The sequence below is a fragment of the Melozone crissalis genome, unplaced genomic scaffold (assembly GCF_028551555.1).
Source record: "Melozone crissalis strain CALT ecotype California unplaced genomic scaffold, PUWL_Pcris_2 ptg000012l_1, whole genome shotgun sequence".
Taxonomy (NCBI): domain Eukaryota; kingdom Metazoa; phylum Chordata; class Aves; order Passeriformes; family Passerellidae; genus Melozone; species Melozone crissalis.
The window spans coordinates 2,387,451-2,509,346 of NW_026535790.1; the positions used below are offsets into that span (position 1 = coordinate 2,387,451).

At 46.9% G+C, this 121,896-nt stretch overlaps 2 protein-coding genes across 3 annotated transcripts in view; both read left to right on the plus strand.

Annotated features, from left to right (window-relative positions):
* SRL (sarcalumenin) overlaps positions 1 to 18,764 on the plus strand; it is a 21,678-nt gene extending 2,914 nt beyond the window's left edge. The window contains exons 2-6 of the mRNA XM_054270656.1: positions 6,987 to 7,085; positions 7,976 to 8,071; positions 15,879 to 15,995; positions 16,696 to 16,929; positions 17,507 to 18,764. Of these exons, the coding sequence (XP_054126631.1) occupies positions 6,987 to 7,085; positions 7,976 to 8,071; positions 15,879 to 15,995; positions 16,696 to 16,929; positions 17,507 to 18,318 (1,358 nt within the window). The 3' untranslated portion in view covers positions 18,319 to 18,764. The remainder of the gene's footprint in view (positions 1 to 6,986; positions 7,086 to 7,975; positions 8,072 to 15,878; positions 15,996 to 16,695; positions 16,930 to 17,506) is intronic.
* Positions 18,765 to 35,843: 17,079 nt separating this feature from the next.
* ADCY9 (adenylate cyclase 9) lies at positions 35,844 to 119,839 on the plus strand. 2 transcript variants are annotated; one of them, XM_054270648.1, is made up of 10 exons: positions 35,844 to 37,708; positions 81,355 to 81,527; positions 86,661 to 86,765; positions 91,260 to 91,477; positions 95,895 to 95,997; positions 99,470 to 99,678; positions 106,007 to 106,166; positions 109,090 to 109,238; positions 112,085 to 112,126; positions 117,722 to 119,839. In XM_054270648.1, exons 1-10 carry the CDS (start codon positions 36,010 to 36,012, stop codon positions 118,908 to 118,910), a joined length of 4,047 nt encoding a protein of 1,348 aa, XP_054126623.1. In that variant the 5' UTR covers positions 35,844 to 36,009; the 3' UTR covers positions 118,911 to 119,839. The 2 variants fall into 2 exon arrangements, with proteins under 2 accessions (XP_054126623.1, XP_054126624.1); XM_054270649.1 differs by lacking the exon at positions 86,661 to 86,765.
* The last annotated feature ends 2,057 nt before the right edge of the window (positions 119,840 to 121,896 follow it).

Here is a 121,896-nt window from a genome sequence, read left to right on the forward strand (position 1 = left end):
TACTCCCAAGGTGTTGGCTGAGCAGAGCAAGGCAGATGCCAGGCAGGTTGGCTCTGCTGTGGCACCCTCTCCATCTGCCATCCTTGTCCCAGTGTGTAGGTGACGTCCAGCAGGGCAGGAAGGCCAGGAGACCTGGGGTGGCACCAGGCTGGGAGGGCCGTGCCATGCCCAAGGACAGCACTCCTGCCATGTTCCCCTGTGTCCCACTCGCCAAGCTGGTGAAACCCCAGCCTGGCCACTGGATCAGGGTGACCAGATGGCTTCTGGAATTGCTGTTCTCCGAGCTCTGCAGGAATAGCAGCAGCCCGGGGCTGTGCAGGGCTCCACGGAGCTATTTCCAGCTCATGGGGACATTTCCCTTGTCAGTGCCTGCTGGAGGGAGCCCTGAGCTCTGTGCTGGTGGGGGCTGCAGGGGGGGCTTGGACAGGCACCCCGAGCCAGGATGGGGTGCTGGCAGTGCCAGCATGGCCTTGGTGCCAGTTGGGCACCCTTGGGGTCACACAGCTCTGGGTACACTGCAGAAAAGGGCTCGGAGCTGTGTGGCCCTGTCCATGTGCTGGTGTCACCACGTGCTGGTGTCCCCAGTGCTGTCACTGCCAGGGCTGGCACCCCCACTCAGCATGGCCAGGCAGGGTCTGCCCCCTCATTCCCCTCGGTTTGGGGATCTTGTGGGACATCAGGCATTAGAATCCAGGCTGGCAAGTCCAAGGAATGCTTGGGATGACCCAAGGAGGGATGGGGAGCCAGGAGGTCTGGCCTTGAGTGGACAGATGTCCCTCAGGGGACAGCCCTAGGGTGGATTGGTGAAGCCTCCCATGGCTGGAGGCCAGGAGCAGTGAAAGCTCTTGGACACCCCTCCTTTGGAAGAAGGAGCCCTTCCAGCCCCAGCCATGCCCAGCAGGTCCCTTGGGTCCCCCAGCACTGCCCCAAGCTGCAAGGGACACCACAGGTGGATGTTCCTCGATGTACAGAGTGACATCTGCCTGTGCCAAAATACCTGATGTGTCCTGGCCCTCTGCTCACTGATGGACCCAGATCTCCTCAGGCAGGAAGCAGCAGGTGCTTCATCTCCCACCTTCCTCATCTTCGTGTCTTCTGCAAGGCAGGGTTCAGGGTCCCTTACAGACCTTGAGGGTGGGCAGACAGTGCAAGAAACACCCTGCAGCAGTGATTCCCTATTTTAATCTCTATTCAGAAAGCTCCAAGTCTGGTTTTAATCCATTTGGTAGCTCCTGGTGATGTTTCTTTACCATATATTAATAAAAATATAATATTGTTCTATTCAACCATTTACAGACATCAAATCACTTCATAACTTTTTTAAACTAAACTTAAATTTTTTATGTACAGATGAGGTCAAGTTAGTTTGACAAAAGTGTTTCCTGCACTTCCTTCTGCATTGAAAACCCGGAATATATTCGCTTTATGCTGGATTTTTGGGATCATGAAGCTTCTGGGATGTGATGATGTGTCTGGGCATCCTGGGTTTTGGGGTGCACAAAGGTCTGGGGAGCCAACCCCATCCTCAGCCCCATCCTTGTGCTTGTGTCCTCTGGGCTGCTTGAACCCTCACGGGACACTTCCCTTTGGAGGTGTTGGCTCCAAGTGGAGCTGGGGCTGGGCTCCCCCTGCTCTGAGGGCTGGGCTGGAGGAGCCCTGGGGAGATGGCCCTGAGCAAGAGGGAAGAGCCTGGAGAGAAGGGACATCACCCTCAAAAGGGGTCTCACAGGAAAGGAGGGGTCTGCACCAGGTCCAGCTGGAAAATCCAGGAACTCCCTGACAGCTTCTTTGTGTCCAGTCAGTGTCCACGAGGTTTTAATGGGCTTTGCCAAAACAAAGGCAGGGTTGGGTATTTGGGATACAAAGTCCCACCAAGACCCCCCCGGGAGGACACGGGGAGCACAGGACTTGCAGGAGCCAGTGGATAAACCCCCAGGGAAGCAGGGATGGGGAGCCGGGCAGGGCAGGGGGCGTGTGAAAAGCCATCCCCGCAGCCCTGCCATCGCCGGCCCCACGCTCACGGCTCCGGTTTCTGCTGGAGGGGGAGAGAGTCCCTCCAGGGCCACCTGTGCCCATCTGTCCCTTCTCCCCGTCCTCCTGGAGGACCCGTTTTGCCGTCAGGTCGCTGCTGTTCCGTTCGATGCCGCGCAGGGATGGAGGGGACGCCGCGATGTTCAGCCATCCCCTCCTTCCCCACAGGCTGGTCCGGGTGCAAACCCGCCTCGGCACCCTGTGCCACCCAGAACCGTGCCCTGGGCTCTCCATCCCCGCTGTCACCCCCTAAAAAAGTGTCCCCTGGCAGCTCATAACACTCCCAGCACGAGAAAGGGGCGGCAGGGGCAATTCAAGCCTCACAGAGAGGTCAAGTCCCCGAGGGGAAGAGGGCGAGGTCTCCTCTCCGATGCCACCCATCTGCTTGGCACAATGCAAGGTGCGAACACGGGGAGCCCCGGTGTCATTTGACACCCACGGGGGCCCCCAGGTGGGGACGTCACCCGGGGCTGGCCGCGGGGGCTGCTCCTCCCGGTGCCCCGGGGCCCCGTACAGTTGCCTTGCTGTATTTTTAGCCTGCCGAGGGTGTTAAGCCCGTAACCTTCGGCCCATTTTGCACTCATCGGGCCACCATGTGCAGGTCAGCACAATTCACCCTGGATCGGGCGGCCATGTAGGGGAAACAGGGAGAAGGAGGTGGAGAGGGGACAGGGACTTTCTGTCAGAGCTTGAAGGTCACAGGAAATGAAGCCCGTGAGCAGCACGGGGCAGGGACATCCCCATCTGAGCCCTGGGGGATATTTCCCTTTTTCCTCGAGGGATGGCTCGTGGTGGGCACTGGCGCTGCTGTTGTGCCAGGCCATGGTGGGTGATGGGTCAGAGGGGGCACACAGAGCCCAGACAAAGCCCTGAGGACTCTCAGGGTCTCCTCTGCCTGGTCCTGCCCTCCTCCTCTGCTTTGACCATCACTCCTCTCCCAGCTCTCCAGGTCACCAGCTATTTTGGGGCCAAACTGAGAATATCCCATCAGCTGAGGGGACCCTCTAATGACTCAGGCTGGTTCCCAGGCCACCAGGGCCAGGCAGGGCCATGTTGGACCCAGCCACTCAGGGCTTGCAGGTCAAAGATAGATATCTCCATTCAAGAGGCTCCTGCAGGGTCCCAGGGGTCCTCAGGAAGGTGACCTGAAGGAGCAGGGTGGAAGGGAGGGGTGTGGGGGTTGCCCACAGCCATCTCCCTCCATCTGGGAGCTGAGCTGGGCACCAGCAGAGGACAGGGAGGTCAGCGAGGCCAGAGCAAGGGTGACCTGTGCATCCAGTTTGGGCAGGGTGAGGAGCTGTGGGAGCTGTGGCAGCGGCTGCAGCTCTGCTGTGCCAGGGAACCAAGAGCCGCAGGCAATGAGGGCAGGCTGGGGGCAGCCTGTCCTTGCCAGTGCCCGCTGCTGGCATGGCACGAGCCTCCCAATGTGACCTGACCCCAGCTCACAGCCATGGAGGTAAAACCATCCCCTGGCATCCCCAGGGCAAACTGGGCTGAGGGGTCCCACACTGACCCCAGCCCAGCTCCTCCTGTGCTCAGCCCTGTGGCCAAGCCCAGTGAGCTCCAATTTTGGCAAAATCCTGCTGGACACAGTCCTGTGGTTCCTGCATGGACATGGAGCAGGAGCCAGAGCACAGGACTGGCCATGCCCCTCGCCTCCTGCAGCCTGGATAGAGGTGGCCTTTTTCCCTGCTTGGCTCCTGCTTGCCAGCTGGAGTACAAAGGAATTATTTTCCTCTGAAACGCTCCCCTGGCATGAGACGTTTGGGGGGATTATTTAGACTAGCAGCAACTGTTTGTAACAGAGACAGTATAGCCGTGATCTTTTATTTTTGGCACCCGCTGACTGATGTTAAATTGCAGTTGGAGCCTATGGAAAATACGGATGGATTCTCCAGGGCCACAGAGCACACTCATTGTGTCCCCAGCAGCAGCACGGCGTGGCACATGCTTTCCTAGTGAAGGGACACTTACAATAAATAGCTCCTCAGCCCCGTGGCCAGGGTTAGGCAGATTCCCATGCTGGGCAGCCCCTCATGCCAGGAAGCCCCTTCCTCCTCCTCCTCCCCCTCACTTCACCGCCCACCTTGGCTGGTGTGATGTTCTCTGGAGTCAGGACTGGGGAAGGACCCTTTTAACCTGCCAAGCCCCTCAAAATTTGCCATTTTTACTCCTTTCCCCATCTTTAGGGCAGCTTTGCCACCTTCCTGCAGCGCTTTGGGGTGGGCAGCCCCGGTGCCAGGCAGCCAGGGCTGGTGGAGCCATAGAGCCCCTGCCAGCTCCGCTTTGTCCCCACAAACATCTTTGCACCCAACTTCTTGTGACAGGGACAGAAAATTGAGCTGGAGCAGGCTTAGGGAAGAGTTGAAACCTCTTGGTAGCAGCCACAGCTCAGGGCCCTGGCAGGTGGGGGACTGACTGAGCTGTTCTCATCGTTTAGAGCCGCGCGCCCCCGGCACGGGCCATGGGGATGGTGCTGCCCAGAGCCCCCCGCCCGGCACGGAGCCCCCGCTGCAGGACAAGGCACACGATGGCAGCCCCGAGGAGGAGCAAGACAGTGGCACTGCCAGTGCCTCCGTGCCTGGTGTCACCGAGGAGGGACACGGAGAGGGGGAGGAAGAGCCGGCGGGCGGCCTGAGGAGGGGCCTGGGGCCAGGGGACAGCCAGACAGAGGAGAGCAGCAAGGAGCAGGGCCAGGAAGAACAGAGCTCAGGGGAGGAATCTGTGGCAGCTCATCGTGGAGGGAACCATGGACCTGGCACACAAGAGGACATCCATGCCCAGGAGGATGAGGAGCCCGGCACAGAGAAAGGAGGCTCTGAGGAGGAAGGGCAGCCAGGGGAAGAGCAAACAGAGGAGCCAAGAGAAGCATCTGCTCCTGAGGGAGAGGAGGAAAGGGATGAGCAGAGCTCAGAGGACGATGATGAGCAAGGAGAGTCTGAGGAAGGTGAACACGAGGAGTCTGAGGTAGATGGAGACAAGGAAGAGTCTGAAGAGGGAGAGTCTGAGGAGAAAGAATCTGACGAAGATGGCGACAGGCCAGAGAATGAATCTGGAGAGAATGACAAGGAAGAAGCTGACACTTCCAACAAAAAGAACCACAGCAAACCAGCAGCTGCTGGCACAGGAGAAGCCAGGGATGGCCCTGCCAGCTGCCATCACCCACCCTGTGGGGATGCAGCAGAAGACCCACCAGCAGCAGAAGACCCACCAGCAGCAGTGGAAAACACACCAATGGTGGAAGATCCACCAGCAAAAGAAGACCCACCAGTAACAGAAGACCCACCAACAGCAGAGGAAGACCCTCCAGCAGCAGCAGACCCCCCTGCAGTGGCAGAAAACCCCCCAGCAGCAGCAGCAGCAGACCCCCCTGCAGACCAGACCCCACTGGCAGGAACAGAGGGCCCCAGCACCACCGAGACCCAGCACAGCCAGATAGGTTGGAGTCTTTTCTTGTGGGTGTGCTGTGGCAGCAGGAGTGACCTCCCATCAACCCGGCGGAGCTGAGCTTGGCACGTTAAACCTGCCCTAGTGCATGGCCCTCTCCTAACGCTTCTGCTTCCCCGCCTGCCCTAACAGCGCCCGGCGTGGGCAGCGAGGATGCCCAACACGCGGGCACTCATCGCAGCGGTGCCAGCACTGACTGATGCTCCCCTCTCGCCACTCCAAGTCCATGATTTCTCCTCAGGGATGTGGACATGGATTAAGTGTTTAACCTCCAGGCCCCTTTCAGCATTCGCAGATCTCTTAAAGACTCTTTATCCATCACCCAGGCCCTTGGCTTGTGCAGGGGCAGGATGCTTCTGGGATTGTGGAGCTCCCAGGATTGTGGGGCTCATCTCCACCAGTTCTTGGCTCGTAGGGAAGGTGTGAAGAACTAATCCAGGCCAATGAGCTGCTGAGGCACCAGCCCTGCTCAATCAGTGAAAGGCTAACTAGGGGAAAGGGACACCCTCCACCACAATTTCCTAGAATTATTTGTAGACTTTGGCCCACAGGTTGGGCAGCGACCTTTGGACCCAGATTAGTATTTTTGTTGTTTTCATCTGTAATGTCCCAGCTCAAAAAGCCTCCCATTTTACCCAAAAGACAAATCCAGTTTGGTCTCTGTGTCTTCACTTGGCAGGTCAAAAGGTTTTCCTCAGCCCAACACTCAGTAGATGCTCAACACAGTCTCAGGGCTTAGTGGCGCCCTGCTTGATCCTGCTGTCCCCAAACCCCTGCTACAGTCCAACCCCAAAAAGCTCCTGGAAGTTCCTGGTGTGCCAGCACCTCCATGGCAAGGCCACCATTGTTTCCCTGTTTTGGGGGCAGGGGGGTGCCTTCCCCAGTGGAGGCAGCTGCCTCATGCTGCTCATGCCTGGCACGGAGCCATGAGGGACAGGGCGCTGTGCAGAGGGCAGGGGAACACGGGGACAGAGGTGGGAGAGCTGGGAGGGAACAGCCCCACTGGCAAGGGTGGGCCAGGCTGGCCTGTCCCCCAAGAGCCACGGGCAGCCCCAGCCTGGGACCCCACGTCTCCAGCCGACCCTGCAGGTTTCTGGGGGAGTGGGCAGCACCCAGCCTGCAGCCGGGGCCGAGCCCATGGAGCCGCAGCTGCCGGGGGAAGCACCAGGGCCCCGCTGGGCAGCAGCTGCTGCATGCTCGTGCTACATCCCAGCCCCGGGAGCCCCTTCCAGGCACATCCTTCGCATTCCCCACGAGCAGCCAGCCCCTCCTCGGAGCCAAGCAGTTGCCCATGACGCTTCCCCCAGCAGGCAGAGCCCTGGCAGCCTCCAGGAGCCTGTGCTAAAGGGAGAGCGCGGGGCATCCCGACAGTGGCTGCCGTGGGCATGGCGTGCCCGCAGGCTCGGGGTGTGTGTGCTCCCCGTGCCCTCTCCCTGGCAGTCGCTTGTGTGAGCTCCTGGGTGGGTTCCCACTCCAGCAGTAACAGGTCTCCTTGTTTTCTCCTCCAGAAGAGGTTGAAGATGCCAGCGAGCCGACCAAGCGCGACCGGTCCCACTTGGAGAACACCCTGAAGCTCAATGAGGAGAAACCTGCCGATGATGTCTCAGGTGAGGAGGCCGCGCATGCCCTGCACTAAGGCCATGGACAGGATTTTCCTTCTCTTGCGTTTTGATTTTAACCTTGCTTCTTGTAGGTCTAGTAATGCCAGATCTTCATTAACAGCCCTTTGGCTGCTCTTGGGTTAACATATTTTAGGTATTTTAAGGACATCACTGAGGGCATACAAGAATTAGGAGGGTATGGAAGCTGGAAGATGCAGACAGTGAATCAGGCACATCCCTGCTCAAAGAAACCTGGAGCAACTTGTGACAAAGGGTTGGGATTTTTATTCCAATTATATACTGGGTTTTGCTGCTCTAAGGGTTGCTTCTGCTGGCCCCACTGGCAGTTTGGGCTGGAAAGGCAGTGATAAGAGATACTGCGGAGAAAGCTCCTCCTCTTTTCTAACAAGCAGCTCTGGGGCCATGCCAGGGGGCCCTGGCACCATGGTGGAGGGCTTTTTGGGACTGTGGGTGTTGAGTGCTAAACAGCACTGAGGAAAGGTGCTCCTCCCATCAGCTGCTGGGAGCAGATGGGGACAGTGCCCAGTGGGAAACATTAGCAGGGGAGAAGCATCAAAATCCTAGAACAGTTTGGGTTGGGAGAGATGGTGAAGACCATCTCATCCCACCCTTCTGCCATGAGTAGGACATTTTCCACAGACCAGGCTGCTCCCAGCCCCGTCCAACCTGGCCTTGGACACTTCCAGGGATTCAGGGGCAGCCACAACTCCTCTGGGCAAAATGTGTGGCTGGGATCAGTTTGGCCAATATTTCAGCTGTAAGCCAAGTCCCTTGATCCATGACTGGGCCACTCTTGGGACCTGCATGGCCCCAGGAGGGTCTCACCCAGCCTGGTGGGGCTTGCCTCTCACCTGCCCCCATGCTTTGCCCCCCAGGAGTATTGCAGCGGCTGAGGAAGATCTACCACTCCTCCATCAAGCCCCTGGAGCACTCCTACAGATACAACGAGCTGAGGCAGCACGAGATCACAGGTAATGCCACGGGCACTGGGGTCTCCAGCACCAGCAGGTCCTTGGGATGCAGATAACAGCACAGAGAGCAGACCATGGGCAGATAACAGCACAGAGAGCAGATCATGGCAGCCTTGGACTGTGTGTCGTCCTTTGCAGCTTCCCAGGGAGTCCATGAACACGCTGGGCTTAGAGGCCATGCCCTAGTGAACCCAGCAGCAGGAATTCCTGCCTCTGCCTCAGCCCATCTGCTGTCAGGGCCATCTGTGTGGGCTGAGCACTGAGCCCTGCCTGCCTCGGGTCTCCCACCTGCTCAGCATCAATGCCCTGTACCCCTGCCAAGCAGAGATCATGGCCCAATGAAACAGGCTTGGCAAGGAAGCTCAGGACCTCTCAAGGCTGGGGATGAGCTTCCTGGGGGTGGCAGGAGCTGGCATCCTTCCTGCTGGGTACAGGACACAGCCATGTGGGCAGGGTGTTCCTCAAGCTCTACAGCCTTCACTCATGCTGAGAGTTGGAGTTTCCAGCCCTTGGCAATCTCAGACACAATGGATGGGGTGAGCAGGTCCCTGTGGCCCCTGGCATGGTGTGGGCTGAGCCAGGTCACACATGTGTCCCTCCACAAGAGGAAAGTGCAACCCTGTCCCAAGATGCTCACAAGATACAGGATGTTCTTGTGACCCAAGAAACACCAGAAGCCTCATTTTCCAAGCACAGATGGCTCAAACCCAAGTCTGATTTCCTTGTTCACTGCAATAATTCTCCTCTGAGTATCTATTCAAGCACAGGAGCCAGGGCCAGCTCTCTCCTGAGTATCCAGGGGCTGCTGGAGTCCCTGCTGCCAGCGTCTCAGGACTTTGTGCCCATGTCACCCTCCTGCCAAGGCCCTGAAGTTGTCCTCCTTGTCCTGCAGCTCTGCCTGCCTCCCCAGGTGTCCAGGCCCATCCTCCTGGAGCCATGCCCTCCCTTCTGTTGAGGCAGGACTGGGATGCACTCTGGGATGCACCCTCTCCACAGATCTTTCTTTTACAGCTGGCCTTGCTCCACCAGCACACAGGTGCTGTGAGGTCACACCAGGTGCCCTCACTCAGCTGGGGCACATCCCTGTGGAGCAGAACTCTGGCTTTCCAGGCATCCTTCCTGCTTTCCAGGCATCCCTCCTGCAACTCCTGAGTCTGGGTCAGACATTGTCTAAGCAGGCTTGGACATCTCCCTACCCAGCCAGGCCATCTCCAGCATACAGGCAGTGAGGAACACAGGGAAGTTACCCTGTGGGAGGGTAATTGAGGTTCACAACATGTCCTGATTGTCACCCCACGTCTGCTGGCCTGTCCCCTGGCAACACCCCAACTTCTTCTCCAAGCTGCTCTGGTCTGTGGTGTTTTCTGTCAGTTCAGCCTGGGACACAGTTCAGGAGGATGTTTGGGGTTACAGGGGCAGCTGGTGGGCTCTAACCCCCCTTTGCTGTTCACAGGCAGAGGATGCAGCCCCCAGCCACAATTTCCAGCCCTCAGGATGCCCTACCCTACCCTTAATCCATCCCATGCCCAAGCAGCCATTTCCCTGCTCCCCTTTTGTGAGGAAACAGGTGTTTAAGTGTTCCCCAGGCTGCTGCTGGCGTTCTCAGCTGCTGAGGTTCACCATTGACCCTGGTGTTTTCCCAGCCTCTCTCAAATCCAGCTCCTGAGCAGGACTCACCTTGGACAGCAGGTCCTGGTGTTCCTCCTGGCCTCCCCTCAACACTCCATGATCTGTCCCACCTCACTGTGAGGAGCAGCCACCCCTCAGGATGACAGTCCCCAGGTCAGGTCCCAGCACACCCTGCTGTGTCCTACAGGGCACCCTCACAGTGCTGTGACCCTGCAGCTGGTGACCCACAGGGAAGGGCACAGGGATGCTGCACTGCCTCCAGTCCTTGTCTCAGCTGTGAGACACCCTGGCCATGCTCCCCTCCAAAAAATTTGTACGGACACCAAACTTCTTGAATGATCTGTGACAGCCCAGCCATATCCTGGCACGCACAGCCCTCTCTAGAAACCTCCAGCTCAGCAGTTTGCCTTTCATACCCACAGATCCAGCCTTCCCCAGCCCTCATTAGCAGTGTAATCAGAGAAACCTGCACATTAGTTACAGGGTTGGCCCAGGGAACTCTCTTGACCTTGGAGGGCAGGTGAGGACACGGTGGAGCTCAGGGAGCCTTCTCAACACTTTCTCTGCACAGTGCCCGTGTCCTGAGCGGGTTCATCCCATCAGTGCTGTCCCTGCAGGCTGGGAGGCGCTCCCAGCTCCCCCTGTGCCCCCTCTCCGTGGTGGGGGGAGGCTGGAGGGCACAGAGCTGCCGGCTCAGCTGGCTGGCAGGAGCAGGACAGCTGGGGGAGCTTTGGGGCAGGCCTGTCATGGAATATGTGTGACCTTTGGAGGTGTAAACCAATATAGAGGGGTGCCATGGCAAGCACCCTGGCCCCTCCATTACGTGGCAGCCTTCCATTTTGTCTCCCTTCCCATCAGCTCCTCTCACTGCAGTGTAATCCAAAGAGCTCCTCTGCTCCCCACAACGTGTGAGAACTCCCATGGAGTCCTGTGGGAGCTGTGGCTGTCACCATCAATTCTGACTTGTCAGGGTGCATCTCAGAAAGCTCCCACACACCCTCTGCTTCAGCCTGGCAGATGCCATTTCCTTCTCCCTGCCTGCCACCCTCCCGCCTCCCTGCTCTGCCATCCCACGTGGATGCAGACGTGCTCTGCCTGGGTCCAACTCCGTGCTTGGAGGGACTATACCTAGCTGAGGGTGAGGCATTCTCCCAGTCCAGCCATGGAAAGCTTGCTGTGAGGTCACACCGGGTGTTGGTGCATGCTGGTGACCTTAATTACTGATGTATGCTAATTAGCAAGTGTCCCTGTGTAGAGAACGACCTCCCAGATGCCATCACCAGCCACAGGGGCTGGGCCCGGGTGACCCTGTCACTGGGGTTGTCAGGACATTGCTGGGTCGGTGGCTGTCTAACCCTGGCTTGCTGGGCTCCGTGTGCTCGGTGGGTGATGCCAGGGAAGGCACCAACCCCGCAGAGCAGGAGCTGGGGATGCAAAACCACATCCCCGCCCCGCAGGGCAGACAGGGGTTCAGTGCTTGTCCTGGGAGCTGCAGGCTGCTCCCAGGCTGTAACTCCTCGTCTCCTGCTGGGAATGTGGCCATCGGTTCCCTCCTTGTCCTGGAGCACTCCCGGGCTGTCGCATCCCTCCTCGGACTCACGGTTCCTTTTCTCTCTCCCCGTGTCCCTCGCTAACAGCTTACCCCGGACGCACCCTGGGCTCCTCGGCCACAGGTTGGTATCGCCGCCTGCTCCCTGCATGCTGCCGGCACTGCCTCCGCCTTGCATCCGCTCTCCGGCTTCCCCGGGCTCCTGGGGAATGCCCGGGCACCGATCGGGGCACTGCTCTGCTCTGCGCTGCCCCCCGGCTTCCCCGGGCTCCTGGGGAATGAATGCCCAGGCATAGAGCAGGGTCATACCCGCCATCCCCACCAGGACAGTGTCCCCAGCCCCTCCAGAGCCCCCACTTGTCCCAGCCTGACTGTGCATCCCGACAGCGCCCTTCCCTCCAATCTGCACCTCGCCCAGGCTCTGAAACCTTTCCCTCTTGGTTTAAGATTAAGAGGCAGAATATTCCTCAGGCCAGCATTCAAAGGTGTTTCTGGTAGCCCTGTGAGAGGGAGACGAGACTCCCTTTCTCAGTCTGGAGAAAGGGAGGCTCAGGAGGGACCTTCTCATTCTCAGCGCTCTGACAGGAAGGTGGAGCCAGGTAGGGACCGTCCCAGGGAACAAGGGACATGACAAGAAGAAATAGCCTCAAATTTCACCTGAGGAAGCTTGGAAATATTGGGAAAATTTCTTCAGAGAAAGGGCTGTCAGACCCTGGCACAGCTGCTCAGGGCAGTGGTGGGGGTCCCTAATCCTGGGGGGATTTAAAAGCCCTCTGGATATGGCACTTGGGGACGTGAGTTAGCGGTGACCTTGGCAGTGCTGCAGGAACATTTAGAATTGGTCATCTTAGAAGGTTTTTCCAACCCAAAGTATTTCATGATTGTATGTGTTGGACCTTTAGGTTGATCCCTCACCCACAGCAAGAACTGGAGGAGCCCAGATGATAGCTCGTCCTATAGAGGGGATCTCTTCCCACCCTTCACCCTCCTACGTGAGAAACTTTCCTGAATGTCCACCCCTGATCCCACAGCAGCTGTCCCAGTAACACGGGCTGGCCCCTGCCCAGCTGAAGCCCAGGCTGGCTCCTCTCCCTGCCTATCCTGCTCAGGGTGTGCTGCCAGGTCCCCCAGGAGGATCAGGAGATGGGACACAGTCCAAGAAATGCCAGCCAACACCCAGCCCTTCCCCTGGGCCTGGTGCTCAGCCACGGGAACAATGTTCCCGCAGGGAAATCCCATCTCGTGTCCCTGCTGTCCTGCCCACGGCCACGCTGCCCCAGCCAGCCAAGCCAGGCTCCTTTGGGCACGGCCACACGGAGCCCTGCCAGTGCCTGGAGAGCCCCTGGCTCCCTGCAGTGCCAGTGTGGCAGCAGTGCAGAGGGCTGGGGCTATTTATAGCATATTCCGATAGCTGCCTTATCTCATCTCGGGCTCAGGCGCTCGCACGCGTGCTGCCAGGGTGGGCACAGCCTGGGGGCACACGGGGAGGCACAGGCTGCCTCAGCCACGTGGGATGGGCCCTCTGGCTGTGGGCACACGTGTTGTCAGGGTGCTTGTGGATTTGGAAGCTTTGGGAGCAAGGAGTGCCCTCCAAGGGCTGCTGGATCCGTGCCATGGGCACATGGCCGGTGGTGTTTGTGGCACAGGGTGGGACAGAAGTGTGGGTGATGCTGGGAGTGTCCCCCCTTTGAGGACAAAGAAGAGCTTGGTGCCTGTGGCTCAGTAGGAACCAGGAGAGGAAGGAGGTTTTGCTGGGTCCTCTGCTTTGCTCAGCATCCTCAGGACAGACTTGCACTTGAGGGAGAGGCCACACCAGGCACATCTACTGGGCTTGAGGACAAGGGGAGACAAAGCCTTGCCCAGGATTAATCATAGAATTATGGAATGATTTGGGTTGGAAAGGACCTTAAAGCCCACCCAGTTCCACCCCCTGCCATGGACAGGGACACATTCCACTTTTCCAGGCTGCTCTAAGACCCATCCAGCCTGGCCTTGGACACTTCCAGGGATCCAGGGGCAGCCACAGCTGCTCTGGGCACCCTAAGCCAGGGCCTCCCCACCCTCACAGGGAAGAATTTCTTCCTAAATCCCATTGAACCCTGCCCTTTCTCAGTGTGAGGCCATTTCCCTGTGCCTTGTCACCCTAGACCCTCATCCAAAGTCTCTCCAGCTCTCTTGGATCTCCTTTAGCCACTGGAAGGGGCTCTAAGTTCTCCCTAGAACTGTCTCTTCTCCATCCCAGAGCAGCAGTGCTTCCAACCAAGGGCAGCCTGGCACTGCCACACGGGAAAACCTCACAGAAAGCCACTGCTCTAGGAAAGAAAACTACTTGGACAGCCGAACTGCTCCTATGCCCAGAGCTGAGCAGCCCAAGCAGACCCAGGCTCTGCGGAGGGATGAGCTTGAGGCTCGTCTGAGCTTGAGCTGAGAGCGAGCAGCCACAGGGTGGCTGGAGAGAGCCGCTGTGACGGAGCTGCGCCATCCCCGCCCGGCCGGCAGCGAGCCCGGCTCCTTTCTGCTGTCCGGGCCGTCAGGCTGACCCGAACTGCTGCTGACAGACACGGGGACGCAGCAGGGACAGATGCCAGGCCAGCACCCTCCCGGCTGGGAGATGCTCCTTCTCTCCCAGGGAATCCATGCCCGGCCTCACATCCTCGCAGCTCCTGCACTGCCTGCAGAGTTGCAGTGCCTGGCACTGCCCACACAGCCCATGGGGGGCACAGAGCTGCCCGAGGGGCTGTGGGTGACCAGCCAGGGGGGCTGTGCCCACCTTGGCTCCCTGCAGCAAAGCCGGAGCTCACAGGTGCCCACATTCACACAGTCACACCTGGCCAGGGCTGTGTTATGAAAGAGCACACAGGGACCCACCCCAAACCTCTGGCACAACATCACAGGGATAATGGTAATAATAACAACCATCCTAACCTAATTAAAGCTGGCAAGAGAGCAGAGCAGCGGCGACAGAGCGGCAGAGGAATGATTAATAATGAGAGGCCAAGGTTTCAACACTTGTTTTGGTCCCATGTGAGAAGACAAGGCTGGATTCCTGCAGCTGCCAGGGAGGGAGTAGGGTGCAGGAAGAGCCATGCATCCCCTGCTTCAGAGGTGCTGCTTTGTGAAGGAGGGCTGAGCTGTATGGATGCAGCAGTGCCTCATGGAGAGATGTCCCAGCCCATTCCCTTCCCCAGAGGTGACACAGTGAGCCTGTGATGGGCAGGTACGGCAGGAGCAGGTTGGAATGTTGTCCCCAGATCCTGCTCCCATGAGCCAGATGGGTTCAGTGTGAAGCTGCCATGCAGTGCCCTCCAGCACCCTCAGGGCAGGAGCTCAGCACCACGGGGGCTTTGTGGTTTCCCCCACCTTGGAGATGGATCCCTGGCCTGCTGGAACGCTGCTGGCTCCTTCATGGTGGCAGCCATGGGGCACCAGGGGCTCTCATCTGCCTCATGGAAGATAATTCTGCCTTAGGCATGGAGATGAAGAGAAGGTGCTGAGGGCAGCACAGTTTGATCAGGGCATCTCCTTGCCTTGGGCCATGGGGAAAGGCCCTGCTCCAGCTGAGATAGCAGCTCCCAGCTCGTCTGGTGTCATCCATCCCCTGGCTGAACTCCTGCTAGCAACAACAGGATGCACCCTCTCCCCCCCTGAGCATAGGATGGGGTTGGTTTTCACCAACGGGAACTCACCCAGCTTTACTTCCATTCTCGTCCTGTTTATTCTTGTCCTGCTTCAAAGTCACAGGCTCCCGTGTGTCCTGGGCACAGCTTGAGGGCTGGCACAGGCCCTGGGCTCCTCTGGCTCCACCGGCTGCCTACCTGGGCTCCTGGGGGCTGGGGGGTTGAGCAGTGTGGTCACAAGCTGATTGCATGAGTTCTGTTTGAGCAGGGATTGCTCCTGGGGGCGCTGGCTGCGTGTGTCCAGGGACCTCTGTGCTCCTGGACTGATGGCATGGCACGGGGACAGGTCACCATCCTCATGGAGAAAACTGTGTGACTTGAAAAACACAGGATGGAGACTACAGCTCACTCTCCTTTTGCCTTTCCCCAAGCCCAAAGCGGGGCTGTTTGACCTCCCCACATCCAGCTGGAGCATCACACCCAGGCAGTGACCTCCTGCTCGGCCGGAGGGTCCGAAAGCACGGCCCGGGGGTAGATCCCAGCGAGGGCATGGTGGAAAGGCTTGCAGGCAGGTGGCTCGAGGCTCGCACCGCGCTTCCCAAGCCCTGCGCCGCTGCTCCGGAGCCCACGGCAGCTCCCTGCGCACGGGGCCCGGCACGGCCCCCTCCTCCTCGGCACGGCCCGTGCTTTGCGGCGGCCGCCTTCAAACAACACCCCCAGCCCGCAGCCAGCCCCGCGCTCACCCGGCTAAACCTGAAACAAACCGAGACAAGGCTTTAAACACCCTCCGTAGTCGAAGAAGGGCTAAAGCTCGAGGGGGGCTCTGCCGCAGAGCACGGGCCCGTCCCGCTGCCTTGGCTGGCGAATGGCTGCTGGCGGCCCCAGGGCGGCTGATCCCCCGGCAGCGGCACCGCGCCGCTCACATGGGATGCTCGTTACGGCCGCGAGTTCATCGCACGGCGGCGACGGCTATTGTTCCTTCACTTCCTCTTGTTATTTCCCCTCTCCGCAGATGGGGAGATCACTTCCAAGCCTATGGTGCTATTCCTGGGACCGTGGAGCGTCGGCAAATCTTCCATGATAAACTACCTCCTGGGGCTGGACAACACTCCCTACCAGCTCTACACAGGTACCACACTCACTGCTTTGCCAAGGGGGTGCTGACACCTGCATTTCTACATTCCTGCAGTCAGCAATTCCCAGCCGTGTGTCTTCAATCCCTCCTTACAGCCGGGAGGTTGGGATCTGCTCCATGACACCTGGCTGTGGTGCCATGGAGGGAGAGGTTCCCCATCACAGCCTGTCCACCCTTGCAAGGGTGGAGGAGCATCTCTCCCACAACATCCTCATCCTGCAGCACAGGGCTCACAGCTCCCAACACCAAACCCGTGAGCAGCAGTGATGTCAAAAGGGCAGCTCAAAAGGGCTTTCTCTTCTCCCCATCCCTCCTCACGTGCAGCCAGCTAATTCACCCTCCCAGGAGAAATGTCATTCCCTTCCTCCCTCCCTGCTCCCACGGATGTCATCTCACAGCTAAGAGCAAATGTCCATGGCCAGATCAGTGCTGTGGTAATGAGAGCTCCCAGGAGATGGTTCTCCATGACACCTTGTGCAGTCAGGCCACTTCCAGAGAAACCAGTCCCCACAGAAAACAACCCCATGACATCTTCCCAAGAAGTCAGGGCAGGAATTTCATGCTGTTTGCCTTGCCCCTGAATCTCTTGAGAAGCATGCAATGCTCTCCATGCTCCCAGTCTCAGGCCAGCCCTGTTGTGTCCATAGCCTGGCATGGATTTCATGCCACTGCTGCTCCTCTCGTTGCTGTGCAGGGGCAGAACCCACCACCTCCGAGTTCACTGTCATCATGCACGGCCCCAAGCTGAAGACCATCGAGGGCATTGTGATGGCTGCTGACAGCGCCCGCTCCTTCTCGCCCCTGGAGAAGTTTGGGCAGAACTTCTTGGAGAAGCTGATAGGCATTGAGGTCCCCCACAAACTGCTGGAGCGAGTCACCTTCGTGGACACGCCGGGCATCATTGAAAACCGCAAGCAGCAAGAAAGAGGTAGGGGTTCACTGGGTTCATCTAAGGGACCCCAGAAAAGATGCTATGATGATCTGAGGTGACAAAGGTGGCTAAAGCACAATGGAGTCCTGACACAGCACAGTCTGCCCAGGACAGTGGTGGAGTCACCATCCCTTGGGGGGATTTAAAAGATGTATGGATGTGGCACTTGGGGACATGGTTTACTGGTGGCCATGGCAGTGCTGGAGGAATGGCTGGACTCAATGATCTTAGAGGACCTTCCCAACCATAAGGATTCTCTGATCCTGTGATTCAGTATCTGCTCACAGGAACATCAGGAACCCGTGGTCAGGAGCAGGGAGGAGGAGGGTCTGGAGATAAGAGTGAGAGAGACAGGCAGTCACAGGCCCAGACACTCATGGATGGCTTTTTGTGCCAAGAAGCTCCAAAATGTTTTTAGCATGTGAGAAAGAGGCTCTAGGCTACAGGGGAAGTCTGCTGGGCCTCACAACCCATGCAGCCAAATGGCGACTGAGGCACAGCAGACTCACAGTTTATCAATCCCTTGATGAAGGGACTCATCCTGCATTGGATTTCTCTGTTTCCTCTCCTCAAGGTTACCCATTCAACGACGTGTGCCAGTGGTTCATCGACAGAGCCGATCTCATCTTTGTTGTCTTTGACCCCACGAAGCTGGATGTGGGCTTGGAGCTGGAGATGCTGTTTCGTCAGCTGAAGGGCCGCGAGTCTCAGATCCGAATCATCCTGAACAAAGCTGACAGCCTGGCTACCCAGGAGCTGATGAGAGTCTATGGTGCCTTGTTCTGGAGCTTGGCTCCTCTCATCAACGTCACAGAGCCGCCCAGGGTGTACGTTAGCTCCTTCTGGCCCCATGACTACCATCCAGAAACCCACAGAGACCTGTTCCTCAAAGAAGAGATATCGCTCCTGGAAGATCTCAACCAGGTGATTGAGAACAGGATGGAGAACAAGATTGCCTTCATCCGCCAGCATGCCATCCGGGTGCGCATCCACGCCCTGCTGGTCGATCGCTATCTCCAGACCTACAAGGACAAAATGACCTTCTTTAGCGATGGAGAACTGGTGTTCAGGGACATTGTGGAAGATCCTGACAGGTTCTATATCTTTAAATCCATTCTGGCAAAGACCAATGTCAGCAAATTTGACCTCCCCAACCGCGAGGCTTACAAGGACTTCTTTGGCATCAATCCCATCACCAGTTTTAAGCTGCTATCTCAGCAGTGTTCCTACATGGGAGGGTGTTTCCTAGAGAAGATCGAGAAGGCCATCACCCGTGAGCTTCCCGATCTCTTGGGAAGCATCGGCTTGGGGAAGAAGCCCAATGTCCTCTCCTGCGACGTCACTGGCTGTGGCGAAACCCCAAAGAATCGCTACAGGAAGCCCTAAGGTGATCCACAACCCAACTGTCCACGTGTTCCTACTGGTGAATGAGCTTATGTCTTATCTGTCCAAGAAGCCGTGGTTTGTTAACCCTTTGAGTGCCGCGCTGGCAAAGGCTACTGTATGATGAGGACTTTGAGTCATTGACGTCGATGGCAGGGGAAGATGGGTGGGCATAAGGAAGAGAATAAAAACTGTGAATTCCTGACATTTTATCTTTGTTCTTTTGAGTAGAAGGCAATGTTTAAGCTGTAAGTATGAGCAATGCATGGGCAGGACTGCAGCTGCTTTTCCACTGGTGCCAAGAGTGCATGAAGAGGAATTTCAACCTCTGCATCCCCGAAGCCATGAGGGAATGAGAACAAGGGCACAGCTTGAGAACACAGGGGAGAGCAGTGACACACTAACCCAGGCATCACCGGGAGCACTGGTCAAGGAAAGAGAAGCCATGTCCCAGCTGTTGTTTTCAGGCACAAACCTGCTACAAATCTCAGCAAATATTGATCTTGTTTTTATTTCTGAGACCTCTAGGTCACCTGGTGAGTTCTGTTTTCACTTGACAGCTCAGTTGATTTTCTGCAGCCTTCATGTGGGTGTTTGACTTAAGAAGGAGCATTTGAAGGGACACTTGTAGCTCCGGACAGGCAGCTGTGATGGGATTTGCAAGTCCATGGCAAAGGAAGAAATGGAGTGGAAAGGAGCAGCCATCACTGGCTGAGCTGTGCCAGACGAGGAGGGCCAGCACCCCAAACCAGACGGTCCCACAAGGAGATGTGAGCAGGGTTTCCTTCCCTGGACCAGCACAGAAGAAGGCACTTCATGCCTATGTGTGTCATTAACCTCAAAATCCATGCTAGCAAGTCTTGTCTTTAGACCAGCAGGGCTCCAAGGGTGAGAGTTTGGCAGGTTTGCCTTTGTTCAAGTCCATGTTGCTCTTTTCTCAGTCAGCCCTCCGTGGTTTTGTGCTCTGTGGAGGGAGGCAGGAAGGGGGGTCATTAGCTGTGAAGTTAAAAAGGTCACATCCCTTTTGCCTACCTGCTGACCTGTCCTCCCCAGGACAGTCCAGGCAGGTTTCTGGGGCTTGCTTTCCAAACTCCTCCCTTTTTAGCCATTTGTTGGCTCGTTTCTGAGCATCGGTGCTCAGTCCTGAAGGAGTATTGCTTTGGAAGCACCCAAGCAGGGTGAAGTTCCCCATGGACAGCTGACCTTGAAACTTGGCCCTCACGGACAGCATTGCTGTCTGCCAAGCTGAGTCCAAACCAACCAGGCGATAGATGTCATCCTGGATGGAAAACCAGCACCTTCAAACCCACCAAGAACCTGCTGAAAGTCCTTCCTCCTGCCAAACACCCACAGCAAGCACTACTCTCCAGGAAACCTCTGGAGAAAAGGGACAGAAGCAAGAGGACATGGAGATGCTGGATAAAGCAAGAAAAAGGCAAAAGGAATGAAAGAGGGAAAGAGAAAGCTGGGAATGGAAGGCTGCGTTGTGATGGGGAGGGTGTGAAGGGCATCTCCACATGTGCAACAGGAAGAGAGCTAAGGCAGGAGGCCTGGGAGAGCTCCATGTCCCCCAGACACTGCAATGAAGTGGTGCCCTTGCGTCCAGGTGAGTTTGAGGGGATGCTGCTGCAGGGACTTGAATGTTCCTGGCCTCTGCTTCAAGGTAGGACTTGACATTTGAACTAATGAAGCTGAGACCGAAATCTACGTCCAAGCACAGGGCAGGGCGTGGTTCAGGAAGAGGGATTTTGCCTGCAGTGCAGAGGGAGCAGAGGTGCAAGGGAAGGCAAGCAGTGCCAGGGAGAGCAGCACCCAGAGCAGTGTGGAGAGAAGGGATGTGCTTGTGAGTCTCAAACCTGCCCCAGTGCTGCTGCCCCTCTGCTGCAATTCCTTCTTTCTTGTCCATGATCCCATTGCTCATCAGTTTTCCTCTCCATCTGTCGTTCACTCTCCTCTGTCGGACTGGTCTGCATGGTTTTTTAAGAGCTAATGGAATAGAATCACCAAGAGAAACTGGCTGATGTTGTCACTGTTCCTGCTATCACACTGTGTGTCATTGTCACAGAAAGCAAATGCCTTTAAACATTTCTGTTTGCAAGCACTGTATTGCACCATCTCTTTCCTAGTTCCTCTGTCACCCTAAAGCCCATGGGGTACCCAGGGAAAGGCCCCCTGCCCCACAAGAAGTATTGACCTTGAAGGCACTGAAGTGCTCTCAGGCCACTCCCATCGTTCTCTCCACCCTTTCTCTGGTTTCCTTTTGCTTTATTTTCCAGCCTTCATTGCCTCCTCTCCTCCCTTCCTCTTCCCTGCAGCACCTGCACAGCCTGTGCAAAGCCTTGGTGCCTGTGTTCTGGATGGGCTCCCCCACAACAGCCAAAGCCTTTTCCCCCAATATGGCTCTTTTGGGTTCTCCTTCCAAAGCCCTGGCATTGGGGATCTGCTCCCTGTGACACACACTGACCCAGCTCTGTGCTGCCTCAGGGAGATGCCACCACTGAGATGCCTCCTCTCCCACGGATCCAGGTGGCTGTCAGTCCCAAGAGGATTGCAGTTCCCTGCCCAGTTCTCACTGAGCTTTCTCAGGAGACCTCTGGGAATCTGGGAGTGGAAAAATGGGGAGCAGGGAGACATTTTCATTCTGCTGAGAAACTCAAACCTCCCCAGAATTTGGGGGAGTGGAACATCTTGCCTAAGAGCTTCATGGGAGGGAGGGAGCTGGGACACAGGCCCTGTAGATGCCCGTGATCATGTGCATTGGGATAAAACTGTCAGCTTGAACATCAGCCTGTCTAATAAAACCTGATATTTTCCAAACACACTCCCTAGAGATGCTTGTTTTGTTTCTCCTCCTGGTGTGGGAGAGAGCACTGGGACTGGGGTGGATGAGGGGGTGCAGCTGCAGGGAGCAAGGTAGGAACTCCCATCTCCTTCCCTGCACCCCAGCTTTGGCCTCTGTCCCTTGCACAGGACCTGCCAGCCATGCCTGAGTCATTTGGCTGCTTTTCCAACCTGTCTCCTTGTGCCATACAGGCAAAGCAAACCCCAACCCCTTTGCTTTGTGCCTCAGGGCAGTGTGATCCTCCCTGGTGAGACAGATCCCACCTGCCTCAGCACATGCTGTCAGGGCACCATGACAGAAGGACCACGGAGGAGAACCCAGGATTGGGGATGACAGCAGAGGGCAGGGTTGGGGATCATGGAGGGAGGCAGGGATTTGAGGAGCTTGGACGAGGACAGAGGGGTTGGGATCCCAGCAGAGGGCAGGGGGTCAGGTACCATGGAGGAAAGAGGGAGGTTTGTCCTTCTCCATGGATGTCTCCCTGCTCCCCTTTTTTCCTCGATGGGGGAGGACAAAGGGGTTGGGGACCATGGAGGAGGGCAGGAGTACAGTACCATAGATGAGGACAGGGGCTGGGGACCATGGAGGAAGGCAGGGATTTGGGGACCACGGAGGTGGGCAGGGATTTGGGGACCATGGAGGAGGGCAGGAGTGCAGTACCATAGAGGTGGACAGGGGCTGGGGACCACGGAGGACAAAGGGGTGGGGGACTAGAGTGTACATAAGGGGCTCTGAGCAGCCACCCAGCAAGGGGTGGATGGAGAAAACTTCCCACCGGCCACTGGGGCTCATGCAAACTGCTCATTATAACCCTATTCCCAGCCTGTCTGTCTGTCTTTCTTTCCAACTATCTGTCTCACTTACTAATCAAAGAAGATTGTTCCAAGAAAGCTGGAAGAAGAGAAGGAATGTCTCATTTGGCTGTGGCTTCCTTTGGAAAGTCTGGAAAAACTGTGGCATCTCGACGTGCATGAAGGTCTGCCTGGCGAGAAGCACATTTTCCTTCCAAAGCTGCTGTAAAGATGTGAATCATGAGCCGGTAACGCTCCTGGCAGAGCAAACCCCAATTCCACTGAGACGCGGTGCTGGCAGTGGCTCTGCTGTATCTCTTGGACGGAAAAGACAAACATTTATCATAGTGACATTGCTGGGGAAGAGCTGCCGGTGCTGCCGAGAGCCTGGCGGCGGCCGGATCCTGCCAGCTCCCAGGGTGCTCCCACCAAGGTTTCCAGAGTTCTCCTGAAGCTCCTCACACACCAGCCAAGGGGTTTACAGTCCCTTTTGGTTGTCCTCCACCACCTCAGCCCCTCGGTGGCATCTCTTGCAGCCATGAAAATATCCCACATCCAATCATTAGGAAAAGAATAAAAGCTTTTGGAAAGGTCTGCTGGGAGCTGGGGAGAGCCCTGGTGCTCTGCCTGCTGCACACTGGAGGTCCCCACCCAGTCTGTTTTCTGCTGTTCCCATGCATCCAATGCTGGGGCCAAACTCCTTCCAAACCTTGCCCCCCAAAACTCCCAGTGCTGCAATTTTAAGACCCCAATGGCTGTGAGATTTTTATGAAGCCACTCACTCTCTGTCCAGGTGGTGTCAAAGTTCTGCCCACCTGGCTGTCCATCACCGAGCTGGGGTTGTCACTCTCCCTGCTGGCAGCAGATGCCTGACTGGTTCAAGCTGCCATTTACAGCTTCTGGAGCAAACAAACCCCCCTTTCATGTAAGTCCCTCCTTTTTGGGTCTGTGGAACTTCATGCGGCCCCAAAAGCACCCTGGCTTGCACAGACCCCATAGCCCTTTGGCATCCCTTCCCAGGACAGGGTCTAGGCTCAGGCTTGGAGTTGGAAGAGTTGCAACATTAAGTTCAGGACATGTCAGACAGATATCTCCTGCCTCAAACCAGAGCACTGAGATCAGTTTGTGTCTGTGGAGAAACCCAAAATCAACACATTTTACCCAAAATGTGGAGGACACTGAACCAGGAAGGCAAGTAAAGCCATGTCCTGAAGAGTGTGCAGGGGCTTTGGGAGCACTTCCCTTGGCTGACACAAATGGAATCATGTGTTGGAGAAGCCATCTAAGTTCATCAAACCCAGCTGTTAATCCCAAACTGCCAAGGCCACCATCAAACCATGTTCCCCAGTGCCACATCCACACGTCTCCACGGGAGAAGGATTTGCAGACTGCAAAGGGGTTCAGACCCAGAACTGGGGTTTGCACATGAGGTTGGTGTTTCCTGGAGGAGACAGGGTGAAGGAAGGGGAGCAAGCCCACCTCTGGAGCTTCTGCCTTGGAAAAAGGAATGCCCAAAAGGACTGTCTGCTTGAGGGAGATGGGAAAAGCCTGGATATTGGCTCCAAGGGCTCACCACTTGCTTTAGTACACCTACATCATATTCAGGGCAAGCATCAGAGAAGCCAGGGCATCCTGGATTTCACTCCATGAGGTGTCCAGCAAATGTTACCCGTGAAAAACAGGGGGTGGTGGGCCAGGGCTTGGGGGTACCTCTAAGCAGAGCAGAGGCAGAGGGATGACAGGGTGCTCACACACTGCTGTCCCTGGCCAGGAGCTGCTGCAGCCCAGGCACCAACTTGGTGAATTCCCAGCAGTTATTCTATGGATGCCCAGCATGGACTGGAGCATTCAGCTCCTCCTTCTCCAACATGTTCATTAGTGGTCATTTAATTACAGGATGCAAAGATGAGCTGTTCCAAAATACTCATGTACCTGTGCAAAACTTGCACTTAGCAATTAGTGTTGCTAATGAGAGAGCGAGTCACCATATCAACAACAGGATAAATCCATCAGCCTCCTGGCAAACCTGCAATCCACCCTAACCCACATGGACTGCCCTGATCTGGAATTATCCCAGTTGCCTTTCGGGGCAGAAGGAAGGAAAATGGAATGTGAGTGAGATGGTGGCAAGTGGCAAATTCCTACCCATGGGAGAGACAAGAGGTCCAAAACCACCTGTGTTCTGTTGGTGGGAATGGGAAGAGGATGCTGGTGCCACCACCACTTCAGCTCCAGATCAAAATCCAGCAGCACAGGGAAGGCCCTTGCTTCCTTGTGACTTTCCAGTGCCATTGGCCTGGGGATGGAGGTTGGTGGGGCTGAGCATGCAGACCAAGCACTCCCAGGCAGGGAATGTGGCCGGCTGCTTCCTGGTGATTAATTGTTGTTAATATTAAATTCAGCACTTCTATGCAGGACACAGAAGTGCTCAGGCAGAAGCCCAGCTCCCATCCTACCTGTCATTAAAAAACATTGCAATTAAGCTCTTCTGGAAGGAAATACAAGTAAATGCATCCTATGCAAGTGGCTTCAGCTTTCCACAGACATCTGTGTCCCCTGTTTCCTCTTCGGCTGGCTGAGCTGCTGCTGTTTTCCCTCTTCCCATGACCCATACATTGCTTTTTCTCCTTAATCCTGCCCACAGCTCCCAAAGGCAAGGGCTGGAGAGGGAAGGAAAGGAGCCCCAGCTGCCTCTGACCCATTGCCACCAGTGGAAAGTTCATGTCAGCTGCAGCTGCAGCCCCAGCCCCAGCCAAAATCAAGGCTGTGCTCTGGGTATCTGCTCACCTAGTTGGATCCTGATGCTCTCTTTGGTCCTCTCCATGGGCAGAAATCCAAATGCTTCAGCAAGAGGAAGGTGTGCTACTGCCCCAGTATAAAGCATTTAACAAATTATTTCCACTTTGCAGCAGATCTAAATGGGATTTTCAGCAGCTGAGAGCTGCTCCTGTTTAGGTAAATGGTGACAGACTCAGCCAAATGCTCCAGGAGAGCCAGCCTGGCCTCCAACCCTGCAGGGCTTGGCACAGCCCAAGTTCTGTGGCAGAGCTGTGCCCACAAGCACAATCATGGCAAAGTTGAACAGGCTGGGGGGTTATTGCATCCCAGGACAGGGTTTTCCCATGGCATTGTCCCCATTTTTCTCCAGCTGTGATTCTTCACCTGGAAAAGGATGAGGCAAGATGTCAGAGGCTGGACATGGGGCAGGTGGTGATGGGTCAGCCTGAGCCAGAGGACACCTAGAGCAACTGGGGTGGCAGGGCCTGAAGGGACAACCTCTTCTGCCTCTGACCAACAGGACTGTGATGCAGCCAGAAATTGTGGTTAAAGCTTAGGGAATGCCAGGAGAGGCAGGTGGGAGTGACAGCCACTTACAGCCAAGTCTGCCAGGTCATTGTGTGGCCAGAGTCCCCATCAGGTCCCTAAAGCCTGGGAAAAGGCAAAAAACAAGATAAGACTTAGGGCAACAGAGCTGGAGATAAAAAGGGCCAGTGAGATAAAAATAAACCTGGTGTCAAGGACAATACCAGTGCCAGGAATAATACATTGAAAATATTGGACCTGGGGGGATAAAGATCATGTGAAAGGTGTCCTGAGTGCTAAAGCTGGCTCTCCAGAGCCACAAAGGATGCTGGCAGAATCACAGAGGGTCAGGATGGATGGGCAGGGCAAAGGGGCACCAGGTGTGCCTTAATTTGGGCAGATCTGGGGCTCTGGCAGCCACAGGGCCTGGCCAGATGCAGGTCTGGGATGTGAGGAATGTGGTGCTGAGTGGCAAAGAGTGGTGACAACAGTGCCCAGAGCAGCCTGAGGCTCTGGCCACATCCCTGGGCTCTGCTGATGCAGCTGAGCAGGGAAGGTTTTGCTGGGATCATGGTGCTGATGAACACAGGGGTTTTCCCCTGTTGCTTGCAAACATCGTCATCACGTACATAAACTCAAAATGCCAAAATGTGAGTCAGCCCAATGGCAGTTTGGCTCCTGCACCAACAGCCTGATAAATGGTGGAACCAGAGCTTGCAGAGGGGATTTATTCCTGTTTTGGGGGTTCAAAAAAGTTCTTTCATGGCAGGTAAAATATACTGCTGAGATAGAAAAGAAAAAAAAATCAAAATTAAAAAAAAATTATAAACCAGGTTTTTTTTCCCTAATTAGTTGCTCTCTATTGATGAGAAGAAACCTTTCAGTCTCAGGTAGTGGTCAAACATACTTTTTTTAGAGAGGAAAGAAATGCAGACAGTATTTGCATGTGAGCCATAGATTCAAATTTTATGAAGGTAGGGCTTTTTTCAATATTTGCTGAATAAGTTTTGTGGCCCAGTGCTGTGATCCAGCATAACAAAAGGTCCTATTCACACAAGGGAGCAGATCTGAGACCACCTCATGAATCTTAATTCCTGAATTTCTCAGGTTTTTTTTTTCAAACATGAAGGATCCCAATGAGCCGATTATGCAGACCTTGATATAATGCCTTTTTTTTAAATTAAAAATGCTATAGTTTAAACTCTGCTCTGTAAACAGTCTGGCCTTCACTTCTATCTCCAGGTGTCAATAATCCCATGAGGGTCAGCAGAACCAACCACAGATATAAAGTTGAGTGTGTGTGAAAAGTGTCTGCAGGATTGAGGCCAGCGATTGCAAAACAGTTTAAACTATAATCCTCCATTTTCATTAGTTTCTTGAAAAACTTCTGCTGTGGGCTTGAAATCCTTCCTGTTTTGCTGAGCCAAAGGTGATTTTTCTCCCCAGCAGTCTGAGCACAAACCTTCCCGCTGGTTTTATGCTGTCAGGCTTCAAAACTCACATTTCCCACTAAGGACATTCTGCCCTTTTCATGGAGAGAGCTTGACATTGACATCTATCATGTAAACAAAGCTAATTAAAGACAGTTATTACTTGCTAGACATAAAAGTCTTCCAACCCCACAGTCCCGTAGATTTGGCTGCTTTTGGTAAGTGAAGCTCTCCCTATTCTGCAGAAACACTGAATACATTTCCAGCCTAAGAGGTTTCTTCCGCCTTGTAACTCTTTATTTTCTGTAAGATTTGGGGCCTATAAAAGGGACTTCTTTCAGTCCATGGTGTTTGCCACGTCCTTGCCTTGAGATGCAGGAGGATGGAGCAGCCCAGACCATCCCTGCCGTCAGCTCCAACAGGCACTGGGAGCATCCTTCATTCCTGTGTGTTCATTTTTCAGCCTAATATATAATTTAAATAAGACCTCAGCCCAAAAATTCTACATCTGCATTTCTCCTAGGACACTGAGCAGGGCAGAGGTGGTGGGCTCCAGGCAGTGGCCACCTGAAGCTCTGTTCTGTTGGAGAAAGAAACATCCTCCCACTAATCTATCACTGCCTTTTTGGAGGAAAATGAAAGCAGCAACTCTGTGTTGCTGAAGTTTCCATGGTTAGAGAAGCACAACTGCTCACAGGGACAGAGGTGGGCTGTGGGCTGCTTTGCACTCAGACTGAGGTTAGGAAGATGATAATCTCTCCAAGAGCCCTGCCCACATTTCTGGCTTGGAAGAAGGAGTTTGAGGCTGTAGCAAAGTGATGGACTTGGTGCCTCCTGGTCTGAGCAGCGCAGCTGGAGGGGTGAGACAGGGCAGGAGGGAAAATCAGATAAAAACCCAAACATCTCCACTCAAAGCGTGTCTAAAGCAGTCCATGGGACTTGGCTGTGAACTGAACTCAATGAAAAAAAGGAAGCAAGAGATCCAGATGAAGGGCAAATTCTTTATTAAGAGCTTAAATGGTCCAAATAAAAAATCAAACATGGCAATAGTTATTTGAGTTGTAATAGAATGACCTAATGAATATGTGTTACAACTGAAAGAGGAATAGAATATTTTCTCTGCTCTTCAACAGAGATAAAGCTGAGGAAGGAATGGATGATGAAAGAGGATAAATGAACAGACAGGAAAAAGCCACTTTGAACAATCAGTCTGCTTCTGAGCCCCCAGTTCCCTGGTGCATGGCTGGAGCCTTTTCTCTTTCTGTGGCCACATGGCTCTGCCTCCCAAAATCACTGCAGAATTGTGGAAAATCCTTCAGCTGAAGATGGTGGGATACCTTACTTTAATATTTTCAGCCAGGCTTCAGCTTTGCAGCTTATTCAAGAACAGGTTCTCCAGGCACCCAGGAATTTAACATTAATAACAGATGCTTTGACTGACTATGTAAGACATACAATGAGTTGGTTTGGTTTTTTGTTTGGACTGAAGAAATACTGAGAGGCAATTTCAACTCCTGTTTTTGTTTTCCAAGTGTTCTAGAAATTAATTTCCCAAATAAATAGACAAGATGTGAGGCAGTTTTAGGCATGAGATCACACATAGTAGTACCATCATTACCAAGATCCCTTTGGTGAATAACTCATCTCACTAAATCTACCAAGCAATCTGAGCAGTTCTCACAGGTAAAATAATGCAGAGCTTCTGGAAGCTGCAGTCTGGAGGAAACCTTTGGTGGGAATTGCTGGAGAGGGATTTTCCCTGACTGTTCCACTGAGTTTAACGTGTGCCACAAAGCACAGGGCTGTGATTTTGCCTATTGATGGTGGCTGTTGGTTGTCCCATTCACACAACTCAAGGAGATTCCTGGTTTATAAAAGGATTAGGGCCCATTCCTAAATCCTGGTGCCATTAGGCAATAAATGCTGGATTGTAGCATTTCTCCCTCTGTGACCTCTCATGGGGCTCTATGTGCCACCTTGTCCTGCTCCCCAGCTCCCCCTTTTAATGGACATTTGCTGTGTTTTCAGTTCTCAGAACCACTATTCCCCTTCCCTGTGCAAGCAAGCATTCCCTCTTACCTCTGACAAAATGTATTTATGTACTTGTCTCATCTACAACCAGCAGGACCCAGTCCTGAGTGACTTCACACTGTATTTCCACAACACATCACAACTGTCAGGGCAGAACCACAGGTAAAAATTCCTGGAGGATGTGACAACCACCTCTGCCAAAGTGTTATGTTTTAGTGTTCTCAGCAACATTTTCTTCTTTTGTTTCCTCTGGAAACAGAACAAGGCACATGGCACAAACATGCATTCATGCTCAGTTTTAAACATGAGTTTTTGGAAGGTGTTTGCTTTCACATTCAACCTGGTCTAGTGGAAGGGGGTTGGAAAGAGATGATCTTTAAACTCCCTTCCAAGCCAAACCATTCCATGATTGTCTGATTCTATAAATTGCCCTGTGTGAATCTTTCTTGTTTCATCCAAGTCTCAATCCTACCACAACAAAAAATTGAAGTAACAACTGGTTGCTGTGTTTGTAGACCAAAGTGAACTTTCTCCAAGCTTGAGAACACAAAAGTGTGTAGAAATTGTCTTAAATACAAACTAAAAATCGATTTCATAGTTTCTCAGTGCCTTCCACTTCATACTTGTCACAACATGGCTAAGTTGCTGAGATATATCTGCTTTACTGAAGGAGTAAAGGTCATGTATCTTTCTGGATGTCACCAGAGCTGCAGGCACACAGGTGAAGTTCTAGGTATAGGTAAGAAGAACGTTCACTTCAACCCTTTGGGGAAAAAAAAGTGCACCAGAAATCCAATATTATTTAGTTTGGTTATTTTTTAACAAAATGTTGGCACCCACAGGGCAGAATAAGAGATTTGTGGCTAAAATAGAGCCAGGGAAAGAGCAAGTGAATCTATTCAGGGATACAGTTGGGAACATTGTGCTTGGATCAGACAGCAATGGCTCTCACCAGATCCATTCCCAGCTCAGCCGTGCCTGGGGTCACCTTTCCATCAGGGATCAACCAAGACCAGGGATCAGGTCACAGAAATGCCCCAGCAATTCTCTTCTTCCCAGAAATCTAAATTTAAAAAGGGTCTAGTGCACACATAGCAAATGTTTCACAAAGTTTGATGGTGTGTAATTGCTTGTGGCACATGCAATTCCTCAGCTGGGGTTTTCTGTGGATTTGCAGTAGGTCTTCCTCCCAAAGCTGCAGTGTGTGCACAATCCTGTAATTACACCTATAAATCCTCACCCCACCTCTTTCAACTAAATATAAAACATGTTTCAATTTGCAAAAATGGTAAAATTGTGTGTTGCAACCTTCACACCTGTTGCAGAAACGACAAATTTTTCAAGTATCTACAGTTTCCTCCATGGTACTGCAGGAAAATCCTGTGCCAAGGATCACATCTTGTCTGCCCATGGTTTGAAAGCAGTTACTGATTTTTGCCTGCCCATTGGAATGGCTTTTCCTTGTGGAAAATAGAGCCAGTTCAGACACACTTAATGGAAGCACCAGTTTGCTTGGATTGAGAAGAACATGGCACCATCCTGCAGCATGCAGGAAAGGAAAACCAGGAGCACCCATGGGAAGGGGGCACCCCAGTGCTGCTGGACAAGGGGGTGCTTTTGTAGGATGCCAAATACCACAGATCCTCATTTGCAAGAGAAAAAACTGCAGAGTTTGAGAAAGGCAGATCGAGTGAATTCACATTTTCCTCATTCTTCTACTTCTTGTCCTGACTTGGAGCCACAGAAAATCTTCCCTCATTTGTATCACGGAGGACTATTTTTATGTGCCTTTTCACTGCCTTCCACCTACTCATGAAGTCCTGCTGATGACTTTAGTGTCATTTCCCACTATTTGACTGCAGCTCTTGGTCATTTCCCCAGGTTTTTTGCTGTTTTATGCTGTGTTATAAAATGGAGTTACCTCATGGCAGCAGGACTGACTCAGCTCTACCTTGGGAATGCTGGTAGCTGATCTCCAGTCAGTGTTTTAGAGATTCTACCATGTTTTCTTGCCATTATTTCCTAATGGCTTAAGATTTTGCTTCAGTTTGGTTATAGCCTGTTTTTTGTCTGCCTAATTCCTGAGCATGTCCTGAGAAACTGCAAGCAGGTGGAGTGGGAGCTTGATGCTGGGCTGGGCTAGGTGACATCAATGACTGCCACTTGTACAGTCCTTCTCTTGCTCTTTAATCCTTGGGACTCCCACATCCCCACAGTTCCACTCACAGCAACAATAACACTCCTATTTTGAATAAGAAAGTGCCTTTTTACTTCCCCCTTTTTTTTTTTTTTAAGCAGCAGAGTGCCATGGAAGTCCCTGCCCTGAGCGTTTGTAGCTATAAAAGCATGTCAGATGTGGCTGTATTTGCAGACAACAGTGGCACTTCCTCTCTTAGGAAATGGAGCAAGTTTCTATTTTGGGCTGTGCTGACTCAAGGCTGAGGTACCCAAGCTGATTCAGCAGCTGGGCAAGTGAGGAGAACTTCTGGTTATGAATGAAATGAGCAATAAATTTAAGTTTGTCTTCATCTTAAAGAAATGTGTATTTGAGTGAAGCCACCTCCTGGTGGCAGACATTTTGTCAGATCAGTGGAATTTTCTGCACTGCTTTTGGCAAAAAGACCACTCCAATGAGCCAACCATAAAGCCTGCAAGTAAAATCCTGGTCCCAGAGGAGTCAGAGATTTCCACTCATCCAGACTGGGATTCATCCTCTCTCTTGAGTCACATAAAAAGATCTTCTACTGCTTACTTGCTTATTTAATCTGTGCATCTCATCTGGGATATGAAATCCTCTCAGTGATATGAATAAATTGAACAGCAATTTCAGAAGGATGAAAATAGAGAACACAAAACCAACCAGGGCACTGCAAGGAGGTGAGAATGCCCCACCCATTTACTCAGCTTCTGTGGGTTCATATGGAACAGATGTCAAAGTAACCCTTGTCCTCTTCTGCTATGGAATAATGAAATAAACATTGTGATACTTTATAATTTTTAAAACCATGAAGGAGTAACAGTGTTTCACAATATTTGTCAAGGTTTACCTGTTAGTCTGTGAAAAGAAGCCAGAAGATTTGTTGAGTTTTGGTTTTCCTAAATGAGATCTTTCACCTGGAGGCTTCCAGGATTCAAAACAAAACTTACAATGATTGCTGTGCATGTCAGTAAGGATGAAGACACAGAAGTTTGTCAGAAAGTGAGATCTTTCTGTTTATTAAGAGAAGATAGCATGACATGGGGCATCTGAGCTGTCTCCCTTGAGCCCCCTTCTGTCTGTGGATGGTCCAAACAGGTTTTAACATACTTGCCTCCATCTTTGTGCTGTTTCCAGGCAGGATCAATAATCCCCACAGTCCTCACCCATGGCATCCATGATGCCTGTTCCTTCAGGCTGCAAGTTCTTCCTTTGACTGCACACAACAAAAACTGCAAACTTTCAAAGGCCATTCCTCCTCCCCAGCCCCAGCAGCCCCTCTGGCATTAAGGCAGGCTGTTGTTGCAGCCAGCCATGTTCTCCTGCCTCCTGAAGGCGGTTTGTGAAGTCTAAAAAAGCATCATGTGGGCTGTCACATTTCAGAAGCCCCTAAATAGCTTTGCATGCCTCCATCAGATAAGCAGTCAAGTACAATATTATGAATGTCAAACAACAGCTCATCATTACAGCTGACAAAGCTTGTTCCTCTGAGAGGGGAAGTAAATACAGTTCCATAGACTAAATGAGTATTTAGTGGCTTGAAGTTAAAAGAACTCTGCAAGGAGGATTTGCATTTGCCCAGCTATTGCTCTGTGAATTATTTCCTCTAACTAATTTTCCTCTGAGAAAGGAAAGCAGTCCCAGAGTATTTTGGAAGGGTGGTCAGTGTTCTCCACAGGGAAGCAGCACAACCAAGTCCAGAATGAAGCCAGGACTCGGGATCCAGCCTGCATGGAGGATCCCAGCTCTACAGGATGGCTCATTTTGGTGGCTAAGAAAGTGATCCAGAGGAAACATCCCCCTTAAAGGATGGCACAGACATGACCCACCCAGGTGCTGCCTTAGGGACACGCTGGCTGTTACATCCCTCTGGATAAAAACAAATCACAAGGTGGTGGTGGTGAGGAAATAACAAATACAACCTCAAACCACTTCTTGTTCTCTAAAACAAATCTCAGTCACACTTAAAATGAATCCAAGCATCACTGGTGTTTGTGGTTTTCTGCTTCATGCATTTAATCTGCTACTTGAATTCAACAGAGAAAAATGTACACAATAAAAGCAAAGTGAAATCAAAAATTCAGTGTTTCAGGAGACAGCACGAGATCTGTCCCAGCCAGAGCTAATGAAATTGAAGAGAGCTGTTCCTTGACTGCACATGCAGGATGTTTCCATGGACAGGGGAAGTTGGGGAGTGTTGGTGGCTGTTCCACCCAAAAGATCAAGTGGAGGAGCAGGATGGGAGCCTGCAGGTTAAAAGTTTAATGGGAGCTCCTTGGGGGAGCAAGGATTCTGCACAACCCTGAAACCCCCATGTGAAGGAGGGTCTGACAAGTCAGATGTCTCCTTCCATCCCATCTCCCTCCTTCAAACCCATAAACAAAAGCTGGGAAAGAGGAACTATTTTATCAGTGGAGATCAAAAGCTGTCTCTGACCAGTAGCCAGACAAAATTTGGCATCATGTGGGTGACTCAGTGAAAACTTGTGATGTAGCCAGTATCTTTGATGTGATTCTGTTTATTCTAAGAACATACAAAGTACCACTTTATGGAGCCCAGGGGAACAAGACAAAAAAACTATGCTGGAATTTCTGTACCTCTTAAATCTCTAAGTTCAAATCACCCAACATAAATCTTACAGGTTTGCATAAGAAAAAAATAAAAACACTGGTAGTTTTACCCTAAATTCTCTACCAATGAGGTAAAAAACTTTTTTTCTTTTCCCACCATGCCTTTGAATCCTTGGAAACTGTTGCACTTCTTTATTCCGGCAGATTAAATAAATTCATCATCCTGTATGAAGTAAGAATGTAACTTAAAGTATATTTAGATGAATCAATAAAAAGGCTGGAAAGAAGTTTTAGTAAATTTATCAATTAATAGTCAAGCCCAGGAGGCCATCCTGCCTTTCTGCTCTGTCAGCTCAGGGATTTCTCTCTTCCCAACAGTGTTTATGTAAGAGCTGCATGGTAAGCAGCACTCCCTATAAAATATTGATCAGCTGAGCCATTAGCTGGAATTCAAGAGACAACTATGTCACAGCAAAACCAGAACAATTATTGCTATTAACTGGAATTTTTGGAGATTAGTTTGATATTTGAGCATGTCAGGAAATACAAATTTCTTCTAAACAATAACACTAGGAACATATGTTACAGCATGGTTACAGGACATCTTTACAAAGGAAATGGAAAATAGGGCAGGTTTCAATTTCAGTAATGGTGTGGCCACAGATTTTCTATTACTATTTTTGAAAAAGAGTACAGAGAGTCATAGATCATTATGGCTGGAAAAGACCTCCAAGGCCATTGAGTCCAACCTTTGACCCAATACTACTGTGCCCACCAAACCATATTGTGAAGTACCACATCCACTTGTTTTCTGAACACTTCCAGGGATGGTGACTCCACCACTGCCATGGGCACCTTGTGCCAGTGACTGCCTTTCCAGTGAAGAATTGTTCCCAATATCTGATCTGAACCGGTCTTGGCACAACTTGAGGCTGTTTCATCCTGTCCCTGTTCCCTGGGAGCAGAACCCAACTCTTACCCAGCTGTCCCCTCCTGTCAGGAGCTGTGCAGAGCCACAAGGTCCCCCCTGAGCCTCCTTTTCTCCAGGCTGAGCCCCTTCCCAGCTCCCTCAGCCCCTCCTGGTGCTCCTGACGCATCCCAGAACACTCTCCAGCCCCTCAATGTCTGTCTTGTCTTGAGAGGCCAAAAACTCACCCCGGGATTGGAGGTGCCCCAGCACAGGGGATGGTCACTGCCCTGCTCCCGTGGCCACAATGTCACTATTATTACATTAGCGCCATTGGCTTTCTTTTACGGGATGCTGGGCTCTTCAGAGGAGAAGGGACTGCAGGAGGAAGGGCGGCTGGAGTGAAGCGCTTCTCTGGGGAAGGCTCACTTGAAATAAAGTAAATGGGATTCAGGGAAGGAGAAGCCACAGCAGGAAGAACTGGGGCTGGAGCTGAGGGGGATGAGGTGGGACCAACATGGGAACATCACCTGCGAGCAAGAGTGAGGGATGCAGAGCTAGGGAGAGGAGAGGGAGCTCTAGCACCAGCAGAGAGAAGCCCGGTGAAGAAGGAAAGCCACGGTCCATCTGCGAGGAGAGATAATGAAACCGAGGGAGCGGTGCAGGCGAGATAGCGTCAGCCATAAACAAGCGGAGAACGAGGAGAAAAATAACCCAGCGAGTTTGCAGCGGGGCTCGGGCTGAATTGTTTGGTGAAGTGCGTGTTGTCTGCGCATGGCAAATGTCAGCCGGTGGGGAGGGCGGTGGCGGGGGCAGCCCGGGAACCCCGGCGCTCGGCCCCGCGGACTGTCCCCGCTAAGGTGCCGCCCGGCTCCCGCCACCTTCGCTGTCCCGTCCCTGCCTCACGGAGAGCGCCATCGACATCACGCCCGTCCCTGTCTGAGGGGACGGTCCCCGCTGCTGCCCGCGACCCTCGCACTGAGGCGGGAAGTGTGTGTTTGTGTGTAGGGGGGGGGCGCGCTCCCGCCGCGCCGCCGCGCCCAATTGGCCAGCGGGGGCGCGCTCCCGCAGCCCCCCCGAACCCCCCCCCGCGCCGTGAGGAAGATGGTGGCGGCCGCTTGAGCGCGTCCCCGCGCTCCCCTTCCTCCCCTCAGACGGGCGGGCGGGCGGAGCAGAGGAGAGTGGCTGCTGCTGCCGTCCCGGCTGGGCGGGCGGCTGAGGGCGGGAGGCGGCCCCTCGTCGGCGGCCGTGCGGGGAGGAAGCGGCGGGCAGCTGCAGCCGACATGGAGGAGCGGTCCCCTCCCGGCGGGGGCCCGACGTCCCCCCCGCGGGGCTGAGCCAGCGGCCCGCCCGCCCCGCGCCTCGGGAGGGCTGCGGGGGAGCGGGGCCAGCGGCGGGCGGCGGCAGCCCCGGCCCGGCTCGGCCCAGAGAGGGGACTATGCGGGGCTGCCCCGGCGCGCAGTGTGCGGAGCCCGGCGAGCGGCCGATCGCCGCGGCGCTGCCCGGCCGCCCCTACGCGGCGGGGACCGGAGGAGACTAGAGGCGACTCTGCGAGGAGCCCGGTGGCTTCGGCAACCCCAGAGACCCAAGTCCGGCGCGGGCTCTTGAGGAGGAATTGACAACATGGCTTCCCCACCGCACCAGCAGCTGCTGCATCACCACAGCACCGAGGTGAGCTGCGACTCCAGCGGGGACAGCAACAGCGTGACGGTGAAAATCAACCCCAAGCAGCACCAGGGCTGCACCTCTTCCAAGCACTGCAAGTACAGCATCTCCTCCAGCTGCAGCTCGGGGGAGTCGGGGGGCGCCCGCCGAGCCGGCGGAGCGGGCGGCACTGGCTCCGGCCTCCGCCGGCAGAAGAAGCTGCCGCAGCTCTTCGAGAGGGCCTCTTCCAAGTGGTGGAACCCCAAGTTCGACTCCAACAACCTGGAGGAGGCTTGCATGGAGAGATGCTTCCCGCAGACGCAGCGCAGGTTTCGCTATGCCCTCTTCTACATTGGCGTGGCCTGTCTGCTCTGGGGCATCTACTTCGGCATACACATGAGAGAGAAACAGATTGTTTTCATGGTGCCGGCTCTGTGCTTCCTCCTGGTATGTGTAGCTTTTTTTGTGTTCACTTTCACTAAGACTTATGCCCGCCATTACGTATGGACTTCGCTGATACTCACCCTCCTGGTGTTTGCTCTGACCCTCGCTCCGCAGTTCCAGGCTCTGAAGCCTGTCTCAGGAAGTGGTGACATGTCCAACCGGACTCTCCCGGCAGATCCCACGGACACTTGTCTTTCTCAAGTGGGCAGTTTTTCTATGTGTATTGAAGTGCTCTTGTTGCTTTACACAGTGATGCACTTACCCCTGTATTTAAGCTTGTTCCTGGGACTGTCGTACTCGGTCCTCTTCGAGACCTTTGGTTATCACTTCCGTGATGAGAACTGTTTCACACCTCTGGGAGCTGGTGCGGTTTACTGGGAGCTGTTGAGTAAAGCCTTCCTGCACATCTGCATCCACGCCATCGGTATTCATTTATTTATCATGTCCGAAGTCAGATCAAGAAGCACATTCCTGAAAGTGGGGCAATCCATCATGCATGGAAAAGACTTGGAAGTGGAAAAAGCCCTGAAAGAGAGGATGATTCATTCTGTTATGCCAAGAATAATAGCCGATGACTTAATGAAGCAGGGGGATGATGAAAGTGAAAACTCCATCAAACGTCATTCCACCTCAAGCCCCAAAAACAGGAAGAAGAAGCCCTCCATACAGAAAACCCCCATAATATTCCGTCCTTTTAAAATGCAGCAGATCGAGCAAGTGAGCATTTTGTTCGCAGATATCGTCGGCTTCACGAAAATGAGCGCCAACAAATCAGCCCACGCCCTGGTGGGACTCCTGAATGACCTCTTTGGACGCTTTGACCGTCTGTGTGAGGACACTAAATGTGAGAAGATCAGCACTTTGGGAGACTGTTACTACTGCGTGGCCGGCTGCCCTGAGCCCCGGGCAGACCATGCCTACTGCTGCATCGAGATGGGCTTGGGGATGATCAAAGCCATCGAGCAGTTCTGCCAGGAGAAGAAAGAAATGGTGAACATGAGAGTCGGTGTTCACACCGGGACAGTCCTGTGTGGCATCTTAGGCATGAGGAGGTTCAAGTTCGATGTGTGGTCCAACGATGTCAATTTGGCCAATCTGATGGAGCAGCTTGGGGTGGCTGGCAAGGTCCATATTTCGGAAGCTACTGCCAAATATTTGGATGATCGCTATGAAATGGAGGATGGCAAGGTGGTTGAGCGCGTCGGTCAGAGCGTGGTAGCCGACCAGTTAAAAGGTACGTGCTTTTATTTTGTGCTTGTTTTTCTTTTGTGAGGGAACAGAGTTGCCCCAGTGCCTGCTCTGTGCTTGCTGACCGTGTTTTACATTTAACTCGGTGTGCTGACGATCACAGACACCGGGGGAATTACAGGATAAAAGATGCCAGGAGATAAGCGTGAAAGATCATCTGTGGTACTCAACATAGGCTTTGAAACTCAGCGCTCCTTCTGAGAGTGTTGCCTTGCAGGGAGGAGAAGGTTCATGTGTTTGCTGTCTGCGAGAGGTTTTTGTTTTACTGTTGTGTGTCATCCTTTAATTCTGTAAGTAAACTTGTTAATTGACTTCATGTGCCATACAGAGAGCATATGTGTTTTGCAAAATTATGTATATATCTGTGAAAAGGTTTTTTTGGCATCAGGAGAGTTGGGACTGAGAAGGCATTTGGGAAAAATGACAGCTGGATTCACAGAAAGAAATGAGCACTGTAGATTTGGCAGTTTGATATGGCAAGTTGTTGCAGTTTGGAGTTAGGCTGGAAAAAGTTACTCAGGTGGCTCAGTGAGCTGGCAGATGCTCTCATTTCTGCAGCTCAAGGGATCTGGGGATGAAATGGCAAATTTGCCTTTTGGAGAAGAAAATGAAGGATCCTTCAGTTCCCCTTGGTCAAAAGTATGATTTTCATTTTTTCACAATGTTCATTTTGAAGGGAAACTCCTGGCTGCTTTCTAGCAGCGCTTAGAGGCGTGTGCGGAGGGTTGTACGAGCTGAGGATTTAATTGTCCCTTTTGTCAAAGCTGTGTCTCTCCAGTGCCCTGCCTTTGTCTCACAGAGAGATTGTTGTCTGCAGTGCTCCCAGCCCAAGGTGGGGAGCAGATGGATCTAAATGGGAGTGGAATATGTAACGAGCCCTGGCATGGCCTGTGAGTTCATTTGTTCTGCTTACAAAAGCACCCGTTTTGATGAAGTAACCTGGAAAACTGAGCGGAAGAACCCGAAGGAGTCATAAACTGGCATAGTGATGGAGGAAGGAGATATTTGTGGCAACAAACACAAAAGGAGGCCGGGATGGTGGTGGAAAGGTCAGTGAGTAAGGACGTGGGGACAGCACTGCAGAGCAGTGGTGGCAGTGGCAGCTGCTTGCCCCTGGCAGGTGCTTGTTTTGATGTGACACAAAAACTTATTTTTGGTGAGCGAGCTGTCTGCCTGCATAGGGCGGTGGGGCTGCAGCAGGAGCCTCCCAGGCAGCAGCGACATCGGCTGTGACATTGCTGCCTGCGAGCCACGGGGCTCAAGCAGATGTGTGTCCCTGGGCTTCGGCTTTCTGCTGAGCTTCTAAAAATACCGATTCAGTGAATTTCTTTGGGAAGTGTTGACACTGATGGATTTCAGTGGGAGTGTGCTTTCAAGAAAGCAGCATAAGATGTAACCTCGTTGTTACTCTAAGATGAATTTTGCTGTTCTAATGGAAATAGATTGAACAGGTTGTAGAGGAACAGCCCTGTGATATTTCCCCCTTCCATGTACCTTTACAGCCAAATGCAGTGTGAGGACTGTGTTGTAGCTACAAATAAAAAATTCAATATTTTTGCTGCATTTATTACTGTTCTCAATATTAATCCCAAACTGACATGAATTTAGCTGTGGAGACTGCTCCTAAATATTCTTATTTATTTGTTTATATTTTCTAGGAGATCACAAGAGCACTGTGTAGAGCAATTATACCACATGCCAGCAGTGGGTTTTTCATGGTCTTTCTCAGACTTCTGTTCTGTCCTTGGTTGCCATTTATCACGAGAGGGCACAGGCTGCTCTGCCTCCTCAGTACAGAGGTTTGGATTTTGCAGCTCTGAATGCCTTTCACAGCTCCTGCTTCAGCCAGGGTACTACAGATGGACAAACTGACATGCAGTCTAGATAAGGTGAAATTTGCTTTGTAAACTGACATTTAATGGTCTCTTCTTACCCTGAAATGTAGCTACGAAAGCAGCTGGAGCATGTGGTAAGAATTACTTTAACAAGGAATATGGGTTGGGCTTTGCTTTTTCCCCATTTCCCTTCTGTATTTTTTTTTGTAGAGCTGTAATCAGCTGCCATTTCTTACCAATGTCTTATGCAGTTAGAAATACACACAGTCTCTGATTTTTATAAGCCAAGCAGACCTTTGCCATGACTTTGCCCTTAGCCACAGGTTTGTAGCACACCTAACTCTGTTCCCTCCCTGCCCAGACCCTCAGGGGATGTGGTAGTTAGTGGGTGCTTCAGAGCTGCCCATTTTTCCTGTTTCCTCGGAACTTTGTTCTGCAGCCAGATTACTCAGCTTATAGGTAAATGCCATCAGGGGAAAAACACATCAAAGCCAATGATAAAAGCCATCAAACAGCAGTGCCAGGGGCTGGTGTGCAGCATCTGCTGCAGGGGAGGGTTTTGTTAGGGAGCAGCTCTGAGATTTAATAAGGAAAACTGAGATTTCACCTCTTAATTAATTGATCTCTGCCAAGCACCTGCTCAGTTCTGTGAATGGAGGTGGTGTTAGGAAGCTTTGCTTTACTGTTTTCCCTGAAAATCTGTTGATAGTAGCAATAGAGAAGAGGAAGTTTGTAGTGGTTGTTTAATTATCTCATACCCTGTACTCTCTTCAAGTATAAAAGTGCTGTACAGATAGCACACATAAGCTTTGTTTCCCTACCAGTACTTCAATTCTCAGCTTCCTTTCAACCTTTGATATCTTAATTATATCCTATTTTTGATGCTGTATGTCTAGTGTATTATCTCTTAATTGTCTGAGCTGCAGCAGCCGTAGCTATCTTTGAGGCTGAGTCAACAGGAGCAAGTAAACTCTTCAAAGAGCAGAAGTAGGAGGTGCTGAGCACACCATGTCCACGTTCTGCACACTTCAAGACTTGCACCTAACACTGCTCCTGGAGGAGCTCTTGGAACAAAAGCCCCTCTGTGGCTGGAGCATGCCAGGCTGCTCCTTTGGCTGGGTTCACCCCCAAGGAATCCAGGTACAGCTCTCCAGGGTGTGGGGGAATCACTTGGGCAAACTGCTTCAAAACCCTGCTCCCCATTCCCTTGGAAATACTCAGCTTCATGTGCTCCAAGTTGTCCTAGTGCTGCTCTTCCTGGTTTTGGAGATGAGGCAAAACTCAATTTCTTTCTGGAATCTTAGGATGGGAATATCTTTTCTTCCTCCTTTGCTTCCTTGGCTCCTTAGTGCAAGCAGGGAGGCCCTGGTGTGTTCCCTCCAGTTTCTGACTTTGGAATTAAATAGATGGTGTCTAGAAGAAATGAACAAGGAGAGCTTACCAGTGATGCCTTGCAAAAAATTTTGCCTATTTCTGACTGCTCTGTGTTTTAAGATTCCTTAGACCCCTGTTTTCACAGTACCTGATCCCCTTGGATGTGAAGGGAGCGTAGGAGAGCAGCTTTGCAGTGAATTTTTGAGATCCACAGATAAACCCCAGCCATCAGTCCAATTATATCTTCCATAATAATTTTCCTGTAGGATTTGAGACAATCCACTTTTTCTGTTTTCTTGCAGAGCTTCCTAGCAAATAAATTTATTGAGGATTATGAGATTCTGAGAGTCACATAACACAGGTTAATGTGTCCCTTTTGAGCTCTGGAGGCAGAGATCTCTTGGGATAGAAAAACTTCTGCTTATGGAAATATTTTTGTTTTGCTCTGTTCTTCTTGGTTGTTTGCATTTCTCTTTCTTGTTGCTTGGGAGGTCACAATATTGCTATTTACCAGCCAGCAACTCTTCCAGAAATATCAGGGTCACTGGCATCTTGTTTTCTGAGTGCTCAAAATAAGCATGTTGGGGCAAGAATGCTTTCTCTGTGTTTATAGGGCATAGCACAGCAGAACCAAGATTTCATTTGGGGCCTCTCTGTGTGCACTGATACCCAAAATAATTCCCAAACTTTCTGCAGCCAGACATCTCCTTGTTAAGTTTGCCTCAAGGAGTGGCTTTATTGCTGTACTCCTGTTAGAAGCTCTTGATAATACAGCCACACTTTTCTCTCTGATTTTATCCCTTATTTCATCGTGGAGAAAATGCTGAGGGATTGTTGTGCTCTGTGTCACCTGGCTGAGGCAGGGCTGGTGGCACAGGGAAGGGTGGCTTTCACTGCACTTACTGCAGGAGCACCCACCAGGTCACCTGTGGCCAGCAGCTCCTGATAGAGCTTTTCAAAGATCTCCCCCTGATGTGCTGCTTTCACTGTTCTCTGTGTTTCTTTTAATATTTACTAATAATTTAAAATATTTCTTTAGTAATAAGTAAATTGGTTATAAAAATCACCATTTTGCTCAATGGTGAAACCTTTTAGTCCATGAATAAATAGCCTGGCTCTTTTCAGGGTGGCAGCCTGTGAGACAGGGGATGCTTTTCCCATGGCACATGGGCTGCAGCTCTGCTTGGTGACTTGGTACTCCACTGCTGCTTCATGTTTGGCTTGCAGGGAGCAGGACATGGGTGTCGGGTCAGGTTATGAAGAGAAATCATTGAATTTTTCTTCCCTTCCTCCCCTCTGCAGCCAGTTAGGGAAGAGCACCCCTGACAAGCACTGGAGCCTGCCCTGCCTGCCCTGACTCCCTGTCCTTTACCAGCACTGGGCACAGAGAGAACCTGTAGCTGTCATGTGCTTCTGGAAGTTCAGAGGTAGATGAAAGATCAGATGAAAGTTTTCCTTGGCCTTTTGAGCCCAGCCTGCTCAATGGTGAAACCTTTTAGCCCATAAATAAATAGCCTGGCTGTTTTTGGGATGGCAGCCTGTGAGCCAGGGGTTGCTTTTCCCATGGCACATGGGCTGCAGCTCTGCTTGGTGACTTGATACTCCACTGCTGCTTCATGTTTGGGCTGCAGGGAACATGGCAGGGGTGTTCCTGAAAGACAAAATCTTGGGTGAAGTTATGAAGAGAAATCATTGAATTTTTTTCTTCCCCTCTGCATCCGGTCAGGGGAGAGCACCCCTGACAAGCACAAGTCTGTCCTGACTCCCTGGCCTTTACCAGCACTGGGCACAGAGAGAACCTGTAGCTGTCATGTGCTTCTGGAAGTTCAGAGGTAGATGAAGGATCAGATGAAAGTTTTCCTTGGCCTTTTGAGCCCAGCCTGCTCTATGGTGAAACCTTTTAGTCCATGAATAAATAGCCTGGCTCTTTTCAGGGTGGCAGCCTGTGAGCCAGGGGATGCTTTTCCCATGGCACATGGGCTGCAGCTCTGCTTGGTGACTTGATACTCCACTGCTGCTTCATGTTTGGCTTGCAGGGAGCAGGACATGGGTGTTCCTGAAAGACAAAAATCTTGGTCAGTTATGAAGAGAAATAATTGAATTTTTTTCCTCCCCTTTGCAGCCGGTCAGGGGAGACCTTAAAACGAGCCCTGGAGTCTGCCCTACCTGCCCTGACTCCCTGGCATTTACCAGCACTGTGCACAGAGAGAACCTGTAGCTGTCATGTGCTTCTGGAAGTTCAGAGGTAGATGAAAGATCAGATGAAAGTTTTCCTTGGCTTTTTGAGGCCAGCCTGCTGGGCACAGTGTAAATCTAGAAGGCTTGTGCTTGTGCCAGCAGGATGGCTCTGCAGAGAGCTCTGCAGATTCAGCTTTGCTCTGGGGCTAAGGGCAGCTTTAGTCCTTAACAAGTGAAGGTTTTGGAGTCAATGAGGGGGTTAAGGTGCTTGCATTGTTTCTTGCCAGCTGCTGTGCAGGTCTTTTTGTTCAATTTCTGGTTTCATCATGTTCTATAAAAGTAAGTCTTTAGATACAGGCTTTTTATATTTATTGAGCTGGCTTGTGACACACTGATTCTGGATTTCATGTGTTCTGATACTGATCTGATGATCAGGCCAAAGTAGACAGAACAAATGTCCATTTTTAAAAAAGTGGTAATTAGGTAAGCATGTGTATATATTTCTGCTTTCCCACAAACAGAATTTTAAGTGCTGCTCATGATAGAAAATTGTAGTGACCAGTCAGTTTATCAGTTTTACATAATCTGACCTATTAACTGTTGTTGAGGTAGTGAGGGTCATGGTTTTATGTGTGACATAAAGTAGGGAACCTCATGTTGTGAGGTTCATGATTTTATGCATGACAGCGAAAATAAAATATCATACACAGGTTGACTTCACTCCTGTATTTCAAAAATAGAAAGTATTCAGTGACAGATAAAGAATAATAATTAGAGGTAATTTGCACAAAGGCATATTGCCAGGGAGAAGCAAATTCTACATTGATTTAACATTTTGACATGATCTGTAATTTCACCATGTAATAGCATAAAGAAAAGGAGGTAAATAGTGACTGTAGTTGCTCAACCTGGTTCTTGTCAAGTCTTCACTGTCTGAAGATGTCTTTCACAGCTATAAACAAAAGAAAGAACTCAGTAGGAAAACCTAGTGAAAACTGAACTTTCCAAATATGACTTGATGAAATGACAGAACTTTTTCTCTAAGTAAGCCTGAGTTTGTGTGCAGGTACTGCCAGACCTGGACAGGAAGGTCACAATTTCTCCAAATTTTGAGGAAGATTTTTTTTTATTTGCTCATAGTTTTATTTGTGCAAAACAAAGTAGAAAAATCTCTCCATTAAAAATAGTCACACTTCAGCTGCTTTTATTATTTAAGGTAAACTTGGATGTTGGCATTTGAGGCTTTGAGTTTTGATAAGTGGTTTACAGGCTAATTTGCTGGATGCAGTGAAAAATAATTTCTAAGCATAGTTAGAGCTCATGTAAGGTTCTTCACTTTGAAGGGGATGGAGCATAACCATACACTTTGTTTAACAACATGGGCTCTGGTTTCAATTTCTCATGTCCTGACACTAGTTAATCAATAAGTCAATGCAATACTGAGGGTCTGGTTGTCAGGTGTTGCAGCTCTGCCTGTTTAAACCCTTTAGCCTTGAACACTGTGGGGTGAAGGAACACTTTGAACAGACCCTAAAACATTTACAACATTTACTGAAGTGAGCATGGCCACAGTGGAGCTTCAGTTTAGAAATCTCAGGTCCTGGGAGGGACAGTGTGGCTTTGGCTGCATCCTTGATCATCTACAGTCTTTGACCTGTATTTCTGCCTTTGGCTACCCCACATCTGGGTGCATGGTGTACACAGGTACCCTACCAATTGCAAATCTGAGTTTTCTTCTCCTGTTTACATCAGAAAATCTTGAGAGGTAGGGAACTGTCGAAATGCGAGAGATCGCCGTTTTTGAATGAAAGCCTTGACATGGTGCTTTTGGGGGAAAAAGATTGATGGAAAAGACAAAACAAAGTCAAAGACATATAATTTATATTCATCTTCTGTCGTGAGGAGGATGCATTATTTGAATGGGTTGTTTAAAGCTCTTCTTGCAGTTATTTCACAATATGTACCTCACTTCTGCTGGTTGGCAAAGAATATGAGAATTTACATTCACCAGTTTTAAAGTACAATATCACTGGATTTCAATTTGCTGCAGATTGTCCTGGAATATTATTAAAATGAGGAAATTAGAATTATTTCTGACCATCTACAGTTTGTGTGTAAGCTCTGTGTCTTGATCCTGGATCACAAGCTCCCTCCATCCATCCTGGCTCTGTAAGGAGAGACAGCCATTCCTCTTTCTGTTACAGCTGACACTTGAAAATTCTCTGCTATTTTTAGATGATTCTCAATCTAATTTCTGTCCTTTGAAAAGAAAGGAAGAAAAATAAATTCCTAGCCTTTAAATTTTAAACTTCCAGTGGGAGTTGCTTTTGCAGAGAAGCCAGCTAGTCAATATAGTCTCATTAACACATTTTAACAGGTTCTGTTATGTAAGTTTGCATTATTGTGATGGCTCTTTCATAGGTTTGGAGGGAATTGTTGGAACTCAATTTAAAGAGGAGCCATGCAGGGTTTGAAAGTGTAGCTGCTTGCTTCCAAGTAATAATTTGTGAAAATATAAAGTGGCAGTTGGAAGAGAAGCCTAAATTGGGGATGTACCATGGAATTACAGCTCGTTCTTTCCTCAGAGGTCGTGTTTGGGCACGGCTTCTGTCTCAGGCAGCAGCACAGATTTGGCTGGTGAGGTGGTTCTGGGGAGGCATTTCTCAGTATTGGACTACCCCAGAAATCTTTACTGCCCTTTCAAGCCAAATTGTTTCCACCAAATTAATATTCTCTTTCATTTGTCCCCCCAAATGTTTTAACCTTGAGCAATAAGCCTGCTTTGAGGGATTGGTATTTTTTCATGGTTCTGAAATTTCTTTGTGGAAGAACAACATGTTCTAGATATATTTCTTCAGCTAACATCCCTCAGGATCAAAATCTCCTTCTCAACTGCTTGTAAATTTTTTGAGTTTGTATTCGCTACAGTAACTTACTGTGGGAATTCTTGGCAAACCATGTAAATAACGATTATATTGCAAGTCTTTATTTCACTGATAGCACTTAATGTTCCTCTTGTTGCACGTATAAAACTGTTGCCTTCAACTTGACTTGATAAATTTAGAAATCACGTTGCTGTCATAAACTAGCATTACTTCTAAAATCTCTCCAAAATTGGCGCAGTCCAGAAGAACTGGCTGAATAAAGTCCACTAGAGCTTGGTGATGGGATCTTTCCTTCTGCCTGCCTGCTTAATGTGTGTGGGAACATGCAAACAAAGGAAAAGTAACATCTTGATCATCTGCTCATGAAAGAGAAGTTTGCTTCCTTTTGGTGGGTTTTTTCCCCCTTCAGCTGAAGTTAACTCAAATCTGCACAGGCTGGAATTCCCATAGAACCTGCTGGGTACATGATTCCATAAAGCACAGGTCCTGCCACTGCAATGGGGACAAAGGGGCTGGGCAGAAAAGAGCCCAAAAGCATCCAAATCCAGCTGTCTCTGTTTGTAAAGGCTTAATTTCCTTCCAGTGTTACTGATTTTTAGGCCTTGATGGGAAGGTCTTCAAAACAGAGGGGGAAAAGTGGAAAGCAAAACTAGCTGATAAACAGTACCATTGATATTAACAATTATTTGTATGTTTGAAGGGGCAAAGTTGTTGTAGTTTGACTGTGTTTAACTGCACAATAAGGTAAAAAAACACTGAAAACCCTCAGCAACACCCACCTCATAAAAAAAGGTAAAGTCTATAATTGAAATAAAACATGCTATGAAACATTGACACAGACCACAGGAAATGTATGAAAACTTCTTCTGATGTTGGATGCTTAATTCTTGAAGTTCATTAGATAAATGAGGATGTTTGAGTCAGAAGTGGGATATTTTCAGTGTTTAAATGTGCAGCTTTGCTGTTTGACTCAGATGCACGTGCCTGAGAGAGAGAGCAGAAGTTAATTTCTGTTTGTGCTGTTTTCAGATGACCTCCCTGGGAAGCTTTTTCATAGGTGCTTCCAGTAGTTCTTGGAATCAAATCTTTGCTTCTTTAACTGGTGTTTAGTGGCCATTTGAAGTGTGTCCTGTAGGTACTGAGTGTCTCTAACCTCTGACCGACTTGGACGAGCGAGCTGCAGATAAATCTCCTGGAATTGCTCAGGGCCTGACAGGAGTGGTGCTACAGGCAGGATGTCATGAGGAAATGTTCCTCTATAAGGGCATTATTTGCAAAGAGACCAGGTACAACATCAGCTCCAAATTTCCTTTGTTTAGACAGCATGATGCTTGGGAAAAGCTGTTCCAGCAGGTCTGAGCTCAGTTTGTGCTTAGAGAAGAAGTGGCCACAGGCTTCCAGGGCAGGGATGGGGACCCTGTGGTGTCACACACTGTGACTGTGCACCAGCAGATAACCAGGCTTTGGTCCAAGGCTTTTCCAGCTTTTCCCATCTATTTCCAGATTTTAACACTTGGTTTTTATTTGGAGTGGGTCCAGAGGAGGCCACTGAGTTGATTAGAGAGATGGAGTACCTCTCCTGTGAGGAAATGCTGAGGGAATGGGGCATGTTCAGCCTGAGAAGAGAAGGCTTTGGGTGACCTGGTGGTTTTCCAGTACCTGAAGGGAGCTGACAAGAAACACGAAAAGAGGTTATTTACAAGGGTCTGGAGGGACAAGACAAGGATTGCTGGAGGGCAGGGATGGTGGGATATTGGGCATTAGGAATTGTTCCCTGTGAGGGTGGGCAGGCCCTGGCACAGGGTGCCCAGAGCAGCTGTGGCTGCCCCTGCATCCCTGGCAGTGCCCAATGCCAGGCTGGGCAGGGCTGGGAGCAGCCTGGGACAGTGGGAGGTGTCCCTGCCATGGCAGGGGTGGCACTGGATGGTGTAAGGTCCTTCCAACCCAAACCATTCCATGATTCTGGGCAGTTGTTTGCATCTGTCTGACTCCCTGTTTGGGACTGACCTTGCTGGTAAAATCCATGTTATGAAAGAGATTCTCTCTCATGCACATATTACTAATGAGACAATATGAGTAGTATTTAATGTTTCACTTGGTGCTTGGCAATGTGGCATCATCTAGAAGCAGAGAGTGTTCTTAAAAGTACAACGTGAGGATGAGAAAATTTATTATAAGTTGTTTCATAATTCCAATAAACTGTTGAAGAGAAACATACACACCCTGTGCCTCACCCGAGGTTCTGGAATCCTTGATGATCAGCAACTGCATTTTTCTGCTGAGAATGTTAAAGTAACATATATGTCTTTGGTTATGAAACATCACTGCTGCTGGAAATTTCTGTGGATACAGAAATAAACAAAAGGTCTGTTAGTCTTCACTGAAGTCATATTTTCTTACCTGTGTCAGATGCTTTAATTTGATATTTGATGATAATTTTCTGCAAATAAGTCCGAAAATCTTACATAAAGGTGTTGAGTTCATAGCATTGTGGAATGATTTGGGTTGGAAGGGATCTTGAAGATCATCTAGTTCTGCTTCCCTACCTTGGGTGGGGACACCTTCCACTGTCCCAGGCTGCTCCCAGCCCTGCCCAGCCTGGCCTTGGGCACTGCCAGGGATCCAGGGGCAGCCACAGCTGCTCTGGGCACCCTGTGCCAGGGCCTGCCCACCCTCACAGGGAACAATACCTAATTCCCAATATCCCATCCATCCCTGCCCTCTGGCAGTGGGAGCCATTCCCCCTTCTCCTGTCACTCTCTCTTTCCCCATGTATATGTGTATATATAGCATTTCAGCAACTATGTGCACCCTTAGAATGTTTTTTATATGAAAATGATCTGAGTTGTTGCTGCAGTCTGTTATTTCTCCAGAATCAGATGCTTGGATCGTGTTTAGTCAGCTTGGAAAACGTGTTTAATTCTTGTAGCATGAATGGCTGTGTGTTCATGAACTGGGTGACACTAATTACTAAAATTTTGCTTGGCTCTGTTTAGTAGGGAGCATCACAGAATTTACCTGTTAGCAGTGCAAGGTGTGTTCAGCACATCAAGAATGGCATTTTTAAGTGTGAAGGCAGAGGATCCTGACAGGAAGGTGCTGTTTCTGAGCCCTGGGATGATCCTTTTGCTTTGCTGCTTATCCCTGCTCAGAGATAGAGCCAGTTTGGCCATGGCTGTTTGCTGATCAGGAGTCAGGAATGATTTTGTGTCCATAATGGGGTACTGAAAGTGAATCACAGCATAAGGGAGGCATTTTTATCAGGCACAGTGTTTTCTGTGTGTTCTAAAAAACGCGTGCGTGATGTGGCTATATTTAAAATGGAGTACATCTGTTATGCATTTCATTCTTTCCAAGATTTCAGGAGGTGACAAAGTTGGAATTTGTCTTAAAATTCAGATTAAAATTTTGTTTTTCCAAGTTAGGAGATTTGCCTGCTTGGCTTCCATCCTCACCAGTGCTTCTTTGAAGCAGTGTATTTGCAGAGCACTTAAAGAAAAGGTATTAGTTATGTATTTTGGGATTTAGGTTGTGATGGGAGTTGTATGATCCTAATATCAGCCCCAGCCAAGCGTGCAGCCAGGAGGGTCATAAATCACTGTGAGCTGTGCTGCTGCTGTAATGGAGTGGGATTGTGCTGACGGGGCATTATTTGTGTGCCTCATTTGGAGCAAAGGATTTGTTAATTCTTGTGCTGCTTATTAGTGCAGGACTTGGAACATGCCCCACCAGTGTTTGGGGCAGCTTTTGAAACACCAAATCCTCCGAATTCAAATGGCACTTGTTGAAGTTTACAGTTTGAATTGTGACATTTCAAAGAGGAGCTGGTTGCTTTTAAATTATTGAACGAAATAGGTTTTAAATAGCAGAATTATTGATTTGTGGAAATAATGTGATGGTTTGTGTTAAATGTCATCTTTGGGATGTTATGGTAACACAACAGCCTGGGTGAGGGAAATACATAACACAATTCAGGAACTGCATCTAATATACATTGAGCATGCCTATAGCCTGTCTAAATAAAACAGCTTTAAATGTAGCCTGTGACTCACTGATATAAGTAAAGCAAAATGTTGCTCCAAAAGTCTTTGCTGCTGTATTTAGGTGATTCAGTGTAAAATCAGAGAATCACAGCGTGGCTTGGGTTGGAAGGGGCCTTAAAGCTCATCCAGCTCCACCCCTGCCATGGGCAGGGACACTTTCCACTGCTCCAGGTTGGTCCAAGTCCCATCCCAGCCTGGCCTTGGACACTTCCAGGGATCCAGGGGCAGCCACAGCTGCTCTGGGCAACAAACACAAAGAGTTAAACTATAAATACAGATTTTTGGGGTCAGAAGAAGGACGACCTGCTGTATTTATGTGTTTTACTGCCCTTCTAATGCATATATAAAATTACAACCCTGCTGTAATGACTGTTGGAGGGCAATCTTATGGAGAGTGAGGCAGTGAAGTGTAGCTGGTGTTAGATATCGTTGAAAGGTTTCATCCTTGGAACTTTATTTGTAAACTGAGGCAAGGAGCAGCATTGACCTAATGATGCCTCTGCTGCTGCCTGGGCTCCCCAGGTGCTGAGGAGCCTGTGGGGCTGAGCCCCAGTGAGGTTTGTGCTCACAGAATGACAGCAGAAAGACCCCAATAACCCACTCCACGTGTGCTGAGGGGGTGTGCATTATCAAGGAGGGAAGGAAGGTGAGGCAGCCACAATCCAGTAAATCCAGTCTGGATCCCATCCCTGTGCTGGAGCTGCTCACGGCTCTGTGAGAACCTTGCAGGACAAAGAAATGCTTCTCATTTTCTGAGCTGCTTCTTTTCCTGGTCTGACTTTGCCCTGTCTCCTGAATTGAAAGAAATCATTCTTTATTTTCAAGAAAGTTTTGATTTATATACATTTGGTTATTTCCATATTAATATATAGCTGAACCATGATAAATGGGGATGAAATTTTACTCTTTAGTATTTACTCTTTCCTTTGTCAGGGGATAAAAATCTCCCACATTGGCACAGTACAGGTACTGGAAAGATCACCAGGTGTTTGAGTAACTGGTGTGGATTAAGGTGTTATTTGTGCATGGATATTGCAGTAAAGGAGGGTGGGTCAGGTGCTTGATTTGAAAACTCTATAGAATTTCTAGGCAAAAACTATTTTAATTTTCCTAATGAATAAGCTCCTCATCTGTAGTGTGGAGCCCATTCCTAAAACCCCCTTGTCCACACATTTGACTGTCTGAGTGTATAATTTTTGGCCATGCCAGTTCAATAACCTGCCAGAGGAGGTGAGTCCTCGATCCAGCTCCACTTCAAGCTCTTGTTGGGTGTCCCAGGGGCTGTTTTGTGATGTTCCTGCTTGCTTTTACAAACTTCTGGAAAACCCTGCTTCAAACTTCTGCAAAACCCTGCTGTTTCCTGTTCCATGAAGTGGAATTGTTGCCAGTGTGAGGAATTTTTAATGTGACACCAGACACATCCTGAAGTTGTGAAGATGAAGCTTGAGATTTCTACTGTACATTTTGCTGTGGGAATCCTGAAGCCAGGTTTAAATCCCAAGCAATCACCCCTGTGTTCACTTCTAAACTGTGCCTGTGGTCCATGAGACACACCAAGTGCTGCTCTGTGCTGAGGCAGGGACATGAACTCATTTATTCATAAGAAACTGTGCTAATGTTTTGGTGACAGTGGCTCCCAAAATGCTGTGTTTGAAATTTGTCCAGAAATCCAGGTGCTTGTTACTGGAGCAGGGTTAAATGGACTAAATAGTGAGTAGCTAAAATTAGAATTACTGTTCCATGAGACACAGGGTGTCTCACTCTTTTTATTTTCTCATATCACAGTCTCATATTTTCAGCCTACTGCATTTTTATTCACACACTGAAGAGGGAATAAAGGGGAGAATTGCACTTTGTGGCAGGAGAAATCCTTCATAAAATAATGGGAAGTCTTAAAAAATCAAATCTCCTTTTGGATATTAGAATGAAAAGAGATGGGGGACTGTGGGCATACCAGGCACTGTCATTCCAAAAATGGGATAAAGGATTGCAAGTTCAGCACAGCAGCATTTGAATTTTTTTTTTTTTTGTAATTTGTTTGTTTATCTGTTTAAAAACAAAGCATTTAATGCCTACTCTTTCTTTTGCACTGGCTCTAGAAGACAGAGGGGTTTTAAGTGACACTTTTTGGGTGGAAGGAAATGATTCTTTAATAGCCTAAAGTTTTCAAATGCTGCTTTGCATCTGGGGCAATTCCTGCTGTTTCCTGAACCAAAATTTAACTTTTAGGGTGTTTAAGATAGAAATAACATGCTGAAAGAAGAAATATCTGAACATACTGAAAGAACAATATCCACGATTATTTTTGGTGTTTTATGCTCCCCAAAGAAAATTCCAGGACCTTTAAAACATGGAGGAGCCTCCACCTGTGCCAGATGTGGAACTGGCTGATTCAGTAAATATATCCAGCTAATAATTTTGTTTTGTATACAGGGACTACTTAGCACAACTGTTTATGTGAGCACTTCTGTTGTCAGCCAGTCTCCATGTGGGGAGAAAATGGGAGTTTTTGAACTGTCAGTGTACATTGTATAAAAAAGTTCACATGTTTTTAGCTGCTGTTTTATCAGCCAAGACAGCAGAGAGCAAATGTATATAAACCATGAAAATCTGAGAGGTCATCACTAAAATGATGTTAACAACACAGTAAGTAAATTGAGTTTCTTCATGTTTGAATCTAAAATATACTATTATCAGATTTAATTGCTTAATTTAAAAATATATTGCCCTTTTTGATTTTTTTTTTAATCTACTTAAATAAGCTGTTAATCAATTAAAAAATGTTTTAAAATAATCTAAGAGAAAGGGAGATTACCAGCTGATTTTTGACCCAGTGGGGATGATTAATTCCCATGATCTCCTGAGCACTGAGACCATTTTGTGAGCTTCTCTATTTTGTGAGCTCTCCATGAAGGTTGGGTTTTCCTTCTGAATGCTCTTCCATGTTCTTGATTGCAGATTTTAGGGGCCACACAGGAGTTGAATTTTCTCTGGGAAGCACAACCCATGATACCTCATGTGCTCTGAAGAAAGGTCGTATTTGCTGGTAGATCATTCTTCCTCCTCCCAAAAAAACCTGACAGCTGTTTTAAGAAGTTATTTTCAGGCTGGAACGTGAAGCTTGGAAGAGAACCAGGCTCCTTTATAAACAAACTTTGCAGTCCTTGTCCCCCACATAAAAAGTACTCCATATTTTTTAAGTTTCATGTAGTTGGTCATATGTTAATTCTCTCATTTATTCCCCTCTTTTTATTTACTTCAGTGTTTCTTAGTATTTGTTTACCAATAATTCAAAAGCATAAACAAGTAGTGATGGATTTCATGGTGGGAGTTGTAACAGTGTTGCCAATGCAATTTGCTGATATGAAATAGGAAAGGTGGGATTTGCAGATATTAGTAATATTATTGTTTCTAGCCATGGAACTGAAGAGCAAAACTGACCTCTGAGCAGTATCTCACATATTTTGGTGCAAGTTTCCAAGGTCCCATAGCACTGTAGCAGCTTTTCTCAAAATATTGTGGCTTTTTAAGATAATTTTTAAGTGTTTGTTTTCATTGTTCTCTTGCAACTGAAGATAATCCCTGTAGGCATTATGACTGCAAAATATTTTAATGGGATGGAAGCTGTTAAGGGAAAATACTTATTCCTAAATTTTCTTTTGTATTTTTAATTACCCATTAGATTGTATCTTCTGAGAAGTAAATTAGAGAGGAATTTCATGATGGTTTTTGGAAAAACTGGAAGGCAGTGGGGAAGTGAAAGCCAAAGGTGTGGTGGGTTACAGTGTGAGAGAAGAGATTGTAAGAAGTTGAAATCTGCAGGAAACCAATCTGAAGCACTTTTTGAGGAGTGTTTTCTGTTTAGTCCTTAAATCTCAGAAATTGTTTCAATAGTAGAAGAAACATCAATTAAAGAGATGTGAACTAAATGGAGAGAGCAAGTGGGATGGATGGATGGATGGATGGATGGATGGATGGATATCTAGAAAAGAGCAAGGAACTGCAGTTCCTGCAGTCTGGAGGGAAAAGCTCCAGGTGGGAGAGATGGCCACGTTCTCCAGACAAGGAAGGGAAGGAGCTGGAGCTGGAAGCCTGTGCTTGAATGCTGCAGGAGCACTGCCTTGGTGGGAACGCCAACACCTCCACAGGGGTTCAGCAGCTCTGTGGGAGCAGCTCTGGGCTGTGGCCTTGGGGCAGGTGGGCCTGGAGTGGTGAGAAGGTAACTCAGCAGCTCCCAGGAGGCTCTGGAGCAGCCATGGATCATGGGGATGGATCACTGCTGTGCCACTGGGAATAACCACACAGTGTTCAGCAACAGGGCATTGCAAGAATTTTAATCCTCTTTCTGAATAATTTGAATAATTTGGCATAGAGCTGTTGCTGATTTACTGAGGTTGTTGTTTTGGGGTTTTTTGTGTGTTGTGAACTGTCTGGCTTGTCCAGGACACGGAATGAAGGAGAGTTGCTCCACTCAAAGTAGGTGGAGATGATCTTTGCTGTCATCAAGAGCCACATGGAGCCAACGCATTGCTGGAGCTGTGCCTCTCCTCACTGCTGGCATGGAGGTGCCCCATCCCTGTGTTGCCCAAGGAGCTCAGGGGTGCACAGGTCCAGGTTTGCCCACACAGTGCCAGCTGCATGTTGATATCTGGTACCCATTTCTGGCTGAGCAGAGCAAGGGGCTTCAGGGGGTTACAGTCTCTTTTGTTCTTCTTTTCTATTTTAGCATTCAATCAGTCTCTGCTTCTCATTACCAAAGTTTTTCCTATTGGTAGAAATCCAACACCCAGTGATATTAATTTTTGTCTCTATGTGCCTATGTATAAGTATATAAATAAACCCATTGATTCAGTTAGTTCAGAACTGAAAAAATACATCACAAAAGAACATTTGGGGGTTGTTTTGCTTTTGATGTGAAAACCTTTGGATGCTGCAGCCTTTCCAAATGCCAAGCCAGAAGCTGGATGTCTCTTTCTATGCTTGGTGCTGGAGCTGCAGGAGCAGCCCATGTCCCTGCAGGTGGATGTGCCAGCCCAGGGCAGCATTGCCTGTTGTGTCTTCCCTTCCCATGTTTATCCTTGGCCAGCTGACCCAATTCCAGTGCACTGAGCCAGGTTTGCAGAGCTGCTGATCCCTGCTCTGAAGGTGCTTTTGTTGTGGGTACACTTGTGTGATAAGTTTTTGTGATTACAAGTGTGTTTGTTGTTGGAATTTATTCTGCCCTGCTCTGCAGTTCTTGCATTTCCAAGTCCATTTAACTGGAAATTTCACTCACACTATCTAAACTTACAAAAGCAAACCAGATGTAGCTATCTGGAAAAGTTTTTGTGTGAGCTATTCTTTCTGTAGATTTTCCAAAATTATGTTGCAAATGGTCAGATGAAAATGAAAAATAAGTGATTTGGGTGAAAATATGAGCCATGATAGGAAAACATCCATTTCCTCCTTGTGCAAACAAGAGCACTTGTATCGTAAGATATTCTCAAATATTTTCCCTTTCTATTTTCATTTTTCCTTATCTACCTGTACAATTATATAGGCTTATCAATAAGCAGGTAAATATCAAAGGACAAGAAAATAAATTTGATTTTTTGATTGAGACAAAATTGGCAAGTGATGGAAGCAGTGTGTGTGTGTGTGTTCTCTGAGGCTGCTGAGCCCTAATGGTTTGTTGGTAATATTTCAGACTTAAAGCCTCTCTCAGCCATCAAATCATTAATTTAATATTGTGTTAGCAGCTCCTCCTTGCAGTTATCTACAGGGAGACTAAATAAAAATACCTTAAAACCCATGTGACTAAGATCAAAATATCCTTGGGGGAGGAGCCCTTCAAGGGCTGTTTTTAGGTACCGAAAACTTGAGACTCTTCTCTCTCCCTCCCGCACACTTTGGGGGTTTGTGGTGCCTTTTTTTGGTGGCTTTATTTGGTTTTTTGTTGTTTAGGAATTTTTTCAAATGAATTCTGTTTCTTTTCTTAATTGTTGCCTTGAAGTACTAATTTTTGAGGGTCGCAGCAAGTTTTAAGGAATTGTATTTTTAGATTAATTTTTATCAGTTTTTTTACATAAGGATTTCTTTGCATCTATGTTAATTATTTTTATACCTCTTTAATTTCCCTGGTAAATTGCACAGGGCCATGTTTATTACAAAAGGCTGCCAGTGTATGTTTGTATCCAGTTTCCTCCATAATTTGTTCTCTCTCCAAGTTTGAAACTTGAATCTTTTATTTGGTTTTGTTCAAGTCTGATGGAACAGTGCCAGATCTAATTATTTAAATTTCCCATTATAACCTTCTTACAATTTAAACAGTTTCTACAACACTGAACTTTCACAAGCCCTGAGTTTCTCCAGGCTATGCCTTGCCTTTAATTTGCAATTTAAAATGACAGTGGGAGTTGTGCCCCTAACTCATTTTGACTTCTCCATCTACAGGTTGTGGAAACTGAGTTTTAAACTTGGACTGGGGAAGAAAAGCAAAGTTTAAATATATTTCACTCATTTGAAGGCCTTGGTATGAAAAGCACATTCCCAAGAAGGAGTGGGGAGAACTTGTGGCCTGTTTGTCCAGTCTCCCACTCCTGTAGGATCAATGTAATTGGAATAGAACTGAGATTTACTCCAAAAATCTAAATCCCTCCTTCTCATAGATGCATGGAATCTCAGACTGGTTTGGGCTGGAGAGACCTTAAAACTCATCCAGTGCCACCCCTGCCATGGCAGGGACACCTCCCACTGTCCCAGGCTGCTCCCAGCCCTGCCCAGCCTGGCCTTGGGCACTGCCAGGGATGCAGGGGCAGCCACAGCTGCTCTGGGCACCCTGTGCCAGGGCCTGCCCACCCTCACAGGGAACAATTCCTAATGCCCAATATCCCATCCAGCCCTGCCCTCCAGCAATAGGAAGCCATTGCCTCTTGTCCTGTCCCTCCAGACCCTTGTAAATAATCTCTCTTTGGTGCTTTTGACAGAAAGGAGACAAATTTTTAATTTCTCCATTCAGTTTCCAAGCTCAGTTTTTTCAGAATTGCTGGAGTTGCACATTGTGTGCAGGAGGAGCAGAGAAGCCCAACCATGCTGGGGCTGAGGCAGTGGCCAGGATGTGTTTCCCTGCAGGATTTTCCATCACAGGAGGTTTTGTGTTTCCTGACAACCTTTGCAGTTTTCCCATGCCTGTAAAGCTTGTGCAAATAACTGACCAGCAAAGCTCCATCCCTACAGCTCAGCCTCCAGGCTCAGCACTAATGCCCCTCAGGCTGATTCCCTCCATTCCTGCTGCTCACTTGCAGGTTTTCCCCTGGTTTTCCCCCTTTCTCTGCTGGTTCTCCCCCTCTCTTCTCTTTTATTCAAGTAAGGAACCACATGGGAAAGTAAATTCAGTTCAAGAGGCTGGTTCTCCTCTGCTTGTGCAGTGGTTGAGTTTGCCTTCATCAAAATGCCATTTGTTGCTGCTTGAGTTTGCCTTCATCAAAATTTCGGTTTTGCTTTGTTTTAGAAAAGATCAGAAGTTAGATAAGCATTTTTAAGTAGGAGAGGTAATTATGCTTTGCTGTTTGTAATATGATGCAGACACTGTTCAGCCCTGATTTCTTGGCCTTCCACTGTCCATGTAGATTAGAACCGTTGAATTTCCAATTACCCTTTGGAAAATTTGTTTTATCTTCCTTATAGAAATGTTTTTCTTCCATGCCTCCAGCATCTTACTTTTCCCCATTGCCCTTTTCTTCCTTCCAGTCTTTCCTTCCAGGTTTCCACACTGAGATTAAAGCCATGAGAAAGGGCTGGCTCAGTGTTTGATGAAAGTGAAGAGCTGAAGTAAATGAAGGAATGGGAGTAAGTAGGCAGGGTTGGGATCCTGCTCATCATATCTGCTGCTCCTGGGCAGGTGTTCCTTGTCTATCTGCAGCTCATCTGCTGCAGGGCTTTCCCACTTCCTCTGCCCTCTTGCTTTCTTCCTTGCACTTGTTCCAGCTTAAGTGTCCATCAGTTCAGAATTCCCAAGGAAACAGCCAAAATCTGGATTGGAAACGGTCACAGTCATCCTTTAATTCTGTACAGCCACAACATGGGACATTGTGCAATCTCAGTGTTGGTGAATTGGCAGTGAATTTCCAGGCCATTTGTTCTTCAAAATCCATTTTAGCTGGTTTTAATGGCACAAAAATGTAAATATACAAATGGAAAAGTGGCAGAGCAGCTGAGCCTGTCTTGGTTCCTTTAGAGGAGAGGAGCCCAAATCCGGTGGGCTGGGAAGTGCCCATAAACGGATTTCAGCCCGAGTCGTTTGTTTAAACTCTGCATTTATGGGACCTAAAATAGAGCAGAAGGGAAAGTAAATAATACAATATCCTATCTGGAGTGTTTCTTCTGCACTTGAAAATAAGTGAGTGCTAGAAGGGAACCGTCAGGGTGGCTCTGGGAAGAGCAGCTGGACCAGGGATGGCAGCGCTGTCGGATGAAGCTTGGGGTGTTTGCCCACTGCCTTCCCACCCCAGACCACAGCCACCAACTCTGGCCCATAAAAGGAAACAACTTTTCTTGTCAAAATACAGCTGCCCAGCCCATTTGCTTTCTGGGAAAAATGTCCAGTAACTGCTGGTACAGCTGTGTGATGTGCAGCTCTTCATAGAAAACTTACTCTGAACTTACTCGTTGGTTTTTCAGAGCCCATGTGGCAGGGGAATAACATAATGCTGCCAGCTGATGAATGGTCTCCATGTAGCAATGGAAAGCCTGGATAGAGTTTAAAGTTCAAAACAGTTTGCTTTCCAAAAAAAGTTGATTTTTTAAAAATCAGAACAAATAATGTGAAGTACCTGATTACTTGTAGAAATTGTGCATCTCTACATGAAATTAATTTTTGCAATAAATGTAGCCCATATATTTTGCCTCATCATTTAATTTCTTACTTCATAATACTTTTCCTCATTGCCCTGATAGTTTTAAATTTCTATAAGCTCTTTAAATGATGCAAGAAAGTGCTCTGCTGGCACAACATGTAAACTAAGTGAGTGGAAAAGTAAATATTTAAGGCTAACATATTGAAGTATAAATAGCGGTTACTGTGTGTAATGTTTCAATTGTAAAACTATTTCTAGGACTCTATTGCTTGTTAAAATGGGAATGTTTTCTGAAAGCTGCATTTCTGTTTTGGAAAGTGGATCCCAAAGTGGTCACAAAAACGTCTCTGACACGGGTCCCTTTTTCGTGTTTGTCACTCGGCCCTGGAACGGGTCAGAGCAGCACAAACTGATGGGCAGTGAAGTTTACAATTCTTGGAGGTTTATCCATCTGTTCCAGGCTGGATTTGGTGCTGTCCAGTGAAAAAATGAGGAATATGGTCAGGTAATGTGAGCTGGCTCTGTCACATGCCAGGGTTGAGTCATTTGAGGTCCAGGGTTTCTGTCTGGCTCTGGCACAAGCAGCATTCCCTGGGAGCTGCTCTGGGGGATGTGTGTGTTACCCTCAGAGACACTGAGTTAACTTATCTGTGTGTTCCCCCTCAGAGACACTGAGTTAACTTATCTCTGACATCTCACTCAACAAGTGGAGTTTGCTTCTTCTTTTCTCTGGAACTTGATCTTTAGCATTTGTGTTTTGCAAGAGCAGGGAATGTATCCTACCTCGTGTCTTGGGGTACCTTGTCCCACAGCCTCAGTCAAGGGACTCCTCTAGAGAGTTCTCTCCTCTAGAATTCCCTTTCTTGCAGGTTTAGGGAAGAGCCCAGTGGTGTTTAGCTCAGTTCTGTTCAGCAGCAATGAACAATTTTCCTGTCCATTCTCTGTGTCAGGAGGGCTGGGTGCCTTCCACATGGGCACAAAAATGCGGCTTTTTAGTGCTGTGACATTGCACAAGAGCTGTAAACTACTCAGAGCTAAAGTTTAGCTCAGGCTGAGCCAACCTGACATTTGAACTTAATGTTTAACATGTTTTGCTGTAGAAATAATATTGTAGGAAAGCATCCCTCTGTTGAGACGTTATTGTGGTAACAGGTATTGGTGATCCTGCTGGTAACTGCAGCTAAATCTGCTTATATTTTGTACTGAAAACAGATTTTTACCAAAGGTTTTCTGGAAGAGAATCATGTGAGTGGTCTTCTGAATTTCAGCTTTTATAGCTCTTAAAAATCATGAGTCTGAAATGCAAAAATTCAGTCTTGGATTGCCCTGTAGGGTGTGAACACACTGGAATCTTTCAGAGTATTCCTTTTCTGAAATTTCTGGTTTGCTTGGGCCAGGTTAATAACTTTGTCAGTGGTTCTAAATCTCATTATGTCTATGTCAGCTCATGCTTTCTCTTGTTGGTTTTTATTTAATTTACTGGTTTTTGTAATTTATGTGAAACATGCATAAGCATTTAGCAATAAAGAGTTGCTCTTGCACTCCCATACCCCTTCTCAGCCTGACACACATTTTTGTTATTACCTCAATATAAATAATTAATTTAGTAAGCTATTCCTTTATGTATTAGTTTCAAATCTAATATATAATTATACAATAGTGTTAATCCAATCAAGAACATTGTCCCAAGTACTCTTAAAATGAAACAAAAAACTCTTCATTTCTGTAGATTCTGATTTCAATAAACAAGATAGAGAGATACAGCCCACAGCAGAAATGAATTGGTATTCAGGATAGGAATATACCTAAATATTTTCTCTCAAAAGGAGGTTTTAGAGAGTACTATTTAATGTCCCATCTTAGATACTTAAAATCTAAAAGCTTTGTTCAGAATGATCAAATGTGCTGTGCTGATGATGCAATACAGATATTTCAGAGGCTGTTTAGCACTTAACAAAAGACCAATCCTGCCAACTTTCCTCTTAGATTTGTTCTCTCCTCCATTTGATCAGCTGCATTTCTTGCAGCCTGCTGCTGCTTTTCCTTCTCCCTAATTCCATCATTTATTTGCTCTCCCTGACATTCCAGAATCAGCATTTGGGAACTGTGGAATGTGATGGGTTCACAGGGGTCTGAGGATGAGGGGAGAGACGAAGATCTGACTCCATGTTTCAGAAGGCTGATTTATTATTTTATGATATATATTATATTCAAACTATACTAAAAGTATAGAAGAAAGGATTTAATCAGAAGGCTGGCTAAGAATAGAATAGGAAAGAATGATAACAAAGGCTTGTGTCTCAGAGACTCTGAGCCAGCTGACTGTGATTTGCCATTAACTAGAAACAACCACATGAGACCAATCACAGATGCACCTGTTGCATTCCACAGCAGCAGATAACCATTGTTTACATTTTGTACCTGAGGCCTCTCAGCTTCTCAGGAGGAAACATCCTAAGGAAAGGATTTTTCATAAAATGTGTCTGTGACAGTGGAAGAGCAGGACTGCCCTGCAGCTGCTGTGCAGCAGGGACATACCCAGGGATTCTGGAATCACAGGATCAGCCAGGGTTGGGTTGGAAGGGACCTCAGAGCTTATCTCATTCCACACCTTCCACTGTCCCAGGCTGCTCCCAGCCCTGCCCAGCCTGGCCTTGGGCACTGCCAGGGATCCAGGGGCAGCCACAGCTGCTCTGGGCACCCTGTGCCAGGGCCTGCCCACCCTCACAGGGAACAATTCCTCATTCCCAATATCCCATCCATCCCTGCCCTCTGGCAGTGGGAGCCATTCCCTGTGTCCTGTCCTTCCATCCCTTGTCCAAAATCTCTCTCATGTTCCTTGCAGGTTCCCCTTCCCTGGAAGGGGCAGTTCCATCACTCAGGATCCTTCTCTTCTCCAGACTGAACAATTCCAGCTCTCTCAGCTTTCACTTCTCTTAGCCCACCACAAGGCTCACCACAAGCACTTTTTACCTTCTATTTTTTTCTAATGGTGCTTTTTAAAATCTCTTCTACTTTCTACTTTAAAATCTCAGACTCACTTGCTCTGTTTTAAGCATATTCACATACTTTAGTCCACGTGGCTATTTGGAAACAAACTACTCAAATTCATTTATGTAGTAACTGTAAGCAGCACATTTAAATCCCATTTCATATTTTATCACAGTTTGTAAATCCATCAGTAATTGATTAGAAATATTCTTCAGGTATTCTGGGTATGATACAGTCAGGTACTCAGGGTGCTTGCTTTAGGCTTATTCCCTTCTTAGTGCTAAAAAAAATAGATTTTTTTTTACCTCATAGTAGTGCCCACCATGCAAGTGTTTGAATGCTGGAGGTGAGAGTTTTCCAGTAGCTCCTCCCTAATTTCAGAGCTCAGGAAGGACCAGCTCACTTCCTGAGGTGGGATTACTGATTTGACTTCTGTAAATCATACATATTTCTGCCTTTAACAGCATTAACTCCAATACATTTGTATAATCTATAAAGCTTTAATCCCAACATGTTGTACAGATTGTACATAGTTGATTCTTATCTCACAATGTTATCTTGAGCAAATATTTAATTTCTTTTATCTCCCCAGAAACAGAAAGTGCTAATTTATGATGCAGTTACATTCAGGTTGACTCCTAATTTCATGTGTGTATCACTTAGCAGATGCTCTGGGGAGTAAAGATTCCTATAATTAGGTTTGACATATGTTTTCATACGAGGTGAAATAGTTTGCATGCTTCTAGAATAAATATTGACTGGAGCCTGGATTTCTGATCCCAGTAAACAATTGGACATGTGCTGGGAGCCCTCCATGCCAAGTGTAAGCTGTGGCTTTGGGAGCATGGACCCTTGTGATTCCCAAATATTGAGTCCTTCCTAATGGCCTTTTTTTGTTGTTGTTTTTGCTCCAAAAAAGGGCAAGATCAAAGTGCAGTCTGTTCTTTCCTGCCCTTCTAGATATACAAAACAGCTGCAAAGCACAATCAGCTATTGTAGTGATATGTGCCCCAGGTCTATAAATAGATGGAGAGCTGCAGGCTTGAGCTGTGCTGCTGCAGAGGCCAGGGGATTTTTGCTTGGGGTTACCAAACATTCCCTTGCTTGTTTGTGGTTTAGAACCATCATTTCCGAGGCTGCTGACTTCCAATTGAATTGGAATTCAAAAGGATTTTGCCATGGAAGCTTTATGTGACCTCACTGTTTGCATTTTCTCCTTCCTTTTTTTTTTTTTTTTTTTTTGTGCAGGTTTCTAAAGGAAGCCAATTCAAACACAATAATTAATTTGCTCAACTAAAAAAAAAAAGGGCAAAAAAAAGCTGTGATGTATAGCTCTAAGTGGGAAGTTTCCAGAGGCACGTATGGAGAGTGAGAACCACTTTTCATTAAATTGTGCTCTGGCCTCTCCTGCAGCCTGGAAATGAGGAGTGAGACACTTGATGGGAGCTCTGTGTTCTCCTGGGCTGGGAGGTGGGTGGCTGTGAGTGTGCTCTGCCTCCTGTGCAGGAGGGACCAAATCTGCATGGCAGAGCCAGAGCTGGCAAAGCTGTTCCCAGATTTTTTTTTTTTCTTTTAATTCAATATGCTGCATATTTTTTATTCATTATGTTAACTCAGAAGAGCTGTTGAGAGTGTGCAAGCTAAGGACTTGTTAGAGATGGGAGAAAAATTAGTGTATTTGGCAGAAGTGAGGTGTTGGAGATAATTTGGGTTTTGGGTATCCAGGAGGTGGCTGAAGCTGCTGCTGGCAGAGGTGAAGCAGTTTTAAACTGCTCATCTCCTTTTCCAAGCTCTCTCTTCCTGCAAAAACTATTGATTCCCCTTGCATTTCAACAACATTAGCACCTCACAGTATCAGGACTGCTGTCCTGCTTTAAATTTAAATGAGAGGGAGGGATAAAAATAACTCCTGTGGCATTTCACATGGATACTTTTCAGCTGTAACCTTCATGCTTTGAGTCAGGTGAACCAGTTCACCTCTGGAGTTTTTCTCCTTTCAACAACAGGACCTGAAAATTGGATTTCCCACTGTGAATCAGGAGGTCTTGCCCCACACAGGGATCTCACTGATGGTGCAGAAATGCAGTCCCAGTAATGTGGTCAGTGTTTTCCAAGGCCATGTGAGGTTATGGTGGAAATTCCTCAGAACAGAGCAGGAGTTTCTCATTTCTAACCTACTTGTTGTTTCTGAAGAAACAGCAGTAAGTGTTGAAGGAAAAATGTTGAAAATGTTGAAATCTCAACTGAAAGGAATTCATATTTACCTGAATTCAAAGAATTCACCTAATATGACCTTTCTCTGGGAAAATTAGAGCATGAAATGGAGTTTTAAAGCCAAGTATGACAATAACTTGGAAAACTTCTACCTGCCTATGTGTTCTGCTGCATCAGTGACAATGTAAACCAGAGGAGCACACAGCAGATCTTGGAGGCAAATCTGACTTTTCCTGTGGTTTTCTATGTGGCAGCCATTTGATTTCCATTGGTTTGGTTAAACAGCATAACACACAGGCTGTTGAGGGACCTCTGAATGTTCCTTGTCCAAACTCAGGCTCAGCAGAGGTTTGGAGCTGGGTTTTAGGCATCTCTGCCACTGTAACTTGTCCTCATCACATCCTGCCTGGCGCTGTGCTCCTCTGTGGAGAGCCTGCTCTGGTAGGTGGTTGTAGCTTCCTCCTCTCAGAGCTCCCAAATCCCAGCTCTGTCCTTACACACCAAGTGCTTCAGCCCCTGATCATTGTGGGGTCCTCCCTGGTGTCACCCTCCCTGGTGTCACCCCAGTGCATCCCTGGGGAGCCCAGAGCTGGGGGTGGTTTTCCAGGTGCTGTTTTGGTGCTCACTGGGATGCTCTCAGGGCTGAGGTCTCTCTGAAGAGCAGCCCGGTCTGTTGACTGCTCCCAGCTTGGCATTGTGAACTCAGTGGTGACATGAAGTTGTCATCTCGCTCAGACTGAGCTCTCGTTCTGTGTGGCAAGGAGCCAGAACAAACCTGGGTGCAGCACTTGGTGACAAAAACTCCATTTGAGAGACCCCAGTGCTTTACCTCATCAGCTTCCAGCAAACAGACCTTTGTAAATCCCAGCAGAAGGAGGAGGGGAAGTGCCAAACCTTGCTCTCAGATCTTGCTTTCAGGCTGAGGCAGCCACAGGGAGAGAGGATCCCTCTCTCCAGAGCCACTGAGGCTCATCTGTGTGAGGCAAACACCGTGGGAGAGGCTGAGAGAGAAAATCAGCCTCCTTCCTGCAGATTGCACTGAGGATTTCAGCTGCTTTGGGAAGACTTGTGCTCTTCCTTAGCATAGATTTTGGTTCATCCCCTCTTTTTCAGGAGAAACATTTCAAAATGTAATTACAAGATGGATTTCATCTCTTCTCATTGGAGTGAAACAGAGGGAATAAAGCCACAGAGAGATGGAGGTGCAGATGATCCATCTGATCACACACAGAAGCAGAGGGAGGGAGGGAAAGGAGCAGAGCACTTTTTGTTTTCATTTCCAGCCACGGTTCCTGTGGCAGCCCCAGCTGCAAGCACAGCAGGGATGTGCAAACTGAGGAGATACCAGCCATGGAGAGGGTCCGGGGCAGCACAGCTTCCACACCAAAATAACAGCTTCAGGATGCAGTGAACACAGCTACATTTTATTTTTAATTATCTTTTTTACCCCCAGGCTTCTGTGCGTGCTGGTTTGCCTGGGAGAGAAAGTGCAGCTTCCCTGCATGCATGCACAATCCAGGTCCAGCAGAAAAGATAAATGCTTTGCTTGTGCTCTGGTGCTAATGGGAGAGCAGACTTCAAATAATCAGTTTTCCTCTAAAGTAAACAACTTCTATGCTTCTGACAGAAAAGATGAAAAGCACACCTCCTTTTAAAAGCAGACCTTGCTCCTTAACTCTGTGGCAGCTTTATAAATAAAAAAAGAAAATTAAAACTACTGTATAGGCTTGGTATGAGAAATTCTTTCTAGGAAATACTGTATGAATTCCATATTCTGTGTATTCCCTGTATCCTGCAAAGAGGACACCCAGCTGTTGTGTATCACCCTGGCTAGATGGCTGTGACTCAGTGGAGCCCTCCAGTAACTATTAGAAAAATATTTCCTTTCTCACTTATAAGTTCCTACAGTTCCATTCCAGTTTCCCAAGCAAAGTCCTGCATGAGATTCCAGTGGCACAGATCAATGAGAAATTGAAATGTCCTTTCTTGGACTGGGAAGCTAAATGGAAAGAAAAATAGGGATTTAGCACCAAAAGAAATTGTATAGGTTGGGTTTTGTGCTCTGTAGGAAGATAATGCTCTTCATTTTGAAACTTCATTTTCCTGAGACCCATGAATAGAGGTTTCCAGCTCAGGGAAGTGTCCCAAGTGGAGCAAACCCCATTGAATTAGCAATGTGTATTTCCATGTTTGTGTGCATCATAATATACTTACCATTCTGATTTTCTTGGTGTTTCTGAGATACCCTGTGATGATGCTTTTTAAGGGAGAAAAATCTCCTGCTTATGATACCCACAGCAGTAACACATCTTCCTTTATATTCAAAACTATGTTTACAACATATTTCTTCATTTATTGAAAAGTATGAACATTAAACAAGTTTAACAAAGTTTTTTAAACTTAATAATTTAGGAGGACAAGCTTTTATTTTGACATCAAATTAATCTATGATTTATCTGTTGGTGATTAAGGAATGAAAGTGTACAAGAGCCACAGGACAAGTGAAACGAAGTCAGAAATCCACTCAGGAGGGCAAAATGTCCATAAAGAGCAGAGATCTGACTGTACACACAGTGATGTGAAAACTTAGAGTGGATTTTGGTGCTGGTGCCAAGGAATAGATGTACTGAGCAAGCTGTGAGCTCACCTGTAAATCATGCACTCTGTCTGAAACCATTCTGTGATATCAGTGTCTTTAATTTCAGTTTCCTTGAGGGAAGACATTGTAAATCAAATGGTGATTTTAGCACTGTGATTTTTTTTTTTCTCTGCTTTTTTGCTTTGCCCCTCTGAGGTGTGCAGCTGCCTTGCTGCACTCTAGATAAGCTGTTGCTTCTAAACCAGCAAAAGCTCATACTGGTTATCTCAGGGTCATGCTGAAAAATGTCAAAAGTTGGTTATAAAATCCTCCCTTTGCATAAAATAGTTTACACAAGTGTGAGGGTAACAAAAAGTATATTCTGTTTCTCATTCAAACAAGTTGTCTCAAATACTTTTGAAAAAAAAAATAATTGCTTGTTATCAGATTAAAAAACCCACACTTTTTAAGATGAGTAAGCTAAAACCACTGTGACTCATGGTGTTTCTGAGAAACCTTGATCCCTAACCTCAGGGAAAGAGTAATCCCACAAAACACTTCATTCTTCATTGAGGAATTTTGTTTTTGAATGCTTAAATCTTCAAATAAGCCATGAAAGACTTCATTAGGCAAGTGATTCTGTGGAAGTACAAAGGAATTGGGCTATGAAGTCTCTTCCAATTCTAACAGTTATGGCAGCAGCATCAGAGAGGCAAATACAGAGGTTAGGGAAATATTTAGTCTTTGTTGGATTTCTTTCAGTTTTTCTAAGCACAGCCAAGAGCTTCTTTTTTTTTAGAGTGTGATGGGAAAGGGGATATTTTCTTTGTTTCTGTGCTTTCATTTGATCTTAATTCTTTAGGTTGTTTTTAAAGCTTTTTTTTTGCCTAAAGGCTGCAAATAAATAGGTTGTTTTTACAGGTTGTTTTTACAATCTTCTTCTGGAGACCCATAATCTTTACTTTCCCCAGTGTCTTCTGTACCTCAAAGTGATTGAGAACAACTCCACAGCAAATGAGAAGGGATGTAAGTTACACAGGGGCAGCACAAAGCCCCAAAAATCAAACTGGGGGGACTGATCCCTAATTTCCATGGATGCCATAAATCCTGTTTATAGCCCTTGCAGGGCTGCTCTCTTGCTGAGTGCTGAAACACCTTTTGCAGAGACTGCAAAGAGAGACCAGACCTCAGTGATGATCTCATGGCTTAATCCTCAGCTTGAACTTCCAGGTGGAGGCTGATGCAGGAATCTGCTTGGACCACAGTGAGTTTGCATACCAGAAACTTTCTGTCAATAAACCTGCCATCGTTGAACCATGGAGAAAGCTTCCTTAAGAATAACTTTTTCCCCATTTCTTTCCAAGATGTGAAGCATTTGGCATATCACGAAACTGCCGTCTCTTACGTGAGTTTATCAACAGATTACGCAGGGTGCTTCTCTGTCTGGCATGCAAGCACAACAAAACATTATTGATGGATTAGTGGAGATTGGACATGCCTCTTCCTAAGGGCTGGGAGATGGCTGACTCAGTTCTCCAGTGAGATTAACTGGAGGAGATAAGGAGCACTGTCTTTGGGTTTGGTTTTTGAGAGGAGATGAGTTTCCACAGCGAACTATCTATTTATACCAGCTCAGAGCCCACTGATTTTTCACCCCTGTTGTTTTTGCATTCCAGACACATTCCTGCACTCCCCAGTAATAACTTTTAGCCCGAGGGTTTGAAATGTAATCAGCTAGTTATTAGCACAAAGTCTGAGAATGTTTTTGCAAAGGATGAAAAAATCAAATGTGGGCCATGAGCTGATGGAGGGGCTGGTGGTTGGGGGCTTGCTCTGGTATGAGCTAGGCTTCCAGGACTGGTCCAAGTGCAGAGAATAATAATAGATGATTTATAGAATATTCAAACCTTGGAGAAACAGAAATGCTGATTTTACCCATGTCTGGTTTATGTCACTTGAAGGACTTCTCCTTGTTTGTCTGGTGGTGCTGGTACCTCCTTCACCCTTAAAAATAGGTTTGAGCATCAGCACTGGGCAAAGATTTGCTGCTGGGAGCGTGGGGGTGGCCTCATTTCAAAAGAACAAAGAGAATGTTTCAATGGATGTGCATTTAGAGAATGTTTCTTTTACTGCATGTTATTTAATGTCCTTCCCACTGGATAGATTTACTGACATGATGTAATGGTGATCAAGCAAATCTGTTGGGTAGCAAGTGACAAATCTCCATATCTGTTTCTTTGGGTGTTCCTGTGGATACATGAAAGAATTCATTGCCTGTGTTATGTACTTTATGGGCATGAATCATGTTATAATCCATGTGTTGTGTTATTTGGTGAGGTACGTGCTGCTGCAGTGCTCCAGCATTTGCAGTGAGTACAAGGAGCACAGGTTCACCTGTGGTCACCACACGTGGTTTTAGGCTTGGCACAAGCTATTTCTGTGAGCTCTGATGATTCCTCAGCCAGGTGTTTGGCTCCTCTGTGCTAGGAGCTCTGAGGGATGAGCTGAAACCCTCAACAGCTGCTTGTGTGACAGAATTTGTTTTCTGTCCTTGCAGTTTTGGGGGTGGGGAGTGTCATCACCCTTTTTGCCCTTCATGGTGTTTTCCAGAAATAAGAGATGCAGTGAACTCCACTGGACAGTGATCCATTGGGGAGAGCAGTAGAATGTCCTAGAAATCAAGGTCAGGTTGGAACTGGTCTAGTGGAGAAGTCCATGCTCATGGCAGGAGGGTTTGGAACTAGATGGGTTTTAAGGTGCCTTCCAACCCAAACCATTCCACAATTCCTGATTCTTGGTTGTGGTGCTTTCAGAGTTTGGGTGCCTTGGCACACTTAGAGGCCACAGCCTGAGGAGCACAAGCTGGAAACCTTCCCTGGAGGTTGGATCAGCTGTTGGAGAAGACTCTTGCAGTGCAGAGCTGGCCATGGCTGTCCCACCACGCTGCCCAGCCAAGAGCACGGTGTCCTTTTCACCGGGTGACAGGGCTGTCCTGCAGCCAGCATCACTGCAGCCCCATGGCCTTGAGGGCCTGCTCCATGTGTAGCAACTCTTGATCCATCTCCAGGATGGGTTTAGTGTCACCTGGGTGGAAGAGATCCATGCTGTGGATCCAGCCTGGCGTGCAAGGAGGAGGGGACAATTCAAATGTGGCCTGTCAGGACTGGAGGTTTCTTCAGTGTTGTACACTGAGGAAGTGGAAGGAATTTCAGAAACGTTTTGACGGTGTAAATAAACACACTTCTGGCAATATTTCCTTTTTAACCTTGTTTTTGGACTTTCAGATGGTTTTTATTTTGGGGAATGATTATTTGCTTGCAATTTCACCTAAGGAGGGGAATAAACTGAAAAGCTGATCCTCTGCTTGGGGGAGACACAACACTCATGTAGCTGTTCTGAAAAGAGCAGTGGCTCTGAAATTATTCTTATTTTGAGCTAGAAACACTGCAAATACTCAGTGGCTGAAGCTTGCCAGTTAAAATACAGCTGTATAGTGATACATACTTAGGTGGTGGCAGCTCTTGGGAGTTTCTTCTTCACCACCTCACCAGTGTTTATACCACTGTGAGATATTGTTATTCTGAAGTGCCTCCTGCAGCAGTTTTATTTGCATTAGCTTTATTTTTCAGTACTGAATTAGTAACCATTTAAAACTGTCAACCACATGTAAACAAGTGGTGTGTAAGTTATGAATAACAACTTACCTGGAATTACAACTGCCTGTTTGGATTGCACAAGGCTCGGCGCTGGGGGAGTTGTGAAATGACTGAATTCACTACTGCAACATGATTTCTGTTTGTCTGGCTTCTTGCAGCCAATTTGAATAAATACCCTGGTGCTCACATGGTTCCCTCAGCCAGCAATCCTTGGGGGGGAATGCTGGCTTCCCAAGTGTTGGGATATGTGTGCTCAACTCCAGCCCATGTGATGAGCAACAATTTTTGCAGGCTCTGTCAAAACTGTGCTTGCTCACTGTGTAACTTGTCAGTTCTGACCAAAGATTTTGGATGGGGGAAGAAATACCATTATAACTGATCTAATAATTAAATGTATTGAACAAGTATTTGGTATAAACATCAACTCTTCAAACTGTGCTGGTGGGCTCTGATGGCAGGTGGGGAAATGATCATAGAATCGTGGAATGGTTTGGGTTGCAAGGGACCTTAAATCTCATCTTGTTCCCCAAATATGCCATGGGCAGGACACCTGCCACTGTCCCAGGCTGCTCCAAGCCCTGTCCAGCCTGGCCTTGGGCACTGCCAGGGATGCAGGGGCAGCCACAGCCAGGCCTCCCCACCCTCACAGGGAACAATTTCTCCTCAACAACCCATCTAACCCTGCCCTTCTGTGACAGTGGGAAGCCATTCCTCCTTTCCTGTCACTCCAGGCCCTTGTCCAAAGTCTCTCTCATCTTCCTGGCAGATTCCCTTCAAGTCCTGGAAGCCCACAATTAGGTCACTCCAAAGGTTCTTTTCTCCTGGTAGAACAGTCCCAATTTCCCCAGGAATTGGGGGTTTCCTCAAAGCAGAGCTGCTCCATCCCTCTGCTCACCTTGGTGACCTCCTCAGGACTCTCTCCCCACAGGTCCATGTCCTGCCTGTGCTGGGGACCCCAGGTGACCTTTTTCTTTGCTTGGAGCATCAATACACAGACATATGCAACTTTTTAAAAAACCCTATATTCTTAATACAGGAATTATCTAAGATATGCAGATTTACTTCTTTTCATTTGATCCCTTGAGGGCAAATCTTTTATGTTCTCTGAGTATGTCTTAAGGCTAATCAAGCTAATGAATTGTTGTTCAAGGTAACAACATGGAAGGTACTTGTGTTCCCCATGCAGAGCCCACCAGCTTTGCACATGGATTTTGGCTGATTTGGGTTTTGCTTCCCTCTGAAGCCCTGGAGCACAGGGCACTGCCAGCCTGTGGGATTGCCCTGCTCCCTGTAAAATGCTGATTAAGCATCCAGCTACCTGCATTATGCAACAGGGAAAGAATTTGCCTGATGGTAGAGCCCTGTCAACACAAAGAGATTGCAGCAGTAGAACAAAACAGGCTTCTAAAGTCTTGTTTAAATTGAATCTGGATTCTATTAAAAGTGTTAGTGCAGAGAGCCACAATAGCTCACTCGGTTACCATGGGCCGAGCAGGCTCCAGTTGCATCAGACTATTGTTCTTTATTGGAGTCCTCTCTTCCATCCTGCACGTTTGTTATTCATTAATTCTGAAATATCAATCAAAAAGCTAGGTGGCATCCTCTGGTCCCAAGTGGAATTTTCCTGGGTGGGATTTTAATAAGCTTCCAACTGCTTTCACTGTGGCCTCGCCTTTTTAGTTTAAAATGAATGATTTTCCATTCTTAAAAGCCTGGAGCTGAGAAAACTTGCACCTAGAGCCTCTCTTTGACTTCTTTTTAATTCTGCCTGTGTGTAGCAGAGGCTGGTGCAGCCATCCATAGTTCCTGAGGTATGCCAGCTACTGTGTGGGAAGGAAATGTAATATATATGATGTCTTTCTGGATGTTTGTGGCTTTGTATAATTGTCCTGTCTAGAGCAGTGGAATTTTTTGAGAAATCCTTATCTTTTCATAGATCTCTGGTTTATAATGCTGCTGTTTAAATAAATTGTTTGAAGTCCTTGCCTTGGAGATATCTCCTGTGCCGTGTTCACATTGCTTGTTTCCCTCCCACAGTGGTTTTAAGTTGGAAATGCTTTTTTGTTTAGAATAAAAGGAAGTTTTGGAAGTATATTCTACACATCCCAAAGGATTGCTGCACTCTTTGGGTGATGTGGAATGTCAGAACTTCCCATGTGTGCAAATTCACCAGGGAAACGTGGACAGATCCTGCCCAAAAGCTTGGATGGCAGAGGCTATACAGAAAACTGTTCCCAAAGGTTTCCTCTGTCATCCTGCTGCCTTCCATGCTGCTGCCATGCAGCAGGGATTTCAGGTGTGGGCAGGGGTGTGTGTAATGGATTTGTGTTAGAGAAGAGCCCCAGGGGCTGATCTGTGCCCTGTGTTTGACATTGTGGAGCTGCTGGGGTTGGTTCTGGCCTTGGCTGGCTGGGTTTGGGCTCTGAGGTGCCTTCCTGGCAATGATGAGGGAGGAGAAAAAACTCCAAACCCACATTTGCATCCTGAACAAGAAAGTGGAAGAAAAAGACTCTCAGTAATGTCTTCAAAAGACTTCACAGTGTTGAGACCTTATAATTTTCCTTGAAGCACAGAGTCCTGAGCTGCCAAAAGTGGCATTTTGTGTGTCTGAAGTGTATTTACACCTGGTTTACATCACTGCAGCCACACTCACAGGATGGAGCTCTGATCCCAGTTTGCAGTGGGAGCAGCAGGAGCTGGGCAGTGGCTGCACTGGGGCTGAGGCTCTCGGTCTCCATCCCTGCTCCTTCTGCTCTTCCGCCTCTGCTCTGGCACCTCATTCCCACTCCAGCAGTGAAATGCTGAATTCTGAATGGGCTGTGTCTTTATTAGGTTCAGTTTCTAATTAATTATTATTTCTGTTTCCAGAAAAGGTATTCTGTAGGAGGAATAGAATAATTTTTGAGGTGTTTGGGGCCCCCTGCAAGTGCCATGCCCTCATGTGCTTGGGTGACTTGTGCTTTGGCCACCTGCATTGTTCAAACATTTCTGGTTCTCTTAGCATGTTTATTCCTTTCCAGGTGTTAAAATTAACACAGAGGGCAAAGGGATTGTCAATAAATGTGAAAAATAATGTCAATAAAATAATAGCAGATGCCTTTTCAGGCGTGGCATTGCATCATGGAATTTGTTTTCGTGACCCAGACTGCAGGAGAGTTTACAGGGTGGCTGAGCAGTGTCAGTGAAAGCCAGACAGTATTTTTACCAGTTAATCCCCAACATCCTAGAGCTGGAATTAGGGCCTCTTTTTAGCTTTAAATGTAGGAACACGATATATCTCCTAGGTTTTGTGAGGGACCCTTAGGACAGAATCTCTTCTCTGCAGCATGTCAGTAAATTTGCTGGACTTCAAGCTTCCCTTGCCCCCAGCAAGACTGCAAAATCCCAGGCTTACCTTTCCTTAAACCTGCTTTTCTCTGCTGTTAAGGTGACAAGCTGTGAGCTGAACTGAGGTGAAAAAATGAGTTAAAAACCCAGAGTCACTGCAGGGAATGGGCCCATCTGCTGTTCACTCTCAGGCCGTGGTCAGAGGCACTTGGGCACCAGCAGAGCTGAAGGTAAATCAGGGCAGTCATAAAGCCCAGTGTAGGAATCAGTCTCTTTTCAGCCTCTTTCATCTGCCAGGAGAGTTTAAAAAAAATAAATGTGTGTATGTATATTCCTGAGGCAGCAGTGGCAGCTGGACCAGTGTGTTTGAGCTGCATGTTTGCCCAGGCTTTTTCTGCTGTGTTTTTCCTTTGGCTGGGTTATTTTATCTCACCCAGGTGAGAAGAAGATAAAAGACACTGAACAAGGATGGATTACCAGCCTGTAACTTCCTTTCTGCAGCTTAGCTAGAAATGTAAATTGTGGGTTTGGGTCCAGGATTCCCCACTTAAAACTGGCAGATGTTGGATACCAAAATTACACATGTGTTGTTGATCAACATTTTGCAAACCCACTGTTGTCTGTTGGAGGATCAAAAGATCAAAAATAAGTATTTTGCTGAACAAAGGAGGCATAAGGAAAAGAGCAGTTTACCGTAATACAGAAGATGCCTCTGGTTTCTCTGGCTCTCTGCAGCTCTTCCTTGGAGATTATGGGGATAGATTTGGGGCTTTGGCATTTTTGAGTTTCTTTTGTCTCTCCAGTCTATAAAGTTCTGTTTCTTATTATCATTGTTTCTGCTTTCCAGAGACCTAAGATAGCAAGTTGGCTCAGAAATTCTCTTTCTCATTTTAGCCACAGGAAATGTTGCTCCATACATTCAAAGTGCTTTTCCAGGTAGGCTTGTTTGGAATCTCAGTGCTTTGGGTTACAGGCTTTGTTTGCACTGAGCTGGAAGTGGTTTCTGTGGGTTAGAGGGTGGGACTTGCTTCATTGCTTTGCAGGCTGGGGGAAATAAATTCAGTTTTTTATATATATATATTTTTATATCCAATGTCCTTTTGTGCAGTCCTGCAGTGTCAGTGACACAAAGCCTGCTGTATAAAAGAGAGTGGTGTGATTCTGGCTTCCAGCTTTGTCACTGAAATATCTGCAGATAAAAAGCTGGAATTCTCTTAGGGGTATTTTTAGGGCTTTAAAATAGAAAAAAAAACCTCATGAATATTTTTTTCATGTCATTCTGCACAGCCTCCATCAGAGCAGTCAGATGCATTGTGTTTACCTTTACTGGTGCTTCCCTGACTGCTTTTCAAGAATGGATGTGATGATGTGGGGTCTGTAGGGTGTATTTGATCTTGAACTACTGTGTGTGATGTTACACACACCCTGGTTTGTAGGAGGAGTAGAAATAGGTAAGCTGGGTTTATAAGAATTAACATTATTATTATTATTATTATTATTATTATTCATAATAACCCAAATGGGTTATTATGGGGTTATAAAAATTAACATAAAACTCTTCATTAATTATGTATGTGTGGGAAAGAAATTCATAGAAAATTTTAAAATCTTGACAGAAGGCTCACATAATATACATTTGTATGTAAACTTTGAGATAAAATGTTTACTAAGAAATACTGTAGAATAAGAGGCATTGTTGAGAGAAAAATAGAACTATAAAATATATAATAAAATAATTACATATATATAATAAACACATAAATATATAAAATATAAAATAAATATTTATATAAAAATAAGATAATATATAAATAAATATAGAATAATATTTTGCTATATTAAAATATTTTAATATATTAATATATAATAATATAAATAAGTCTATTATGTATTTTATGTTATATATTTTAATGTATTATATATTAATATATTAAAATATAATATATTTTAATATATTAATATATAATAATATGTTAATAAAATATAAAATAAATAACTATATATCTATATATAGAGTAATTAAGAAATAGTTAGGTTCTAATTGTAATAGCATGAATGATAACATCTGTATTGTCTCACCCTTCTCATGAGACTAAAAATAGAATAAAAATTTTAAAACCCCTCTCAGTTACCCCATCTCTAAGTCAAAAAAGAACTAATTCCAGCTGTGGGAAGGAATCTGCTTTGGTGGCAGGGCCCAGGGTGCTGTGAGGATGAGGAGGACAAGGGGAAGGGCAGGGCAGGACAAGGCTCCGGGTGGCCCTGCAGCCCTGGCCATTCTGCTGGCCCTTCCAATGCCTGACTGCCCTTTCTCTGAAAAAAAAATCCCTAATTCCCAAATGAAACCTTGAGTGGTGACCAAACAACAGGTTTATTTGTTGTGGTGTAAAATCCCAGTTCCCAGTTCAGTAGATGAGGGTGTTGTGCAGGGAGGAAGGAAGAAATTTGTGTGAACTCCCTGGCTGTAATAAAGTGAGAAAACAGTCCCCATAAATACAGACTTAGCAACTGTTGAACTTTAAGAATGATGGAGAATATTTGCTACTGGAAATCATCTTTAGATTCAGCAGCAGCTTGGACCCAAAGGATGCTGAAGCTCCTGGACTGGTGGTTTGTGCTGGATTATTGCATGGACAGTGGGTTAGTGCCTGAAAGATCATTTGGGCTTTGAGAAGGGAAAAATCCAACCAGCACAGAAAAGTGAGATGCCCAAAAAACCAATTAGAAGTAAATTGGTTCTAAATTCTACTAATTGCAATTAGTAAATTCTAATTGCAATTAGAAGTAAATACATTGATGGGATTTTTTTAGTTACTATTTGCCAGTCATGTTACATTCCAGAAATCACAGTTAATAATTTATTTTACAGAGCAAGTCAGTCTGATGAAATTGTGGAGCAGCACCTTTTATTGTATGAGGAAACCTCACCATAGGTCTGTGTTTCCTTTCCTTAGAGTGGCAGTGCCTGAATATCAGTATTTTCTTGGTCAAGTGCAAAGATGTCTTTAAAGGGCATGGAGGAAACTTTTTATTGTCTTTGTAAAAAGAGAAAGCAAAAAGCTGATGGGTTACAGAAAAGCACAACCCAGAAATGAGTTATCCATCAGTTCAGAAAGGAGCTCAGACCTGAGATGTGATTAAATGGTTAAAGCATGGAGACTGCAAGGGAAATGTTGGAAAATTAAGCAGTGAAAGAGCAGCATTAATATAAAACTATTTGGTCAAAGGGGTTGTAATCAATACAATTTGGATTTTGTTACATCAAAAGAAGGAATGTTGCTGTCTCCCAGCACAGAGGGAGGTGGACTGGTAAGCATTTAATCAGAAAAGGATGCTCACCAGTTAAACTGGCCATAGTGCAGCTAAAAAGGTGAAGTGACCCATGGAGGGAGGGACAGAGGTGTTATGAGAAAAGTGGGATTATATTTTTATTAAATGAATCTCTAAGGCTGTGACTGAAATGTTGTCATTATTTTTAGTGTCTCTTCAAATCAGTTCTGAGAAGCATTTCAAAAGAATTTGAATTTCTTACACAGAGACATTAGAAGTGTAAAAATCTTTGCTAGAGAAAGAAATTTTCCTGTGTGTTATCAACAGAGAGGTAAAAAGTTTCATTTCCAAACAGGTGAAGCATCAAAAATTGAAACTTGAATATTTTGTCCAAGAATTTCTTATCAGTATTTGTGTAAATCCCTCATTTCCTGTAGGAAAAGACGTCCTGTCCTAAACAGATGCATGGAGGGATGTCCTCTCCTAATGTAAAAATCAGATTAGATTGGATAACAGCAACTTCTGACCTGAAGTAGTGAGGATAAATGAGCTGAAAGGAAGGAATCAATGACTGAAATTTAGGAATAAATGACTGAATGAAGGACTTGAAGGATCAGAGCATCTTTCCTCTCCCTTTCCCTGTTCCTTCCTGGCCAGTAACTTCCCACAAGTTACCTGGGCTGCTTTTCCTCTGCAGGCCCCGCTGGGGATGGGGATTCACCCCAGGGCTGCTCTGGGTGTCCCTGGGGATGGCAAGAGGGAGCTGCAGCCTCTCCCTGTGCTCCTGAATCCCCTTTTCCCACTGCAGGAGGGAGCTGCAGCCTCTCCCTGTGCTCCTGAATCCCCTCTGCTCACAGCCTCTGGCTTTTCTCACGCCACCACAACCTGGGGGAAGCCTGGGATGTTTATACCCAGCCTTATTTATAATAACTCCTGTTTATTTTTGTGCAGACGGAAAAGAATTTGTGTGTGAGCACATGCATCTGATTTTTTTGTTGTTCTTAGCAGTGGTTTTTAGTGGCTGGGGTGGGTTTGCTGTTTTTGTAAGCTCAGAGAAATGCCAGGGATCAAAGCAAGGCAATCTGAAGGAAGGAGCCAAGTACAGAGACTCACTAATGCTTCTAAAATTCCACAGTAGTAGCACTAAGAAAGCCACAGTCGTTCTATGAAGATCTCATCTGTTATTATTTTGTCAAAAATACACTTTGCAAACACTGCCATGTCAATATTCAAAGTAGAGGACTTCAAGCAATGAGTGTTTTGGCTCAGTGTGCAGGAGCTGTTATTCTTTATAATGCTTGCAGGATCTCAGACCTTGAAGAGCAGTGAAAGGAATGGTTTGTGTTCCTCAGAGAAACACCAGAGAGCTCAGTTTTTTCCCAGGGCAGAAAATATTACTGTGTTCAGTTGGTTTATTGGGGTTGTTGTAGCCTGTTCCCTGTCTTTGCTTCCAAGAACCACCTCTGGAAAAAGCAGAATTGCAGGTTAAAGCTTGCCAGAGGACAGATTTGCTATCAGGCACTTTGAGGTTGTGCTTCAGCATTTATTTTGGATAAATTTCGGGGAAGGAAGTGAGTACAAGATTGATCTTGGCCTTTATAAATAGCACTCCAAGCACCTCATATCATTTTCTGCATTGCCATGTCTTGAGTTACTTGGTTGCGCAGCAACACAGACCAAAAATTGCATTTTCACATAAAATAGCAGCTCCTCTATTTATTCATTCCTTATTGTCATGTTGCTTAATTGATTTAAAGGTGCTGCTGTGGATGTTTTTCATTCCCTGCACTGCTTGTGTGGAAAATGACAGTGCTGGTTGTACCAATTCCCTGGAAATGGCAAAGGAGGATGAACAGTTCTCACATGATGCATTTTAGTTACACCAGTACAGTTCTGCTCATCTAATGACCATTTTTTATACCAAAATATTTCAGACTCAGCCTGGGAGGTACTTTGTGAAGTGTCACAGAGTTCCAAGGAACACTGAAGCAAAATGAGTTTTCCCAACATAGGGATTTAATACCAAACAAGTATTAGCTAGGCCATGTTAGCAAAGTTTTGTAAATATGAAAGGTTTTTACACCTCTCCTTTTCCAAAACTTTGCAAAAATAACCTTTTTCTCCTCCTAGCTCTCCTGTTGGCTCCACACGAAACACATGCAGGATATTGGTTTTTCTCTTTCTGTCCCAAATTAAATTCCCCCTTTTGAGTAACACTCCTTGTGCAGGGATATGGTGGGGCTGGGAGCACGAGGAGGGAATACAGAGATTTTTAGAGTCCTTGGTGCCAACAACCAAGCATTTTAGCCACATTTAAAGCCTGCAGGACAGGGTGGCTGCTCTTGATGTGCTGAGGGCTGGTGGGGTTGGCAGGGATGGAGAGGACAAGGTGGGCAGTGGGGTCAAGGAGTTGATGTTTCAGACTGGGATTCTGCTTTCCCAGATCCATTTGCAGTGTCTGGTGTGTTGTAACCTTTCCTCCTTTTCCTCCTTTTTTCCTCCTTTTCCTCCTTTTCCTCCTTTTCCTCGGTGTGGAGCTCAAACTGGAGATAATTTTACTGCATGCAACAAGATTGACAAAATAATTTTCCTGCACTGCACAGTAAGACATGAAAAGTGCCTTTTCAAAAGTACAATAAACAAAGAAAAGATGTTTGTGTAGGAAAAAAATTGGAGGAATAATAGGAGCAGGGAAATTGCTCCTGTTGCTTTAAGGTAGCTTTTAAAAATAGGAGTAGTCAGTTAATGCTCCAGCCTTTTCCACAGTAAACATATAATTGTGAGCTGATTGTGGTGAATTCCTAAACAACAGCCCCCATCAGCAGAAGTCTGAAAGAGAGAACTCGACATCTGGAAGCCAGCAGCAGTCAGGATTTTATTAAGCAGCACTGCCAAATAAAATCTGAGCACTGCTATAAATGATATAAAAATAAAGATTGGCTATGGTGTAACATCTCGAGATGCCAGCAAGTGTGCCTGGCTTTGGAGCTCTGAGAGCAGCAGAGCTTTCCCAGCAGCTTTGGAGCCTGAGGGGGACATGGTGGGTAGGGATGTGGCTCCCTGTGCTGCTTGTCATGTGGAATAAAGAGAGAAACTGCAAAATTGCTCTCAGTGTGCCTGAGTTATTTTTATTGGAAAGGTTTTGGCCACGTTCAGTCTGTGTTGTGTATTACAGACCTAAAGCAAGGTTTATGGAATATGATTTTCTGTCTGTGAAGGAGGTTATGAGAGAGTGACCTTATCACAGGGAGCAGGAACCTGCCCTCTTCCTCAGGCTGCAGCTTGACCCATCTATTTCCAGTGCTCACCCTGTGCATGGAGCCGATTGAGTGAATGGGTGATGGCTGTGCCAGCCCTGTCTGGCTGCTCTGGGAGCCAAGCCTCAGGGTGAGGGAGGGATGCAGAGCTCACCCAGATGGGACCCAGCAGCCATCCCAGGAGCTTGGGGCAAGGGGGATTTGGGGCAGCATCCCCTGGGAATGTGGCCTCTGGCAGCAGAGAAAAAGGAACGTTTTCCCCTTGTGCACACTCATTTTGGGGGACATTGGTGCCCCTCCATGCTGAGCAGGACATTGCCCATCCAGTGGCAATCAAATGAGACTTTCTGTGAATTCAGAAAGCTGTGATTAAGAGCTCCTTCTCAGCCTTTGTGTCTAGAAATAGCCCAGAACACCACAGCACAAAGTTCAAGGATGTAAAAGAAGTGCTATGTTAAATGAAATTCCGATCTTTCATTTTTTGAGCAGGTTTTTGATACAGCTCAGCTTGATACAACCTGCTATTTACCAGCCTGGCCTTTAATATTGGATCTGCTTTCCAATTATGCTTCAATTCATACACCAGTTGCAGAGGGCGTGTGTGGGTGTACGTGCGAGAGAGGGAGATTGATTTTGTTCTTTAAAAATGTGAAGTCTGCACTAACTATGAAAACCCATCAGAATTTCTAGCACTTAAATGCCATTTCCTTTCTCAATGTGCTACCAGCACTAAGTAATGTTCACGACATCTCTCTGGCAAGTGAAGGAGTACATGCTGCTTTTGCAGGAGTAGAATATTAATACAGATATCAGTGAAAACCAGGCTGCAGATCCTTTCCAGAAGTAAAGAGTTAAAGTGAAAGCTCAAATTATGACTTAGAAGCAAATGCATAAGGTCTTAGCTGTGTTTTTCAGAAATACATGAGTGAAAATGCAATAAAGAGAGTACACGTTGCTGTGTGTTGGAGTCACCTCTTGTGTCTGGAACAGCAGATTTGGAGAACCCTTTGTACCACCACTTTGCACAGAACATATTTGAATTCCTGGTTCTTTTTCCCAGCCACTGTCTTTTCTGTGTGCTGTATTCCTGAATCTTGGCAGTGCTTTGGTGGTCACTGTGTCTGAGAAGCCCAAAGCAGTATTCTCTCTGCCTTTCTGTAGTTCTGACTGGTCATTTCTATTTGTTCTAGGTTTAAAGACCTATCTGATCTCGGGTCAGAAGGTGAAGGAGCCCCAGTGCAGCTGTTCCCAAGCTTTGCTTCCTGGCTTGGAGTCTGCAGATGGAGCCAGGACTCCGGGGACGTCGGCGGCCGACAGCTCCAGCGACCCCTCCAAGACAACCAAACAGGTGGAGAAGCCCAAGGTGAGCTGTCCTCTCAAAGCCCAGCAGCACAGATCTCAAAGCAGGGCTGGGGAAACCTTATGGGCTTGTTTATGCACTGCTTTACATATTTACATATGTATGGGTGTGTGTGCATAGAGTGACAAAACAGAGTTTGAGGGAGGAAAAATGTACCAAGTTAATTGGCTCGCTCCCCACTTGGCAAACAATCCCTGAAATAAGGTGGTTTCACATAAATATTTCTATTTGTATTTCAGTTCTGAGAGGTCAGTGATGCTTTTTAAATAGTCTGGATTTTATGGGGGGAAGAATATGATTTATGCAGCTACTGTAACTTCTGAGATTTTCTGCTTTTTGCTGCTTCTGCTGTTCCTCTCTTGTGAAGGTCATGTACCTGTGAACCTTTCCATGAGTATTCAACAGACATCCCTGCAAAAGATAATTGGATTGTTTTTGTGATGGGAGAAAATGCTCTGGTGGGTTGGGAGATTGGTTTATCTGCTTGCTCTAGAAACCTATATCTGGAGCTGAGGGCAATGATTTGTATGGATTCAGCTTGGAGGAATGATGACACTTTGTTATGTTCACACCTCTCACAAGATCTCTTGACAAGGAAATCTGTGAAACAATGTGTATTGCTTCAGAGCTTTGCTGTTACTCTCCATCTTCCATCTCAGAGCAGATTTCCCAAACAACAGATGTCTATTCTCTCTTTTCATTTGTGCTAAGAATTCCTTCTCCTGGGCTGCCTGAGGTGGGCACAAATGTCAGAGCCAGGGGTGGCCATCTGCAGGTCCCTGTCCTTACACTTCAGTGTGGTCACTCCTGACTGCATCTCTTCAACCCAGGTTTGAGACTCAGCTTGCAGAGTTGATGTGGGGATAAATGGATAATTTTCATTCTGCTTCATTTTTACTGCTTCTCATTTTTTTCTGGATTAGGACAGCATGAGTAGGGCACCTTTACCCTGCCTCTGCTCCCAGTTTTAAGATTTGAAGTAGAAACACTGGATTGCAGGTGAGATCAGCTGGAGGGCTGACCCAGAGAAATGGTCCAAGGTGGAGTGAGCTCCTTAGAGAGCAGGCCAGGGCTGTTTAACCACAGAAGGAGCTGTAGCCATCTTTATCCCTCCCCAGAATGTGCTCTGAGTGTGGTTTGACAGCATCCAAGTTATGGGTGATATGTTGCTATTCCTTTTCCTGTGTAAGAAAGAATATATTTGGCATCCTACTGGCACCAGCTTTCCAGCTCCTTGTTGCCTTCCAGTGAAGGCAAAGGCAAATAAGGCAGGAAAATACATCTGAGAGCTGGGGGGAGCTGTACAGATAAAGCTGTGAGTGCTGCCCAGGCTGTGGTCCTGCAGAGCTCCAGGTGTGGCAGTGACAGAAACTCCTTCATTTCAAGCAGTGAAGGGAGAGGAATGTGCCAAGTGGAGCAGGATTGCTGAGCTGCCAGTGAGGAGCAGAAGGGAGAGAGGAGGGATGAAGCCAAGCAGTGAAGCTGTGGCTGCTGTTCTGAGAGACAGTGAGGAAGCCTTGGGAATGTCAGACAGCAGAGGAGGCTGTGACTGAGCACTGAAACTGCACTGGAGGATGGGACTGACCCCCCTGCAGCTGGGGCTTGGTAACATTGTTGTGTACAAACTTGGGCTGGTACTTGTTAAAATGATCTGGGTGCAAAATGGAGTCTGTGGTTGAGGATCAGCTCTGAAATGTGGGGTGATTTACCTTGCACAAGGGCAGGTACATGTGCACCATTCTTCCTGAGCAGCTGGGATGTGATGTGGAACATGCTGCTGTCCCACCACACTCAGTCTCTGATTTTCTGCTCTAGGACCATTGCTGGGTGTTAATTTAGAATATCCTGAGTGGAAGGGATTCACAAGGATCATTGCAGTCCACCTCCTGGCTCTTGAAATGTTTTATTGCTAAGTGAAAGTCTGTAGAGTGTAGAAATATCAGCATAAGTGAGATAGAGAAACTAAAAGAAGCTGCTCAGAAGAGCATTTCAGACAAGTGCCAGCCCAGATTCAGCTGCCTTGGCTGCCCTGTTGTGCTCCAGCTACTGCAGAGTTTGTGTCTGGAGGTGCCTGGTTTTACTCACCCCCCTCAGCACTGCAGCTCTGGCCAGGGATTCCCTGAGTGGCCTCACAGCTGTGACTCCTGAGCCTGCCTTGCCCCAGGTCTCTGGTGCTGCAGGGAGTGCTGGATGAGCCCAGGTTTCCCTGTGACTGTGTGAGCACTGCCTACAACCTGTTCTGAGTGTGGAGCATCCCTGCCTCTCCAGCACAGCCAGCTCCAAGGATTCCTGACTCCCCAGCACTCTCTTGATGTGCACCAGCCTTCTCTGTGCTGGGGAGAATCACAGAATCATGGGATGGTTTAGGTCCTTCCAACCTTAAAGCCCATCTGATCCACCCCATGCCACCTCCCACTATCCCAGATTGCTCCAAGCCCTCTCCAGACTGGCCTTGGACACTTCCAGGCACCCAGGGGCAGCCACCACCTCACTGGGCAAACCTGTGCCAGTATTTCACCACTCCCATTGTAAAAAAATTCTTCATTGTATTGAATTTAAATTTCCTCTCTTTTGCTTTAAATATACAGGGATGTTAAAAAAACCCCACAAGGTATGACTGCAGTTTGATCAGAGATCATGCACAATTTTTGAAAAGGAGTGGGTTTCTTTTTTACAGCTTTTGGGCTTTTCGTGAGGGTTTTTTTTTGAAGCCTGCAGCTTGCTGGTAGGGTCTGGAGATAATCATTTGCAAAAGAATCATGACTTACATGCCGACTGTTTTAAATACAAAGCTGGAAATGGTGTCAGTGTAGGAGGAGATGACTCCAGCTCTGCAAAAGAGACTTAAGTAGGAGAGGCAAAATTACAGGCGAGTTGAAATATTTTTATTTTAAAGGGAATAAGTGGCTATATTGGATGCAAGGGATGACTTTCACATTTTGGGCTTAAAAGGATGTTTTTGAGGACAAGATCTGTAAAGGAAAGTCAGGAGGGAGAATGCAACAGTAATTGATCCGTGAAAGGAATTGTATTTCCTCCTCTGGTGTATCTGTAGTTCATTTAACTGCAAACCTTGTTGCAGTTTGAATGTCAATAAGATGTGTTTACATTACTGAAATGGTGAACACAGAGGGTAAGAACTCTGAGTAAATCTATAATAGCAGGTGGGTTTTTGAATGAAAACACTCTGCCCTGCTTAAGTGGTTTTGGTGTCAGTTTATCTTCCCTATCATCTTTTATGACATGCCTCACTTGACAGGGAATCATAAGCTGTTGTAAAAATGTTTTAATGATTGCTTGGTATGAAAACAGAAAGTCCTTTGCTTGTCTTAGTGTTTGCTGGAAGTGCATTAATGTTTTATTCATGGCTCTGAGGTCACAGCACACAGCCTGTGAATGCCTGCCATAGACAGGGAAGTTAATGATGTTGACTTGAACACATGGGGAAAGTCAGAGGAGCTTCTGCCTCTTCTCAAAGGTCAGGCTGCTTTTCCAAGCCCTTTGTCTTCTGGCTTCACCCTGGGAGCTGAGTGTTGGAGGTGGTCTTGCTAATTTATTAGCAGGATCAAACAGGGAGTGGTTTCTTCAATTTTTGTTGTTTTTTGTCCCCATTACCTGACTTTTGCCATGGATAAATGTAAATCTAACTCCCAGAGGATTAGTAAGGCTTGGTAGCCCACTGCTGATTTATTTTTTAGTCCATCTAGCAATGCCTTCCACCAAGTGGCCAAGACATTTGTGATAGTTACTCAGAGATTATTTTTAAACAAAACCATTTGAGAACCAACTCCACAGTTTCTTCAGCCGTGTTGGTATTTGTTCAGACTGCACAGGTTCAGAACTGGATGTAAATTGTTTATCTGATGCCAGCTTAGGAAACTCAGAGTAATTTCAGTGCCCAGCCTGGACTGTGTCCCTGAGGAACAGCAGACAGGATGATCTGCTGGCTGCTGAGGAGGCTCCAGGTCCTACATGAAAGCCTCTGAGAGGCATTGGTGAGTGGGTAGATGTCACAGGCAGAGTGGGCTGGGAGAAACATCTGAAAATTAAACATGCTGGGTGTTTCCAGGTGGGATGTCAAAGGTGGAAAGGGAGCATTAGGTGAAAAGTTAGTTCTGAAAAGACTCAACATGCTGGTCTCTGAAATGGGGAGTGAACCTGGAGGCAGAAGTTGTGGGTTTGAACTAGAGAGGCTTGAATGTGTCCAGAACAAACAGACAAAATTAAATGGGATGTTGAGTTTGTGACAAAAGGCTCAAGTTCTTGCTGGAAAACTTGCTGTGGTGTTTAGTAGCAGACTTTGGTGAGCCTGGTCACCCTGGACATCTCCAGAGCAGAGGAGCTGCCAGGAGCTGCTCGGGGTCCCTCTGAGCAGGATCCTGCCTCAACTCTGCCTGCACTGGAGAAGAGAGTGAAGAATTTGAAGGTACAATTCCAGGCTTAATTCCCCTAAAGAAGGTTGCATTTTAACGTGAAGGAATTAGCTTGTTTTAAGAGCTCAAATGCAGCATTTAAAGTTTCTTCCAAAATGCACAACCTGAAACTGGTACAAATGCTGGTGGTTTTGCTTTCCTTGTTCCCTGTGACATTTGCTGGGTGTTTGGCTCCAACAGCCTGATCTCCCCTCCCCTGTTTTAGAGCTCTGTATGAAAAAGCATTTGCCTTTATTCATTTCAGATTTGTTGCTTTCCATTTCCCTGGACTGTTCATAATGCATCATGGTGTTTCATGTTTTTTCTGGATTTTGCTGCATTTTGTGCTGTCTTGTCTCCTAATGGCATTTAGATCCCTTCACAGGCAGGTTTCACCCAGGGAAATTGCACTTCTCCTGCTAAAGAGTGTTTCATTCCTCTTGGGGAAGTCCTTTGCCTGTGCACAGTGATTACAGTGTATCTGTGATTTTACACTAGTGTAGCTTTCCTGGATTAGATTTAACTTCAGCAAACAGCAAATCTGTGATTTATTTTTGAAATGGTGCATTCTGTTCCAGTCAAATTTTGCTCCCTGCCTCCCATTCTGTAGCTTTGTTTATCTTTGAACCGTGCTGCAAGTATACAAGTGGACTGAATTACGAATTGCATCATCCTACAAGGACACCAGAACATTCCTGGCTAAAATTCTTTTGTCTCATTTCAGCCTTGCCCTTCATGTAGTACCACCCTTGCTCCTCACTGCGATGTCAGCATAGATGAAGGAGCTATCCAAAATGGTTGTCAGGATGAGCATAAAAACAGTACAAAGGTAATTGAAGTATTTCTCACTTCCCTTTCCCCCTTATTTTTCTGCTTCCCCCAGCTTTCTTATTTTTGCACCACTATTCCTTTATCTAAGCTCTTAAGCAGCAGAACTGATTCTGATTTTGATTTTTGATTTGTGCTCAAAAATTTAGTTGAGTCTTCCTGCCCCAATTTTCAAAATTTTAGTAATTTTGTGAGCTCAGGACCTAAAATTTGGACTCTTTAAGCTATGCTGATGGTACCCAAAGAGGGAGGCCCAAGGAGCACTCCCACACTCTCCATGCTCACAGGCTGGGTCACCTTACCACAAGTTCTGTGTCTCACCAGTGTCTCCTGCATCACCACTCTAAGAAGAGTTCGTTCCTGTTCACACACAGAATTCACAGCTTTGAGTCAGTTTGCATCCTTTCCTGACCTATAGAAACAGCCTCTCTCATATTCCTTGTGCTGCTGCCATGCTTGTTTCCTTGCCTGTTGCTTTGATATTCTCACAAAAGCCACCTAATTCCTGTGCCATGCCAGACACTGCCTGTTTGTCATCCTGTTTGTGGCCTTTGCAGCCTCTCTGCTCTGCCTATTCCCTCTCACTCCTCCCTGAATGTTCAGCTAAATGGAGACTGAGGACAAGTGCTCATTACCTGGTTGTTATATATTCAAATAAATAGAATGTTTTCCCTCCTTGGGGAGAATCACTTCACAGACATGCTCTGAGACAGTGAGCTTGTTCTTCATGTCTGTCTTACAGCTCTTCTCACCAGTAAAGCAGATTGAAAACCTTGCCAGTGCTGAGCCACTGCTTTCATGTGTGTTTGTCCCTCTCTGTACTTGACATGTTGTCTCATGCTGAAGCTGTAGGCTCAGAAGCAGGGCCTGCCTTGCTGGGCTGGAGGGGTGTGTTACACAGCAGCTCTGTGCCAGAGTTCCAGGAAACAGCCTAAGAAAAGAATAAAACCATGATCCCTTGAGCCCTGAGGGAGGTGTCAGCAGGGACTTGTCTCAAACCAGCTGGAGATCTCTAAGACAGAGAACATGTGGGAGATCTGCCTGGGCTGCCAGGATGGTAGGCAGGAGATACTTCTTCCCCAGGTGGCCTCTGCCCACGTGCAGGGATCTCCAAGAACCAGCTGAGGAGGGGTTGATTGTCCTTAGGTGCCAACTGCCTGCTTGAAATTGCTTCCTACTGTACCTGCATTGGCTTCTTGTGTGTGAATCAGCAAATCATCTGACCTTCCTTGGAGGAGATTTATATACAGTTGAGGAAGAGCTCTGTAATTGCACTGGAGGAGTTCCAGTGGAGCCCAAATCTCACTCCTTGGGTTTGGTTCAGTTTTTGCTCAGCCAAAAATGGGAGCTGTGTCATGGCTGTCGGTGAGTCTGGGATGCCTGTTCAGCTGAAAGCTCAGAGAACAGCCACATGCACAGAGCTGCTGTGGCATTTGGTTCCCAAGCCTTCCTTGCAGCCTCAGCTCTCTTGGGAAGCAGAGACGGAAGCTCCCTCTGCCCATCTCTGTTCCCTTCCCACAGCCCATGCTGCACTCCAGTCCCCTCTCTTTGGGAATGTTAATGATGTTTAATCATATCCTTGGACTTGAAAGGCTCCCAACAGCCTCTGGAGCTTCCTTGTCTCTTGCTGAGAGGAAACTCCACACAAGCCTCCAAGTTCTCAGGGAAACCCTGCAGCCTGTGCCTTCAGAAGTCCCAGTAATGTTGGAGCTAACAACATTTAATAAATAGGGATTTTCTCCTACACAAACAGTTTCATACTCTAATCCCTGCCTGTTAAGATTAACAGAGCACAGAGAAACCTTGAGCTGACTGAAGGGAATAATTTTCTTGGGGATTTGAGCCTTTGCCAAGAAGCTAAAGAGAAAGTCCATGCTGACCTTCTTTGAAAGAGAGAAATTTTCACTGCATTTTTCAAATGATCTTGAGGAACAGCAGGGAAAGCAGACAGTGCCTAGGAGTCCAAATCTTTTGTTTGAGCTGATCATGGCAAAAACTATGAGTTCTTGGTTTCTGCTTTTCAAGTAACTAGTGGCTGGAGTGGTGAGGAAGAGGAGAAAGATTGTTTCACAGGGGGAAAAAAAAGAAGGTAACTATGACTTTCAGTTTTTCTTTAAACCTCACGTTATTCTTGGAGATGCTCTAAGCAAATACAATCTTTAGCATAAATTAAGAAAAACCAACCCACCAAACAAGGAAGGCTCTTCACTAAGAGCTGTTTGGTCAGTTGATTTGGTTTCCCTTTGCTATCCTCCTCACCCCAAAACCAGAGGGGTTTGCCCTGGTGTGACAGTGTTCACAGGGGTCTGAGGATGAGGGAGGAGATAAGGATCTGACTCCATGTTTCAGAAGGCTTGATTTATTATTTTATTATATATATTATATTAAAACTATACTAAAAGAATAGAAGAAAGGATTTCATCAGAATAGAAAAAGAAAGAATGATAACAAAGGCTTGTGTCTCGGACAGAGAGTCCGAGCCAGCTGACTGTGATTGGCCATTAATTAGAAACAACCACATGAGACCAATCACAGATGCACCTGTTGCATTCCACAGCAGCAGATAATCATTGTTTACATTTTGTACCTGAGGCCTCTCAGCTTCTCAGGAGAAAAAATCTTAAAGAAAAGATTTTTCAGAAAATATCATGGTTACAGCCTGGCTCTGCAGGATGCTCCATAGCCCTGTTCCCTCTGGGCAGCCTGGATAACCTGGCAGAGGTGTAGGAGCACTTGCTCAGGAGCTGCTCAGTGTCTTCTCTTAGAAAAGAACCTGGTGACATTTTATGTGAGAAATTCTTGTGCCTCTCCCTTCCAAGAGTGTCCCTGTGTCCCCTGGTGTGCCCCTGCTGGGATCTGTGGCTGCAATCCCCTTTCCCTTCTGCTGATTCTGGTCTGCAGCAAAGCATTGGCAGCACCCCAAGGAAACCACCCCATTTCCTGTTCCTTCCTCAGCTGCTGTCACTGTGCTGGGAGCACCTGCAAGCTGCCAAAACAACTGCTGTGAGGGCGAGAAGGGACCAGACTGGGCCTCCTTCCATCTCCTGGCTCCCAGCACGTGGCTCTGGGGCAGCCCGCAGGGTGGGGATCCCCGTTCCCCCAGGAGGGAGGAGGAAGGGGAAGCACAACCCACCTCCCTCCTGCTTTTCCTGCAGCTCCAGGGAACCATTCCAACACACCTTGTTGTGCCTTTAGCAATGGAGGTCCTGGCTGTGACAGGAGCCAAGCCCAAGGGCTTCCTGACCCTTCCCTGTACAGGATTCTCCTGCTGCCCCTCAATCTTCTCTCTTCCCTGGCTCTGTCTGAACCTTTCCCTTCACCTCTCTGTGTTCACGTGCCTCCTTTGCTTCACAGGACACATCACACAAGGAAATGGAATTGATTTTGCATGGGCAGCCAGAAAGAAGACATTTTTTAACTTTAACTAAGTTGATTTTACAATGTCAGTAACATATTTCAGCACGTGGTTGGGGTGGTGATGATATTTATGGTATTTATTTATGGTCACTGTGGTGGCATCTAAGAATAGTCTTCTGGAGGAGCTTGTCACTTCTGTACAAGCAGGAATGGAGAAACTTCTGTCATGAGTGGGCTTCAGGATGAGGATAAATGCTACATGATAAGTGATAAGATATGGAGGGGGGGAGATGAACGCTCAAATATGCCAAGTTTGTTCTGTGTTTGCATTTGAAAATGATCCTGACTAACTGCAGTTCATTTTCATTCTAACCACACTTAGCTGTCTAATTCTTTCGGAATTGCTTCAGTACATATTGGTCTAGGTCAAACAAAATGCAAAAGAGGGAACTTCAGGCTCCATGAAAATAGAATTATTTTTGTTTAAAAGTAATTTGTGCTCTCCAATGACAGCAGAATTGGTGATACTGTGTACCTAAGCCATGTTGCAAGCTGTTGTCAAAATTAAAGCTGTCTTAACTAATACAAAGGCAAAAGAAAACCAGAAAAAGGAATTATGTCTTAGAGAAGGAGATGTAGTTTAATTTGCAGGAGTTTTTGTTGTAGGATGAGATGTACAAAAAGGCTGATCCCACAGGTGAGGAAGAGGAGGAACCTCTGGGAAAGCAGCAGGCACATGGTGGTCAGGGGCACGATCAGCAAGGGCTGGCAGAGTGAGCTGTGTCATGACCCAGGGAGAGCCAGCACAAATTAAATGTGTATTTAAAATCTTTCTAGAAGGATCTTACCCATAAAATGAGTGAATGAAATTTGGGCTTGTGGTTGGTTATCATTGAGTGTGTGAAAATGTGCTTTGTTTTCTGCTCCTTGGAGAGTTGGTTGATAGAAAGCACAAAGGTGGCACCTGAGGAGGCACATGGGAGGTGTGGGAGGTACAAACCCAGGAAATGTGGATGGTTCAGGGCAGGGGCAGAGCTCAGGGTGCTGAGGGCAGAGCCCCTCTCAGTTTTTGTTCCTTGCACCTCTCCTCTCCATTTTTCTGACATTCCCTGGGTGTGTTTTGCTCTCTGCTGTCCAGGCTCCAGGAGGACACAGCCCAAAGACCCAGAATGGACTTCTGAGTCCTCCCCAGGAGGAGAAGCTGAGCAACAGCCAAACCTCTCTGTATGAGATGCTGCAGGAGAAGGGGCGCTGGGGCGGCGTCAGCCTGGACCAGTCAGCTCTGCTCCCCCTGAGGTTCAAAAACATCAGGGAAAAGACAGATGCCCACTTTGTGGATGTGATTAAAGAAGACAGGTAAGGAGAATGGAGCTGTGCAGTGGAAAACACTGTAAAGATATAAAGGCAGTTCTGGGTCCCATATCTTTAGTATTTGTGTGCTTTTTTCTGATTTCAGTAATTGTCAACATACAACACGTTATAAGTTTCCTGGTTTTAGTCTTTATTCTGCTTAAACTACAAGAGAAACTTGATGTCAGAAACTTTCTGTTTAAAATAAGTTAAACCAGTTTTTCATTGCTTCCAGGGTGAACAGTCCCCCTGTCAGTTCTCCTTCAGCTGAGTCTTTGAAGGGGAAATTGCTCTTTAAATCACTTGTCACGAAGCTGAGCTCCATTTTGTAATCCAAAGTCCTCTTAATGCATGTAGTGTGTACCTACCTCTGCAGTTTAGGATGTAACATAAAATCTGAACCACAAAACTCACATTTTTTGTAGTAAAAGAAGAATCTGTGATAACATGTTACTGATGAAATCCTACTGAGCTTGAAATCAGAATTAATAGGAATGAATTCTCATGAACTTACTATCTACTTATATATTGTAAAGTGAGTTTCTCTCTCTGTTTCAAACAAAAAAAAGCTTATTTTGGGCAGAGGAAATATTCTTTAAAATTCAGAAATGTGGGATTTTTATCAACACACATCCATATCTCCATTATGGCAGGGACTTGACTGGAGCAGTTAAACAGATAATTGGAGTTTGTTATTACTTATTTTTATTTTTATTTCATTGTTTCCATTCACATTGAGGGTATTTTGTCTAAATATCCTTGAAACTGTGTTCTCCTGTGGACTCAGCTGTTGGGAACAGGGATACCATCACCTCTATGGAAACATGACTTAGGGAGAATGAGAAGGAGGGACAGGAGTCCCTCTCCAGTCTCTTGCCTAGATTTTGTCAGTTTACCTTTCTCCTGTTGCCACTTGAGTCAAAATTTAGGGTTCTTTATTGTTTTTCTCAGTGTGTGGTGTGTCATTAGTGGCTGAGAACGGAGGTTTAACTGATCTTTCCAAATATTAGAAAACAGATGGATTGGGAATGTCCAGGTGTTGGCAGAAATCAGCCAGAACAAATAAGAATATTTTTTAAAATGTAACCAGCACTCTGCAAACTGTAAGTTAGAGAAGTAGCTTAATTTATGCAGTTGGTCTGCTGAAGATACCTCACTCAAGTTCTTGTGTTCTGGTGCTTTCCTCCTCCACTCCCAAAATGGGTAATTTTTTCTGATTTGGAAGAAGGAGTACCATGATTTGAGATCAGTCAAAGCCTGGCTTTTTTTTGGTCCCAATTAAATATCATCATTACCATATTAAGTGGGCCATTTCTTGTTGCCAGGGAAACTTCTCTGCTGAGTTCAGTTCATGTAAACATAACTTTCCAAAAATAATCTTCTGATTAATTAGATCTATGCAAAATGCTTTAAGCCTACCAGTTTACACTGATTTTTTCAACATTTCTCAATGAGAAATGATATGGAATAAGCCATTTTAAAAATGTTCTTGGTCCCCTTCTGTAAAACATAATGTTGGTCTTGATGAATCTAGTATCTATGAGGATTTTTGAATTTGAGGTGTGTCAAGGAAGGGACCAAATTTCCTCATGGTCATTTTGCAGAAATCCCAATTTTCACTGAGTTCTGCTGCGTTGGTTTGATGCTGTTGCAAAGCCAAGTGATCTTCCCTGAGCACTGAGAAGTGATTTCCACTGCAGGGCACTTGGATATAAATTCCTGTTAACAGAAAATACTTAACCCAGATATGATGATAAAGTACATTAATTAATCCCACAGGCTTCCTGCAGAGCTGGGAAGGGTTAAACCTATCCTGGGGGGATTCAGGAGCCTGGAGACTGCATGAGGAAGCTGCCTGGGGCTAGCTGGGAGGAAATGCTGGACACTGGGGATATTGAGCTCAGCTGTGTGCCTGAGAGCTTCTGGCATGCCAAGATTTCACCTTGGAGCTGATACCTGGGCACAATTCCAATGTTCTTTAAAAATAATATTAATAAAGACACTATTAGTGTGGCATGTTTGTATTAGTACATTACAAAAGAGTCCTTTTGTGAAAGTTACCAGTTCTTACAACTTGATTCTCTATATTTGACAAACAGTGAATACTTTCAGCTTCAAGTCTGGCTTTACTTCTATAAAAATGCTGTTCTTTGTTCATTGTAACCTGCACATTATTGTGCTCTTTAAAAGAAAACTGTAGGGTAAGATTTAGAATGTTTGAATTTAATTTCACTGGGAATATCCTCAAATGATTCTTGCTTTGAGGATTTTTGTTTCCAACAAAAATTAGGTATTTCTTAGATTATAGAAGATCTATAAACCTTCTGAAGTACATGATCAGGGCTGTACTCACAATGATCTCCTCAGACTTCCAGAGCAGAATCTCAGGGATGTCTGAAGCTCCACAGAACTGGGTTCTGTGCACCCTTCATCCCCTCCTTGGGGCAGTTTCTTGTTGAAATACTTTTTCATTACTTTAAATTATTTTTGTTTCTTTCATTTTCCACTTCCCAGTCTTGCTTGATCTGGGGAACACCCTGTGCTGGGAGGCAGAGACCTCCTGGGAAACAGATTCTGTACTTGACTGTTTCATCAAGTGGGCTCTTCCTTTTGGAGGCAGAATGAGCTGACAGGGAGCTGAGAAGGCCTCATGAATGCTGCCTTCCCCTGGCTCCATCGTGTTCCACCTCCTGTTTCGTGCTGCACTGTGGAGCTGGACTGATCCTCCTACACCCTCACCAGCACAGCAGCACCATCACCACCCCCCCTGAGCTTCCCTGCAGGAAAAAAAGGGGATTCAGCAGTATTTTAAAAAAATAACAACCCAAAAGCTTTCAAAAATTTTATTATAAGATGCTCTTAGAAATGTGTAAGAAGGGTGAGGAATGAAGACAAGAATGAAGGAGAGAGGGGTGACTCAAGTGAGTGTATCCTGATATTTTTAATGTGTTGGCCAAAGCCAGAATGTTTAAAGGTTACCAAGTATTGGCCAAATTCATGCTTGGACTCCTTTGTCTTCTCTAGCATCAGTGTAGGAATGTGTGTTTAGTTGATCTTGCATCTCAGTTTAAAAAAAAAATGCTTCCCACGTGCCATCTTATGCTGGGAGCTTCCAAGAAAACCTCTTAGGCAAGAGCTCCATAAAAATAAACAGAAAATAACCCCAAAACCAAACCCCCTTAAAAAGAGAATTCAGGCACAGACAAGCTCTGTAGGATCTTTCTTTCAGCTTCTTCATCTGCTTGGAATTTGACCTCATGTGCATCTCTGGGTTTTGCTCAGAGTCACCAGCTTGGAAATTGCCCACTGTGCCTGTGGCTCTGGTGCTGCAGCTCCCAGGGTGGGAATAGGAGCCTTGGATTCAGAGGGATTTTAGAGACAATTCCCTGTAAGTAACACGTGGAATCAGCTGGTTGGAAATGAGAGGAGGTTCCCAGGCAGGGAGGAGTGTGTTTGGAAGCTGCTCAGAGCAGGGGGGACAGGCACACCAGTGCCACAAGCAGGTGTGACCTTGCTCTGTGACCCTGGCACGAAGCACTCGGTGCTCTCCAGTCCCTTCAGCTCCCTGGCCCCTGCTCAGGGGACAAAAGACTGGCACCAAGGGCCATCAGGAAACTTCATTCATAAACCTCACACTGCAAAACTCAGCTTCTTCCAGAGGATGGGGAATAAACCTTACTTCCAATGATTGAAGTCTCTTTTATGTTGTTGTGGGAATTTTCCACCTTCTGTAGGAAAGATGAAGGTGAAGGAGGGCATAAACACCCTCTGGTGGATGCTGCCTCTGGGTTCCTTAGCCCTGATGTGATTAGTTGTCACTGCCTTTGTTGATGGTGCTGGTCATTCCAAATCTCCCAGTTCAGAAGTAAATCTCAGCTCTCCATCTCTTCTCTGCAGCCCAGATCATTAAGGGAATGTTCCCAGTTGAGTTACTGAGTTATTTTTGTGTCTGAAATAACAAGAAACTGCTGTTTTCTAAAATGGGCAATGGGGTTTTTTTCCCCCATAACAATTTGTCACCTTTGTCATCCTTGGCTTGCTTTGAGCCATAGAATTCCACCCAAGACACAAATATCCCACAGCCACGTGGCTCCAGAGGTTGTGTGTCTGCAGCAGCAATTAACCTTTACTATTTGCTGGCTTATGTTACAATTATCTGTACTCATCAGATCTGTTAAATTTCTGGAAGGACTTGTTAGACTCTTCCTGGAAATATAAAAGTTTGCTTTTTTTGTGGAATATTTCCTTTCACTGAGCAAGTGATGTGGGTAAGAGGATACTTTGGTGATCAAGAAAGAAGAAAAACCACAGGAACTTCAAAGCCAAGTGCCAGCATCCCTGGAAACAGCAGCCACAGTCTGGGGGGGGTGCTGAAGAAGGTACAGCTGAACAAACTGATGTTGGTTTTGTCTTCTCTCTTCAGCCTCATGAAAGATTACTTCTTTAAACCACCTATTAACAAGCTGAGCCTCAACTTCTTGGATCAGGATTTGGAGATGTCCTACAGGACGAGCTACCAGGAGGAGGTGTGTTTCTGCTGGCATTGGTTTCTGTCTGTGATCTGTCTGAGCCCTGTCTGTCTGTCCTTCAGGTTTTTAACACGTTTTGTTGCAGTTGTTTCATGAGAAGGGTCGTGAAATGTCAAATGTGATTTGCTGCTTGATATTGCTGCCTCTGTAAAGAGTCTCCTTTCAGTTTATTATAGAAATGTGGAATGGTTGGGGTTGGAAAGGACCATAAAGCTCATCCCATTCCAACCCCTGCGATGGCAGGGACACCTCCCACTGTCCCAGGCTGCTCCCAGCCCTGCCCAGCCTGGCCTTGGGCACTGCCAGGGATCCAGGGGCAGCCACAGCTGCTCTGGGCACCCTGTGCCAGGGCCTGCCCACCCTCACAGGGAACAATTCTTTCCCAATATCCCATCCATCCCTGCCCTCTGGCAGTGGGAAGCCATTCCCTGTGTCCTGTTACCCCAGGCCATCATCCAAAGTCCTTTTCCAGCTCTCCTGGAGCCCCTTTAGGCACTGGAAGAGCTCTGAGGTGTCCCTGGAGCCTTCTCCAGGCTGAACACCCCCAGCATTCCAAGCCTGACATCAGAGCAGAGGAGTTCCAGCCTCTGGAGCATCTTTTGCCATGCCCTAGTCCAGTGTTTGGGCTGGAAATCTGAGGTACACTGACTTTCTCCATGCTCAGGTTAATGTTCCAAGTCTTTAGGGTGGCCAGAGAACCATGCTGAGATGGTAAAGAACCAATTGCTGCTTGTCTTCTCATCAAATATTCTAACTTTGAGAATGGTAACTTGGAATTTGATTCTTGTTTAGTCACAGTTTCATGGTTATCCCTCTGGAATCCAAACCTGAATTCAAATGTTTTAATTCCATAAGTGTGCAGCTCAAAACACTGGAATTGTAGGGAGCAGTAAATTGTAAGGAACTTGGTGTTTTCTTCAGGATTCTGCACTGAATCTAAAAACTCCTTCATTCCCTTGGGGGCTAATAATATCACAGGCTTTCCACAGCACTGGATTTTCCTGCCTGACTGATAGGAACTGGCAGGATAGTTTAAATTTACCTAAAGTGACATTAGGTGTCAGTTAGAACTGAGGCTGCATTTCCACCAGCAGCTGCAAAATTGCTGCCAAGAAAAGGCAATTGCTGTGACCTCCTTGCTCCTCCTCCTCCTCCTCCTCCTCCCTGCTCCTTCTAATGGCTCTGGTGCTTCTCAGCCTTCCCCGCTGTGAGCACTTCATTTACTGGCCTAGCATGAAATATTCATGGTTTGTTTTTCTGTTTGGGGGCTCTTTTTATTTTCTGTTTGGGGCTCTTTCTCTTTGCATCTGGGGCTGTTTTGTGCTGGGTGGAAGCAGCAGCAGCTCTGGAGGGGTTGGCAAGTGCCCGAGGCAGCACAGATAAGCGTCTGGCAGCAGGAAGGGGAGTGGGCCCTTCCCTTCCAGCAGCATGAGCTGCTCATTTGGGTGATCCATCTATACAACTGCATCATCAGGAGAAATTAGGGGTGGGCTTCTTTTCTTCCCAGTGTGTCCTGCATCTGAGGGCAGCACAATTTCTGCTTTTGCTGTTTGTTGTTTTGAGTTCTGGGCAGTGTTGTCACATTCTCCTTAGCAATATTTGCTTGTTTTCCAATACTTCCAGGTGACACCTCACTTAATTTATTGTATTTTAGCAAAGGAGAGCCCAGTTGTGCTGCAGTTCAGTCTCTTCACTTTGGTCAGGAGCTCCATGCTCATCCTGTAATTTAGTTTCATCTCTCTGCATAAAGTTCCTGTAGCAACAACAGGGAGAAACTTCCTATGGGATGCAGCCTGCAAAATTTGCAAACTTTACTATTTTCTATTGTAAAGAAAATAGTAAAGTTTGCAAAGTTTTACTATTTTCTTTTGTAAATAAAATAATAAATCAAGTTGTTTCCAGTGGAAAGACTGGAAAGAGAAGCAAAGCAGAGCTAGTGAAGTTTATACAGATAGACCTATTAATGTAGCTATGTAGGAAATTCCTAGAAAGAGCAGAAATGTGGCCTGTGCATTTTGTTAGTGGCAAGCTAATAATTTGAAAATTATTACATAAACCTCCTTGAAAGTGGGAATTTTCACTCTTTAATAGTAACTCTGCAGCACTGGGGCAAAAACTTGTTAAAGCTTTAATGTTAGTAGAGTTCTGGTTCAAGACAACAATGAAACCTTCTTTTTTCTTTCTCTCTCTGCATCACTGGGGCAAAAACCTGTTAAAGCTTTAATGTTAGCAGAGTTTTGGTTCAAAACAACAATGAAATCTTCTTTTGGAAAGTGAAAAGATTTGACAACAGTGCAGGTTCTCTAATGGCCTGACAGTCAGTGCTGCTAAAATGACTTTCAGCACCCCTGAATTCAGCTCTGATTATGCAGTGCCAGCTGCAGGCTCAGGTTGTGATCCCTCTCTGGAATCAGCTCTGCTTCCCCAGAGCCTCAATCTGTTCTCATTTGGAAATGAAGGCACCACTTAGCACTGCTAGAGCATCTCTGACTCTGTCACTGGGGACACCGTGCTGCTTCCCTTAATTCAATTGATGGCACTTGGTGTGCATGAACAGGATTCTGCCACCCCTTCAAGTTAAAAGGTCATTTTGGCACTGAAGTGATGCTGGCTGGATTTGTTAGGTTGCAGAGAGGTACAAATGAGGAACAAGTTTGTTTCCCAGTATTGCTGAGCACAGGAACAAAAGAAACTTCCAAATTAAACCAGAGCGCTCCAACTGGGCACCTTCATGGTGACACTGATAACATAATTTCTGGTTTTCTTTGGAGCTTGCTTTCTAAACTTGGGCAGATACAAACACTCCTAGGACTGGGCTCACCTTCATAAGCCAGGATGTGGAGCTCATGATGTGGTTTCAGCAGAACTGGCCATGGTAGCACAAAGCACAGCTGCACAAGCACTGGGCCAGGCCAGGATGGGATGGGAATGTGTGGTGAGGGGTTATGGAAGAGCAGAACCGGATGTCCTGGGCTCTGGTCAATTTGGACTACACAGCTTTTAATCTGGTCTGAAAGGGAAATGTGAATTCTGCCACAGGAGTTGTGTCTGTGGAGTGGTGTTAGGAGGGTTTTCTTAAGGTTAAAAAGGTTGTAGTAAAATCTGTTATTATTTTAGATTAAAAGAATAGAAGAAAATATCCCATAACTTATCTTCTACTTATTATATTTATCTTTCTTTGCACAGAATATTCAGTTTTTGTGTTGTATTATTTCTATATCATAATAGTGTGTAAAAGTCACCCCAGGCCTGGGGGCTGTGCCACCAATACTTCTTCTCAACATGGTCTGCTCAGAGAGCTGTGACACCATCAAACCACCTCTTCTGCTTCTTGTTTCCAACCAGTGCTTACACTGGATTAATGAAGTGGCCGAAATTTCCTCATTCTGTTGTTCATCATCCAATTGAATCCAACAAAATATCATTTATTCCTTTCCATCCCTTCCCTCAATCCCTGTGCTCCACACAGGTTATAAGGAATGCTCCAGTGAAGACATTTGCCAGTGCCACCTTCAGCTCTCTGCTGGACGTGTTCCTGTCCACCACAGTCTTCCTCATCCTCTCCATCACGTGTTTCCTGAGGCACGGCATGGTGGCAGCCCCGCCGCCGCCCGCCGCCGTCGCCGTGTTTGTCATCGCCATCCTGCTGGAAGTGCTGTCCCTTGTCGTCTCCATCAGGTAAGGACAGTGTGACAAAGCCTGCAGAGAGCAGGGCTCTGCACTGGTGCCTGGCTCAGGGACATTTTGTTTGACAGCATCCCAGGAGCTGGTTGGGATGGGCTGGAAGAGCAGAGGCGGCGCAGCCAAGGCTCACAGCACAGGCTGTGCAGGGAGAGCTCTGCATGCAGGAATTGCAGCAGGATTGGGACTCTGATGGAGTTCACACAGGGAAATGGAATCTGCACCCCATCCCTGCCCCTCTGAATGTTCCTTGGGATGCCACGTGCCACTGTATGTCTTCCCACAGCACTGTCAGAATTCAAACAGAAAACTTTGATCTCTTGCTACAGGGCTTGCAAGGGTTCCTCAGGGGTGAAGAGATAGATGAGAATCTTGATCTCATGATCAGAAGGCTGGATTTATTATTTTATGATATATTTTACATTATGACTATGCTAATAGGAATAGAGAGAAAAGTTCAGAAGCTGCTATGCTAAGAATAGAATAGGAATGAATAAAGAAGGGAGCTCTCTCTGATTCTGTCCCAGAGAGAGCTCAGTCTCTGATTGGCCATTAATTGTAAACATGGAACATGGGCCAATCACAGGTGCACCTGTTGCATTCCACAGCAGCAGATAACCATTGTTTACGTTCTCTTTCTGGGGCCTCAGCCTTCCAGAAGAGGGAAAAATCCTAAAGAAAGGATTTTTCACAAAAGATGTCTGTGACAATCTCTCCTGCAAACAAATCCACCCAAAAAACTGCTCCTTTAAATTCCACGATAAAAGTACAGAGTTCTAGGGTTAAAACTGACATCATGTGTCAGAGCTGCAAAGAGCAATGCTGCCCTCAAAGAAGGAAAGAAGAGAAATTGCTGAAGGCACATTGTGTCTGCCCAGAATTTATTTTTTTTTTGAGTTTCCTGGGTTAACATTGAGATAGTTCATGTTTTCTGTGTCTGGCATATAACAGGAGTCCAGTGTTTCCCCAGAAGGGCAGGGGCACTGTTCTGTCTCTGCAGAAGGGTGGCACTTGGCAGGGCTGTGCTCAGAGGTGGCAGCCCCACTCCTGAGCCCTTGTCCTGCCCCTCAGCCTCTCCTGTGCCCTCAGCACACTTGGCTGCAGGTGCCAGGATTTCAACAGCAGCTCCTCATTCCCCATTTGTGCCCAGTCCCCCCAGTGCTGGGCTGTTCTGGGCTTCCAGGGCACTGCTGGGGTGACTCCTCCACCCCAGGGTTACTCACACACTCAGAGCACTTTGCTCAGTGCAGCTCCTGCTCTCCTGGGTGTAACCTGTCATTAACCCAGGGGATCGACCTGTGAATGAGCTGATTGTGTGTCTGGGCCTGCGGGAGCCCCTTCACTCTGCCCTCCTCATCCTGGTGTTCCCTGCCCTTCCCTGACACAGGGATAAGGGTGGTGTTTGCAGATGGGTGTCCTCTCCTGGAGTTCTGCAGATCTGTCAGGAATCTGTCAGTCAAAATGCTTTTGTAATTATGAGCTGGAAGCAATTTCTGCTGCTGTTTCAAAAGAAACAAAAGATTGCAGTTTGCACTCTCATTTTGGCTTTGCAGGGTCGAGGTAAAAAACACTGAATTAATGCTTTAGTCACTGAAGGAATTTGTACTTCACTGGGCATATAAATGTGTGCAAGTGGATTTACATCAAAGCTGGCATGTGGAGTGGAGAGAAGCCATCTCTGAAATGCTTTAAAGATAGCATTTCTTAGCAGGTGTGTTTGGTTGGTGCAATTTGAATAGTTCTTAGAAAATCTAGAAATTCAGAGAGTTAAAAGCTGTACTAGGGGATGGTTGAACTGCTAGAGTTGTCATTCTAAACTGTGTTAATTATTGGTGTGTCCTCTCTCTTGCATCAGAAATGCATTTTCCCCTTTGCAGAAGTGTCTGTACTCTGGTTTGGGGTGGGGCAGAAGGTGAATTTCAGGCAGTTTTCAGGGAGCTCTTTCAGGTGCTCTGGGTTTGGTGGCCCTGAACTTGTTCAGATGGGAACAGCTCAACCACTGCTTTCCAGAAGTGCTGCTCTCTGCTGTCCAGGGGTATTTGGAGAAAATTTGTGTTCACTTGCTTTACAGGTGAATTCTTACTTCATTTTAGTATTTTTCAATTTGTTATTTTCCCCACAGGACGTTGCTTTTGCCTTGTTTTGTACATTTTATAAAAATTATTGCTATAACATTAGAAATATTTATAGGTAGATACATAAGGTTTTATTGCTCTGTAATTGGTGGTTTATGGGTTCCTTAAGGAGAAGGGAAATTGTTGTTTTCAGTCTGTAGAGAGGTGGCAGAGTGATTTTGTGTGTGAGTGGCTGTGCAGGGGTTTGGCTTCACTGCAGCTCTGTGCTGTCAGCCTGACCTGTGGTCTCCAAACCCTTCAAACTGTCCTGGTTACCTTGGGAACCAGCAATGCCTGGATGGGGCAGGTGACCTCTACTTTTCCCTGTCCTCTCCTTCAAACCAGCAGGGATATTTTGGATTTTTATTGTGTATTTGCTTTATAGTAAATACCCAAAATACACTTCTGAGCCACCCCAGTCCCCATAACCTGAGGCACACACTCTGTCAGGGAGGTGAAAATCATCTTTTTCCTCTTCAAATCCTCTTCCAAGTGAGGACTGCTCCCTCTGACCACTCATTATGCACAGAAACAGTGCAGAACTTCCTGTGCAGAAATGTCATCCCAAATGACAATCACAGAATACCACTGAGATATCTTTGGGGAGGAGACTGGACTACAATGCTGGGCGCAATCCCAAAATTTCAGGAAAAGGGATTATTTTAAGACCAGAAAATTCTTGCCTAAGTTTCACATTGTATTTTCATTATCATGATGCTAAACACCCTGCCTTTAAATCAGCTAAATTGTAATTAAATAATTAAATCCAGGGCTCAGCCTAGCAGGGGCTCCCCTGGCTCAGCCCAGCTGTGGGAGGGGAGAGCACAGCACTGTCACAGCCTGGGCAGTGGAAACACCTTAAAACTTGAATTCTGCAACAGCAGAAGTCCTCATGGAGCAAAGCTTACGAGGGGGAAGGATGTTTTGATTCCTCTGAAGTGTCTGATAATAAATTATTGGAGTACCTATAGATGAGCATCCCACTGTTAGCACAAGAGCCACTCGAAAATTAATTGTATAAAGCTGCAGGCAAAAATTGGTGCTTCATTTGTGAGCACGTGGAAGATGTCATCTCCTCTGTGAACGTTCTCTGAAGAATGTCCTTCTGCCCACTTGAAATGCAGCTACTTTGACGAGCTCAGCTGAAGTGTAAGAGATGCTAAAGTTCTGGTATTTAAAAAAACCCCGTTGTCATTGAATGTACAACGATGTGTGAGATTCTACTTGGGAGTCTGAGGAGTGGCTCTGCAGGAGTAGAGATTAGAGATTAGAGATTCTGCCCAGCAGCTGCCCAATATTTAGTGTAAATATAGAACTTTTGTTCACTAGATAATTTTGATATGTTGCTTATAAATAAGTTTATTTACAAGAAATGTGTTACTTTTGATAGCGTGCTTCAGGGAAGGGTTGAGGGCAGAAGAGTGGGTGTTTAGCCCTGTTCAAGAGAGTCAACTTTCAGTTAATTCATGAATTTAAAAGGACCTTTCTAGACAGCAAAAAAGAATCCTCTGATTGAAGAAAGCAAGTGCAATCCAACAGCCAAAGGGAAGCTGTGCTGTTATCTGACCAAAGAACTGCTTTATTCCTGGTGCTTCACCTTCCCAGCCTTGCTGAGGTGCCACCCCTGTCTCTCCTCAGCCAAGACCTGTGGCCAGCATTGGATCTTCTTGAATTCCTCATGACCAGGAGCAGAAATTGCTCTCTGCCCCTGGAGCCTAATGAAGCAGATCTGTTAACACGACTAATACAGAGTATTGATGCTGAGGAAAACAGTGTAGTCTGTTTGCCTTTATTTATTTCTAACATCTGGTATTTAATATCCCACCAAATTGCTGCTATGCCAAAAGCTTTTGATTTGAACTCTGGGAATTGATTTTAAACTGCCAGTAAATACAAAAATGATGGTAACAGTCTCCATTAGCCATTAATCATTTATGTCAAAGTTACTAATTTGAACTCCAGCTTGTGTAAACAGCTCAGATGCTTTAGCATTTAAGCCCTGTTGAGCTGCCCACTGACACTGCATTATTTACTGATACTGCCCTGTAGCCATTAAATCTGTCTGCAGCTCTCACTGCTGTCTGGATTTAATGCACCCCTGACTTACTGTGCTGGAGGCATTGGGCTGGATTCACTGCTAAGGAGGAGAATTCCATCCTGTAATTCCAGAGTGCAGAGCCCAACATTAAATCCATCCCAAAAAAATGAGTGCAAGAAGGTGAAGATGAGCAGGAGAAAGGTGGCATTGCCCTGGAATCTGCACCTGCCTGAATAAAGCAGAGTCCTCCTGGCAGGATTAACCCCTCAGCTGCACCCCTGGATTTGTCGCTATGGTTCCCACAGGAGTTTGTCCTGGCATGGAGGTTTGGCAGGAAGGGAGATGCCAACCCTGGAGTCCCTGTGGGCTGGGGTGAGAGACACGAGCTGGGCGTGTGCCACAGGGGCTGTGCCAGCCACATGGGAGCGTGGGCACAGGTGGCACTGCTGCCTCACAGGGAGCCCTGGGCTGGCATCCCTTCCCTTCCCCTTCCCTTCTCCTTCCCGAGCTCCCAGCTCAGCCCTGGCACTGCCAATCCCAACCATTGGTGCTGGAGGATGGGGCTTCACTTCAGAGCTGGAGTTGGGTGGTGATTTCAGACCTGGGCACAGGGACAGTTCTGACACTCTGTACCCCTTCAGAAACCCCAGTTCTTACTGTAGAGACCCTTTTAAAACATCTTTTATATCCAGTTTTGAAATTTCAGTGCTTTGCTGGAAATTCTGTTTTCCTATGGAACACAGTTAAGACTTTTTGGTGTGAGTGGAAGTTCATTAAACCTGCAAATCTGTGAGCACCCTCTCGTGGGCTCCCGATGAATTACAGTAAATTCCATCCTCCCAAATTCCTCATTTCCCATGAATTTAACTATAATTTACAGATTTTAACACATGCAATTAGAGAAGAGTTCTTTATGCTGCACAAAATACTTTTGATTGCAATTCACAGAATTCCAGACTGGAGAATAAAAATCTCATTCACAAACAATTTATATTTAAAGGTGTGGAATGAGTGTCAAACTGGCATATAGAAATTTAAATTCAGCTTAGTTTGTGTCAGGTTTTTATGCCATATAAAACCTGGTATTTCAGACAACAGGGTTAAAAATGAATGGATATATTTTCTCTTTTTGGAGATATAGATGATGTGGGGTGATTTATGTGACTTTGGAGATTGGGAATTTTGTATTTATTGGGTGTTTTTGGTTTTTGTTTCAGCTGTGAATATCTCTGTCCATGCAGAAGGTGTGATTCTATATTGTTTAGGCTCTGTAGTCCAGAATCACCTGCTCAGCCTGAGTCTGATCACTCCACACGTGCCATTCATGGCTCTGGATGCAGCCAACTGTGCTCCACCACCTTTCTACAGCTTCTTAAAAATAATTAGGCACTTGAACAGCAGTTGCGCTTTTTCTCAAGTGACTAATGTTGAGCTTTGAGAAGGAAGTTATCCCGAAGATTTATTTCTGTGGATAAATACGAGTTTTCTATGCAATGCCCTTGAGCATTGAGCATCCTTTTCCCTTCCCTTATTCATTTTAGCAATTAGAGCTGCTCTCATTTGAGAAGCATCTCCAGTAAGCTGCTCTCCAGAGCTTTTCCAGTTGGCTCCTTCAGCGTTTCACAGGTTGGGGCCGTGGTTTTCTCGGCAGCTCCGGGCGAGAGCGGCTCCTTCCCGCGGGGCGGTGCCAGCCGGGCTCGGCTCCTGCCAGCTCGCAGCCCACGCTCCCCTTCCCCTTCCCTAATGACAGGGAACTGCCTGCAGAATGGCTGCTTCCAACTGGGAGAACTGGTTTGGGTTGCACTGTGATGGGTGCTGGAGCTGCCCTGCTCCTCAAACGTTCCTGGTGTTATTTTCAGTAGGTTTCACTTGTGAAAGTTTCCCCTCTCCCTGCCTGCTTTATTTATGAATGGAGAGGAGTCTTCTCTCTGCTTAAGCTTCCAAGGAAGTGGAGTTTGGCTTTCAATTTGCTTCCTCTCCCTCCCTTTGCTGCCTCTCCTCACTGGAGCAGCCAGGCTGGATTATTCCCTGGAGTCACCAGCAGGTGCTGTGGCACCTTGGTTGCTCACAGAGCCTCAGTGATGGGTATGAAGCTCTGTTATTACAGGTAAATGAGGGGTGCAGGGAGATGTGCTGCCATTAATGCCTGGCTCCCTGCTTTCCTGTGTTCCAGGATGGCTTTTTTCCTGGAGGAGGTGATGACTTGCACCAAGCGTCTCCTGGAGGTGATATCTGGCTGGCTGCCCCGACACTTCTTCGGTGCAATCCTGGTTTCTCTCCCAGCTCTTGCAGTTTTTTCACACTTCACCTCTGATTTTGAAACAAATATACATGTAAGTTGTTGAACTCCATTCCCTCAAGTGAGTGTTTGCAGCTACCAAAGCTTGTTGCTTGCCTGCCTTCCTCCACCTCCCTCCTGCTTTACATCTGTTTGATACAGATCCCTTGGAGGGATGGGGCTTTGTGGATGAAGGAATTCCTGGTCTGTTATGTAAACACAGCCATGGTGAAAACTCTCTGACAAAAAAGGGGAGAGGATATCTAGAAATTCCTGCTGCTTGCATACCTTTTTCTCTTAAACCAAGCACTTCTGCAGGATTTTTTTTGAGATAATTCCAGTGGTTTATCCCAGGATTATTGTCCTGGGCTGGATTTGGAGTTTGGAGTCAGAGAAGCTGTATCAGTGAACCTCAACAATGGGAACAGGATTAGTGGGGAGTGTTTTGGTTTTGCAGAGTGAGATTAAGGAACTCAAAGGAGAGAGCACTTGGTACCTAGGAATGGCCATTGCAGGGGCTGTGGGAATGGTTAAAGGAATGCAATAACTGCCTTCTGAAAAGGAAGGGAAAGAAATTGGCATGTTTAACCCAGACACAGAGATCCATAGGGGATTTGGTGTCTCTGTTATTAAAAGCACTCAGAAGGGGAGAACAAGGGGTTAAACATTCATAGAATCACAGAGTGGTTTGGGTTGGAAGGCACCTCTTGTTCCAGCCATGGGCAACAGTGAGGAGGGGGGAGAACAGTTTAATTTAAAAGCCAACTGTAGCATAAAATCAAGGCTTAAAAACTGTGAACAAAATGGCCTCAAGCTGGAGATGAAAGATTGTTTCTCTGCAGGTTTCTCTGAGGCAGCACAGTGTGCAATCCTTCCTTTGCAGGATCTTCAGGGAATTCTATTTCACAAAGCTTTGCTATTTCAGGGTGTAGGTAATGGCCAGATCCTCCTCACTCTTCCTATCACAGCTTATTCCTCATGCTGGGGGCTGTTTGTTCCATGGGAACATGTGACCACACATTTTTTGGTCCTTGCTGATTTAAACACACATCCCGTGGTTGTCACAGCCACAGCAGGGATGGACATTCTGGTCCATCCCATGCTTAAGATCATTCTGCAGTTCCTACCTTTTGGAGCTTTAGGGAAGGATTTTTAAGCTGTAAATTTATTTATTTGTTCATTCAGTCTAATTATGGTCTTTCCCCTCTATGATTATCAGTAAACTAACCATAGGAATGTTTTCCTCAAGGGAAGAGAGCTGAAAAGCTTCAAATCTCTCAAATCTGTCCGTTGATTTTGATACCATCCCATTCATCACCATCCTTGATCATCTCTCCAGAAGTTTCAGATAATATCAGAACCACTTTATGAGTGTGTTCTCAACACAGGTCAGGTTGAGTCAAACCACTTGAGGCAGCAGCAGTAAAATGGTGATTTTCATCACCAAACTGAGAATGAACTTTGCTTTTTTTCCTCTTGCAGATGCTCCAGAGTCGTGGGGCTGTTGGCTCACGCTCCAAGAGATGTCCCAGCTCAGCTTGTGCTCAGTGTTTCCACACTCGTGGAGCTCTAGGAAATGGAGTCAATCTATAGAGGGTCAGGTAAGTCTCCTCCTTTACTATGACATGGTTTTGCAAAGTTTTTTTTTATTCATAGCACTTTATACCTTCCCTGGATATAAAATAATTATAAAATGGAAATTAACAAAAACAACCATGAAAAAAAAACTTTCCAAAGCCATGGATCCATAGTAAAATCCAGCACAACCTGACCCTCTATAGGCTGGCTTCATGCTGGGGCATCACTTGGAGTGAGAAGCAGTGCCCTGCCACTTTAGGAGACCTGAAATGGGGGGAAAAAAGTAAGTTTAAGTTATGGGGTTTTTATGGACACTTCTGAAATTCCTTTATCCGTTTTTAAGTCATTAAAAAAATCCAACAATTGTTGTTTGTGGTTTAAAATTGGTGAATTATGTAAGGATTTTTCCCATCCTCTGTGTCTGCTCTCAATCACATGCTTGTTTGTTATGCCACAGGACTGCCAGGCTTCAGAGTCTGCACTTCAGCTGCACAGGACACCTAAAAGGAGAGAGAAGGGGAGAGAATGATCATTTCATGCTGTAAAACACAGCATAAAGCTAGACCAGAACTCCTTCATCCAAGTGTGGAGTCTCTAGTTTAGCTTGGATGGTGATGAATATATTTGGGAAACCAAAATTGGCACATCATTGGCACACTTGAGAGTTTTGAGCACTGTGAGGTTGTACTGGGGAAATGAAGGTGCTCTGGGCAGTGCATCTGTCCTGCACTTCCCTTCCTTTATCCAGGCAAGCTGTGGACAGGTAAAGGGGTTTTGAGATGAGGAATTTGGAACCTCATATCAATCAAACCTTAATCAAAATGTGAGCTTGTCCTTTGGCAGTGACTGCAGCTGCCTTTTGTCACTGAGGCAGATCCTTCCTTCCCTGGACTCAGCTGTTCCAGGGCACTGTGGGAACCTCTCTGAGGAGTTTCTAAAAGCAGGCAGGTGGGTGAAGTTGCACTCTGCATTTCCAATGCATTGGAATTTCAATATTCAGTGTAGAGCAAGCAGGATCTAACCCCAGCAGTGGAGAGGAGTTTACCATGAATTTTCACCTTTTTTTTTCCCTTTGTTTGAATGAGAAGAGGCACTGACTGAGCTTTGACCAAGGTAAGCTGGAGGCTCTGGAAATTACTGAAATAACTTGGTGTGTGATAAAACCTCCATCCAGGGAAAACAGTGACAAAGCACCAGTGCTGAAGGTTTTCTTGCTGCTGGAAGGGAAGATGTCCAGTGGCAAAGTTCCAGTGCTAAAGGTTTTCTTGCTGCTGGAAGGGAAGATGTCCATCTCCATGTGGGCTCACCCCCTGTGCCCATCCCCCAGGAGGAATTCTCCATGGTGGCTGTGTGGCAGGGCCCTGGGCAGCTGCTAACCCCCCTCTCTCTCTCTGTTGCAGTACACCATGTTCATGTGTTGTGCCATTCTCATCACCATTGTGCAGTACTGTAACTTCTGCCAGCTCAGCTCCTGGATGAGATCCCTGCTGGCAACGGTGGTGGGAGCAGTGCTGCTCATCCTGCTCTACGTGTCCTTGTGCCCCTCCAGGTGAGCCTCACTCCAGGGAGCTCAGCTGGGCTCCTGCCAGGGAAACAAGGGGCTGGTACACAGGATTTGCTGTCTGCCATCACTTTCTCCAGCATTTCAACCTTAATGATTTTATTTCTTCTTTTTTTTTTTTTTTGAAGGATTTCAGGGGTGCCTCTTCTGTGTGACACTCTGTGCTTCCTGATGTGTTTCTAGGACACAGTTACAGACCCACAGAATTGCCTTTCACCATTAGTTTGAAAATCTGTGTTATTAAGGAATTTCCCAGGTGTTTGTGGTGCCAGAGAGCCCAACTGCTCCCCAGCACCCCTCTGGATTTATTTTTGCCCTTAGGATCCACATATTCTTCTTCCACCTCCTTCCTCAATGCATTTTCCAGTGTGCAAGGCAGGTGCTTAGGTTTAATGGGATCTAATAGCCAGTTCCATTCTCAGTTTCCTGCCTTTTCAGAGGACTCTGCAGAACTGTAACCAGAGGAATTAAGATAATGCAGTTTCTGTGCAATAACCTTAAATTTTTCCAGTTTTTCTCTGATAAATTATTTTCTGCAAGGAGAATTTGTTTGCAGTATTCTCCTGCTGTTTTCTTGTCAAGGGGGTCCTTCCAGCCTTCTACTCCTATTGGCAAAATTTTATAACCAACTTGCACTTCTCAGTGGCTTAAGACCCCACCTTGGGATGGACTTAGCAAGGTCTTCTCCTCAATCAGTCAGTTCCTCTCCTTCAGAGACCTGCTGAATCAAAAGGTGAAAAACATTTAAAAAAAAACCAAAAAGAGTTTGCAGATACATATTTTAGTGAGTATTTAGCTTTAATTGCCTCTTTAGTGTCTTCTGTGGTCTCTTTTACTCTTGATCAAATTTATATTTAAAAAAAAAGGGAGAATAAAAGTCCCCTCCTGCACCTGTTCACATCTGTGATTTGAGGTGGCTGGAAGGGTTGAAGGGAGAAAGTCCTGGGAAAAAATATCCTGGAGCTGGAGTCAGTTGACAAATGATTTGTAAATCATAGTGACTACAGAAAAATCCCTTTCTTATCTGTCTGCAGAGGACTTGGACAGGGAAGGCAGGGGAGATCTCTCCAGCTGCAGGGCAGGAAGGGAGTGTTTGGTTCTGAAGCCTCCCTGTCTCCTCATGGGTTTGTCCCATTGGGTTCAGGATCCCCCATCTGTCCCCGGCCCTGAGTGACCCTCTCCCAGTCCCAAAGATTTCTCCCTGTGGTTTTTCCTTTTTCCCTTTGTGGCACTGGTGCTTTCAGTGGCTCAGCTTCACTGAGAGCCCTGGAATCACAAACCCTGGAGTTTGGAAAAACCCTCTGAGGCCATCAAATCCAGCTGTCCCCCAGCACTGCCAAGGCCACACTGCCCCATGTCCCCAAGTGCCACATCCACAGGACTTCTAAATCCCCCAGGGATGGGGACTCCAGCACTGCCCTGGGCAGCTGTGCCAGGGCTTTTGCTTAAGACATTTTCCCCTGCTATCCATCCAAACCTCCCCTGGCACAACCTGAGGCTGTTTCCTCTTGTGCTGTCTCTTGTTCCCTGGGAGCAGAGCCCAACCCCCCTGGCTCCAAACTCAACCCAGGCTTGGTTTTGCAGGGGAATTAGCAGAGAGCAGGCCCTCAGTGCCATTTCTTGGTTCCCTGCTTGCTCTTCCCCCATTCCCCAGCAGTTCCTGGAGCTCCTGGGGCTCCTGGCAGAGCCTGGGGAAGGGGCCATGGATACTCTCGTGGACAAGCTCTGGGTTGAGACTTTGTGCAGAGAGAAAGACCCAGAACTGGACATTTTCCCTGCATTTCAGATTTATTAATGGCTCTTCCAAAGGTGGGAGGTGGAGACCTTGCTGTTGTGTCAGGTCACAGCATCAGCTCTTGCTGGGTGCTAAAGGGGCTCTGTGAATGATAAGAAACCCCATTCTCTTAATAATTCTCTTATTTCCACTTGTGGTGTGAACAGCAGTGACCATTAATGGGCAAGGTTCAGAAATCATGGAATATGTTGTTATTTCATCCCTCAAAAATAAATATTTCAAGTAATAGAGCTGTTGAACTGCAGGTCTGAAAGGTAATTGATAGAATTAATCCTGAACAAGAGTCACACAGGTTTAGTCAGTGAAACCCATTGCTTCAGTTTGTTAATAATCGTCTTTTTGTTTGTCTCTTACCATGATTGTGATAATATTTTTGTCATGGTGGCAGCTGCAGCCCTGTCTGCACTTTGACTTCCTTTTCCAATTATAACTAATCCTGAGAGTTTGATGCACTCTTGCTACTTGGTTGCACTGTAGAAATTGCAATTCAAATTAATAAACAAAGTGTTTGAATTAATTATTTTCTCTAATGGCATTTTAAAAAACAGGTTCTGTGTTTGTTAGGGTTTTGGGGATTTGGGAGGTTTTTTGGTTTTGGGTGGTTTGGTTTGTTTGTTTGTTTGGTTTTGGTTTGGTTTTTTTTGTTTTAGTTTTTGTTTGGAGATGTTGGGGTTTGTTCTCTTTGTGTTTTATTTTTAAAATATTTCTGCTGTGTGCTCACATAAGATGAAGGCATTATGGAGTTTAGAGCTCTGGGATTGCTTTTCCCTATTTCCAGGTAAGCTGGGATTGTTTAACAATTACTTGTTCCAGGCATTCCAAAGTTCCAGTTTCCCTTCTCAGGGATTTGCAGCTCTGGCTGGTTCTCTCTCCCAAGCAGATAAGTCATGTTCAGACAAAGTTTGTGTGCAGTTATCAGGTCTGCAGTGCAGTTCTTGGTCTGTGCAATAGGGAAATGGAAAATTCTGTCTGGAATGCTGCAGGATGTTTGTTTATTGCTTTAGCTTTCCCTCTGAAATCAGTGCTTTTCTCATTTCAGCTCCATGGAAGCTCCTCATCTAGATTTGGCACAGAACTTTAGGTAAGCTTTCTATAAAATTACCATCTTTATATTCAGGGATAGAAACATTTTCAGTGAATTACAGGGAGCAAAACTTTGCATCCACAGTAATAACTTGGGAATTCAACAAATTGGTTCAGCAAGTTGTGTTTAAGCTTCTCCTGTAATTTCCTTTACAGATTACTTGGGTATGACCAAAACTCATCAGGGCTGGTGCTGCTCTCACAGAGTTGTGTAATGATATTTTCTCCTTAAATTGGATTTCTAGGAAATAGAACTGTGGAGGAACTATTTAAAACAGCATCTGTTTTTCCAGTAGCAGCAGTTTTTAGAGCATTATGTGTCCACCACGAGCTGTTTCTTTGATTTCCTTGGCTGATTTGCACCATTCAGAAGCAGTGGGAGTTGGATGCTCTCACAGCTGGGCAGGTGAGAATTCCCTGGGGCAGAGGAAAGCTGTGGAATAGCTGGATGTGCAGCCAGCTGCCTTCCCAGGCTGGGATGTGACACTCTGGGCCTGGCTGTCACCTTCCCAGGCAGGGCAGGGAGTCATAAAACTGAGAGCAAAGGGAATTTACCCTGGAGCCTTTCAAAGCAAACAAAAATCCCTTCCTGGGTAATTAATGGCCCCTTAAAATAAGAGTGTTAAAGATTCACTCTGATGATTTCAGTGTTGAGTTTCTCATGGGTTTATTGCAAGTTTTTTCAATACCATTTGAAGTGTTTTTCCTGGCCCTTGGTATTAGCCCAGTCTGGGTTTGCTCATTGCGAATTTGGGGGCAATATTTGGGCCATGCTGGGTTTGACTGAACTGTGGAGCTGTGACTTTGGTAAAAGGGGTTTCAGGAGCTTGTCCTGGGAGGTTGTGTGAAAACAAAATTCCTTTCTAATAACTCTCATCTCCACAAATGCTGTGGTAGTTCAGAAAACACATGGGGTTTGGTAGAGAGGGATGAGAACAGGGTTGCTTTGGGTATTTCTGCACCAAGGACTCAGCTCTTACTGCAGTGTTGGAGTTTGAGGGGGCTCTGGATTTTCTTACATGGATTTTCCTTTTTCCTGGTTTTGATTAATGAAAGATCTTTTTTGTAACAGGATTCCAGTTCATTGAATCTAGAATGGAAATTTAAAGCCAAAAGAATAGAGGGATAGAGGGGGCTTTTTTTTTTATTTTTTCCTTTTTTTTTTTTTTTTTGGTAAACATCCCTGTGCTGATCACTCCAGTGGTGTCTCAGGATCAGCCTAAGTTTGGATCCTTATTTTTTGTTTGTGAAGCTTTTGTGCTCCTCAGAATTCCAAACCTCTTCCCCAGCAGGCTCCTGGGCAGCTGCTGATCACTGATCAATAATTCATCCTGCCTGAAACCTTTGACAGCTGGGTCTTCCCCTCAGTGACAGAAATCTGTGAGAAGATCACCTGTCAAGCATTGTTTTCCTGCAGATATTTTTCTTCCATAAATATGTAACTTCTGAGTGATGACAGGGGAAGTGAGAGTTGCTGACCAGACCATGGAGGTGTCTGTGGTGAGCAGCTGTGGAGTGAAGCTTTCCCTCCTTTGCAAGGCTTGGCTTGTGATCTGAAGGCCAAGCAAGGCAGTGACCAGAAAATGTCACCTGTTAAACATTCCTAAACTCCATTTCCCACTTTTTATTAGGATGTTGTCTGTGCTCCTTCAGCTGAGGAAGAGACCCATGTGCTAATTCTGCTCAGCACTGCCCTCCAGTCCAGCTCTCCTGCCTGGCCCTGCCCAAACCTGGACATTAACAAACATTGGGAGTTAAAAGAGAGAGCTGGGAGTTAATCCTGTTCTGTTCCTGCCATTAAACAGAATTTGCCTTCTTTCTTCAGGATTCTTATAGTGTATATTATTGAATACCACATTTCTAGAGTACAGATTTTCCCCTTTTTTCTGGTCATGGACTAACAGAAGGTGAAACTCTTAGCCTAACAAAATCTTTTGCTGCACCTTTCTGCCAGAATTACATAAATCAGGTTCCTTGCTTACCCCACTCAGCACTGAAGTTTTCTCATGTTCTAGGAGGGCTAGACAAGGTTGTGTGTTGTCTGTAATGAGGTTGTTCCCTTTCCTTGATCAAGAATTGAGATAATATTAATGTTGCCTGGGAAGAGAGACAGTAGCAATGGTAATGAAGCCTTAGAGTTCACCTCTGGACTGTCTGTAAATAGAAATGTGGAGTTTCTCTTGTTTTCCAGGCAGCCCAAAGGATACAGCCATGAACTTTGAAGCAGGAAACATTTCTCATTTTCATTCTTTCCTCACCTCAGAGCAGCTGGGATGTGCCACTTTCCAGGGGGAAGCAGGAATTGGCCACTTGAGGGGAGGCTGCACTCACCTGGGTGCAGGGAAGGGTTTGTAGGCACCCACTGCAGGTTTTCCATGGACAGCAGCACTTTGATCCCCTTTTCCACACCTTTCCTCCCTTGCATTCTTCTCAGATTTAGCAGGCTGAGGCTCCTCTTTCAATATAGCAAGATATCCAAATCCAAACAGGGGTTACTGGCTCAGAAGCAAACTGGCTTTCCAGAAAGTTCTGTAAGTGGGAAGCCATTATCTTGATGATTTGTGATCAAGCCAAAGGAGATTCTGTCTCTGGAGTCTCACTTGTTCCATGTTCACAGCCTGGATGGAGGTGCCAAGTTAATAGTGAGGGGGCTGTGCCAGGCAGCATTTCACCAGTTTGAGTTAAAGAGACACTGTCAGCTCAAGATCTCAATTGGAATGATTTTTAAAGTCAGTTTTCTGCTGCAGCACCTCATAAAAAGCAGAATTGAGAAAGATTGGGCAGTGGGGGATTGATCCTTCCTGTTGGAGCTGTGGAGAGTTTTTCTTCTTTTCATTCCAGAGTGACTCCAGGTCATGGCTGCTGCCTGGGGAGGTGATTTAGGTGATTTCCAGCCCTGTAGGTCCTGTACCCTGGTCACTGCAACATCTCAGGCTGGAATTCCACATGAGGGTGATGCAGTTCCTCTCTCCTTCAGGCTGGAATCAGGGTTTTCCATCCTGATGCACAATGGGATAAAATTTCCTGCTCTGGAGCAGGGATCCCACCCCATTCCCCATTCACAGGAGGAGGTCAGGGCACAGTGAGTCCCTCCCTGCCCATGCACATCTCAGGGCTGGAGCCCACGGGGTCAGGGCACGCTGAGCAGCTCATGGGGAGCTCCAGGAATGGGAGTGGGAGCAGCAGCTCCTTCCCCAAAGACAGATCCTGCCACCACTGCTTCTCACAGAACGTTTGGGTGCTCACCTCATCCACTGCAGAGGAGTTAAAGTGCTTTGAGAGTGTTTTGTACACAACACTGTAAATAAAAAGCCCTTAATGGCTTAAATAAATCCCTGTGGCAGGAATGTCTGATGTTAGAGGGGATTATCTGGATCAAACTCTCAGAGCAGTAACAGAGTCAGTAACAGATCTCTGCCCACAAGATGTGTGAAATAATGAACTCAGATTCAAAGAACCTGAATTGTGCTCCTTAATCCAGATTCCTTCCTCACTTTCCCCCATCTCTTCTTATTTTCCAAGATATTTTCTCTGACCCACATAATTTTGTTTTATTGGCCCATCAAGCTGGGAGGGCATTTTGTCACCTCCAAAATAACAGGGATTGTATTTCAGGAATTGTTCCCTGCTAGTCGTTAATTATGGAATAATTTAGGCTGGAAAAAACCTCCAAGATCAGGGAATCATAGAATAAAAGGGACCAACAAAGATCATTGAAACCAGCCAAGGCCACCACTAAACCTTGTCCTTGTCTTTGTCTCTGACTTGTCTTTCAAGGGAGGAAATAAACAGGTTCATGGCAGAGGTTCTGTTGAGAATCAGTGAGGAGGGAGTGTCTTGGTACAGCAATTACAGGAATCTGATGGTGGGGCTCTGTTTAAGTTGGGCCAGCTCCTCCTTTCATGGTCCCCTTGTGAAGAGGGAATAAAATGAATACACCTTCACTTCTCCTGGGAGAAGTGTATTTATGGTAGAAAACAAAGGAAGTCATTTTCAATGTAATCTGTCCTATCTTTCATCTGAAATTCAGCCTGCACTCTCTTGTAAATATTTCACTCACCAGAAACTTTTTTCCCCATAGGATTTCTGTAAAAAAGGGAACAGATACAAAGACTATGGCACAGAGAAATGTTTTTGGATATGGGGCACGTTCATCTGTCTCACAGCTGTGCTGTGGTTTTGTTTCATCACACTTTCCTGTCAATCAAGTATTTGAGAATGAAACTCAGAAAAAAAAACTGTGCCTGTAATAAAGTTCAGTTCTGAAATATATCCAGAGTGGAAGCCTGTCCCCCATGGACATGAAGCAACAAAATGAACTCAGGAATGTTTTCATATGTTACAGTAACAAACTCAACCTTTCTTCTTGAGCTGTTGCTCCAGTTGTGCTGAGTTTTAATCCCCTCCTGCCTTCCCAGAGAAGTGCAGGCAGGTGCTGAGTGTGGATTCCTGTCTGGCTCTCCAGGAGCAAGGTTGATGTGATGCTTTCCCTTTTCAAACCTTCTCTTAACTCGAAAACTTCACCGCATGTCTGCTCATATCAGATCTCAAGCTTTGGCATAATTTTATCCCAAAAATGCAGTTGGATCCCTGCAGAAATGACTGCATGCCAAGCTGTCTGTGCTCAGCCTTCGCTTCTGGGAGTGCATAGGTGGGGCCTGCTCAGATTCAATTTGTGCCTTTGCATCTCTGCAGAAAGTTGAGATTGGAGAGTGCAGATGTCTCCTCGTTCAGGGTGGTTTGGCACTGGCAGAGGCTCCATCAGCGCCTCATAATCTGCACAGGCAGGCACTGAACTGTCGGAAGGATCTGAAATATTGCTCCCAATCTATGGCAGACAGGAATTCTTGATTATTTTATGTAATCTTGGCACTTGGAGAAACTTTCTGTCTCCGCCATGAAAAGCTGAAGTGGTTTTATCACAGAAAAGCACAGCCATGTTCCCCACTTCCATGCAGCTCATAGAACCCCAGACTGGGCTGGGTCAGAAGGACCTTAAATCTCATGAAGTTCCAAGCCCCTGCCATGGGGTTCTCCACAATGTGTGATAACAGGGTTATCTTCTCCCAAACCCTTCTTGTGTAGCATGAAAGGCACATGACAAAGGTTCCTGGTCCTTGGTGAGGACACAAGGGAAAGGCACAGGGGTGTAAAGCAGCTGGTTCTGAATATTGGAGGTAATAAAAAATACAAAACCAGATAAATTCCAGGAAACTCACAGGCACCCCCACATGCAGACATTCAGTGCACTCAGATACCTAAACACACACAGAGGTACATATTTACATACAGTGCTTTTACATATATAGATATAATATATTTAGATGTAATAATAACTGTTTCCTTGGTGAAGTCCTTAAAACAGGATTGGGCTGTGCCACTGAACATGATGATAAAGAAATTCTTGATAAGTTTATGGAAGTACTTGGTGAGTTTAAGAATTAAATTAATTCTTTGGCGTTTCCTTAACAGCAGATGAAGTTCTCAATGGATATTTTATAATTTAGCCTTTCTAATCCAGCATTTCTACCTGTGGGGCAGGGATGGCCATGCCCTAAGTTAAAACACCCCTGTGTGTTCTCCCCCTGTGCAGCTCCAGGAAGAGCCCGTGCAACAGCTCGGCGCCAAGCGAGGCGCGGCGGCCGGCGGAGCTCATCGGCCAGGAGGTGGTTCTGGTGTCCTTCCTGCTGCTCCTGCTCGTCTGGTTCCTGAACCGCGAGTTCGAGGTCAGTTACCGCCTGCACTACCACGGCGACGTGGAGGCCGACCTGCACCGCACCAAGATCCAGAGCATGAGGGATCAGGCTGACTGGCTGCTGAGGAACATCATCCCCTACCACGTGGCCGAGCAGCTGAAGGTGTCCCAGAGCTATTCCAAAAACCACGACAGCGGCGGGGTGATCTTTGCCAGCATCGTGAACTTCAGCGAGTTCTACGAGGAGAACTACGAGGGAGGCAAGGAGTGCTACCGGGTCCTGAACGAGCTCATCGGGGACTTCGACGAGCTGCTGAGCCAACCCCACTACAGCAGCATCGAGAAGATCAAAACCATCGGGGCCACCTACATGGCGGCGTCGGGGCTGAACACGTCGCAGTGCCAGGACAGCAGCCATCCCCACGGGCACCTGCAGACCCTTTTTGAATTTGCCAAAGAAATGATGCGGGTGGTGGACGACTTCAACAACAACATGCTGTGGTTTAACTTCAAGCTGCGCATCGGCTTCAACCACGGCCCCCTCACGGCCGGGGTCATCGGCACCACCAAGCTGCTCTACGACATCTGGGGGGACACTGTGAACATCGCCAGCAGGATGGACACCACCGGCGTCGAGTGCCGCATCCAGGTGAGTGAGGAGAGCTACCGCATCCTCAGCAAGATGGGGTATGACTTTGACTACAGGGGGACGGTCAATGTGAAGGGGAAGGGGCAGATGAAGACCTACCTTTACCCCAAGTGCATGGACAACGGCATCGTGCCCCACCACCAGTTGTCCATATCTCCAGACATTCGGGTTCAAGTGGATGGCAGCATTGGGCGGTCTCCCACGGACGAGATTGCCAACCTGGTGCCTTCTGTACAGAATTCTGATAAGATAGCCCATGGCACAGATAGCTCAGAAGCCAAGGACATCCTTCCTCCCGCCAAGAAGCTCCAGAAGGACGCGGCCAAGGCAGAGGAGAGGTGCAGGTTTGGCAAAGCCGTGGAAAAGGATGACTGTGAGGAGATGGGGACTGAGGAGGTCAATGAACTGACAAAGCTAAATATCTCTAAGAGTGTATGATGAACTGTCAGAGTTGCATGAAGTGCTCTGTCCATAGAAACACACAGACTTTTGCAATTGGCAGTTTTCTTTTCCAAGAGAGACCTTCTCCACACCTGGGTTGTACGTTTGTGTTCATTTCGGCACCTGGGGCTGTGTGGATCATGGCTCTTCAGGGCTTGTTTTCATCCATCTCTCTCCTCCATGCCCCAAACCACATCCCAAGCTCCCCAGCTCCCTGTGCAACCATCTTACAGCTGAGTAGAGGATATTAAGTGCCTTCAGATATACTCCATTGGACTCCCTGTCAAGGTACAGAGGCCCCAAGTGAAATCATAGCTTTGGGTATTTATCTAATTTTAAAGAAAAGAAAAGCTGTGGTTATATCATTTTTATTGTCGTTTCTCACAAAACACTTTTTTTGGCTAATGCAACTCCTTGGGTTTTTTATATCTCTCGGAACAATGTTTTACTGTTATCAGACCTTTTGTATGTAACACACAGACATGTGCATGTATCTACCATATGAGACTGCTATAAAGTGCCAGTAATGCACCACAAGAATGTCTGGGCGAGGGGTGGCACCCTTTGGGCTGGGCTGGAGGGGAGTTGTGCCATGGCTCAGCCTTTAGTCAGGGCAGGAGGAGCAGCTGCTGCCCTTCTGTTCCCCTTTCCCCGTGCTTCTGCAGCCTCCATGTGCCATCGTGTGCTTTGGATACACTTCTTTTCCATATAGCCAATGAGTTACTGATCCTGGGAATGGAAGGAGGGTTGGGACAGTGCCAGCTCTGGGGACAGATGTCCAGAAGCAGGAGAGACCACGGGAGTGCTGCAGTTCAGGGCTCCCTGCTCCGTGTGCAGCTCAGTGGGTGAAGGTAGGTGCCATCGGTGTCTCTGAGCTGATTGGAGAGAGACAGAGAAGCAAAATAAATGTTTTGGGAATGCCTTTATTTATTTATTTATTTTATTCCTGTTTGGTTTCTTGGGGTTTTGTTAATTTCATTTGGGACTTTTCGTGGAAGGGACTGGGAGAGATGAATCATTCATGGGTTTAATGGGAGTGATGAGACAGAGTTTGAGCCTCTTTGAACTACCAACCACTGTGAGGATGTTACCTTTGGCAATATTTGGTCCCAAGCTGGTGACACTTTGGAAGCCACCAAACACAGTTGAGTATCCCAGCTTCCCTCTGGACTGAACCAATGGTGCTGCACAATATTTTCAGGATTTTACACACACACACACACACACACACACACAGACACACACACACACACAGACACACACACAGACACACACACACACAGACACACACACACACAGACACACACACAGACGCACACACACAGAGACACACAGAGACACACACAGACACACACAGACACACACACACAGAGACACACACAGACACACACACAGACGCGCACACACACACACACACCTCTGTGCTTTTGCAGCAGGGAGGAAATTAGAATGCTCCCTTCCTGCTGCTGCAAGCAGCAATAGGGAACAGTCCTTGTAGTGAGCTGAGAAGCACAAACATTGCCCAGCCCTGCAGAGAGCTCTGTGCAGGTCCCTGGGAGCAGAGCCTGCAGGAGCTGCTTGCACAGAGGGAGCTCTGGGCCTGGGGGCTTGGGCTGTGCCAGTCTGTGCCCTCTGCGTGCTTCCACCACCTCCCTCTCTGGCATTTGGTGCCCTGCTGGGGATCATATTGACCATTGAACTGTTCTAGTTCAGCCAACTCCCTCTGACACCAAATCAAGTGAAAGGATTTTTATTCCCAAAACAAGTTGGTCAGCCAGGGAAGAGCTGGGGAAAGGTGGTGCTGCACTGGCTGCTGATGGAATGGGGGCTCTTTCCATCTGAACTCAAGTCAGAGTGTGTTGATTCTTCCTCTCATCCCCATGTGGTTTTGGGGTATGAGTAATAAATGTATCCATTGTGGGGTTCCTGTTCCATCTCCTCTCCACAGTCTGCATGGAGCCTGTGAAGCCTTTCTGAGATGTGACTGTGGGATTGCTGGATCTCAGTTAAACAGAACTCTGTGCACAGGTCCTGCAAAGCTGCTCTTTATCCATGTCAGTATTCCATTGATAGCAAAGCTGCTCAGAATTCATCTTCTTTGCTCAATCTGCCAGCACACAACAGACCAGGGGATCCTCACCCCCAAATCCCTGTGCCCCAGATGCTGTTGCCTGTTTGGAGGCTGTTCCCAATGAGCAGCAGTGTGAGTGTTTTCAGGGCAGAGTTTTCCAGCAGCTTCCTACTCACCTGGATTACAACTTCCCCCTCCCCACAGTGGGTTGTACTTCCAACTTTCAGGTAGCAATTCTGCAAATACCTCTTGCATCTGAAGAATGTGTTCCTGACACCATTGTAAGCGTTCTTGGTGCAGTTAAGGTGTGTCAGTATTCCTTTTCCTACAGTCAAGGAGCTAACATGATCCAGAATTGTTTACATGCCTTCCAGTATTACATTATTACCTTAGAGTCATTCCAGCCTTTCTCCCTGACACTGCTTTCTCCAGTTTTATAGACCCTGCCCATCCTTTCTGTCTCCCTGCTCAGCTGTGTGCAAGGGCAGAGCTCAGTCTGGAGGCTCTGGCTCCTTGAGACCTGCACAATAACCAAACCTGCACCAGGAGAGGTTGGCAACCTCTGGTTAAACCCGGAAGGAGAAGGTGCTGGAATGGGACCCTGGAGCCCAACCACCTTCCCCTTCATTGTTCAGGATGCAGAATCCTTCTCCTCCAGCCCATAAAGTACACAAGGCTCCTGTGCTGCTGTGGTGTGGGGCTGTGGGAGCATTGGATTCATGGGAACATCCAAATACCAAACTCCAAACCCACCAGGGCCTCTCTTTGTTGGCACTGAGCAAATGAAGGCACTGAGGACAGCAGCACTGGTGCACTCAGAAATCAAGGGCTGTTGTCTGCTCTGGGAACTGCCAGTGATGTACTCTGCCTTAACTGGACTGGGAAAAGGCTCCTGATGGGTGACCAGTGGTG

Bases quoted from the DNA above. Each gene is read 5' to 3' on its own strand.
- ADCY9 (XM_054270648.1), top strand. From the start codon at position 36,010: ATGGCTTCCCCACCGCACCAGCAGCTGCTGCATCACCACAGCACCGAG. The intron at 86,766-91,259 runs GTAATTGAAGTA...TCTGCTGTCCAG, and splicing joins AGCATAAAAACAGTACAAAG to GCTCCAGGAGGACACAGCCC. The intron at 91,478-95,894 runs GTAAGGAGAATG...TTCTCTCTTCAG, and splicing joins GATGTGATTAAAGAAGACAG to CCTCATGAAAGATTACTTCT.